The 140,992-nt window shown below is 42.6% G+C and overlaps 5 protein-coding genes and 2 long non-coding RNA genes across 33 annotated transcripts; 4 read left to right on the top strand and 3 right to left on the bottom strand.

Annotated features, from left to right (window-relative positions):
* Positions 1-146: 146 nt before the first annotated feature.
* Positions 147-11,669, bottom strand: GFRA3 (GDNF family receptor alpha 3). The gene is made up of 8 exons (XM_075164426.1): positions 11,545-11,669; positions 7,773-8,048; positions 7,054-7,146; positions 6,281-6,626; positions 6,093-6,202; positions 5,272-5,406; positions 4,170-4,300; positions 147-3,865 (listed from the first exon to the last, which is right to left on the bottom strand). The coding sequence occupies exons 1-8, from the start codon at positions 11,585-11,587 to the stop codon at positions 3,731-3,733; spliced, it is 1,269 nt and encodes a 422-aa protein (XP_075020527.1). The 5' UTR covers positions 11,588-11,669; the 3' UTR covers positions 147-3,730.
* A 9,185-nt stretch (positions 11,670-20,854) lies between these two features.
* On the bottom strand, positions 20,855-24,639 carry CDC25C (cell division cycle 25C). Of its 20 annotated transcripts, none has more exons than XR_012675960.1 (6): positions 24,505-24,639; positions 23,473-23,506; positions 23,249-23,326; positions 22,922-22,976; positions 22,352-22,450; positions 20,855-21,493 (listed from the first exon to the last, which is right to left on the bottom strand). XR_012675960.1 is itself a non-coding variant. In XM_075164424.1 (5 exons), exons 1-5 carry the CDS (start codon positions 24,095-24,097, stop codon positions 21,348-21,350), a joined length of 285 nt encoding a protein of 94 aa, XP_075020525.1. In that variant the 5' UTR covers positions 24,098-24,482; the 3' UTR covers positions 20,855-21,347. The 20 variants fall into 20 exon arrangements, 5 of the variants coding, with proteins under 5 accessions (XP_075020525.1, XP_075020522.1, XP_075020521.1 ...); XR_012675965.1 differs by having other exon boundaries at positions 20,855-21,358; XR_012675958.1 differs by having other exon boundaries at positions 22,922-23,060; positions 24,505-24,636.
* A 304-nt stretch (positions 24,640-24,943) lies between these two features.
* Positions 24,944-29,894, top strand: LOC142088758 (uncharacterized). 2 transcript variants are annotated; one of them, XR_012675951.1, is made up of 3 exons: positions 24,944-24,980; positions 25,714-26,575; positions 29,121-29,894. It is a non-coding gene; the product is annotated as an uncharacterized LOC142088758 (long non-coding RNA). The 2 variants fall into 2 exon arrangements; XR_012675950.1 differs by lacking the exon at positions 24,944-24,980 and having other exon boundaries at positions 25,039-25,824; positions 26,188-26,575.
* Positions 29,895-30,378: 484 nt separating this feature from the next.
* On the top strand, positions 30,379-41,580 carry LOC142088759 (C-terminal-binding protein 2). The gene is made up of 9 exons (XM_075164419.1): positions 30,379-30,604; positions 31,324-31,478; positions 31,571-31,715; positions 34,187-34,393; positions 35,000-35,214; positions 35,996-36,126; positions 36,296-36,423; positions 36,967-37,087; positions 38,146-41,580. Exons 1-9 carry the CDS (start codon positions 30,556-30,558, stop codon positions 38,315-38,317), a joined length of 1,323 nt encoding a protein of 440 aa, XP_075020520.1. The 5' UTR covers positions 30,379-30,555; the 3' UTR covers positions 38,318-41,580.
* Positions 40,672-43,962, bottom strand: LOC142088761 (uncharacterized). The gene is made up of 2 exons (XR_012675967.1): positions 43,619-43,962; positions 40,672-42,053 (listed from the first exon to the last, which is right to left on the bottom strand). It is a non-coding gene; the product is annotated as an uncharacterized LOC142088761 (long non-coding RNA).
* Positions 43,963-44,052: 90 nt separating this feature from the next.
* Positions 44,053-112,751, top strand: KDM3B (lysine demethylase 3B). Of its 7 annotated transcripts, XM_075164415.1 has the most exons (25): positions 44,252-44,332; positions 60,470-60,604; positions 65,804-65,971; positions 68,446-68,559; positions 69,015-69,120; positions 70,610-70,734; positions 72,162-72,230; positions 73,160-73,738; positions 76,299-77,544; positions 77,915-78,116; positions 79,458-79,672; positions 80,725-80,877; positions 82,416-82,523; positions 86,971-87,098; positions 87,751-88,030; positions 89,035-89,291; positions 92,337-92,603; positions 100,502-100,673; positions 103,832-103,922; positions 104,010-104,140; positions 107,429-107,548; positions 108,065-108,204; positions 108,505-108,681; positions 109,249-109,383; positions 111,404-112,751. In XM_075164415.1, exons 3-25 carry the CDS (start codon positions 65,927-65,929, stop codon positions 111,482-111,484), a joined length of 4,941 nt encoding a protein of 1,646 aa, XP_075020516.1. In that variant the 5' UTR covers positions 44,252-44,332; positions 60,470-60,604; positions 65,804-65,926; the 3' UTR covers positions 111,485-112,751. The 7 variants fall into 7 exon arrangements, 4 of the variants coding, with proteins under 4 accessions (XP_075020519.1, XP_075020515.1, XP_075020516.1 ...); XM_075164414.1 differs by lacking the exon at positions 60,470-60,604 and having other exon boundaries at positions 44,055-44,332; XM_075164416.1 differs by lacking the exons at positions 44,252-44,332; positions 60,470-60,604 and adding an exon at positions 61,310-63,541.
* Positions 112,752-119,129: 6,378 nt separating this feature from the next.
* Positions 119,130-140,742, top strand: REEP2 (receptor accessory protein 2). The gene is made up of 9 exons (XM_075164413.1): positions 119,130-119,232; positions 119,583-119,655; positions 124,924-125,000; positions 126,164-126,232; positions 126,439-126,559; positions 127,108-127,221; positions 127,591-127,738; positions 128,037-128,194; positions 131,022-140,742. The coding sequence occupies exons 1-9, from the start codon at positions 119,201-119,203 to the stop codon at positions 131,094-131,096; spliced, it is 867 nt and encodes a 288-aa protein (XP_075020514.1). The 5' UTR covers positions 119,130-119,200; the 3' UTR covers positions 131,097-140,742.
* The last annotated feature ends 250 nt before the right edge of the window (positions 140,743-140,992 follow it).

Genomic DNA, 140,992 nt, shown 5'->3' with positions numbered 1-140,992 from the left:
CAGTGAGCGATGTCTGTAAAAGTTGTTAAGATTGCTTTGTAAGAGATTCTGTCTACCCCTGTTCTTTAAATTTCTTTCCCATAATGCCTCCAGCAGTAGAACATAAGGAGTGTATCTTCTATTAAATGTGAAGGAAGGCAGGAGACTTCTAGAGTTGCAAGATAAATTTTATTAGTGAGATTTAGCATTATTTTACACTTCTAAAAATAATCTACATTACAACAATTAGAAGGTTCCCTCCTTGTATATGCTTGCTGAGAGCTCAATGTTAAGACTGTCGGGATAGAGAATTTTTATTAGATTACTTTTGTATTTAGACCAAAAGTACTCACGGGATGTTGTATTCCAGTTCCTGGGGAATAGAAGCTGAGGGGTTTTTGTAAAGTGCCCTGTAGTATGGTTAGTAAGAACTGTTCTGAATGGGTTTAGGTAACTCTGCCAGTCTTTGAACATCGGTGGTGCTAACAGAACTGAACGGATACCGATATTGGTATGACATTTCTAGTAGTAGTTATACTTGTGCATGCATGTATGCTGTGTAGTTGAATAACTGTGATATTTGGAGATCAGGTGTTACAAAAGTCTAAGTGAAAATGGGTTTGTACTCACAGCAGTGTGAGTACCTGTGAATGCCGTGTATTTACAGGTGAATCTTGTTTGCAGTTATCGATGAACAAGCGTAAGAGGCAGCCATGTATATGAAGGTGCATATGTACGTGCGAAAGGGACATAGGACACTTGCAGAAAAACCCAAACTGACATGTTTTGCTTTAATTTCAGTCTAGAGCAGGATTTCTCTGAGTGTCAAGCATTTCCCTATGTAATCCAGGACATGACAGGAGGCTGCAATTCCAAACAAAAACCTTCTTAGTAGAGGTAAGGGACTAAAGGTCCACAGTGCCCTGAATATGAACAAGAAAATGCTAATACCTTTTTCCATATCAACCTGTCTTAGAGCACTGAGGTGGAGAAAGAGGAAAGATCACAGTGCAGAGGAGTGAAAGATGAATGCAGTACACTGTGTGTGTGGTACAGACAGCTCAGGGAAATCTACTCCATTATTCTCACAAATATCCTCACTGACTTGTGGAATATTGGAAAGAACAACATTTTCTTCTTTCCTGTCACTCTCCACTAAATTCTGGAGATGACAGATGCTATTACATTACAGTCAAGAGTCTTGACACGTTTCTAGTCCCACCATATGGAGGATGGTCTAATGTAGATACTGGAATATGGTAACATGGACTCTGTTTTCAATAAAAATGGTAGCAAACATGTGGAAACAGTGCTATCTCTTGATCCAAATAGCCATATTTCAGTAGGTAATCAGAAATACCAGCATTTGTACTCCTCTTTACCAAGAAGACATGGTATTTGTTCCTACCGCATGGAAATAAGATATTGCTTCTCTGTGTGGCAGAGGGGATGGTTCTGCGCCATGCAGTGATTTCCTTGCCCTACCTGCCCAGGAAGTAAAGAGAAGGCTGGAATTTGAAATGGAAATATTACCACTGCAGAAGGACAATTACTCTGATACATGCGACAATGTAAGATTCTGTAAGAAGAAGGTGTCTGACAGTGACTGGGAACCACAGCATGTTACCTAGCTGGTGCTTCCCTGGCAACAGATAAAGTACAGGGTAAAAAGAAATACCCACCTGTTCTGCATCTATTCAGGATTGTAATATTGTTTGGCTGTGTATAATATTGTACAGATCTGTTGTATCTCATAGTATGAGCAAGGGGCACTATACGTGTGCACGGAGGAGCTGCTTTGAGCTGAGTTTCTAGCTATCCTGAAAGCCTAGGCTGGCTGATGAGGCAACTCTTGCACACAATTGATTGTGGACTATTAACCTATGCTCAGAAATCAATATTCACTTAACACCACATTTTAACAGGCAAATGCAGTACAAAATAACAGCAGTTACACAGTGCACACATTTACACTCAGAATAAACAGGTCATGAAATAGAGCTTGGCAGAGGAGGAGGAGATTGGGCAGGCAGCGTGGAAGGGAACAATGACAACTTGGATATGTGGAAAGGTACAAGGTAGTTGCAGCTCCCAGAGATTTCTGCAACTGAATGTCCCAGGGGTTTTGTGGTCAGCTTCAATATGCGTTCTCTAAGCGTTACTAAGAAGGTTCGTCCTGAGGCCAGGCAAGGTCATCCTTTGCTAGGCAAGACTAAATTTACTGGGGTTGAGCACAGAAATTCATCTTAACCCACAAAACCCAAGTCTATTGCTAGCCGTGATAATGGATGATATATATATGTTGCAAGGGGCAAAACAGAAAGGAGCAAGAATATAAACTGTAGTATAGTGTCCTTGATCTGGGATGGTATCTTTCACATACTTAAAAGAATGGATTTGAAAAGGGAACTGAAAGTAATCCAGAACTGGTGTTTACCAGGGACTTTATGTGTACGTTTATTGAGCTTTACTTGCAACCCACCCTGGAGCGCAGACTTCTAGTCTTTAGGATGGTATGCTGTACTTTATGCCTTGACAGGCTTGAGGAGTGGACCCACGTGAACCTCGTGAAGTTCAACAAGGCCAAGTGCAAGGTCCTGCGTCTGTGTTGGGACAATCCCCAATATCAATACAGACTGGGGGATGAATGGATCGAGAGCAGCCCTGCAGAAAAGGACTTGGGGAGACTGGTGGATGAAAAATTGGACATGAGCCAGCAATGTGTGCTTGCAGCCCAGAAAGCCGTATCGTATCCTGGGCCGCATAAAAAGAAGCGTGGCCAGCAGGTTGAGAGAGGTGATTCTCCCCCACTACTCTACTCCACCCCATCTGCAGTCCTGCGTCCAGCTCTGGGGTGCCCAGTACAAGACAGACATGGACCTGTTTGAGCGGTCCAGAGGAGGGCCACAAGAATGGTGAGAGGGCTGGAACACCTCTCCTATGAAGAAAGGCTGGGACAGTTGGCATGGTTCAGCCTGGAGAAGAGAAGGCTCCGGGGAGACCTTATTGTGGCCTTTCAATATATAAAGGGGATCATAAGAAAGACAGAGAGAGACTTTATCTGTAGTGACAGGACAAGGCCTGTAGTGACAGGACAAGGGGCAGTGGTTTTAAACTGAAAGAGGGTTGGTTTAGACTGGACGTAAGGAAGAAATTTTTTATGATGAGAGTGGTGAGGCACTCGAACAGATGGCCCAGAGAAGTTGTGGATGCCCCATCCCTGGAAGTGTTCAAGGTCAGGTTGGATGGAGCTTTGAGCAACCTGATCTAGTGAAAGATGTCCCTGCCCATGCCAAGGGGGTTGGACTAGGTGATCTTTAACAGTCCCTTCCAACCCAAACCATTCTATGATTGTGTGCCAGAGGAAGAGCTCCAGAAGGTGGGGTGGTAGGACACACTGTGTCAGGTCCCTCCCTGCAGTCAGAAACCAAATCCTGCCCAAGTTCTGACAGAAGTCAGACCTTTGTTTTAAAATATTGCGCTGGAATATTAGCCTGACTGTTACTCAAAATGCTTAACGTGGCAGAAGCAATGGTGGGCACCATATCTGCAGAGCTCAGTGCAAACTGATTGGGGGAAAGTGGGGTGCAAGTTGGGGGGTGGTTTTCAGTGACTGCCATTCTGGGTTAAGGCTGTTCCATTCCTCTTTTCTGGAAGCCTTCTGTTTCCCAAAGGTAAATCAGTAGTGGGAGGTGCCTGGATATGGAATAAGATTAATAATATGGGAAGGAAAGATGCCATTTATGCCAAGTTAATGTGGGCTCAGCAACAGGGGCAGGAACAGAGCCACAGACGGCCAAGAAATAGCAGCTCCAGAATATACAGAGGAGGCCATAGGCATGCTGCTGTGTTCAGAGATGTCTCGCTGTGTCTTCCCTTCAGCCACCTAGGAAATGGAGGAATGAATCCCAGTTAGACACATTTATGCTCAAACGTCTGGCTGCAGGGCCTCCAGTTCTGAGCACTAATGTGAGACTACAGGAAACTCCTGTGGCCAGGCAGCACAGCCTCCTATTTCTGCTTGTCTGTGGAAGGAATAGCTCGAAGTAAAGTGGTCCAGGGTTCTGCATGCATGTGGCATCCCTCGCTTGGATGTCCAAAATCATACATTTCCAGATCCAAGGTTTTTCAACTACTGTCTCTAGGCCACTTGACTCACTGCTTTGTGAAGGCAACAAAGCAATGCATACCTGGGACATTTCAGAAGCAAGAGATGTGCTGGCACTGTCTCCTTGGAAGCTTAGGGAAGATGAATAAAATAAGTCTTCTGGTCTTTCTAGAGGTGTCTGCTTCAGGTGCATTTGAGACCGAATGGTATTTTCTGCAAAGAGAAGTAAAGCAAGAGTCTTACTGTGCTTTTCTTGTGCACACCTTGGCGTCTAGTGAACCGAAATCTAGGGAAGCTATTTTAGGAAATGCACTCACAGGCTGTGTGGCTTTGATTTAGAAAATACATATTCTCTGTTCAGTGAATGGCCTGTTTGTGGGTTTACTTGTGAGGTTGAGCAGACTGCAAAGCCAATTTGCACTGTACTTGAGGACCTTTGGGTCCCTCTGGGATTTTCCCAGCTGTCTATTTTATATGGGGCAGGTATGTAGTATCCCAGATGGGATGTTTATGTTGTAGGTGTATCTCTAGTGCTGGGTGTAAGGCTTTTCTATACAGCAGGAGGCAGGTTTAAATATTAATCATTTATCTAATGATGTTGGTTTCTTTGATATCCTTTGGAAGCTTTTACAAACATAAAATATTTAAATCTTATTAAGGTCTGTTGCTAAAATGCTAGGGAGATAAAAGAAATACAGACTTAGTATTACATAGTTGCATGTAACAGGATTTTTGTAACTGCTATGCTGCTGAATCTAGTAACAGGGGCTATGTCAGGAGCTACTTATGTTGATCACCTAAGTGAGGGCCAAAGGCGAGGAAGGGAGGGGGAGGAGGGGAACCCAAACCCCATAATCCTGGTGCGCTGATGTGGTTACTCAGCAACCTATGGATACAGCATGTCTGACCTCCCCTTGTGATTTTTTTGCAACCCGTTCATTTGAATGCTGTTTGGAAATAGCTTCATGGTGTTTGAGATGAACAGAAGTGTTGCCAAAAGATACAGAAACACTTCTGAGAGCAGATCCAGGCTGGTCCCATAGGTTGGATAGGAGATCATGGAGACACTGCAGAAGAAGACAGAACTATACGAAAGAGCAATGCAACACAGGATCTTGAAAACAGGATTTGAATTTCCCTGTGCTGAGCTGTTTCTCTGATTCTGTGATATGATCGATGCTTACCAAGGCATTTGTTGCTCTCAAACATGCCGAGTATCTGGTCACACTTCTCCTTCTGGTTGCCGCTGCTCTCACATGTACACCACAGGGAGACTTCCAGACTGGAGTTACTGATGTAGTTGGGTGTCATGGGCGTGCCTGTCCCAAACCCCCAGAAACTGGAATCAGGATTTACTTCACCAAATGAAAGAAGCATCATGAGTCCTGTTATACCCAAGGGAATGCTGCCCTGGAGGCAGAAGCCTTCCATTGCGATATGCACGTTACCCAGGGGAGGTCAGGAGCACCTGCGAGGTGACCCAGGCCTGGTGAATCTACGTGAAGTCTGCTGGGCTGTGAGAAAGTGTGGAGATTGCTACCCCTGACTCAGGCAGTCTGATGGTGAGGTATACTGATAACCGAAGCTGGTGCAAGCGTTAGATTGAAGGATGTGAAGCATCTGGAGGGACTCAGCTGCGGTACTGGCATATGGCAGCAAAATGACTTAGTTCATACAGGCCCAGGGAGCCCTCTTGGTCAGGTATTTAGAGCACTTTGCACCAGCTGATGATGCAAACAGGTGTTCAAAAATCTCAAGTAAGTACTGCTGATTTGACAGCAGAGGATGGGACAGAGTAGAGTGATAAATGCCATGGAAGAGCTCTCTTTGGGCTGCATTTACCTCAGAGGGAGCACGCGCATTAATTGGGCTAAGGCGTATTCATTGATATACTGAGCACTATCTCCTGCAGGAGAGCAAGATGGTCCTTCACAGCATCAGAGTGTGCCTGCAAGTTTGTGGCCTGAAAGCATCCACCCTGTATGTTCCTGTGGATATCACTTACCAATCATCCCCATGTAAGCCTGCAGGCAGGCAGCATGGTTGTGCTGAGAGCAACCATCTGGAGACATGTCTGCAGGTTGACAGTTTTGTTGGAAGTCAGCCAGTCGGGATCTGTAGGAAGGAAAATGAGACTATCAGTGTCTATGCTGTTCTCTTCTCTTGGCTAATGTCCACTGCTGCCGGACCTACTTGCAGATATGGTCTTCTAAGCAGGAGTCCAGAAGCCAGAGGCAATTGGGTTTGGTGTTATACTGGAAGGAACAATCGGGAACAATAGTTTTCCGGCGTCGTTCTCCACAAAGTTCATCTTGACATGGACAGAATAGGATCCTTTTGGTGAAATCCTCAGGGACTTTCTCAAAGAAATTCCTTAGCCCTCTGTGGCATTTGCGTCGGTCGCACATGTCCTCGCTTCCTGCTCCCTTGGTGCAGATAGAGGCATAGTCTGTGCGCAGACGAACACACTTCTTGCTCAGATTACAGACATGAGTTGCTTTCAGGCATGGATTTGTTGCATCTCCTGCTAACTGGGAGCCTATAAAGCCAAAAGAAACCCAGAAACAATGAAGCAAGTCTCCAGAAGAGATTCTGTGTGGAAACAGGAGTAGCCCTAACTCGATGGTCAGATTGGGAACATCAAAAAGAACAAAGCATATTAGTCCTGCTATGTGTCTGTAGTATGACATTGCAGGTATACTTAGTTACAAAATCGTATGTTTTATTGGTTCACGTAGGGTGTTTGTTTCAGAGAATGCATCATTGTGGGTTATTCCCTGTTTCACAGGCCTGGATCTGTGGCTACATTTACACTTGGTAAGGGGGACAAATTTAGGTAAGTATCCAGAGCAGGCGTTCCTCTGATTAAAGGGGCCATTACCCCAAATTGTTCTTCTTCATAGTTTTCAGCCCCTGAAAAGATAAGAAAGGGCAGCATTATATCATGTAACCATTACAATCCTTACCTGATAACAGAGCTGCAAGTTTATTATAGTCTGTCTTCCAGCGTTCTTCATTCGCTGGATTCTCATAGGGAGAGGTCTCCAAATTGAAATAACCTAGGCAAGAATCAAGATATTTTATGCAGTGGAAGAAATGCTTTGTGACCAGCTTTTTTTTTTAAAAAATTTATTTTTTTTTTAATTGGAAATGCAAAGGTATTACTGTGTAAAAACAGCATTACATTTTGTCATCAAATGGAATTGGATGGAATTTGGTCTATGTTGTCATTTGGGTTTTTTTCAGCCTCAGTACTAGTGAGGAGATGTGCGGCACGGGCGGTCTTTAGTGGGAGGCCAGGTAGAAGCATCCCACTAAAGCTGGAAAGAAGCAGCATGCTCAAGGATGCCATTACAGTGTGTGTCATAATCACGTGTCCACTTTCAGTGATGGACAGACATGACCATTTTGAGGTGATTTTCGCAGCAGTCTCCCCTCGACAGCACTACATCTAACTGCCTCAGAGTAGCTCTCTTAGGGTCCCTGGAGTATTTGAAGGACTGGTCCCAGACCAGATCAGTTTTCTCTGCTTATCAAACAGAGCAGTAATGAATTCTCTTCACTAGGAGACGTGGTTCCAAAGTGATACCTGCAGTGTTGGGAAGTGGCCTTTTGCAGTTGTTTTCAGATGGGGGCAGGGGTGAGCCTTACTAGTACCTTGTAAATTCGTATTATTTCATCTCACCATCTGTCATGCTGGAGTGAACGGTCCAGAAAACGCGTAAGCAGTGCTCCTGTCTCTTCATGCGCCGGTGACACTTGCAGTGCAGCAAAGAGCTGTTTCCGAGGTCTAGCTCTGCATTCAGACATCTGACCCTGCTATCATGATCCAGTGGAAGGAAGCGAGTCTTGGCCAGGGCACAGTTTTCCAGGATCCTGTAGGTGGCATTGCAGGTAGAGTCCGAGAGGCACAGCTGCTGTGCTGCTATGCAATCGCTCCTTGGCAGAGCCAGGAGGTCTCCTGGTCAAGTAGGGAAAAGATTGTTAGGATCCCGCTCACGGTGAATGCCACACAAGCACCTTGTCATTGCTCTGTAGGCATCCTATGTCCAGTAAGGACTCCTCTCAAGAGGCAGAACTGGCTGGGGTCTTTCATACAGAGTGGTAAGGAACAAGAGCTGTCTCCATTTAGAAACAAAAGGATGAGTATTAATGTATGAAAGAGAGAACAAAAGGTTAAAGAAAAGTCTCAAAAATAATTTTGTTTAATAAAACCTTTTTTTATCACCCTTAACTCTTTCAACTTGGCCAGGATCAGGAATGGCTCTGTATTTTATGGAGTAGTAAATCCCTGTGGAAACCTTGGGGTTGCTGAGGCCTGCTTTGAAGCAGCTCTTCTATCCGGGTAATGAAAACCACAGTGCAATAAGCACATAGTAACACCATACTGTGCTGTCAGTGCTGCTGCCATTGCTAAAGTATATACTGGTCATTAAGAGATGTACTGAGAAAGCCATTTGTAGGGTGTAAAAACAACTACTTTACTGAGCTTGGAAACTTAAGAATAAGAATGTGTATTTTTTACACAATAGAATAAATCCTTAATATAAGATGCAAGTAGCTTCATATAGAAGTGCTGATATGCAAGCAGTTTAAGTATATAGAACCCACTCCCTGAAATCCCTGCCAAAAATGCTGGGATGCGGGCTTGGCCTGCCAGCTTTCATCTGTTGGTTGCTTGTGAACTCTGACTACATCTCTCTGTGTGTGTGTATTTGAATAACACATGCATTGACTATATATGTATGTAAAAATATACACACACACATGGACCACCTTTTGTGGAAGTATTAAATAATCTCAATTAACAATATAATCTTTAAAACAAGACTTCTTTTTCAGCTTTTTCAATTTTTTATATGGACTGTTGTCTCCTAAGGGATGGAGATATACTGGGATGGAGATAATAGGATGATACCTAGCATTATGTTGTCACAGGTAGCTGAATTCAGCCCGTAATCTTTCTTCATTTCTGTAGTATATGAATCTGTGTTTACAGTACAAGTACAATGAAGACCTGGAACAAGACTGTTTGCTAATAAAATGTATATATAGGCTAGTATGTTTCTTCCCTTCAGGACAATATTGCTTGGCGGGTTTTAGGAAATGACTGTGCTGAGCCTTACATCTACCTTTAATGTTCTTTGGGTACAGGATCTCACCTATGATTCTCTTGTTCAGCAGGTACAGTAGTACTATTTCAGTCTGCCTTCACTACAGATCAGAAAAAAATCTTGGTACAGCTCCTATTACCGGTATACCGTCTTCACCATCTAATTTGTTCTCTCACTTCCTTCACTTTTGCTGGCTTCATCAGTTTATTAGCTGTAAGCAGAAGGCTTCACAATTCTATGCTAGTCTGCTTCTCAAACTTTCTACTTTTCCTACAGCCCAGTAATACTATCTAGGTGTCTCTGTCTCACTTGTACAAATTCCTTTGCTTTTCTAACAACTTATTGTACTTTGTTGTTCATCTGGCTGTTACGTAGAGACCGTATGACTCCCTGAAAAACAAACCTCTCATCAGAAATGCTTTGTACCCAGCACAGTGGGTTTTGGTTAGGCATTACACCTAGGCACAACCTTAACGAACATCCCGAGTGTGATTACATCCTGTAATGCTGCAGTCAGTGCAAATTCCCAATAGCAAATCGGTCCATTCTCTCCAGTAGCTTTTGGAACCCTAAACTGAGGGAACCGACCTACCCCATCAGGCCAGACCAAAGTACCATCTCCCCCAGTATCCCACCTCCAACAGTGGCTTGCAGCAGCTGTTGTAGGAAGTTCATAGAAGGACAGGATGCACTTTCCTAGCTCAGCAAGCACCTGAGTTTGAAGTGACATTTTTAAAACTTTAAAGTGATGTGGTAATTGCCATGGTAGAGCAGAGCTGGGTGTAAGTGGATGGACTGTGTTTCTACCACAGGCCTGTACCAGATGCTTCAGGTGAAGCTGCTGTAAACCTCAAATTTAAAACAATCCTCCTATACAGACATCATATAATAGCTATGCATTGTCTTAAGCCCTAATACTTGCCATGTTTTTTCATTTTTTAAAACCTTGTCTTAGTATTCCAGATAATAACATGAAAGAATGAGAAAGCTAATTCTTTCCTAGACCTATGGACTAGGTTGCAGAACATGTTAAAGATGCATGTGTATGGGAGTTCCTTCTGTAGTTTAAAAACAAACAAACAAAAAGTTAAAAGGTAATAATCAATTCACAGACTATGATTATTTATATCTTAGAAAAAAGGATAGGTAATACAATATCTCTTTATTCTCCCTTTTCACTCCACGTTCTGTCATAATACTTTTTTTTTTTTGATGCCCCTGGTGCACCATGCTATTGAAAGAGAGGACGATTGCAGAAGGGAAACCTTTCCTTTATTAAGCACAGTTACCAAAGAAGCATTAGTACTTGGACGTGGAAAATTGTGGGAAATACACTGTAATCATGTGGCTGCAAGTGCTACTGAGGTCTCAGTGCAATAGCCCATTTTTATAGCAGTCATTGTGATATTCAGCAGCGGCAGCTTTTTCTGAGTGTGAAGCACTGACATCCCACAGCCAGGGTCAAGGAATGCTTCAGAGCAGTTTTGTAGTTTCTGTATTTCTAGTCACATCAGCCATAAAGACTGCACAAGAGATGAATTGGAAAGAGGAATTAATTTCTATCCTCGGCTTTTGTGACCTGGCTGTAGTAGAAGGCAGAGTAGAAGAAACAGCTGCATCTCTGCAGGAGCTCCTTGGATTGGTCTTTGCAAACTGAGCCTCATCTCAGAAAACTATCAGCCTGAAGCATTTCAGAGGGGGAATGCATGGAGGGTAGATGTCAAAAAAAGCTCTCGGCAAAGTCAGCGTGAGAGAGGTACGACAAGGATCTGTTACGGCAGGTCCAGCCAGAGCAGATGCTCGCTTGGTGCCTTTCCTGCCGCGTTGAGGGCTCAGCTCCCGGCACCTGCCCCTCTCTGCTGCGAGGGAGAGGAGCAGGGCGTCCTCCGTCCCCTCCTCAAGCCGCGAGGACCATCCTTTCCCCCCCAGAGCGTCCCTCCAGTTCGGTCACGGCCACATTCCCAATCCGCGGTTCGGGTCCAAGAAGCGGCACGCCGTTCCTGGTTTGGACAGCGGGTTCTTCCCCGCCGCCTGCGCCCGGGGCAGCCGGAGCCGGTGGCCGGGGAAGGGAGAGACGGGCAGCGGCCGGGAGCCCCGAGCTCGGGACGCGCCGCGGGCCCGCCCAGCACGGCGGGAGCAGCCCGGGGCGCCGGCCCGCGACCCCGGCGCCGCCTCTGCCGCCCGCAGCCGCCCCGCGGCGGGCACGGGACGCGGGTGGCCGCTCGCCGCCCGCCGGGAGAGGGACGGGGGACGCGCCGCCCTGCCCTGCCCCGCCGCGCTCCCCAGCCCGCCCCGAGCCCGGCGCCCGCCCCGTCCGCCGCCCCGCGCTCCGGGCGCTGTTACCGGCTCGGGAGAGGAGCAGCCCCAGGAGCAGGGCGAGCCCCATGCTGGAGCCCGCCGGTCGGTCGCTCCCAGCTCTGGGGCCGCAGCTCACATGCTGCGCGCAGCCTGCCGGCGTGTGACCGGCCGCCGCCCCGCCCCGCCCCGCCTCGGCTCGGCGCGGTCTGCCCGGCCCGGCCCGGCACCGACCGGCGAGCGCCGCCCCGCGGCCCGGCCCGCCCCCGGGGCCCGGCTCGGGGCGGGGGGGGGGCGCCGCCCGCCGAGCGCTCCGCGCCTCCGCCCGCGGGGTCGCGGCTGCGCTCAGAGGCGCGGGGGGCGTGCGGCCGAAGGGCCGGTGGCGGGAGAGGGGGGAGGGCTGGGGGGCAGGCGGAGCCGCAGGGAGCCCGCTGCGGGGTGCCCAGGGCGTCCGGAGGAGCTGCCGGTGCGGGCAGGGCGGAGACGCGCTTCCCAGGCAGGGTTTGCAAGGGGCGCTTGTGAAGGGGGTTGTGGAGGACTGTGGTTTGTTTTTGGTTCGTAGTACATCCTAGGACTGAGGGCGAAGCTGTGACTGCGCAGCGAGGGGCGCCCGCAGGGCTGTGCTTCCATAAAAGAAAGTAAGTCTTAAACGGAGGGAGTGCTCGGAGGGGACAGATGCTGACTGGCTTTTGAATAAATTCCCTTGGTGGTGCTTTGGGCTGCAGGAGGGAGGAGTGAGCTTCTGGCTCCTTCCTTCTGGCTTTGTTGTGAAGGGTCTTACTTCAGTATCTTACCTGTTGCTGGCTCTGCCTCGATTGAGCTATTTGTCTGTATCCACACTAAGGATGGCATTTCTGAGAGTCTACCCGGCATTTAGGCAGCTCTGCTGCTTTTTGAACACATCCTTCTTTTTAGTTTGCATCCTAAGGTCAAATTAACCAATGCGAAAAAGTAACAGTCCGACATGTGCACGTCAAACATTCGTGTATGGAAACGAGGCAAACCTTTTGTAGGTTGATTGTTTGCACAAGTAGAGAGACCTACCCCACCTGCCCAAAAAGCCCAACAGAAAGGGTAGTAATTGTGCAAACACATGAAGTATTCACAAGCCAACTCAGCGGTGCCCTCTTCTTCCTAGGTTTTGAAAAAGATTAGTCCTTCTGCTTACTGCGGGGAGCTGCTGTGAGAGAATTCTGAATGTGAACAAGTTGTCCACAAACACTGGAGGTTCTTACTTCATGCTTAAGGCGGAGAGAAAAATCATTCTCACCGTGGCTCGAAGTCTAATAGCTGGAGGAGATTAAGGAGAATGGTGGATGGGACGGAGCCTTTTTAACTTTGTAGTGAATTGTTTGCAGTTAGCATTCAGGAGGAGAAAACATAGCAGTTAGACTGAAGAACAACTAGGAGCAAGGAGGTTTACGTATAATGACGTGTGAAAAAACAAGAAGTGGGTTAGTACTGTGAAACTCTCTGGGGTTTTTTGTGAGAAATGATAAGAATAAACAATTGGATCTAAAAGTTTTTAATCATGATCCAAATTATAACTGTGGCACAGTAGAGTTTGGATGATTACTATGGCTGGAATATTAATACAGTAGTGTGCAACTTGTGAGGAATAACAGGCAGGAGAAGCAGAGGAGATGTTGCCCTCTATGTCATGGATTCGTATACTTGCTTTGAGACTGTAGGAGGGTCTTTTCTAAGCAATTTGCGTGATTGTTAAAAGGGAAGAAAACTGGGCACTACCATTTATGTTCCAGGCTGGCTGGCTGTAAAACCAAGCAGAATCATCCAGTGCACAGCAGTGGGAGGTTATAGCTGCCCAGCATCCCTCGTTACAGGAGTACCGGTGGTACAGGAAGTTTGTGGAACGTGTTATTGACTTTCTGGGTATAGAAGATGATGACGACCAAGGAGGGGAAGCTCTGCTAGATCTGATTGTAGCTGACAGGTATAGCTCTTTGAGACTATGAATGTAAAGGGCAATTTGGATGGTAGTGGTTATCAGCCTCTGATCCTTCGCCTGTTGTTTCTATTATTCTGTTTTTACACTTCTCCTAAGCAAAGACAGATTTCAGTAAACTCAGTGAATTGATAGCAAACATCTCACAGGAGAAAAGCCTGGAGAAGAGAAAACAGTGTGTGTGCCTTAAGGAAGGAAAGACTATAACCAATTAATCTTAACTTCAAGCTCTAGGAAAATTCTGGAACACATAAACAATCTGTTAGCGTGTGGAAAATAACAGGCTTGCTATTTGTCTCCCAGATGGATTTGTCAAGGACCAATACAATTTCTTCTACAACAGGATAACAACTTTTGTGGGGAGGGAAGAAAAAGAAGAGATCATATGTACTGAGGATCTTTAAGAACAGCTCTAGACAGGTCAGTCCAGCTTGGTACAAAAGAATAGTTTAGAGGATCTTTCAAGGTCCTTGACTGTTTTTCTGATTCTGTGATTATAAATCTTCACCCAAAGCCTATGGTTTGGGCTTCATGATTCATTAACTCAGCTTTGAATTATGCTCTGCAGCAGATAAAAAAGGCAAGGGAAAATTCTTCCTTCTGTGTTAAAGCTGAATGCTGTAGCAGTGTTTTCAGGTTGCCTTGGCAAGTGGCCAAGTAGAGGAACCCAAACTTAATGTCTGGTGAAGGGTTGGCCAATTCGCTACACTTCACTAGTCAGCACAGCCCATGACTGCAGTGGAATGGTCCCTTTCTCCACTTTTGCATACTTTTATGTGTCTTTGCCTGGGACCCATGACATGCAAGGTTGTTTGGTTATTCCCCCCCTGCACGCATGCAGAGCAGCACTGTAACCTCATTACAGGTCTCAGAGAGTTGGATAATTACCAGTCTCTCACGACCAGAGCTTTCATCACTCTTTCCATTTGAAATTGTATAGGCCAACTGTGACCTACGGGGGTCATCTACCAGTGTAATGTATAATATCTCAGGAATCAGTTTCTCTAATTCCGTGCAAGGTCCCAGGCCTTTGACCTTCTCAAACAGCTGCAGAAACAGTGATCAACTCTGATCTGATTTCCTCAGCTTTTAGCACCAGTTCCATGGTTTATGTTATCTTTGTTGCTCTTTGCAGGTTCATATAGGTCCTGGCTGATTTGGGGTTAGTGAGGTCAGTAGGTCCTGTGATGAAATAGATATGTGACTAAGGCTCATAGTATGTAAATTCTTGTCAGATCTTTGCCAGTATTTTGTTTTACCCAAAATTGAAGTGTTAATCTTGTGCATCAAGGTTGCATGGGGGTTAAACACATACAAAAATTGGACACCTTGTTCCTTTCCTTCTTGTCCTGGCAGATTTGTCCATAGCATCTGTCAACACCTACTGCAGTAAGCACCATTCTGTTCATAAGGCTAAGCAGTACCTGGGCAGTGTATCATCACTTAAGTACTTAAACACACTCACTTAAACACAAGCTCATGAGAACTGTTACCATTTACACATGAGACCTTGAGGCACAGAGCTGCTCATCAAGGAAGCCAATTTGCATGCAAATTCTTTGAGTCCAGAGACTCAGTCACATTCATGTGGTCACACTCTTTTCCTAGCGTTTGCTCCTCAGCAACTGGTTGGAGGTTGTCATCCCTGCACATACATGAGTGACGGGCTGTCACTTCAAAAGAGGTGAGGAAAACACTCAGTAAAGTCGTCTGTCGTGGTCAAGTAGGCAATCAGTTACCTTACAGAACCAGAGCCAATGTTATTACAGAGCTGCAGTTCCTTTCTACTGAATCCCATGAAGACAGAACTTGCGCTCTGACTCCGGAGTGAACCATCTTCCTCTGCTTTTATTCTCTGAAGTAAAAGCTGCTCTGCCTGATGCGCATTGAGATTGAGGAGGACAGCTGTATGCAAGGTGATCAGGCATCAGGTTTGTATTGCCTGTTTCATCCTTATTTTGTCCTCATGGAGGTTGTGTGGTTTTGGCCATTACACTGAGACTCATCAGCCAAAGAGAGCGACTGCTTTTACAGAGTGGTAGGAACTCTCTCTCCAGCCCAGTACTCTACAGGCAGCATGACCAGTATAGCTTTGCACATTTCCTCCCCTCATTACCCCACCTCCCCGCCCTGGAATACTACCTTACTTTGCTTTTAATTTTTGTTTTATCATTCATGAGTCTGGACCCTCTGGTCCTTGCAGTGCACATTACAATCCAACTGCCTCTAATGGAAAATATTAGCACCAAACCTCATGTCCTTGAAATGCATTGGAGCCATCGCAGTCCATCTGCTTCATATTGCTTTCAGGCTATGAAAGACTTGATACAGCGCATGGAAGTTTTTCCTCTAACACATTAAGAACTCATTCAGGAGGTTTGGACACGTGGCAGGCCACATCTATGTTATGTCTTATCATAGGCTGTGTGAGGTGCACGCAGGATCCTCTGGAACAAGGATTCCATTCACCATGCTGGTGCTGTTTTCTCATTAGTTGTTCCTTTCTTTGGTGGCAGGAAGATCCCTACAGTACCTGCAGGAGGATAGTTTCAGTCTCCTCTTCTGTTCAAATCAACAGCAATGGACAGTCCTTTCAGGGGAGCCCTTTTGAACAAACTGAGAGCACAAATCATTAGTTTCCCTCTGAAATGACTCTATATCACGATATTAAAGCAAGCAGCAGTTCCAGTGATGTGCTGGGTGTTTCTTCTCTATGTCTGTGACTGCCACAGCCAGTGAAGAGCGGGTTTAACCAAGCCAGTACTTTGTTTGCAGTATGTGCTGAGTTACTTAGTTGTACTTTAGTTTGTGTAGTACTAATCTCATGAAGATTATAGCACACTGGTGCTTCTGCTGCATTTTTCAGGATTTGATCACTACAACCCTTCTTGAGTCAAAACCAGAGCACGTTACTGCACAATGCCGAAGGTGCCGAGGCTGTGACAGCTGAGCCTGGGTCATTTGTAAGGAGTCCATCAGAGTAGTGCTGCAGGAGGCAGCACGGAGGAGGGCTGTGCAAACACTTCTCTGCCTGGGCTAATATTTACAGCGCCACACTCTGCTCTTTACAGGGCTAGAGACAGACAGCAGACACTTACGGCTCATATTAACACCTGTACACTACAGAAATATTAACCTAATGCAAACAGCCCAGCAGAAGTTAATGTCTATATCCATAGAAAACCAAATAAAAACCTCTTTCATTTCCTAACTTGAATGCTAGTGCCCTAAACAGCTCTGGTTGCTCATTGCCAAAGAAAGTTCAGGGGTTTGACATTCAAAGCAGCTACCCATAGTTTTCTGCTTCAGTACCTGTGGTATTCGGCCACTTTTGGCTCAGCTAGTTTTATTCTTTTGTTCCTATGAATAAAGCATTCAAAGCTGCTCTTGTATTTTAGCCTGAGTGTGGTTCACAGCAGGAAGATCAGAGACATTTAGGTGTCTATCTGGATAGGTACCAAGTTATATAGCTTAATGGATAGACTATATCTTTGGGGAGAGTAGCTGTCTGTAAGTCATCCTACAGGAAAAAGGAACTAATTTACGATGATAATTTAGGGTGAGCAATTGCCTTGCTGAACAACAGAGCTTCAGTCCAGAGGGACTTTGAGAAATGAGAGGACTGGGTCCACAGGCACCTTGTGAAGTTGAGGAAGGAGAGTGGAGTTCTATAACAGGGCACAGTTACCCCATGCATCTGTTCTGGGTGGGGAGTGACTGGCTGAGGAGCAACCCCGCTGAAAGGACCTGGAAGTTGCCATGGATACCAGTAAGTGCTGATCCTGAGTAAGACAACAACCCACGCACCACACTGTTAGGAAGAACGTGGCCAGAGACTGAAGGAAGTTATTCCTGTCTGCTTAGCACTGGTGTGGCCAGTGGTGTGGACCTGCTGTGTGCAGATCCCTACCTCTGAAGTTCAAGAGGGAAGTGGAGGAACTAGAGCGAGCCCAGTGGAGGGCTACCAAGATGGTAGCATGTGACCTACAAAGAGGTTGACAGAGCTGGGCTTGTTTCCTTGGCAAAGAGGAGTTTCAGAGGCAACCTATTATCAGCCTGCAGCTACTTCAGTGTGAGTTGCAAAGGCGAAAAACCAAACTCATGCTGGCAATGGCAGGTGATATAAGAAGTGATGATGGCCACAATTTGTAGCTTGGGTTGTTCGGGCTGGATACTATGAAAAGCTTTTTTGCTAAGAAGATGGTGCAGTGCTAGAACAGGTTATCCAGAGACATGTTGGAATCTGTAGCCAAACTTGTCGAAAAAGACACAGCTGACTTGCTCTTGCGTTGGTGGTAGTACTGCCTAGCACACAGGTTTTGGATTAGAGACTCTCTAAGTCCCTTCCCACCAACTAGTCAAGGCAATGGTTAGTGTGCACATGCTTGGATGACAGATTCAGAAGCAATCCAAGTCCTGAGCAGCTCAGAAGAAAAATTATTTGTGAAAGGAAAGCTAAAATATTTCTTCAAGAGAAGAAAGGAGGAGCTCCTTAGAACAGCACTGCTCTACTACCTTAAGACTAAATTTTTTCAGAGACAAGAACGTAGAAAATGTAAGTAGCTTTAATAATGCATTACACTAGGTTTTGATTCAAAGACATTTAAGGGATGCACTGTGAGCCCATTGTTCTGATCCTGGTATATCCATGACGCATATTGTCAGCTACTTGCTCTCTCCTTGTCCCAAGTTTGGCTAAATGAGCGTGCGGGACAGCGGATCTGGCAGTGGCAAGACAGACCCAAGCCTCTAGGGGTAGCAGCTGTTCGAGGGCATGTACCATGTTGAACATGATAACAGACAGAAAAATAATGGAAGTGAAAACAAGATCTTAGTGTTCCTGTAGGTTGGCAAGGTATTTAAGCAGGTATAAGAGCAATCAAGTTACAGAATATATATTAGATTATTTCCCCTTGATTCAGCAGCTTCCGCAGTGAAATGGACTGGGTTTCCATTCATTCAAGCCATGAGACAGAGGACTCCAAGGCACATTAGGCAGCCAAGATCAGTGGTCCCACCCTGCTGCCACCTTCTCTACCTTTCAGTGCTGTGGAAGACAGAACCGGAGGCAGCAGGCTCCAGCTGCTTGCAGTAGGTTTTTATTTTAATCACTCCTGTACGTTTTTGCCTCTTTGCTTGTAAAAGAGATGGGCACATGGCAGGGCAGCAGCGCAGGGGCTGTTTACTTTACATCTTATCAGCAGCATTAGGTGCTTTAGAGACTACCAGGAAAGACCCAGGTACGAGCCGCTCCCACATGGCAGGACTTTGGACCACAACATAGAGCTGCTGCGTCCAGATGGATTAGGCTTTCTCTACTAGTTCTGCCCCTGGCAACAAGGTTTCTAGGATTTCCAATTTCTTTGTCTGTCCTCAGAAAAAAACTCTCTTCCCTCCTATCCCTCCTTTTTAAGCATCCAACAAAGTACTTGCTTTAAGAGCTATCAGCAAGATACTGTTGACAGTTCAGGAGGATACGTCACTGTGCTCAGAGAGGTTTTAACTGAGGTTTTATACGGAGGTGAAGGTCCGTCAGCATAAACGTGAAGGGAGACTCCATGTGCCATACGCAATGTGCTCCAGAGCGCTAAGGCTGTTTGGCTAATAGGTGAGAAGGTAAGGCTTGCCTCTCAGACTTTGCATGCAAGCCAAATGGGTAAAGCTGTCCATTTTTTTTTTAATAGCAGTATATAGACACTGTTGTGGTGGTGTTTTTTTATTTTAACTAACCCATGCTGAAGGGAAGCTGTGCCAATAGCTGAGGCACCATTGCAGGTATCTGCACCTCTTTTACCCCAATGATCTAGATAACTTGTAATAAAATGGAAGATGTTCTAGCTAGATCCCCAGGGCCTGCTCAGTGGTAGGTCGCATGGTTGGGGAGGCAGGATAGCGGGGAGTAACTCAAAGGAGTACAGCACCATCTCTTCTCGATGAACACGCATACACAGGGCCTACCGTACTGGAGTCTGTAGCCCACCTAATGCCCTGGGGTGAAAAAAAAATCCCCTCATGCAGGCCTAGGAAGGCTCAGGAACATTAGATATTCTGCAGTTTCTGTTTGTGCCATCTCTCGGGAGAGATCTGTCCTAATCCCTTCTTCCTAGGAGTGAGATGTGCTGGTTGGCTGCACCAGGTTGTGGCCGCGGTCCCTGGAGGTGGGTCCCATCCTCACACCATGCCCAGAAGCCCTGGACAGAGCCCCACTGGGTGCACGGCAGGGGTGCACTGTCAGTCACCTCAGCCCTTATAGACAGGCACGCACAGAGCAGTGTCTAGAAAACCCTGCTAGGGACAGTGCTGTCTTTGTTTCTACCATCTCCAGAGGACGTGCAGAAAAGGTGACACTTTTCCTAGTGAGCATGATCTTCAATCTCTCTTGCTCTTAGGTGGGTTTTGTTAGATAAAAGCTGATAAGTGAATATGGACACATGTTCTGAGAATCATAGCCTTCAAAAGTATCACTTCATAGGGCAGGAGAAAGTTAAAACATACATGGCTGGTATATTTTCTTTTTACTCTGGCACCTAATAGAATTCTAACAGAAAAGCAATATTTTCTTTTTTAACTCTACTGCCATCACCCCCATTTCATGCCTTGTTTAATTGTCAGGAGCTCTGTGGTGATGGGTAACTTAGCTGTAAAGCAGAACATACAAGCTCATTGTGCATGATGATTAACTCTCAATTAGCATCAGTATTTCTCTACCTTGATAATTTTCTTTATTACATACAACCTTAGAACCCATGCCAAACCATTGGAGTGGCAGAAAGCAGCAGGATAGAGTTCATCCTAGCCCTGGTCTCTCTCTGAAAATAGCCACCCTCAGCTGCTCTATAGGAGGCCATAAAAACATCCAAAAGGGAGAATTTGAGTAGCCTTCCCTTATAGAGAGCTGTCTGCTAACCCCATCTGTTGGCTGGTGCTATATAAATATATGTAAACCTGTCAGATTTCCAGCCTTGTCACCCTCACCTAGAGTCTGAACAGAGATAGGAGCAATTCAGTTACACTGAGCCAGTACTCGAGAAAAAACTGTAGTTGTAATTTAATAGCTGCAGCTTGGGAAGACCACGGCTGACATGTCAATAAGGACTTAACAGACATGCGATAGAGAAGTTACCCTTCTCCAGTTCTCACTGTTGATCTTTATGGAAGCATAAAGAATTGCTGGAGACTTATGTGCTGGGGCATACCTGATCCTGGCTGGTGATGGGCTGAGAAATCATCATTTTAGGTATCCATTAGCACCTGCATGCTTCGCTTTCTTAACACTGAATTGCCACAGGGGAGAAGGTCCAGTGCTCAAACACTTTGGTCTGCTCCAACTCTTTATTTTACCAGTCAGAAGTGACAATTAACAACAAAATCCACAGCAATGTGTATTAAAGAAAAACACGGAGACTCCTGTCTGAAGCAGGAGGGATGAGAGCTCAACCAATGACATACGCTACCTTGTAGTCTTTAGGCAAGACAGCCTAAAAACTGGCTTAGTCTTTAATGAACAAAGCCCGTTCTTTCCCTAGGCAGTTATGGTACTCTCTTATTTGTGGCTTTATGCTCAGCCTCTTGCAGAGGCAGTGTCAAGATTTTTTAAACAGACCTCCTAATTTGTCCTAGCAGTCTCAGCAGAAGAAGGCAGATTCCCTTCCCTTTCTTTCACCATCACAGTCTAGCTGTCTTCAGGGAGCTGAACTTTGCTCTGGAAGACACAACTCTTTTAAGCAGCTTCTAGTCCAGATATTGCTTTGGCGCTCACAGTTTCATGAGGCGAGTGGTCTGGTCCTGCTTCCTTCGCTCCGTAGTCCATGACTTGCTCTTGGTGCGGAACTTCAGCAGCTCTACTTTGAAGTCCTGATGGTGCATTGGACAATAGCTCTGAGATTCACAGACTTCCTGGTAAATGGAGGGAAAATGCATAGTGTCGAGTGGTTAGTATTGGGAGATGCTGGGCAGACAAAAGTAGATGGTTTATCCCAGGAGCCAGTATGTTCTCAGTTGGGCACAATCATTGTTTATCCATGCCAGCACCTACAGGTGAGACAGAAGCACAGTCCACTGGCTGAAACAAATTAGGAGTCAGGCAATCCATGAGTATCTTTAGCTACATCAGCTCCTATGGGGAGAAAACAATCCTAGCTTTACATAAAAAAATTATCAGCTTTCACAGACTATTTGGGAGGAAGGCCTTGGGAGCTCCACAGAACTGCCTGTTATGATATCAGTTCTCATGAGCTCAGTAATGGCCAAACCCAAAACTAAAACCTAATCAAATAGGAAGAATAAACAACAAAACACAGAAGAGCATTATGCAACTGCATAAAGTCCTTCTAGGCCCTCTATCTCAAAGAATATAACAGAGATGGAAGAGATACAGAAAATGGTGGCAAGGCTGATCAAAGTATGAAATAGCTTCCTAGCAAGGAAGAGTTGAATACACTGAGATTCTTCAGACGAGAAGAAATGACTGAGGAGGGTCAGACAGAGGTCTGTGAAACCCTGAGTGCTTTGGAGAGCATGAAATGAAAAACTACAGTCGCTCAATACAATACTGTAGGCACCAAAAGAAAACAGAACACATGAGATACGATGAAGCTTCGGAAGCCTATTATGGGGCAGTATGAATGCTACAAATTTACATAGATTTGAAAAAAAGTAAGATGGAAACATTTATAGAAGAAGGTCCTACCAAGGGCTATTACATACACAGATGCCACAAGTTGCTAAATGATGGAGAATTCTCTGGGGAAATAAATACAAGTCCACATTTGCCACCTTTTTATACTCTTCCATAACAGATAGGAACTGGCTAGACAGCTATACTGTGCCAGAGTATTCTGATGGTATTTTCTCTAGTCCCTGCATCTTGCCCAGAGGTCTTCCTGTTACCTTGTACTCAGGAAAAAATTCTTTATAGCCTTCCTTCAGGGTTAATGTAGTGCAGGGTACTCATTCATGGCACGATCTTCTTCCCTAAGATAGCGGCACCTTTGAATGCCAAGAAAAGAGCAGTCAGTTAGGGAAGGAATAACACTGTGGCATGAACCATTGTCCTTGCAAAAGGCACTTTCTTTCTTCCCATCCCCAGAAATAGTCAAGGTTAGGATTCACATCTTGGGAGCCCTCTCAGAGAAGAATTCACAGTGGAACACAAGGATCAGGCGCTTCTGTGGCATGGAAGGGAGGCGAGGCTTCTTCAGGAAAAAGACCTGGCCCAGAGCAGAACAAGTCACAAAAGGGCACCACAGTGGGAGGGCAGCACTGTCAACCCTGCAGTGGGATTAAGATGCCTCTCCTACAGAGTCCTGTCAGGTTTGAGGTAAATAGTGCCATGATAATGGATGGATGCCCAAAGATGCGAATCCAAACAACTGGCTTTACAAATAAAAGTTGTTGCCTCAAATTTTTGGTCCTGCTTAGGCCTTTCCTCATAACACATGCGTAAAGTAATGCACTCACCTCGCTGATATCGGTGTCCTCGGTGAGGAGGGGTCCAGAGACCAAGACAGCCATGCTGGAAGACAGAACCCCAGCTAATAGCTTCTGGTGAATGGGAAGGGAGTGGGAGATGAATGAAAGCCAGCAACACCCCCAGTACCTGTATAAGATAGAGACTTCACAATGGCAGTAAGAAGGCACAGATCCCTGCATAAGGGAAGCCCCTTTCCAAAATACTATAGGGAATTGCAAACCCAAAGATTTGCCCCATTCCAGGTTTACTGAGCAGAATTTCAAGCTACTGCTAAATGCCCACTGTTCTCTTCTCCTACCTGAAAGAAAACTCACCTTTTGGAGGCTATCAATCTCCCTGCTGTCTTGTTGCACAGCATCTTGGAAACTTGGTGTTGAGCACAGCACCTGTGTCTAAAATAGAAACATTCACTGTGAATTCTGACAGCAGCAGCCAACAGTACAGCATGTCCAAACTCCGCGCACACACTGCCCTCCTTTTGGTTGTATCCTCACAGATAATACAGTAGCCCATCTTCCAGTAATGAGGAACTGCTTACCAGGAAAGATCTCACATGCTGCTTCTGTGACACTCTGCAAGGAGGAAAATTGCCAGTCAGATATCAACAGGTGCCTGAATGCTGTAGGAAATTTCATTTCACCTATTTATGTGCAGTGCTAGGTCTGAAGAGCCCTAACGAGGGTAAATGCAATTTCTGTGTTCCGATCTTGGTCGTTTCCCTGAAGCTACTGTAAAAGCAGTGCTTTCTTTCACAAAATGTAAGCCAGTCATCTAAGAGGTCTTGGGTCTCTTAAAAAGCAACAGCAGCATTGCACCTGAGAAACGTACAGCGGGAATTATTTCTGGCTAGTGCTGGGGCCAGAAAGATGTACATGTCAATGACTAAAACCCAACTCAAACCAGCCGTCTACTTGGAAGAGTAAGTTTGGAAGGGTTGCCCGTTACCATATCTTACGGAGTCCGCCCAAAAGGCCGTGTATGTGCAACAAATTTTTACAAAAGCACAGAGGAAGCCGAGCTCAGAGAGTGACCCGTCCTGAGGTGCACATGCCCTTGCAACCTGTAACCTGTCACAAAACGCGGGCGAGAGGACACCCAGCCGGCAACCGGCTCAACTCGCCAGGCTCAGTCGTTAATTACCTGGAGGAGGGCGGTGCTGTCATTTCCCACGTTAAATTTCAGGCTCTTAAAACTAATCGATCCCGTCAGCACGCTGGGCTGGCGGCTGTGCGAAGGGGAAGCCCCCAGGACAGCGGCCCGGGGCCCGTCGCTCCCGCGCCGCCCCTCCGCGCCCCTCCCCGCCCCCGACTTACGAGCCGTCCCGGCCCCCCGGAGAGCCCGCCCAGACTGCCGGGAGAGAGGGGAGTCGGGCGGCGGCCCCGGGACAGCGGCCCGTGCGGGGGGACGCCCCGCCGGGCTCCGCGCTCACCGCCGCGGCTACACCGGGGGTGGGCGATTCGGCGGCCCTGAGGCGACACCGGCGCGCGGGGGAGGCCCTGCGAGGCACGGCGGCGTCAGCGCGGCTCCGCCACGACCCGGGACCCGCCCGGCCCCGGCCCCCAGCTCTCACCCGGGCACGGTGCTGAGGCGGCGGAACCAGAGGGGCGTGCAGAGCCGCCGGGGGCTGCCGGGCAGCGAGCGGCCGGCCTCCCGCGGCAGGGCGCGCAGGCCCCGGCCCCGGCCCCGGCCAATCGCGGCCGTCGCCGCCAGAGGGCGGTCGGGGCGGCCCAGGGGCTCGGTCGGAGAGAAGCGTTCCGATTGGGTCGCGGCCACGTGACTCGAGGACGGTGAGCCCCTCAAGAGGCCGTTAGTCTCGTGGGCGGGGCGTTGCTCTTACCAGAGAGCTCGGCGTACTTAGCGAACCAATCACCGCCCTAGTTGTAGGAGGGCGTGGCCTGCGGGCGTGTAAAGTGTGACTGCCCGCAGGCGGGGCGTCAGGCGTGTCTGGGCCCGGGGCGGTGCCTGGGGGCGGGAGCGAGAGGGGCCCCGCCCCGCCCCCTAGAGCTGTTGTACGAGCCGGAGCGTCCCTGATCGCCGGGAGAAAACGTGTCGCATCCCCAGGGAGGAGTTCCCCTGTTCAGCTAATGGGGGGGGGGGGGGGGGGATGAGGATGAGTATTTGCTTGTTTGGAACCTGCCAGTTCCACTCGATACTCACACTCGTTCTTCATTCGCTCTTTTCAGACAATTCAAGAGTCTATAGAACTCTGCCTACCCTGCCTCACTTTTCCAAACTTAATTAACTGTCGTAATCAAATTCACTGCTTTTTGTACAGAGCTGTTCCTCATTCTCAATGCCTTCTGTAGCGGTGTGAGTGTGCACATGCACTTGTAGAAGGTGATTGGATAGCTTAACTCCTATTCTTACGCTTGCTTTCTGCATTGTTGGCAAACTGACATTTGGGGGGACAGGGATGGGGGGAAGTATGGTTCTTCTGTCATCTTTTATCTGCTACAGCGCCTTCAGAGATGGCTGGAGGTAGCAAACCTCTGCTCACTGACTTAATGGTCTTTGGGTCAGGATCTGTACCTGTAGAGAAATAGAGCTAGAGGGAACAGGTAGAGGTCCTCTGGTCAATCCTCCTCTCCCAAGGAAGACCAGAAGTTCTCCTGTTGTCAGCCTGGGATACTCACACCGTGTAAAAACAACCATACTGGGTCAAACGAAAATCTCTCTAACCAATATGCTGTTTCTGAAGGCACCTGTAAAATAGTTTTCATTCTCAGCACTTTATTGTTATTGTTTGTTTAACATATGCTCTTATTTGAATTCTCCCTAGTTTATGTGCACTCCCAACACCTCTGGATAGCTTATGTTTTGAGCATTGACTGTAGTTCATCCTTATGGGTGATGTTCAGCAGTGCATGCCTTGGGAAGCATAAAAGACAGGGTATGTAATGATACTACCCTAAAAGGCTGTCCAGCAGCTTGCCACTGAGTAGTATTAATTACAAGACCATTATAGTAGTTTAATCTAGGTCATGGCTTGACTACGATATCACATGAAGCAGCTTCAGAAAGCTCACTAGAGTCAAGACAGGTGATCTTTTCTGCTTCTCCCTTATCTATAAGGGCTCTTACTTTGAAAGAGAAAATAGATTAATTCTTGACAAACTGTGTTGGAGATGAGTAGTAGTCTTATTGATTTCCACAAACAACTTACATGCACCATATTATTATTTTTTTAAATTACAGGCAAATTCATTGGTTCATAATCCTTAGCCTATCTTCTTGTCTCTTTCCACTTGGGCAGGTTTTGGCCTCTTTCACGCTCCTGGTATCTGACTCACCCTTCAAGAATCCGTCATTATTTCGACCAGTTCATGAAATATCCCGAGATATTTAAGGGTCATCAGACCCAGTGAGCCTGAAAATACTGCATTTTTCTAAGCACTTTCTACGCTTTCGTTGCCTCTACCTTTGCCAAACATTCTTACCTTGTTATTGTTTAACTGCCCTAGTCACCAGCTCGCAGTTCCCATTATCACCACGTTGCCTTTTGCTCGCCAAACCCCAACGCACAGCAGGAGAAAGGCACGCAGATTTGTTAAAACATACAGTGGTATATCTGAATGGAATTTGGGAGCTACGGAAGAAAAGGGCCATGTTAAAGTAGATTAATTGTATGGACTTCAGATCAGGTACCAGGAATGTCTGTATAATTAATGGCTTGAATTTGTTCTTCAATAAACTGTATAGCACTTGCTTGGCGATGTTACTTCCTCTGCGCTTGTCCTAATTTATGTAGAGGATTCTCAGGGTGTGCAACTTTTTCTCCCTTGCCTGGACTGATCCTAAAGTTAACAGATTCTAGGATGTGATACAGGATCCGTTCAGTTGATAAAGATTTTTCTCTGTATTGGCTGGGAAGGAGGGCAAAAATAACTCAGCATTTTGAGGCTTTTAGCGAGGCAAAGCTGCATCTTGTGTTGAGCCTGGCTGTAGTCAGCAAACGTGTATATTGTCTTACACTGTGGTCAGGCACAGCAAGGGATGTGTCTCTTTTGTTCACACTCTCCCAGAGACTCCATGGAGTTTCCAGGGGACACAGTAAATGGTAAGAGCTGCAAGGGAGGCAGGGGCAGACACTTTACTCAGTGCTGACCATGCCAATTCTGTGGATTTACATTTTCTCATTTTCTGAATTTACTCTTGCTTGTGCTTGCTGTGCTTTTCTGAGGAAAGGTATGTGATCTGGGAATTGTGGAAGGTACAGTCACGACATGCAAAGATGGGTCCCTGGGCATTAGGGGATGATGTGGGAGGAGGATATTAAAAGGCCTATATTTTGCTATACTGTTTTTATAGGCAGAAGAAGTTGGAGTGGCAGTGCCCAGAACAGCCCAGAACAGAGGATGCAAATGAACGATGGATATATATGATATACCGGTAGTCATCCATGTTAATTTTCTTCCCCAGCTCCATCATGGAAGTCACAGGAGAGGGAAAAAGCTTGCTGTTGGACAGGAGTTGGTTCACTGACTAGAAGACTACTTGTAGGCTAGGGGCTTGCTCTCTAGTTAGAAGACTGACTTGAGCAAGTACTGAGTGGAGTGGAAATCTGCTCCTCCACAGAGGGCTAAGGTGACAATCGGCATGGCATGCTTCACTGCTTAGGGTTTCCGGAGCTGGCCATCACCGCTGTGTGGGTTGGTGCAAGGGTTTTGGTCCTTCCTGAGATGTGGTGACTCTGTTTCCCTCCGTAGCCTTTCCCTGATCAGCCAGATGTGCCCTGTGATGGCAGTTTTTCCAACTTGCAGCTGTTAATTTGTCTGGATGGATTTTACCTGTTGTACCCATATTAGTCTCTACCCACCCCAAACTCTTTTGTGGTGGGTTTTTTGTTGGTGGCTTTTTTTTTTTTTTAACTGGTTTAAATAGTTATCAGAGATGAGGTCAATACAAACGTGGAATGGATTTGATCAGAGGTCAGTTTGCAAAGTGGGTGTGTAAGTTTATGGAGTAAGGAGAAATGCTCAGACCCTTTTCTGCCTCTAGGAAGCACAAGACTGAGACTTTCCTCTTACTTCTTTTGTCTCAAGACCGTGTTTCACCGTATGTCTAGTCTTAACTCTCCTTGTCCCACCATGCATGATTTTGGCTTTTCTGTGGCAACAAACTTAGCAGCTGGACTATTTGCTATGTGACAGTTCTTTAAGGTGGCTCCTGTTGTTTCACAGCACAGGCATGCGTGTCCTATGCTCTCATCACTGTCACCCATATCCAAAACTGCACCTTGCCTGTATTTGTTCAGCTGAGGGTTTGATGATGTTAGCAGGCAACTGAGATCATCAGCTTTTCAGCATGTTGCTGAAATAGGCTTCTTTAAGAACTGGTGGTGCAGCACAAGGCCTTGTGAATTGTGGGAGCTGGGCAGTGACTGTGGCATCCGCTGCCCTGGAGTTTGGTGCATTCGGACTTGTGTACGCACTTAGTCAGTAAAGTTCTTTGTGCTCAGTTTCTTTTTTGAGGAAAAAAGGGTAGTGAAGGAGGTGATCGCATCTCCTCTTTCACCTCCAAACCCTAACTGGCGTATATTAATGCTCTGCTAAGGGAAAAGCCAGTAAATTTTGGATATCCAGAATGTAGGTTGGAGTGAGGAAGGCTTTTCCCGTCTGTGTCCTCACTTACTTTGTCCCACCTCCTGAGGCTTGCTCAATTTGTGTAATGTCCTTTGCTGCCCCACCTATCTCACAGTGATTGCATCCTTTCTTGCTTGGTCAGAAGGAAACTGTCTCTGTTTAGGGCAATCTGTGCAAAAAAAGACAGATTCTGGGACCCAGAAATAACCAGCTCCAGCTCTTTGTGGGCATTGGGTAACGGTAGTAATGGAGACTGTTGTGGGGGTAGCTGGTGAGCTAGAAAATTAGCCCGCTTTGTGATATTGTGCAGCTTATTCGTACATGAAGTGTGAGGAATTGTGGTGACTAGCTAAGGGAGCTGACTGTGATGTCAGTCAGCACACACTTGGGGTCAAACCTTCCGCCGGGAAAGGCAGTCAGCATGACGCACTCGGCGACAAGGTAAGTGCAGGATATTACTAGATGGGATGCAGAGATGCTGGAGAGGGTATTGTAGTGCCGATCCACTCACAGGACCATGGGACAAGTGTGGGAGATAAGGCTGCAAAGGTGGCAAGACAGAAGTTGAGCTGTTTTGAATGGCTCCCCATTTTGTCTCATGCAGAATGAGGTTCCTGGGAAGACCTGAAGCCATACTCCAGGATCCACCTTCCAGGCAACGTAGGCTTTTGTAACCACCCTTCCTGGTCAGCTCCTTGCAGCCAAGTCACTGCTCTCCGAATGGCAAACATCTGCTGAGGACTCTTACTTCGGGGAAGACTTTCGTTCCCCTTTCCAAGAGGTACTGCAGAGCCAGAGCAGAGCCAGGCCCAAAAAGCCCCCGTTCTCAGCTTTGGCTAGGCCGCCAGTGTCTCTTTTCTGCATGCACAAGGCAGCAATGAACACTCGCCCTTTCTTTAGCCTGGGCCTGTGTGCTGGAGAATTCCCTGTCGTCGAGTTTTTGAGAATTGGAGACATCTTGGATCTTTACAGACTGCACTGCTGCTTCTCATCGTGGCTTTTCATTCTTGCCCTTCCGAGTTTGTGTGCCTCCATGCCCGAAGTGCCGAGACACCAGCGACCTGAAGGGGCACGCAAGAACACATCACAGGCCCCCGCGCGGCTTAGACAAGATGATCCACACGAGGTGGTGGTGGTGGAGGGCTAAAGGGGCAGAAGCAACAGGGTAGACTAGCTGCGATTTCTGTCTCCTCAGGAAGGCACAAGAAGCCATGTAGTCTCTACCACTTCTGTGAGTCTTCTGGTTGTTTGTAAGGCTCTTGGGGGTTGAAGACCACCGTGATCGATGGGTCCCTTGTAGCCGGGGCTCGGAGAGGCACCTCTCTGCAGCGGTGGTTCTCTCCCTGCCCGGCATTCGCGCACCCCGAAGGTCCCGGGAGGGCTGCCTGGGAGCCCCCCGCGGCCGAGCGGGCCTGGGCACGCCTGAACGCGGGGCCGGCTCAGCCCCTCCCGGCGGGCGGCGCCGCGAAGGCCGCGCAGGTCCCGCCCGGCGCGGATGGGCGGGGCTGCCGCCGCGCTCGGCCCTGCTCCGCGCTCCCTCGCTGCCCGGCGGCCCTCGGGAGGAGGGCGGGCTCCCCGGCCGGGCCCGCAGCCCGGCGGGCCGCGGTGCTGGTTCCCGGCCCGCAGGCGCACGCCGCTCCCGCAGGACCCGGACGCCCCAGAGCCGGCTATGGCCAAGGAGAACTAGGGCCCGGCGGCCCGCGGGAGGACCGAGAGGCCCCGCAGCGGCGGCGGCGCCCGCCCCGCCCCGCCCCGCCGTGCCGGCGGCGGCCGCTGGGCCTCGATCGCTGCCGCACCGCAAAGGTTTGTGGGGCGGGCCGCGGCGGCGGGCGCGGGCCGGAAGCGGAAGCAAGCGGCGCCCCAAGCTGCGGCGCCTCTGTGGCGGCTGGGCCGCTCGGCGCGGGGCCGCGGCCCGGCCCTTCCGCTTCCTCCCGGGAGCCGGCGGCGGGCGCGTCTGCGCGGGCGGCGGGAGCCGGCGGCGGCGGCGACGAGTGACGGCGTGTCCCTCCGCGGCGCTGAGGGGCGGTGCGGCGCGGCCCATGGACCGGCACAAAGTGAAGCGGCAGCGGCTGGACCGGATCTGCGAAGGTGAGGCGGGGCGGGCGCCCCTCGGCAGCGGCGGCGGCGCCGCGTGGGGCCACGCCCGGCAGCGGCCCAGTGCCCGGGCGGCGGGGACCAGCGCCAGCCGCGGCTGCGGGCCCATGTGCGGCGGGGACCTGGGCCTGGCCGCTGCTCTTCCTGTCGAGCTGAGGTGCCCATCCGGCCGGCGGCGAGCGGGCCTGCCGGCACCTTGTCCGGGTCCTGCCGCCTGCGCGGGGGCTTCCACCCAGCGCTTCTGCAGCAGCTGCCTGCGGTGCCTCGTCCTTCTTGAGAGGAGTGGCTGCCCACGGCTGTCAGAGGCCCTGTGAACGTACGAGTTCTTCTGCTCGCTTAAGGAGGAAATAGACTTAGTGTCTTGGCATGCCGAGGTGCGAGAGGGGGGCAGGTTAATAGGGAGTAGGCCTGAAGTGGCTTTATAACTAGTTTCAGGAGCCTACAGCAAGATGGCGTGCTTCTGAGCAGACCACCTCTATTACCTCATTATTGATAAAACCTGTTTTATTTTTCTTTATGTAGTGGTGGCAGAGGGTTGTTTTTTTTCTAGCTTCATTTCCCTGTGTTTGTTTCCTATTTATTCCTTTTGCTTTGACTAATCCCTTCCTACACACTATAGAACTTCAACAGAACTAGTGACTTGTTGGACTAGCTAATGAGGGTTCCAGAATTCTTGTCGTTCATGTAATCACTCCTGCTGACTTTCTTAATAGGCATACGGCCTCCTATTGTGAATGGCCCAATGCCGGCACGGCCATTGGTTGCACTCCTGGATGGACGAGATTGCACTGTGGAGATGCCCATCCTGAAGGATGTTGCTACAGTGGCATTTTGCGATGCTCAGTCAACTCAGGAAATCCATGAAAAGGTGGGCAAGAAAATGAGCAAGCATTCGGACGTAGAGCTCTGCCTCTTAGAGTAACCAAAGCAGAGATTGATTTGGACTGGTTTTTGTTGTAGGTGCTGAATGAGGCAGTAGGAGCTCTGATGTATCACACCATTACCCTTTCTCGTCAGGATCTGGAGAAATTCAAAGCCCTCAGGGTCATTGTGCGTATTGGCAGTGGCTATGACAATGTTGACATCAAATCCGCTGCAGAATTAGGTATGATGACACCATTAGGGCTCTGTTGTGATCAGAACTGAATGTGAAGTGGAATACTGCACATGTTTTTCTGTTTTATAGCTGAGTACATTTAAAACCTTTTGCGTAAAAAGATTTGGAGCTGCTTAGTATCAGGTATTTTTAGGAAGCTGACCAATATCAGAGCTGGTAGGTGGCTTGAAAGAAAGATTCTCAGTTCTCGGATTGCTCTGCTGTAGATGTCAGTGTCTTTGCTATTGTTCGGGATTCAGAAACTTGAATACGGTGTCTAGACAACTTTTGGTGAGGCAGCTTTGGGTTCTTTGTGGGGAAAGAATTGAGCAAACACTGATGTCTGAAAGCAGCCTGCAAATGCTGATGCAGGATAAACTCACTGTAAATGCTTGATTAGTGAGTTTTCCTGTTAATTTTTTATATGCAGGTAGGTTCTGCTTCAACACTTTATTACTGATCCCTTCAGAGCCCTAGGCATGTGAAGAGTCTCTGGATCAGGTGCCAAAAAGCTGCTATTTATTAAACACATGGCAGTGAGACCGTTGGGACCTTGTAGTCTCCTAGGTGACGTGGATCATCTAAGTACCCCGCTCCTTCTTTTTTAGGTTTGTGTCAGTGATTTGAAACCTTTCTTAATGTAACGTAGATCATATTAAGCTTAAATCAAATGCAAGTATTTATATACAAAATTGAAATAGGCATTACAATTTCCAGATCTGTAAGAACAGGTGAATTGCAAATAAATGAAGAGTGCATATTTGTCTAGTGCTTGAATTAGGTCTAAAGAGTCTTCTCATCTGAATGATTCAATTGAATAATCTCAAGAGTTCCTGGCAAGGTCTTTGGCTCTCATCCAGCCATTGCATTTTTGGGCTGAGTTTGGAACCTACTCTACTCTTAGGGTTCTCTACTTAAAGTCACCATCCATATCTTTGATTAATTCAGATTCAAAGTTTTCCCTTTCCCCCCACTCCACACTCATTAACCCAAGAAGAAATGGGTCAAAGTTCTTTCACCATCAGACTGCTGCTTGCTACTTTTGCTTTGGAGCGATAGTATGATGACCCTTATGCATGGCCAGATTTGCTTTTTCATGGACAATTAATGATTATTTTCATGTTTAGCCAGGCCCTTTAATTCATTCTGAGGTAAGATACTGTTCCTTATGTGTTCTGAATCTTCAAATCAGACCAAAGGGCTGTTGTGTGTGTTTGCGTTTTCTTACATGTAGGCATAATATTGCATGTAAACACAAATTTGTGTCTAGCTGTGTAGGAGACGAATGCATGTGGCTTATCTGAAGTTGAATGAGATGGTAACCAGTGAGATTAAAAGAAGTTAGGTTTCCCTATCTCCCCTCCTCATGTCCTCCAAGTCGTCTGTGTGGCATTATGGCACAATTGCAAAGCATTTGATAGAGAAAAGGAGTCGGATATCTGGAATTGTGTGTGGCCATTGCTCTCCTAGCTCTCTCGGGAGAGTATGGTCTGAGTTTAGTCAAATGTCTCCTCTGTAATAGGCTTACAAAAGAGTGATGCCTTGCTGAATTTTATGTGCCTTCAACCATTGTCTAGGTTTTATTCCTAGTTTTTAGATAGGTGGTGGACTTTTGAGGAAGAAGAGTTTCCTTGGTTTAGAAAGTGGCTAGGGTTACGCTTGGGCAGAGAACATTTTTTTTATCTAGTTATTTTTATTTCTTGGCTGGTTTGTGGAATGAAGGATAGCAGCAGTGAAGTGATATGTTGGCAGTCTTCCCCCGCCCCCCTTTTTTTTGTTTTTTAATAGAGTGCTCAGGAATGACCAGATTTCGCTACAGTGTTCCATCTTTCCCTTTCCTGAGAGTAATTTGTGCTTCCAGGACTTTAACTCTGTTTGCATTAGTAATTTACCTGATTGTTCTAGCCATGGGTTTTATGTTATTCTAGAGTGGGAGTGTTATGTGTTGTTATTTTTAAGTGTAACTTCAAATGGATTTAGAGAGCCTCCTGTGGCTTCTCCCTGTGTTTAATGAGTTAGTTACTTATTGTTGCTCCTGGGGAAACTGATGCTTGCAGTAAGCATCTGGACTGCGAGGCATGAAAGAGCTCAACCATCTGTCTTAATTCTTCTACAGTCTGCCAGTTAATCTGTCAGGAGTATCTCTGGAACGAGTGCATCTTTTTGGATGCAGATCTTCTAAAACAGTCAGTTTCTTGCATCACTTGTATGACCCAGTTTTCTCATTTCAGCCTGTTTTTTTTCTGGTGAGTGTGTCAATCAAATGGATATTTATAAGGAAGGAATGGTATTTCCTTTGGGTTAAAAAGCTGGCTGGTGACATCTATGTTGCTGTAGAATGAGCTTCTGAAATGAATCCTGTGTTTCTTGGCAGTAGTTCTGGAGCACTGAATTATCTTTCAGCACTTATGCCTGAAGAGCTCTATATTGGTTTAGCATTGTGATGCTAAAAATCTTATATGACCTCTGTGGCTTTGTAGGCATTGCAGTTTGCAACATCCCTTCCTCCTCAGTAGAGGAGACTGCTGACTCCACCCTCTGCCACATCTTGAACCTCTATCGCCGTGTTACTTGGCTACATCAGGCTATGCGGGAAGGGAATCGAGCCTCGAGTGTAGAACAGATTCGAGAGGTGGCCGGAGGCGCTGTGCGTATCCGTGGGGAGACTTTGGGCATCATTGGACTAGGTAAGTGATGGGAATTGTTAGATTGAAAAGCGAACTGTGAAAGTTTTTGGGAACTTAAGAATGACAGACTGAAAAAAGTGATAATTTTACAGCTGTTCATTGTGAAACACACTGACTCATAAGGAATGCTAGTGCCCTATTCTGTGATGCTGGATATCTTCAAGAGTTGGGTGTATGTCGTGGGATTGGGGATTTTTTTTCGTATTCAAATGGCTAGAAGAATTGGAACATTCAGACAGCTCTTCTCGGTGACTGTTTCCCTGTGTGCTAGGCTCTGTATCAGTAACAAAGCCACCTGAAAGCTACCAATTCCTTCTCCAAGTTCTTGTAATCAGATTATTATTGCCTCTGACTCAGGGTCCAGATTTGGTTTGAAAAACAGAGCTCCTTCTAGGCTATTGCATGGGGAAGGACTAGGATTAGCCACACGGGATCAGCACTGAATAACCTCCTCTGGATCCCTATGACAATCCTAGGGGTGTCCAGGGCTGCAGTACCTTGGGCCCTGGCAGTAAACTCCAGTGTAGGCTCCCAGTCTACCCCAGTATCTTGTCTTTAAAGTTTGTTTTACCTTTCCTTGATGATTGTGGGTTTTCTTTTGTGAAGGCCGAGTTGGACAGGCAGTGGCTCTGCGAGCCAAGTCCTTTGGCTTCAACGTGATTTTCTATGATCCCTATCTGCCGGATGGAGTGGAGCGATCCTTGGGTTTACAACGAGTAGGAACCCTGCAGGATCTACTAATGCACAGCGATTGCATCACATTGCACTGCAGCCTGAATGAACATAACCATCACCTCATCAATGACTTCACTATTAAACAGGTGCAGCAGGAGCTTGATTTCCCCCACAGAGCACTGTGGAAATGAATGCAAACAGAAACTGCTGCTTTCACAGAGGCTGAGAGCGTGTGAATCCTGCTGCCTCTGTCGTGTGCCTCCTGCTGCCTTTGGAGGCTGGGAGCGTGTGGATCCGGGTGCCTGTGCTTTGTGCTGTATAGAATTTCATGTTAAGAGAAGAATAGGATTGGCTCTTTTTGCCAAGTAATTGCATTTATAAAGAATGTTTTAGGTGATTCAATAATTTCAAATTACTTTTAAAATGCATAATTGACTGTGCCGGTTAGAGCCAGATGTGGTGTGGCTGGGACTGTGTAAGTTTCTTTACACAGCTCTGCCAAAGCCTCTCTGCCCAAGCCCACTGCAAAGTCAGTCTCGGGCTCTATTCCACTAGTCTATGAATGCTTTTCAGTGCTTTCACGAGAGACATCTGGACGTTGTAGTCCAGTTTTGTATAGCTGGATACTTGATTCATGTCCTCTTTCTTTTTTAATGTAGTAGGATGAATATGGAGTGCAGAACTTGAGAGTTCCACTTTGCCCTTGTTGTCTTGTGGTTTTGTTTGTTCATTTTTAAAGCAAATTTCTCAAGCATTGCTTGCAGGCATTTCCCCTGTGGTTAGCTTTGCAGTGAGAGCACTCCTAGTTCGTCCGGGCCTCATCTAATCACTGCAGGCTCCTGCTCATTTCCAGTAGACTTCCCAAGATTCACTTAGGTTCCATGAAAAGTCTCATTCTCAACCCACGTAATATTTTTCTTCTTCCAGATGCGCCAGGGCTGCTTCTTAGTGAACACAGCCCGGGGAGGGCTGGTAGATGAGAAAGCCTTAGCGCAAGCCTTGAAAGAGGGGAGAATCAGAGGAACAGCATTGGACGTGCATGAGTCTGAGCCTTTCAGGTAACGTTGCACCTGCATGCCTGCTGCTATCCTGTGACTCACCTGCGCTGGATGGTTCTTCTGTTTTTTTGTTATTTGTGTTACAGTGATACCCAGGAGGACAGATGGGGTTATCACTTCTGGAAAGAAACCACTTTTTTTTTTTTTATTTTTTATTTTCCCCCCACAGCTTTGCTCAGGGGCCCTTAAAAGATGCACCCAATGTGATCTGCACCCCTCATACTGCCTGGTACAGTGAGCAGGCTTCCATTGAATCCAGAGAAGATGCAGCTAAAGAGATCCGCAGAGCTATTACAGGTAATGAGGAAGACTGTGTGCTCTGCAGCTGCTGCTGAATTAGTATTCTTTTGTTAGTTCACTGCAAGGATTATGCTGATTGTTCTGAAAACTTAGACTCAGTAACTGGTTTCTGGAACTGGAGCATAAGTTGATAATTGTCTTTTTACCTTCTGAAAATCTTGTAACTAATGCTGGAGTGGCACTTTCCCTCCCTGGAAAAGCCTTGTACCTAGTACATCTTCCAAATCCTTTACAATAATTCCTTTGACAGTTATACTGCACACCTTTTTTCTGTAGTAGTACATACTGTCTCTTGGGGAAGGTGAGGCTTGGCAATTGCGGTTTGTGGCCAATAATTTCCACAAGATCACAGAAGTGGGAAGGAAGGATCAGTTTCTTGTCTTGTCCAGAGACCAGTTGTTCAGGGGAGAGTCTCCCCTGCCAGTGTTATCCTGTAGAGGTAGATGGAAAAGATACTGTGCATTTCTTTTCTGCTTTTCTTTGTAAGTGCTTCAGCGAACGAGTCCCTCCTTTTTTTTGTCATTCTCGGCGCTCTTGCAGGTCACATACCTGATGCTTTGAGGAACTGTGTTAATAAGGAGTACTTGCTGTTAGCAGCTCAGTGGTCCAGTATTGATCCTGCAACTGTCCACCCAGAACTCAACGGAGCTGCAGCTTACAGGTGAGTTATGTAGGTTGTCCAAGTTACTGCTTCCAAGCATATCCTGCATATCCTCCTACTGAAGTAGGCCAACATCCCTCTTTGGGTTTGAGAACTGCTTGTACCTGGAAGCAGCTATGTTTCTGTTCCTATATACTCTGTATATGAGCTCTTTCCAGAAACTTAACAGCAGCACTTCCGAAGCTGTACTAAGGTTTAACATTTACTTGGTCATACTTAGTTCCAGCTGCATTCCAGTTAATTTTTCCAAATCCTTGCAAGACCTGCCCAAGAGACATCTTAATATAAGAAAGCTTGCTGAGTACCTGAAAAGAGGTCTGGATCTTAACATTTAGAAGTTCTGCATATCATTAAGGCTGTATAAACAAAGCCCAAATATGGACTATTAAAGAGACATTGTCCAGTGGATTTGGGCAGTGGCACAAGTAGGATGTATTTCACTTTTTTTGTTACAGACCTGCCCAGTGATTGTGAGCAGGTTGCTTCCCTTCCGTTTTTCTCTCAAAGTAGGAAATATGTTCTCTTCCCTCCTCTGAGAGATCTACAGAGGTTCAGATTTATGGAGAAGGCACAGGGAGCCAGAACGGAAGTAAGGGAAGAATGGTTCATTAGCAATTCATGAGTATCGCTCTCCTATTTTTCATCTTGCATCTAGCTGTTTTATTAGTTCAGCTCCTTCCTTTTTCTATGTTAGAGCCCAGTGAAGGATAACTGGCAGCTTGCATTCCTCCTGCTGATGGGGAGGGAATTTCCAGCCCTTCAGGGTACCTTCATACAGTGCCTCACACTGGTTTCCACTGGAGATAAACTTTTTACCTGTTTTCCAAATGCTTATTATGTGACCCGAGACTCTCTCTGCCTATCTGAGAACAGGTGGCATTTGGTATTACATAAAACTGCTACTCTTCAGCTCTGCAGACTTTTCCGGTGTTCTCTCTCAGAGCATTTCTGTTAGAAAGAGGGATTTGTATTCAGCAGGTGCCTGAGGGCATGGCTCTTTTCCCCTTGCATAACTCTGTTGGACAAGCTTGTAATTTCTATCTTTCTGTTGGTTTCAGGTTTCCTCCAGGAGTAGTGGGAGTAGCCACCCCTGGGCTACCAGAACCACCAGTAGTGGAAGGGATTGTAGCTCATGGGATCCCTTCTGTTTCTCACTCTGCACCGCGGACCCCTTCCCCAGGAGAGACGAGCAAACTGGATGCAGACAGAGAGATTCCTGCTGACCAATAGCAGCATCTTTCTTTCCTCTCCTCTGGCAGCAGAAAAAAGTAGGAGGGTATCTCCTCCTAGGACCTTCTTTAACACCCTACAGAGACTGTTTCCTGTTCATACAGGACGGGAGAACGCATTTCATTACCGGCAAACTTTAGCTCTTGCCTTTATTTTGTAACCTTTTACTTTTAATCTCTCAATGAATCTTTCTCCTTCTCTGGGGCAGGGCAGCAGTGACCTTGCCTCCCCTCGGAAATACTTGGTTTAATCAATGATTTTTCCCATATATCTGCCTCGGTTGTCTGCGACAGGGAACTGTCCTTGTGCACTTGAAAATAGAAGTGGAGTTGCCTGATCAGGGATGGCCCTCAGTGTTCCTAACACCAGACTTCAGTGCACACTTTTCAGTTGTGACTTGTAGCTTAAATTTAATTTGGCTGAACCTCTCTAAGTGTAGCCATGGGGTATATTAGAATAATATTAGTGAATTGGAGAAGTTGTAACTATTGTCTTTATTATGCCCTTGGTAGAATGCAGCCTAGGCTCAGCTCTTATTGTTACTTCGCTTGTTTTAATTAAGGTTTCCTGTGAGAACAGACATAGCGCAGGCATTGCTAGTTCTTGACCATACAAAGTTTTGTCTATGCAGTACTAGGCCTGAAGTTAAAAGTAACAGTCTCAAAGCCAGCCTTGTAAATAATTCGGAAAGGATTAAAGTGTCATCAAATGTGTTCTGGTGGCCACTGTGTTTGTGAGGCATCAGAATAGTTCACCCTGGAGTCTGTGTAACTCTGAGAAGGCAAGAGAATGCAGAAATGGGAAAAACTTGCATTGGGAGACAGCAAGTAGCAATAACTTGCAGCTGCAGTTGCTGGTTCCTCGCACACATGTACCTCACAGTCTATTGGGAATGTTTATCCACAAGGTATCCATCGTGTTAGAATTCTAAGCTTTGTGCTACAGATTTTTTTTTTGGCATAACTGCATCAACTAGAAGTAACATACCAGTGCTAGTGACACTTGTCTCTGTGCTGATGGAGAAGGCAGCTTTTAACAGTTGACCAAATTACTCTACTTAAGCTCTGCTAACATATAGCGCATCTCCAATAGTGGGCAGGGCAAGACAGTGTTTTTTACATGAGTGAGCTTTGTGATACTAAAGGAGAAAGAACACTCTTAGCTTGTCACCTGAAGCCAAGGCAGGATTGTTGCTCTCAAGTCTTTTCCCATTTCCCAAATGACTGAATATAAATCACTTGTTTGAGGGGTATGGAGTCTTCAGAAAAACAGGTTACACAGGAGAAGATTTTCCTTAATTCCAACCTTCCTTTAATTTCATCTTGTTACACTTTAGTTGCAGCCTTTCCATGCACAAGATGTAACAATTCCTGATTGATTTATTCATGCTGTGTGGGTACATTAAAGTAGGTGCTATATGGGAGGCATACCCTATGTGTGGGTTTGTCTGCCTCCCTCGATTCTTCCCTCTGTTGTGTGTCTGTGACTGGAAGCTGAACAGCTGGGAACAGACTGGAAAAATACACCTTGAGGTGTGGACAAAATCCTCTGTTTAGGCTGTTCACAGTTTGGGAAGCTGAGGAAAGCTTTCGGAATCAGTAAGTTTTCGGATTTTTTCCTGGTTTTAAATTTTTCTCCAATACTGCCTTCATATAATGGCTTACTACTGATACAGTGAAGTGATTAATTCCTTTCTCCTCCACCACCCCACTCCCCCTGGCAATTTAAGAAAGGAAAATAGGCAAGAAGTAAACTTCAGGTGTTTTCTTACAGACTTTAACTGTTTAGCATTAGTGAGATGATATTAGTTCTCTAGTGCTGAGTGTCTTTTTTGATAAGGTATTTGTCTTGGTGAAGGTTTTTGGCTTCTGTGTTTTCATGGATGATGCCAATTCTACTTAAAATTCATATACCTCCTTGGCTGCTCAGGTTTAGCAGATCAGACTGGGACTGGTGGTAGGCACAAGTTACAAGACAACTTTTCTGAGCAAAAGCCTAGAGCTCAGAAGCACTTTGATTGCAGCTGTACCTAAAATAACCAGCAGCACTTTCCTGAGTTCTCTAATCTCTAGGAAATCTAAATTTTACAGGCTACTAGCTCAGAAAGCTGTTCTTCTGACAGGCAGATGGGGAAAATTTTTCAGGGACTGAGAGCACATCTGTCTATTATCACATTAGGGAAGCAGTCTGTCAATAACTACTCTTTCCTTATTTGCTGCTGAAAATTCCTGCCCTGCTTAGAGGTTCAGGTCTGACAATATTTTGTGGTAAGGGCCTTCTCGCTATGAGCTTTGTGAATACAGAGGATCAGAGTACACTGACCTTGTCTCTTCTAGAGCACAATGCAAGATAGATTTATTTTTCTTAAAAGAGGCAGCAATTTTTTTTTTCTTCTTAACTGCAAGTATCTCTATAGACCAGTCAAGTAACTGAGCAGCGGAAGAGTGGAAAGATCTCATTTGGGGGGGCACTTGAGTTTCTCAATTCTTATTTTTGGTGCCTAGATATACTGGTGACTAGTAAGCGTAGGAAATATTTCTTATGACATCAATTATTTATTTCCGTTTATGGGTACTGAGAAGTTGAAGCTGACAGCATTGATAGCGGCTCTGTTCTATCCAACACTGTAGGCTTGTGATTGGATATGAAGGTAATTTTCCCCTTGATTAAAGCCACAGCAGAAAATGTTGAGGTAAAAATGAACAGAACCCTTATCATGACCTCAAAGAAGGATTCTCTTTGTGCTTATAGGATTACTCTGCTTGTATGCCATTTGTACCTCTGCTTATAGACTGAACCTATTATCACCAGGCGAAGGCTGTTCCGAACAGATAGCTCAAAGAAAAATTTACCAGTACTAAAGTACCCTGTGGTCTTCCCCATCCCCTGAGTGCCAAGTCCTTTGTTAGCACTCTCTCCTGTGTGATACACTGATTTGCAGCTCCCCCTCCCAGGCTTAGTGCAGTATACAGAAGTGGAAGGATATTTTTTGTTTTGTTTTGTTTTAAAATGCCTTCCTTCAGAACTAGCGCAGAGCTTTAATCCCAAAGAACAGAAGTCTCCCAGGGTGAGGCAGGAGTGCCCTAGCTGCACTAATCTGCTTACAGGAGGTGCTCACACTGTCCCAAGGTACATTCTGTTTGTCAGGGTCACTGCTGCTGACCAGCTTTTTTATAGAGGACTCAGAGTTTCAGAAATATATTTTTGTAGACAATGACTAAACTGTGAAACATTGAAATAAAGCATGTAAACAAAAACTTACAGCACTGTCCTCTGTACAGATGTCTTTCTCACTTCAGTTCTCTCCTGACTCATTAGAAAATGTTTGATTACTTCTTGGATATATTTTAATAAAGTTCTCCAAAGAACATGGCTGCTGTCTATAGAAGGGGTGGCCTTAGATACAATATTGAAGGGGAGGGTTAAAAACCTGTACAGGTAAGGGTCTGCATCAGTCCTGCTTTTCTTAAATTAGGTAAGTTTGATCTTCCACACAATCACTCCTTGGATCAGCAACTCTGGCAAATGACTTTGGATTCTGGAGCACTGACCATCAATCAAGGCTGTGAAGGTGGCAGACTGAAGCAGCAGCTATCTTCAATGGTTAAGGGACAGCTTTGGATGTAGCCTGGTGTTTACTTACGTGACTTCTCACAAGTTGAAATTATGGTAACTGGTTTTGCAGCCTTTTAAGTGTATAATTTAAATAGACGTGTAAACAGCAGCTGTCTTCACCCTTTTACAGTAAAATAGTATTTGAAATTAATACACAAAATTAGCCCATGAAACTAATTTTTCTAACATATAATAAAAGTAAGTGCAACAGAATTGGCATAGAAAAGTGATTAGGTGTTTCATAAATTGGAGTTAATTCATGTTTTATGGCTTATGCTCCCTGTGTCGATGATTAATGAAAGTTAGGAACCCCCTTTCTATTCTTGGTGGATTATATCACTATTTGTCTAGCTGGCGCTGCACACCTTTGCAATATCCAGCACCATCCTCAGGAGATGGGATATGGGAGATGCTGGCCTGCTTTATCTGGCAATTTCAGTCTTGGAGCTGGTGGAATGGGAAGGGGACATAGGACCACTTGGAATCTTCCACGTGGTGGTACATAGCTGATGAGCTTACTGTTTCAGTAAAGAAACTTAAGACATGAGGGCAAAGCCTGGTCTTCAAAGAATGTAGTACTGATCTTGGATTTACCATGGCAATTACTTGGACACAAGACATAATGGCTCTGCTACCCTTCAGTAATGTTTCATGTAGGTAATGTTTCATGTAGGTTTTGGCTCCTGTACTTCATTAAAAAAAAAAAAGGCGGGGGGGGAGTTAGTAAAACTAGTGACGTGTTGTAAATCAAAACATCCTGTACAGCAGAGGAGGATAGAGCAGAGCTCTGATGCCACTAATGCTGGTTATTAAGTTCTACGTAGTTGTTCAAAATACCAAAGGCAGACCCTGCTTCCAAAAAAAAGTCTTTTGAACCTTCTCTTGATGTCATCATTTGTCTTAGAAACTGTTCAGTATTTTATCTGTGTGCCACATCAGGACTAACATCACACCATAAAGAGTAGAGACATTGGGATGAAATGATGAAATACACTTCTGAGGACAGGCACATTGTACAAACTGGTATTGGGCATCGCCTTACCCATTTCCCAGTACAGTAAATTGCATCCCTCTAACCAGAAAGTAACAAAGATGAAATGTTGTCATCTACTTAAAACAATCTGGCACAATCATTTTGAATAAATTAAAGGGAAAGCAAGCAACTTGCCTTTGCTGCTGCTAATTCAGTGTCAAATTCCCAAAGTGAGGAAACAGTATATGCACAGGAAGAAAACAACGTATTTCCGCAAGAATATCCTTGTTCTGGTATGGAGTGTAGCATCTGCTCCTCATTCCGGTTTCTGCAAGTGCTACTGTGTCTTTACTGCACAAGCAGAGATGTAAAGTTGCATTTCTCTAACAGCGTAGGATTCTGAAGTATTTTATGGTTGTTCAAGTACGTTGAAAAGGAGCAGGTTTAGGGCGTTGCACTATTCTACATGAGACTGCTCAAATGTATCGGCTCATCAGCCGCATCCCATTAACATAATGATTTTGTATCTTAATCGCCCCCTAAATAAATGCCTTTTCAAAATCCCCCTCACTGAAGAGCAAAGCACCTAGACCTGCGACGCACTGCCGTTACTTGGGCCAACAGCATTTCCTCCTGCCAACCTGAAACATTCAAACCGCAACTCGGGTCCCACACCTCAGGCTGTTATTGTACTGCTTTTTGTGTGCGTTTACCTCGAAATTTAGGTAAAAACTCCTTAATTTCTGGGATAATCTCAGGATTTTGAACTTGGCGAGAGGCCCGGCCGCGGGAAGGCCTTCTGCTGCGGCTCCTCCCCGCTGACCGGCTCCCCTGCCCCGCCGCGGGGCCTCTCCCTCCCGGCGGCCCCTCAGCTGCGCCACTGCTCCGGTTCCCCTCCGCGGCCGCCGCGGGCTCTAGGCCGCATCGCCTTGTCCCTGGGCCGCGGTCCTCCCGGGCCCGCCGCTGCCGAGCCCCGGGGGCGGCGCCTCGGCCCTGCCCTCCCCTCCCGGCCGCGCCACCGGCCCCGCGGCTCCCGGCCGCCGGGCGCACCCCGCGAGGCGGGACGGGCGGGGCGGCGCGGGGCGTTGTGGGGCAGAGGAAGGGGGGGGAGACTGTGCGAGCGAGGTGCATGCCGGGATCGGGGCGGGCGGTGCTCGGAGGCCCAGCGCGGGGCAGTCGCTTGCTCGGTGTCTCGGGGCGTCGGCGGCGACCGGTGGGCTCGGGCCGGCGGCGGAGGAGGCTCCTGCCCGTCGGGGATGGCGGACGCGGCGGCCTCCCCCGTGGGGAAGCGGCTCCTGCTGCTGCTGGCGGCGGGGCCGGGCGAGGGCGAAGCGGTGGGGCCGGAGCCGGGGCCTGCGCTGCCCTCCCGGGCCTGGCGGAGCGGCACGGTGCGGGCCATGAGCGGAGCCGTGCCCCAGGACCTGGCGGTGAGGCCCTGGCGGCGGGGGGCTGGGGCGACGGGGAGCCGTGGGCGGGGAGGCCGCGGGTCGGGCCGCCCGCGTGGGCCGCGGCCTCCCGCCGCCGGCGCGGGCCGCTGCCGGGCAGGGCTGCGGTGCGGGCGAGGCGGCGGGGCCGGGCCCGGGGCCGCGGGGCGCCGCCTCCCCCGGGCGGGTCCCGGCAGCGCCGTGCTGGCGACCTGCGCTCTCCCTGGAGCGCGCTGCCCGCCGCTCCCCGCTGGGCCTGCCAGGACGCGCGCCGGGCCGAGGAGTGGCGGGCCCGGCCTGCGGCGGGTGCGGTGCGGGGCGGCCCTGCGAGCTGCCGGGGCATGGGTCTCTTTGGGGCGGAGGGGGTCCAACAGCCTGCGGTGCGGTGGTTGGCAGTAACCTGGGTGTGGGACAAATGCGTCTGGGACGTTTCTGCCTTCTGATGCTGATACGTCTGTAACTGCTAAGAGCTGGGTGGTTGGTTTTTTTTCAGGGAAGATGTTAAGTATTCTTGATCAGCCTAAATGATGCCCCTTGTTTGAAGGCGTAATTTTGAGCGGGGATTATCGGTTTTATTCTGCCTTAGATTCTGTTTTCAGCTGTACGAATTTGTGCTTCGTGTAGTGTGTTTAAACACTCTTTAGCATTTGTTTGGTTTATTTCTAGTGTAGCTCAGTGAGACACTTGGGTGGAGATCTTAAAAAGAGCTCTTAAAAGATATCTGAGCTGTTTCTCTTTGCATGTGTCAGTTCTGCAAGTATTTGCTGTAAGTGATGGCATGCTTCTGAGAACTGTGGCTGTTAAAATGACCCGTGTTGGGGGAATGAGGTTCTGTGTGTGTGAAGAGTTTTGTTAGTTCTCCTTATGATTAGCTTTTTAAAAATTTGTTGTTGTTGTGATAAGTTCTGTGGACTGCTTTGCAGAGTTCCAACTTTGAGAAGTTTCCTTGACTTCCTACAATGATGCTGCTTTCTTTGTCCTTGTTTTAGAACTGCAACTAGGGCTATCAGTAGGAAGTAGTATGCTGGTGTTAGCTTTGCAAACCCAGGTGGCCTGGCACCCTATGTCTGTGGTTGAGAGCTGTGGTGATGCACTCTAGCTGCTCCCTTATTTGTTTAAGGAGGAGGGAGAAAAAAACCCATGCAGAAAGGGGATCTTCAAAAGGAAAATGGGACAAGTGTTTGAGACTATCTGGAATGTGAAAATGTATTGGGGCTAACTAAGAACTGGTCTGGAGAGCTACTCTTGTAGCAGACTTCATTTGACATGTGTATCATCAGTACTCTTGCATTATGGAATCATCCATCCCAAATATGAGTATGATGTAATGAATTTTTGGTGTGCCTGATCTTATTACTATTTTGGTGGAAGGACTGGTGGAGTGTTGTGTGTTCTTTTTTTCTGTGTGTGTGTGTGTCTCTGTCCAATAAAAGGTAGTCACTTGTTTCCTGGTTAGTCATTGCTGTCCAACCATGTGACACTTGTTAGACGACCCTAACAAAGTAAAAATCAACTTTTGTGCTTGATGGCATAGGAAGAATAGGATTTTTTTGGTGTGTGAATGCATTACCTTTGTTCAGCACTGCAGTTCTCACCCCAGTTCCTTTCATCAATAACCTTCCACTTAGCACATTTTCAGTGATGCAGCTGTCTCTAAACAGTATATTCTCCAAATCTGTGCAAGAACTCTTAAATGTGAACTGTGTAAAATACTCAAGGCAAATTTTTCCGAGTTCTGTAATGTGGAATATTTAGTGTTGTCATGGAACCTTCCATGCATAATGAACACTGCTTTGACAATGATAACGATGTACTGTCAGAAAAGTAAGTCTTCTTTTTAAACTCATTCTGCCAGAAGGAGTGATGAGTTGGCACCAAGCAGTCAACCACAGTTTAGGAAATAACTCATCTAAGGTAAAGTAATAATGTGGACTAGGTCTGAAAAAGGCTAGAAAAAAATCTCTTCTATTCTTTGGGTTACTTAAGTCTGTGCTTTCTTGTGGTATCCTGTAAGGATGGTTTCACTTACTAGCCCGTAGTATGATGTTGGGCTTTTAAAAATACAAAACTGCAGTCGAATATCTATACCTTTCCACGGCAGAAAGCTCAGGAATAGACAAGAATTATAGAACTGAAAGCATTTCAGAAAGCAGCTGAAATAGCTTCCCTCCCCCCCCCCTTAAATATTGGAATTTTAGGAAACTATTACTTTTTCTGGTGGGGTAAAACCTCTGAAAAGGTTTTGCTTCTTTTCCCTGTATAAATTTGGTTATAGAGAGTAGCTCTATTCTTACTTTGATAAAATGTGGAATAATCTAATTATGGTTAGTCCACAAAAATATATATATATATAAAAAATGGTCAGTCCTGGTTGTGCCATCTTCAGAGCACCTTGAAGAAATCCTGAGGAAAAACTGTGCTGCTATTAGAAAACAGCTTTGCCTCTTCTAACTAGAAACAGATCTTACACTTTTTCTCAAAATGTCTTTTAGGACAGAATCATAAAAGACCTGTCAAGCTTTAGCTCAGTATTGTCCTAATATTGTAAAAGGACATGTAACATGTTAATGGCAAAATAGCTCAATGTGTCATATGCAGGACAGTACTGCTTTTGCTTATGTGGAAAACAAAAGTGTGTGAGATGACTATTTTAATGCATAGACAAGCTATACAAATACCGTGGAAGTTAGGAGGCCTAGGACACAAGGTGTTTTGAGTAGGACTGTTTTGGAATAATCCACATATGCTTCTTATGGTGGATGGTAGAGAAAGGGCTGGGTTTGGAGTGTGGTTTTTTTTTCCCCTTTATGGATAGTAAGTTATGTCTCACACAAGTTTTTTATGTTTGAGTTTTTATCTATTTCCTACAGTAATCTGCACATACAATTGAATGTATTCTGAAGACATTTTCACTTGTACATGATATGTAGATTATACAGCTTAACAAAAACATGTAGTAATCTAAAGTATCTTATTCATAAGGGATTTCAGTGAATAAAGTTGATATTTAGAAATGATCTAAATTTTGGAATAAGCTTAATTCACTTTGCAAGTACCAGAACTGTTTGAGTTCGCCATAAATATTTTCAACTAGTTTTTCTAACTAGGTCACGTTGGAAAAGAGTATCTTTCTGTCTGGAGACTGTATGTAGTAGATGAGGGACACTGGAACCCTACAAGGCTGGGTTTAGATTTATGTGCTCTCAAGTAGTTTTCGGATGCTGCTTGAAAGTCATCTTGACAGTAGAGAAGAACGTGGGAAAATATGCGTATACTGTCTGCTTGGGATAGGGTGTGTGGAGGTTCTTGCCAGCTGTGCATATGTGTCTGCTGCAGAATTTCAGTTCTCTCTGATTGATTGGGACCGAACGGGGAGTTTGTAGAGGCTTTCAAACTGCAATAGATATGGAAAGAGGAGTTTTCAGACAGAGAGTTGAAACTGGGACTCCATGGAAGTGGTGAGAAGGTTCACAACAAGCTGGGGTTGTATGAGTCTGGGATATCCAGATTGCTTTCTGTGCCACTGCACTCATCTTCATTTCCTTCTGTCCTGCAGAGGTGATCATATTCCTGGATCATTCTTCCTGTCAGCAGGACACTTGCATGCGTTTGCGTATTGAAAGAGTATATGAAGGGAATGGACCACAGAAAGCGGTCTAGGCTTTGTCTTAGTCCCTAAGTAATGTCTCCTATTGCTGTTTTGGAGGCAGAATACTGGGCTGGATGGATGTTGCTAAGACCAGTAGGCATATCTTTAATGCTTCTTGTTGTAAAAGGGATGTTTACGAACAAATAGGATGTCGAACATTTTTTCAAATGCATTTTTACTTGCTTTGCAAGTAAAATACAGTTCTTTGAAGCAGAGCTGACTGCAAAAGTAGTGGATGTACATTTTTTCCACTTACTCTGTGATACTTTATTGGTGGCCTAAGTACAAAGTGCTAGGAATGCTTGTTATGCCACATATTTTTTTTTTTCCTGATAGCCTTTCTTTCTTCCCATGTGTGAAAGATAGACATCCACTCTGAAAAATTTGCATTCATACGGTGGGCAACGTGTTCTGTGGCTCCACTGATTACTTTTCTCAGGGCTCAATAGGGTCATGAGGGATTCTATAACCATTTATACTACTGAAATACAAGGAGGAGGGATAATATGAGGGGAGTGGAATAACTCTGCATTTGTAGCTTATGCAAGTATAAGTTTATATGATTTATTAAAAAAAAAAAAGAAGTCTTGGCTTCTTTGGCAGTGTAAATGCATTAGAGGAAACTTGGTGTCACTTGCAAAATTGTCAAAAGGATCTTGGCAGATCTGAAGTGGTTATCGAGTTATAGATGAGGAATGGGGTGGAGGCTCAAGCTGATGAGCCTTCCCAGCCTGGTGCCATCTCTGGTGTCCCTGTGTCATGCTCACCGAATAGTAAGGGACAGGGCAGATGGTGGCTGTGGAGGGAATTGGTAGGACTGATCTCGGCAGTGGTGTTATCAGGGCTGGCAATGGGACTGGGAGCTGAAGGGCTGTTCCTCCAAAATACAGGTTATGGAGAAGTAAAAGTAACAAAATTTGTGTGGCAGTGTACAAGAGAGGTTTAGTAGCCTCCATGCGTTTGGTTAAACCCTTTGCAGAGTTGTCCTTACACAACACTGATTCCATGTCCACCTTCTCACCCTGCTGTCTTCCATGTTTCTGTTAACCAAGACACTCCAAGTTCCTGTCTTCTCTTTTCTCCCCTTTTCCTTACTTGAGGATACTTGTTATGATTTCTTGACACCTGGCAGCAATTACTGTACATGTGCAGGAGTTTCAGTTGAATTGCTTTATTCCTGGGGATTATGGAAACGCCCGTTTTGAATGTTCACTGTGCCTACAGGGCGTGTTTCTGGTATTTTAGGAAGTGTCACACTGTTGAACACATGCTATGCTGATCTGCATGTGTGCAGTAATTTCAATACATTTTAAACCTATTGGACTTGCACAAAATAACGTTTGGGGAAGGCTAGGTAGAAATATGGAAGCTCTAGCTTGAGAAGGTAAGCTTCTAAGACAGAGAAATGCTGCCTTTAATACAGCAATCTGAGTATTTTACATTTGTGTCAGTGAAGGAACAGCTGTACTGGACAAGGTCAGAGGTCCACCTAGTCTGTCCCCCCGCTCCATATTCTGTCTTGCACTGGTCAGATGTGAATGTCTCTACGCAGCTGTGGAAGGAATCAAAATTGTTAAGCCTTCCACCTTGGGCTGCCAGGTGGGAGTTTTCTGAAATGATGCTTAGCTGGAAAACCACACACAGCATGACTGCTATATATTTGCATCAGTGAAGGGCTGTACAATAAGTTTTTGCTCATCTGGTAGTGGATGCTCTGTAGAGCTCACTGACTTGTAAATATTGGATTGACTTTGGAGGGTCGGTCTCTTCCTCCTTCTGCATGGTGTTTGTTGCAGCAGAATCAAAAATTTCAGATTCTCTCGTTCAGACTTAGTGAACCATGATTATTTGACTTTGGAAAATTGCTGCTCAAATAAGCTTACTGCTTAAAATGTATATTCAAAGAATTTCTTACTAGAGTTAATCCATCTTCTTTTTATTTAGTAGTAATTGCATCTACAAGTTTTATTTAGATTGATATAAGCGACATGAAAAATTGTAGTGTTCTTGCATGTTAAATTCATAGGAGTATTCAGATCCAGCTTTTGCAAGTGAAAGCTGGAAAGTTGCTGTGTACTGGCAAAGTCTGTCTGCAGGAAGCTCCTTGTAAGTGTTTGCCTTTGAAGAAGTTGAATGTTCCAATTACAGGCAGAAGAGATTTAGAGATTTCATAAAAATTAGTTTTGACCTTTTTGAATATTGCTTCGTAGTGTTGAAGTGTAACAACAGAAACAAGGAAAAAAGGCTAGAAAAATAAAATATACTTTGGCAAGACCTTAGATTTTTTTCCCATCATTGTCAAAACATAGCATATTTTTCCTTTGGCAGTTTATTTTCTTGAGTGGACAGTGTTGACATAGCATATACAGGGCTTGCTTTTTACCAAATAAAATGCCATAAGCTGGGAAAGTAGAAACTGTATGTTTTACGGTCTGTTTGGTGAATATATAGTCACTTCATTTAGCTGAATTTTTAGTTACGGCTAAGCAGTAGACTCGGTAAGAGCTGTGCAAATAGAGTAAAATTTAGCCAGTTGAATACTAGTATGTGTAATCATAATTTAGGTCCCTGTCTTGACACATTTATTGGTATGTTTTTCTCTAAGGCTGTTGTATGTGTCACACTTCAAATAAAAACAAAAGACTGAATCATGCATTTGTAATGGCAGTAGTTCAGCACTGTACTGGTAAAGTTTCTGAGCTACAGGTTGTCAGCTGGGAGTCCGTTTTGTCATTCAAATGGTTGCAGAACGTCAGGTTTCTGTAATACCCATGCTAAGATGTTTTCTCAATTTTCAGCGGAGGTTTCAGTGGTGATATTAGAAGTTTGAAAGGTTTCGTTTGTTTGTTGTTTATGCTTCTAGGTGTGACTGCAGTGCATTGCCTGATGCAGGAATACTAGCAGTTGCATACTTTTTTTCTGTCAGGTTTCAAATGGAAGACTGATTATTTCATAGGAGGTGAAAACACATCGACTTGTGAATATGGAGCAACTTCTACTTGAAATGCAAGTGATTATGACAAAGTTGTTTGGGGTTTTTGTCTTGAGTTATTACTGTGTTACATCTCTCTGCTTTGATGGCAGTCCATTTCCTAAACATTTTGGATGAAAAAGGTAGGCCAATGTTTTAACTGAGCAACAGCTTAAAGAAATCTGTTTTGTAGTTTTAACTTCCTGTCCCGGATGAGTGGTTTAAGGCTGCTTAGAGAATCATTGTCAAAGGTATTAGCAAAAGTGGTTTTAATGGGAATTTATAAAAGCGCGACTTAACAAAGTTCGATGGCAAGGTTCACTCTATCACTTACTACGTGGACGAAACATATGAAGGAAAAATCGAGTTAGAATTGAGCTGGAATGATTTATACAGAGACTGAAGATGCAAAAGGGTAAGGGAGACCTTCCCGTTGAGTCACGAGGTTCAGAGAAGACCTCCTTGCTTTCTAAACTCCTGATGGAGCTTAGGTGCAGCTTAGGATCTACTTCTAGTTCCAGACTTGGTCAACAGTTTATGTCTAAGGATTTATATGTGTCTAGCAGCAGTGTAAGGTTCATTCACAGTTTTAAGATCGATCACAGGATTTTAATCATTGACTAATTTAACGTTTACAAAGTAAGTCAATAGAATTTACTACAACCACAATGGTGACTTAATTACAGATTCGAGATGAAAATATTTATACTGTATTTGCTATCGGATACCTAAATCAATTCACACACACAAACACAAATATATACATAAATGTACAAAGGTATACCTGTTAAAAATTCCCCTCGAGTTCAGTGAAATATTCACTTCAAATATCTTGGCATTTCTCAACAGGCGAGGGTTGAGCCTCAAGGAGTGAAGGGTTTCAGCCCAGGTCCCGTTGTCAGGTTTCGGTGACAGTTCTCCGAACTTTGCAAACTTGAGAGTTCGCGAGCTCTGAGATGCGTCCCACCCAGGGGGAGATGCTGGCTGCAGCCCGCCGCGGTCCGGGAGAGCTCCAAGGGCCTCACTTAGGACCGCTGTTTATAGGGTTACAAGATGATTGGCTTTAGTCATCAGTAAATTTCCATCCTGGGCAGAGTCCAAGTCGGTAGTTACTAGAATTCTCAAGATTCCAGTAACAATGGTACCGTTCCACTTGAGCTACCATCCAGATAAGGGTGTCAGGGGATGACGAATTATCCCCGCTCTTGTTCCCCACCTTGGCCAGGCAACAGGAGTTCTGGTACGGTCAGTGCCACTCCCCACCTTAGCCATGCAAGAGTTTCTGGTGCAGTCAGGGGACGTTTCACCGCCCAACTCATTACACAAAGGCCAAGGCCTAACGGGAATTCCTGAGATCAGAGAGTGGCCCAGCAGAGGGGAGGGAAATGCACCACCACACTTCTTAAGGTACCAGGCATTCATTTTTTTTCTGTAGGAAAACAATCTTCTGCATGTAGTATGTATATACGTATTCCTTGGGCAAGTTGTGTGTGCGGAGTAGCTGTTTTCTTTTGGCTGATCTTGTTCTGTGCTTCAGTGAAGTCCTTGATTAATTAGACTGACTTTTTTTTTTTTCTTCAAGGTCTGTTTTGTGATTGTTCACATTTCTAGGGTTTTTCTATGCAAATATTTTGACTTCTCTGTGTTGCCACCATGTGCTTGAGGTCTTTTACAGAGCTCCCACTTTTTTAACCAACTTCCTAGCTGATGGTGGCTTCAAAAATATTTCTATATAGACACATCATGTTCTTATAGAAATGTTTGGAGAAATGCCTTCCCAAAAAGACTTAGCCAGGGTCATGCAAGTTTGTGTATCATGTTCGCATTTGGTTGTTGAATAGCTTTTTAACGCGGTCATAAAATACATTTGCTCATACAGTAACTTCTCTCGATAGTGCTAGAGTGCTCTCTAAGTAGTCTTAATGCTTCTAGTTTCAACTGCTGATTACAGAACCAAAACAAAACTGTTTTACCTCCACATAGTTATTGTCTTGAGGTCACTGTGCTTGTGACTCAGTTACTTGCGCAATGCTTCATGCTTTCCCTGTGAAGCCGCCAGTGTCTGCATCTAATAATTTGTGCTACCTCCTTTTGATTAGATGCTCTATTTTATCAAGGCATCAAACTTTTCAATTAGTAGCAGATTTATTTGCTTCTGTAGTTTGTAAGTATGTTTTATTTTGAAACTGTTCTTATTGCAAGTTTATCTGTAGTTGGAAAAAATCTTAACTACTTCTGTCTTTTTATCATTGATTAACTGATCACGCTCTTCTGAGGTAGTGCTGCTTGGTAGTGACTGCCTTTTTGCCAGTACTCGCTGTTGGGAGTCCCTTTTTCGTATCTCACCTACACTAGATGGGGATGCTCCATTTGCAAAACACAAAGAAAGATGGGGAGGTTTTCTTGTATAGTCAGGTTTTCTTTGCAGTTTTTGCATGCTTAGCAGACCTTTTGCCATCTTTCTGAATTTCCTCCAAGAAGCCATGGTTTTGTTGGTGTCCACCTTGTTCATTTTGACATTAATAACTGTATTCAGAGACGAGTTTCATTTCTTAGAGTTGCTTAGTATGCTAAATGACATTGAGGTGGGTGATTCTGGAGAGAGGCTGACAGTTTCTTAGACATTCTTCTAAAGAATAGCATAATTTTCTATTTAAGAAGAATAGCTTTGGTTTCTCATTTTCAGATTGTTGAGAATGTGGCATTAAGCTCCAGGTTAAAGCTTTTCTTTGAGATTGGGTTTCTTTTAACTAGAGTCATGTGGACTATCATCTAATAACCTAAAATAAATTTTTTTACTTCATCCAATTTAATCTATAAAACTCAGCAAAAATGAGATGTACTGCCGCTTTATCACTAATGTATTTTCAAGGAATATGCCAAACTTCGAAAGCAGAGGAAAAGGAGTGAAGCAAACCAGAATTAGCAATTGGAATAGCAAATTTTCAGAGGCTGTGATTGTAAGAACTTCCAAAAGCGCCTCAGATTCTTTTCTGATCTGCATAAGGTACTGTTAGACTTGAGGCCAGGAATGTGTCTAAAGAAATTTGATACTTCTTATGCCAGCTTTATCAGTGACATTATTAATTATGTTGCAATAATAATTCTACTGCTCCAATACTTGCTATTTTAAAACTAATAATTTTCATCCTGCTTTTACCATTCCCTTTAGACTTTTGTAAATCCCAGCCTTCTTCGTTTTCAGTGCAGTGCCATTTAACACTTTGGATGTTCAAGTTCAGGTTCGATGCAGTAAGAGAAAGTCCTTAATATCGTATGTAAGCTATGTAGTTAAAACTTTCTTTTGCTTTTAACTCTTTCCATTTATTGCCATTCTTTTTTTTGCAGCTCCCTTCCCCAGCCCTCACCTGAAACTTACTCTAATATTTGGAAAACCACTGGTCTTGTCCTAATAAACTAATAGTTATCAGGTTCTTTCTTTCTTATTTTTAAATATGGATGCTGCCACTTGCCAATTATACAGGTACCAATTTTAAATTGTTTAAAAAATCTGGGTGTCAAACCTGCAATTTAAGGTGTTGCTTTTCCTTCAGAGTTCTGAACTGGAGGTCCTCATCCTTTTCTTCATCCTTTTCTACAATTGGGTTGTAGAATACTTGGGATTAGGAACAGCCTGCTTGGATTTCTAGGTGATTTGTTTTCCAAAACAGAAGATATCATCATCTCTACAGTCCAAATAGCTGCAGAAAGAAACAGTAGTCAAAAAAGATTGTCTTGCTATTATTTCACTGAAGTCGGTTTTTATGATACTTTGATTGGGATGCAGGCAGACATCAGGTAAAGATGCATTTTAGAATAAATAGCAACAAAAAGCACAGTATTTGACAAAAATATGTACATGTTTCCAAAACAAATTTATTCTATGAAACTTTCCAATAGCTCAAGTATTTCAAGTTACTAATAGCAGAGAAAATTCAGAACTGTTAATTTTAGTATAAATTAAGGAAAAAAGGTGTCAGTTTTTAAGCATAGGCCTGGGGAGTGGTGAATGAGTTCTTAGTGTACAAAATGGGCTGGTGCTGCTTCAAAAGGCAGTCTGTCTCTGGCTATCCAGCAAGGAGGTCTCCGATGGCAGGAAGTTTCTGTAGGAATGCAAACATTTTCTGAAATAAAGTTCCTCTTAAAAAGCAAGGCATAGTGATTAACATACTTGGCTCTGCCTGGTGTAACATACACCACAATTACTGGATTCATTTCAGAGTGTGAGGGATGTTACATAACTGGCTTGATATACGGCTTGCATAAAGCGGTACTGTGTCTAATGTGCGTGGCGTTGCGGTTTCTGATTCAGTTGATTTGGTAGACTCATGTTGACCATGCAGCCACAGGGCTACGAGGTTACTGTTAGATCCCAAATTTGACTTGGATAGTGTTTCTTATCCAAGAGAGGTACCTGGTACAGTCGTCTTCTTGTTTGGCGTAAACCAAAACTGTCCAAATCAGCTCGTATTTGGAAGTGTTCAGCTGCGTGACAGTTGTCATGAGTCTTACTGGATAAAGTGGAAAAAAGCAGTGCAGGATGTCGGAGAGAGAATAGTCTAGTACTTCATGTTCCTGCTCTTAACGTGTAAGAAAAAGCTTGTCGATGAAGACTTCAGTGGAAGAGTTTGGTCTGGTGTTATTATTAAATCAATATAGTGGCAAGCTACTATCAAAAAAAAAAAAGTAATTGCCCTTCCTATCTCTTGTGCATGATGCTTTATCGGACCCTTAAGCAAACAGTGTGGAGGAAAATTAACAATTCCTTGTGTGTGCTTAGTTTCTAGGCCACATGTTCCCTAAGCGTACACACCATGGAGTTCAGCTGGGTTGCTTGTTCAAGGGGAAACAATGGGACTGTGTAGTGACAGTGGTGAGGCAATGTCCTGGCGCTTTCAGTAACAGCAAGCTGCTAGAGTGTGATTTGATCTTCATCTAAGCTGATCTAAGGGTTTTTACCCATCTAAATTTCTAAAACACGTTAACTACATCAACTGACTACAAAGAACCTCCAGCATTTTCTCAAAGTGCTGTTTTGAAAGTAACATCTTAAAGATACGTTCCATACAGCGTTATAAATGCATGTATTTGTCACTTGCTGTGTATCAGGAGAATAAAGCACTGTGCTGTTTGAAGACTTGTTACATTTTGAATTTTGGACAACAACTATGCTTCGACTAATGATTTTTTTGCATGGTGGCGAAATCTCATGGGGAGAGGACAGAAATATTGAGGCCACCCTCAGTCTGCCTTTTGCATTTGGATTGTGTTAAGTGGAGTCTTTGGAGTTCCAGGCTCAGTTTAAGTCTGCTTGTACTTCACCTTGTGTTGTAAACAAAATTGTACATCAGTTTTGAGTAGTGTCTTGTTACAAGGATGAGGTAGCGTGGATTGAGGCCAAACTAGATTGCTCTCACATTTGTACCTGTGATAATTAAGGTTGTGCACTGTCTCTGTGTCACAGAGGCACTGACAGGGCTGATTGTACAGGGCTCTGAATGTTGCTCATTTGTGTTACAACAGGAGCGTGGCAGTTGCAGTGGGCTCCAGAATGACTGTGAACTGAAGTTGGTACAGAATAGGGTAGGGCCTTTCCAAAGATGAGACTTCTTCCCTTGCATTTTGTGGGTTTTGTGTAGTTTCCAGCACTGATTCTGAGCTGTGATATTCACATTAATTGACATTTTCCTCCATATGGGTGGCCAGCGTTAGGGTCAGTAGTGATGCTCAAACTGGAAATGCTTTAATACTGAAAGAAACAGAATACTGACAGAGCGCTGTGGTGGATTCTGTTTGTTTTGGCACTTTGTCATTTTTTCTTTCCTACCTACTTAACCCAACTTATCTAAATACATACTTTTTTGAGCCACATAGAGGTACTGGAAGACCAGTATTTTCAGGAATGTTTTTCTCTACTGTTTTTGCTGAAATATGTTTTGTGGGGGTTTTTTTGGTTGGTTTGTTTGTTTGTTTGTTTTTTGTTTTTTTCTTCTTTTAAAGAGCTTACTAAACCAGGTCCTGCCTGGAACTGTCTGGGGTTTTAGGATAATTACAGAATTTCACTATGGCATTCTTGTTTTGCAGTTGCTCCTAATTCCCCCTATAATTCCTACTTATTAATCTTGAAATGTTTCTTTTTCCTCCTTTGTTAAACTAAAGTAAAAAAAAAAAAAACCCCAAAACAGAAAGGGAAACTTTATCATCGTTGTAATGTCAAATGAACAGAGTAAACAAAATCATATTTTTCAGATACGTTGTATTTGTGTACTTTAAGATGTAAATTTTACTGTAGAGTTTGCCATCTATTACTGTGGTGTCAGACCATTGTTCAGATTTCAAATGTAATAATCATGATGCCAGCCAAGAGAGATTTAGGAAGCTATTTTGATTCCGTAGTTGTTTGAAATGGCTATACAACTAATTATTTCTTCATTGACCTCAGCGACTTGCATGTATAAAGAGTGTGCCAGAACGGTGTCCAATGTAGATTTGATTCTCCATGTCATATTGTGTTCTGTCACTTTTTACTCTTATTCGTATAAGTGATCACCTTTGAATAATAATGACACATCCCCCTCATCTCTCTTTGTTGACATTCCATCCTGTTGCATCAAACCATCATTAATTCTACCAGTGCCATTCCTGACATGTTTCTGTAGCCTCTTTTTTTCCATCTCCGCTATATAGAGGTCTTTACAGTGTCCCTGCATAGTCTCTTCATTGCTTCTGTTCTTGCAATCTGTCATTCAAGAAAATTTTCTTACCCAAGTATTTCAAGTTGAATCTTACTTCCAATATTGTCTCATCTCTGTAGTAAACAGATCAAATAGGATTATTGTCTTTCTGGTAGACCTTTCATGAAGAATGTGTTATTAATTCCCCTTTCAGTTGTCTTTTTTCTTGATGAAGCAACCTAATTTAGCCACTCCGAAGTTTGCATTTTCTAGACCTTTGATCGTTGTTGTTTGCTTTCTTCTGCTGTCTCCTGTTGTTCTGGCCCAAACTGGTCATAAGTATTTTAGCAGAGGACTTACTGAGGCTGAGTAACAGGTGTATTGTGCACTATACACCTGTTTATGTATGTGTCTGTCCTTTTTTGAAACATGAGATAGCTGAAAGTATATTACCTCATGATCCATTATAATCTGCTCACTTTTTTTTTTCTATAAAACCGATACCTGTCCTGTCACTGGTTTCTGCCTTTGTTTAGCACCTTGTGCATATTTTCGTGATTGTGTTGTGCTCTGATCTGAGGCTGTTTCTCGAGTTTGTCAAGAAAATTTTGAATACTGTCTTCAAGTGTGCTTGCAGAGCTTTCCAGTATGTGATCTTTCTGCTGAACTTTGCGATCGTGGTGTCACTTACAATGTTCAGTGACTCTTCTCAAACACTTTCATTTTTGGAACTAGAACAGATTCCTATGAAGACCCTCAGTCACATGCTTCCATTTTATCAGAGAAGAGTTGATTTCTGTGCTCAGCATATATGCTATCTTTTCCTGGCGTGAAATGTTACACAAAAGTGTTCCAAAGCCTAAATTCAAGGTGTGAGACCTGTATTTCTCTGCTTGGAAGACCTGGTAATCTTTCTTCAAGCAGAAGATGGCAAGGCCTTTAAGTATCTAATCTGTGTCTACCCGTGAATGTTTTTAAGTAACTTTTATATGGGAAAGTTACTGCTCTCTCTTTGTAGCAATGGATTAACAAAGCTTTTTCATTTTTTTGGGGGGGGAAGCTTCAATAGTAAAGTGAGGCAAAATTGTTATTTGTGTTGTATGTAACTGAAGATTATAAAAACTATATTTTGCAAAAAAAGCTGTTCATTATAAAAACAAAGTGAATTGCTCGCATCTGTTGAATACTCCAGATGCATTGCTTCTCAGGATGCAATGCTTTGTTCTGACTATATGTCCAACATCTTATAACAAAGAAATAGGCTACTAATTTCTGACTGGTGGTGCTAAAAATATGTTTTGTGATGCCATCAGCCTACCAGAAAAAGTGAGGTAGGACTGTACTGTTACCCTTGTTGTTTTCTTCGGAAATTTTTAAGTAGGCTGCCAGCTTTATCACTGGTAATGTGTTTCCAGGTCGTCAGTGCATCAAAACTAAGTAACATTGGACCAAATACCAAGGTCTGTTGAAATTCACACGAAGTACTCGTTTTCAGTGTTTGAGATCCATTAGGTTCATGATTTTTATGTGTTTAACTCGTACTCTCGTATGTGTTTAGTACAGTGTGACACTAATATTTTATAGAAGTAAAAAAAATAAGAAAAGTTTGATTATTCAACAAAATAATAATTTTATCAAATCAGATTTGAGATAGACCTGTCATTTTTATAGTTTTGTTTTCATTTTCATGCTGTCTTCTCTATTTTGGCCAGAACTGCACTGAGGCTAGTAATCAGATTTGTCCTTGTCCTTTTTGTAACTGGCTCCTTAACTGTTGAAATTGTTGAAAGAAAAGTTTTTTAAAAAGTCTAAAGTACATGAAGACAGGTATTTTGTTAGCTCTTGCAAAAAAAAAGTTACTGTTACCTGGAACCCATTGATTCATAAACATGTTCGTCTTTATTAGAAATTGTTAAGTACTGTGCACGTTAGATGTTGATTCACGTGATACCAATGCTCATTTTCAATCGCAAAACAGAAACACTTCTTATAAATATTTGTGGCCATTTATTAGCAGCTCACTACACCATAAGGTAATGGCTTTAGCAGAGTTACGATTTCTCTAGCTCCTGCTGTTTTAATCTATTTCTGCCCTAGATCCTCTCAGAAGTGTTTTTGATTGTTATCATGATTATCATCATGCGTTATAAGCATAGGAAAGTGCCAAGGAAATATAAAAACTATGTATATTTTCTAATTTTAGTAATATTTAGTGTCTTCATTAAATATATAGTGTCTTAATCAGTATCAGCCTCTAAGCATAATTGTTCTGTCTAATAACTGTGGTTTCTTGGTTAAATGATTAAATCTACTTTTTGTCTGGCTCGATACAAATTATTTCGGAGGAGGATTTTTCTCCTTAGTTTTTTTTTTCCTAATTTTTCTGGCTTTGGAAATCAGCTGCAGTAAAAACCTAGTGTGTGTATATATATTTCAAAGTGGATTTTTTTGCCTTTGCTTGTAAGAAATAGTTTGAATCAAGTAATGAAGATTACTTGATTGGAAGCTAAAAATTTTCTAAGCATCAGTGTGTACATCATCTTTGTCTCACATAATGGATTCCAAAATAATACTTTGATTGCATTAGGACACTATTAGGAAACTACCATAGTTTAATTTTTTTAATCTCATTTAATGGTGGTACTAGCTGCATGAGATCTCAGATGTGTCTCCCAAGTTGAAATCTCAGTATCTATCTTCCCTTCTTTCCTCTCCTATGTAGTTCTTTCTACATCATGAGTAAGAGGTCATGGACCAATTTGTTACCCAGTTTTACTTGGTAGTCTGCAACAGATTCCTACCAGTGCCTTCTTTCTGGGCATAAGTACTATTATTCCAATTTACAGATGGGGAAACTCAGCCAGTGAGACTAAATGGCTTGACCAAGGTCATGCAGGAAGCCTCTGATGAAGCAGGGAATTGAACCTGGGTCTCTGGCTACTCTCTAGCAACTGATGGACCATCCTTCCTTTCAAAACTAGGTAAAATTTAAGACCATTTTAAGGGATATTTTTGAACTTGGATTTTTTGCCATCTTCTGCTTTTTATAATATATAAAACCCTAAAATGTAAAGATTTTATGTTTTTCACAGATGGCATCTACATTAGACCTTTGTGCAAATTCTAATGCAATAAGCTGCAGTATTTTTTCTATTATAAATCATGTTTAGAGCCTGTGTGTCACATGATGAAAAAGACCAATATATCTGTCTTATCTACACTATGGTCTTCCTACTGTTGCTGCTTTTATAGTGGAACTTATGTTGGAAAACTTTAGGGGAAATTCCATTTGAACCAGATTATGGTTCTCTATAGCGTATTGAGGCTTGAATGTTAGGGTAGTAGGTAGACAAGAATATGTCTTCTGGGAAAAAAGCCTCAGGCTGTCTTTGTATATCAAATAAAGCAGAGCAACAGCTCTGCTTTCTAGTGTCACTTTTTATTGGGGCAGGCAAAAAAAAAAGGCGGGGGGGAGAATTGCAGGTGTGTATGCACCCTCTGTTTTTTATATTTGGAAAAAAAACTGGTTTTGTAGATTAAAAAAAACTCAAACCACCAAAACATAAAAATCTTTATTGTTTGCAATTAGATATTGCTTAGGGAAGGCGTTTTTTCCCATAGGAGAAGTTGGGAAATCCTGCAGGTGCGTTTTTGTCTAAGCAGCACCATTTTTTTTTATGTGATACAGACATACCTGCGCTAATTGAATATCTAGTTGCTGTTGTCAATACCACTGTTCAAAAGCATTGGTATTAAAAAAAGCACCGTTGCTGTTATTATCGATGGCTTGTCTAAACTGATTGTGAGCAGAGTTAGGAGGGTCAGCAGAAGATATTGTCGGTAGATGTGACCCGATGAATTGTAGGGCCATTGATACATTTGAGAGGTAATTTATTCTGAAAAGCCAGGGCTTTAGCCTACAGACATTTCCCTCTTGACTCAGAACTACACAATTTTCAAATTAAGATGAGAAAAGAACCCAGGAAATTCTCAGTTATAATGCAGCCGCTTTGCTTAAGGCTTCTGGATTTTTCAACAGAGGTAGAATATTTGTTTACCACTTTAAATATCAAAAGGAAATATGTTTATTCACTCTCAAGTCTGTCTCGTCTGTCTTTACTTTCCTTGCTTTAGGCATCTCTTGCAGGATTCCCTTTTTTTTTTTCTTATAGAATCTAAGCATATTGGGCATAAGTTCATGAATATGCTGTAGTTATTTTCTGTGGTAATACAAAGTGCACAGCACAAACACTCGGTGTGCTGTGCAAGTCAGCTTCTGCTTCTTGCACACCCAGTACACAAAGTGATTTCTATTGCAAATTCTGGAAACGGAAACTGAGAACATAGCTGTTACATTGAGGCTTTCATCCTTTTTGTTGCTGTGTGATCTATTGGAAACTACTGTGAATACTGACAATATCATGTGTGGTGTTGCATGGATCTGGACTAGCTGCCCTGCATATCTGTGTGTAGGAAAATACTCTGTTGGGTATTGACTTAGAATTAGTAACACTTTTTTTAATGGTTGTAAGTTGAAGTTTGGCAGGACTTCGTTGCTTATGTCGATTATTAAAAAAATGGAATAAAACTGAATAATGAACATAAAGTGTGTAAAACAAACTTGCCATGACTTCTCTGTTTTGCAGGGGGAGAGATGATCTTAATGTAATAATGTTGTAAGTCTTTTCTCTCTTTTTGACCCAGTTCGTGGGTCTGGAGTTTTAGAAAGGAAAACTATAAGGTCTGTTTTCTGAGTTAAGTGGTGGAATAGAATAGTTCAGTTGGAAGGGACGTACAACGATCATCTAGTCCAAGTGCCTGACCACTTCAGGGCAGACCAAAAGTTAAAGCAAATTGTTAAGGATACTGTTGAAATGCCTCTGAAACACTGACAGGCATGGGGCATCGACATCCTCTCCAGGAAGCTGACCACCCTCTCGCTAAAGAAATGTTTCCTCATGTCCAGTCTGAACCTCCCCTGGCACAGCTTTGAGCTATTCCCACGCGTCCTGTCCCTGGATCCCAGGGAGAAGAGCTCAGCACCTCCCTCCCCACGTCCCCTCCTCAGGAAGCTGCAGAGCACGATGAGGACACCCCTCAGCCTCCTTTTCTCCAAACCAGACAACCCAGAGTCCTCAGCCGCTCCTCATAGGACGTGCCTTCCAGCCCTTCACCAGCTTTGTTGTCCTCCTCTGGACGCATTTGAGGACCTTCATGTCCTTCTGAAATGGTGGTGCCCACACAGTACTCGAGGTGAGGCCGCACCAACGCTGAATGCAGCGGGACAGTCCCCTCTCTTGCCCGGCTGGTCGTGCTGCGTTTGATGTGCCCCAGGGCCGTTTGCCCTCCTGGCTGCCAGGGCGCACTGCTGGCTCCTGTTGAGCCTGCTGCCCACCAGCACCCCCAGATCCTGTTCTGCATGGCTGCTCTCCAGCCGCTCCTCTCCCAGTTTATACTTGTGTCACGCATTACTCCTTCCCAGGGGCAGAATCCGGCATTTGTTCTTGTTACATTTCATGCCACTGGTGATTGCCCAGTGCTCCAGTCTGTCTAGATCCCTCTGCAAGGCCTCTTGGCCCCTGAGAGAGTTAGCAGCACCTGCCAGTTTGGTATCATCAGCAAACTTGCTAATGGTGCATTCAAGTCCTGCATCCAGATTATTGATAAAAATATTGAACAGCACCGGTCCCAGGATTGAGCTCCAGGGAACGCCACTGGTGACTGGTTGCCAGCCAGATGTTGCCCCATTCACTGCAACCCTTTGAGCCCTGCTGTCCAGCCAGTTCTTCACCCAGCGCAGCGTCAACTGTGATCTTGCAGCTGGATGACTTGTCCAGAAGGATACTGTGAGGGACAGTATCTAAAGCCGTACTAAAATCCAGAAAAACTACATTCACCGCCTTCCCTTCGTCCACTAGGTGGGTGATCTTGTTGTAGGAGATTACATTAGTTACACAGGACTTTCCCTTTGTGAACCCATGTTGACTGTGCCTGATGATTGCATTGTCCTTTAAATGTCTTTCAATAGCACCCTGTGTGATTTTCATAACTTTTCTAGGTACTGAGGTTAGACTAACAGGTCTGTCGTTCCCTGGGTCTTCCCTCATGCCTTCTTGTAAATTTGAATAACGTTGGCTAGCTTCCAGTAAGTGGGGACCTCCCCAGACTCCCAAGAACTTTGGTAGGTGATTCAGAGGTGTCCTGCTGTTATATCTGCTAGGATGTTACAGATGGCATTGCTACTGCTTTGTATATGATGGGTACACAGTATTTGTCAGAATATTAAGTGAGCCTCTTAAATGTGGAACACCCACCTTGAAGTTCATCACAGGCTATTTTTCTTTTCTTTTCTTTTTTTTTTTATACCCAGGGAGCAATGTGTTAAATTTGCAGCTAAAAGTACAGGTGTTCCACTTCATCAATTTATAATGATTCACAGAAATGTGAGGTGTCTTATAGGTTAAGACTGGAAGAAATTTTCTTGTAGTCTTACTTCATGTGTGTCACAAGGTATAATTGACTTGTTTAAGTCTTGTGTGAAGTAATAAATTAAAAATAAACCTAATAGGTATCCTCATTTATTTGGGACAGAGTGGTAAGCTGGACTATATTGCTTGTCTGAATTTGTGATACTTGCCAACCAGTTTAAGGGGACGTGCTAGTGAGAGGTCCTATCTGTGTAGTTACCTACAAAATCTGTTCTCCTTTTCATCAAATTCTTAAATATCTTGCACAAAGTCTTGTATTCCAAAATCAGCATTATTCTAATAGTTCTTTTTGACAACCTTTTTTCATATAACCTTTATGGTAAGAGAATCATAACAAGATGATTACCTCACTAATACTTTACATATAAACAAATAATTCCATTTTGTTATTCTTACATGATAGACCTCTCTTTATGTCACATTCTGCTGCCAAAGTAGCACAAATATAATAAGAAAGGTACAGGCCCACTGAAACCGAAAAGGTGTTCAGTCCAATTTCCACTATATTGCTGAAATTTGTTGAATTGAAGGAAGGATATCTTGAAAGGTTCAGTCTGCTTTCTCTGCAGGGCAGCTTAAGTAGTAATGGAGTTCAAGAATTGATTAGGAGAGTTGCTTCATATTCTCTCCCTCTCCCCTTGGAGTTTGAGCTTTTGAGTTGTGGGGGGACGAGTGGGGAAGAAGAGTATATGACTGGTCTCCTCTTTTAATAAGGATTACTGGTAAAGCAGAGAGCTCTCTGTCTCCGGTTAGTGCCCCGTTACCCCCAGTGATCTTGTAATTATTACAAAACTCTGTTTTGACTGTCCAGCTTAAGGTGTTTCCTAGCTGGTTAGGAATTTCTTGCCATTCATCTGACACATTTGATTATATGTGTGTAGTATGTAAGTTCTGTAGATGAAAGATTGGAATGCGACCGTGTTTTAACATTTAATAGCCCTAGTTGTTAGGACGTGGAATGAGACTTTTAACCCGTGTTCCTGTTCTTAGCATTCTTGCCGTGTGATTTCATATGGCTTTAACGTTTGTCCTTTGTGATAGAAAAAAAGAGGATGATGTCTCAGAATAGTGATTTAGAATTGTAGTGTGGTTTATATTGTCACACTTGTAAATAAGGTAATGAAAAATCTAGTGAGTAGATATTTCTGGATAATCTCATGCCATCCAAAATACTTGCATTTGGTTCAGGGAGTTTAATAATGTACAAGGCAACACAAAACTGATTTAGAGTGGATTTCACAAACGCAAACTTCCCTGGCTGAAGGATTTAATTCTGTGAATGTCAGTTAACCATACTGATATAGGCTGTCTGTTGAAGTGCCAAGAAAGAGTGTCTAAATTCTCTAAAAAATCCCGATGTGAAGGAGGCTTGCATTGGGTTACCAGTTGTATTTTGGGATGAACAATTTTCACATCTTTAATTATTTATGGAGAAATGCAGCAATTGGAGCCAGTGGTGTGTGTTTGGGGATAAATCATTTTTCATAGGTTAGTAATTGCTGTGAATTCGATTCCCGTTTCTTTTGTAATGTTTGATAGCTATGTAGATAGCTGTTATCATTACAATACTTATCCTGATTTTTCTGCCTAAAGCTTTTGTCTCCTTATCCATAGGGATTGCAGGAATCTGTTTTTTTCTATTTGGTGTCTGAAAAGAGCTGAAATGCCTTCTACATTTTTTTTTTTTATCAGATCTTTGTGGAATTCGATGGCTGTAACTGGAAGCAACATGCCTGGGTGAAAGTCCATGCTGAAGAAGTTATAGTGTTGTTGCTGGAAGGATCATTGGTTTGGGCACCTCGAAATGATCCAGTTATGCTTCAGGGGACTCGAGTCTCACTGGCACAGTGGCCTGCACTGGTGAGTATCTCTCTCATATATCTCTTCATATAAAGCTTTCATATTCTCAGAGATTTGCATCAACTCTACTGTGAAACACAAGGCTTGGATATCGTACAGGGCATCGTTATGCAGGTACCAAAAATTGCTTGGGGATGGATTTTTTTTAAGTGGTAAATAGGAGAGCAGTTAACTGGGAGTTATAGTGCTTTTGGAAAGGCATCTGAGAGGCAGTATGCTTCCAGTTCCTGCCCCAGAAATTGAAAGCTGTTACCTCACCGAAATGAGATATTGTTTACCAGTGGGTCTCTGAAGAAATGTGGTGCATATCTGAAAAGATTATTTTTCCCTATTTTAGAACTTTGAGTGTGTTAGGCTTTTCTGAATTGTGAGAATAAGTCTTTTGGTCTTACTATGGACTCTCTAGAGCTCTGTGCGGTAAAGGTTGCTGCGTCATTTTAATGGGTATTCCTGAAGGCACTTTGGGGAAGAGAATAGACTGGGCTGTGCCTGACCTATAAGCCATAAATTGACTACTCCTAATCTAAACTAAAAATTTGATTTCAGTGTTGTTGTCAGCATTAACTAACATGACATGCAAAATTTTCTCCTGTTTCTTGAAGTGGTTATCCATATCGCTGTTTACATGGCAGTTACATGTCATGACACTTGAGACCAAAGCCAATATGTTTTAGCTAGCATATCTAAGTACACCTATTTTACAAACATCCTGATGAGTAGTATATAGTGAAGGGCATTCCTCACATCCTTCTTTCTTCTCTTAGTTGCTTCTGAAGAGGAAAGATCATGATATCTGAGAATCCTACCCTCGTTTTCATGCTGTCTAATTTTTATTATTTTGCCCTGCTTTTGCTTCTTTTCTCTTCCTGCAGTGCTTGGACTGCTTGGGATCCTACTCTCTGCTTTTTAATGCTACATTTTGTGCATGGGCACATTGAAATGTTTTCTCCAGTCAAGGACCTCGTGCCTTGGTAGAATTTGAATTTAGTGTTTTAAATTGACACTTGGCCTCAAAGTAACAAGTTCAGCACTGCATCTTTCTCTGAGGGTTTCTTTATTGCAGTTGTCTTAAGGCAGAAGAAAACGAGGCCTTTACAAGCGGAGATTCTGTATGTAGTAGTTTTTCCATAGGCGGAATTTTCCTTTCAGTGTATTTCCAACTTGTCTCCAAGAGTCAACACCAGTTTAATTTCATCTGGGAAACTGTGTTTATACAGGATCAATTTATTTCAGATGATTCCCAAGTATCTTGATATCTGAGTGATTTGGGGGTGTTCCCATTGTCCGCACACTGGTTGTGTATTGAGTTGTGTCAGAACTTGTTAGAAGACTGTTAGAAGCAAATATGGGTCCACTAAGATCCCAGAGTATTTCCACTATAGCTCAAGCTGTATCTGTAGACTGGTTGAAGAAGTGTTTCCATCCCCTGTACTCTGGACAGCCATGTAGGTACTAAAGGCCTGCCCAAGTAACTGAATGGGAATGCCGACTGGAGTTAGCCAAAGCGCCAGAGTACATATGTGCGATGTGGGCAATTCTGGGAAGCCAACTACTTAACGTTACAAAGTGTATGGTGTTTTCTGGGGAGGTGTAGGGGAGGTGGTGGTTTTTGGTGTGGTTTTTTTTTTTTTTTTTTTGAGATATATCACTTATGAATGTGTATTCATCCTTCATTGTCTCTTTCTTGTAGTCCTGTTCACTTTTAGGAGATAGTTTTACATAAACTGAGAAAATAAATTTTATATTCATACTGTTGTGTACAGGAGAATGCAGTGTGAACAAACTTGATGAGAGCTGTTGAGGGAAATATGTCATGAATACTTGTGTGTTAAAATCATGTAAGTGTGAGACAGATAACACGTTTCAAAGACTTCAGTGGTTGGCAACTTCCTCTTCCATCAGCAAGTTACGTTATAAGGTTATCATTCTGATTCTGCTAGTATTTTTAGTGAATTGTCCTGCAGCTTGAATATCAATAGTACACCTGGTATAAACTTCAGTTTTGCACAAAAACTAGCAAAAAAAGCTCCCCTTTATTAATATGCCTATAAATTACTTACATCTGACTTCTGTATGGGAATAAAAATGCTGCTTTCAAGAGGCTATACCTGAAATATGTAGCATAGTTTGAACCATTAACTGAAGGTTTTTTTTTAACCTGAACATTAGATGGTGCTTACCTATGAAAAAACAAATACCACAAAAGGTGTTTTCAGTTCTGCTTTAAGTTCTAATGAAGAAGTGGAGCCAATTTTCTGTAGTTCTTTCTTGTAATATGCCTCACTTGCAAGAATTATTGGCTTAGATATAATGAATAATAATTTGCATTAAAACTCAGGCACTGGTTGGTGCAAGTTGAGAAATGAAACTTTTTATTCTTTGTGATACTTAAATAGTATGTGAAGACAACTATTGTTGGCATGTATGTGTGCTCAGTCATTTTTATAACCTTTGTTTTTTGTTGTTCGTCACAGACCTTCACTCCTCTAGTAGATAAGCTGGGTCTAGGCTCTGTGGTCCCAGTGGAGTTTCTTCTGGACAGACATTTACGTTTCCTGTCTGATGCCAGCGGATTACGTTTGTTTCAGGTATTTGAACTGTGTTCAGTTAAAGTGCAAACTTAACTTTGTGCTGTGATTGTCAGATTAATTTTTTTTTTTTTTTTTACTGTCCCACTTCCATATTCTTGTCTTCCTCCTTTCACTGCCCTGTCATCTATTTGCGTTTGTTTCCCTGCTTTTCCAGGTGCTTACACTAACCTTCATCTGCATTCGAAAAGTCCTAGTTCCTCTCTATATTGGCCAGTTGGAGAGCTAGCTGTCAAGCATCGTGTAGCTGATAATTGCAATGGAAGTTTTGCACAGCTTTTGCATAGCTAGTCCTTTTTTTCCTCCTGCATGTTGAGCAGTGTGTTTCTTTATTTTACTTCTTTTTTGATTTGTCAGTCTCTGAGAGCAGTCCAAGAAGAGCTGTCCCTTAAAAACTAATGATTCTATTACCTTAAAGACTATACTTTTATGTTAAAACTGTTTGTTGTTGGCAGATGGGAACCGAGAGTCAAAATCAGATTCTGCAGGAACAGCCTTCACTAAGAGAATCTGTTAATGCATTGATCAGTGATCAGAAGCTTCAGGAGATATTTAGTAGAGGTGAGACTGTGTTTTTCTATCTCAGAGCTACTTTGTTGTGGAACAGTTAAACTATGCTGGGATTTGTGAAGGAGAATAGTAATAGTGTCTGTTACTGTTTGATTTGGAAGGTCAATTTTCTGTATTGTTTTGCAAGTTCTTTACAAAGAAGCATTATTTTGTCACAGATACAGGTAAGCAGTTGCTGAGGTACAACCAGAAATACCCTACTGGGAATGATCACTGAAGATGTAGTTAAAGTAGGATAACATTTTTTTGATAACGTCCATGTATTTACAACTTCACTTATTTTAAGTTTTAGTTTTGAATTTTTTGGTTCTGTTCTATGGTTCTGTTCTATAATTCTGGAAATTTAGAAGTGAAATTACTCTGTAGTTGTTGATATTTAAAAAACTTCTTTTGTTGTGCCAAATTCAAATTTTGGCATTGTGATAATTAATACATGAATTGTTTAAATTGAAAATGTGGTGTGGCTGTGACTGCTCAGCATAGAGTTAATGCCTTAACTGTTGTCTGGATTGTGTATTAGGGTTAAGCCTGACTGCAGCTTTTGTTGTCAGATTGGGGATTTCTAGTTCAAGTGCTAAAACAATTTTCTATCCAGAGTTTGGGTTCATGGGCCAGGTGGCCACCCTAGATGTAGGCCACTGTATTACATTTGAAGGACGATGTAATTCCTAATGGGGATTTGGTGCCTTTTGGTTAAATAAAATGTTTATTGATAAAAATGCTATGAGGACAATACTTCTTACATGAGCAAGTAGCTTCAGAATTGCCCATGTTCTGATTGTTTCAGATACAGGATGTTGGATCATGTGGAGTTTGATGATTTAATATTAACTAAGGTTTTTTTGTCTGGACTTAGGGTAGGAGGAAAGCTCTGCATGCTGATGTGGAGAGTGAGGGCAGGGTCAGAGGAAACCTTTTAGATGATCCCTTACCCTTGTCAAAGAACTAAGACTGGTTGGTTTAGAGATGTTGGATATTTGTGCAATTATATTAAATTTTCCACAGTTAGCAAATATATGTTTCTGTTTTGAACTGCATGCAGTTTATACTGGGATTTGATGCATCTGGACTGAGTCAAAATGCTATGACTGTCCACTGAATTGATGCTTCATAATTACTAACCTGTAGGTCAGAAAGCAAAAGAGTTTAGTTAGCAAGAAGCCCTCATCTAGCTTGATTTTGTCAAAGGAGTGAGTTTATTTTGATCTTTTGCTTTTTTTTTTAAACTTGGAAACTATTAATTTTGTCTTTACAATAGTTTTGAGTTACAGCAATGAGGGCTTATTGACTTTTTACAATAGAACGCTTGGCTTATGCAGGATTTGCAGCAGAAGCCCTAGCGTTTTAATTTCTTTCCATCTGAAAGATGACACTTCAAGCCCTAATTATGTGCACAGAACTCTTTTTTTTATTGTACGACTCTTAACTAGTATGGCACAAAGCTTGTCTGGAAAATATACTCAAAGTCCTTCTTTTTCAGGTCCTTACAGTGTCCAAGGCCAAAGAGTTAAGGTTTATCAACCAGAGGATGAAAATAGCTGGCTCTGTGGTGTTGTGAGCCATCAAGACCCAATAACTCGTCTTATGGAGGTGTCTTTGACTGAGGTAAAAATATGAAGAACTGCTTTGGTGTTCGTAAAATACCAGTCCTCAATATCTCATGGAGAATGACAGCTTCACAAAACTTGTACTTCTGGTTCTTTGTTTTTTGCTTTAAAAGATGAGTGATTATTCACATTGTGATTCGCAGAATTTTTTTTTTTTCTGTTATGATGACTTTCTATAATAAATGATGATACACAGCCCACTTCTATGAAAGAAGCTATACGAACTTCTTTGGAAATGAGTGCTATATGAAAAAATGTTGGAAGTGGCTTTCTAGGTGGGAAAGCGTGCTGATGTACAGAAAGCTACCTTCTGGGTCTGTTATGCTGTGGTCTTCCTATGCCTTCTCTCAGCTTCTGTCTGACAGGCTGTACAAGTGGTTTGAAACAAGTGTAGCATAGAAGATGAAGTCTTAGTCTCAACAAAATTGGTTGAGGTATTTTAGCTTAGGCTGTTTACTTTTGCCCTGTTCCTATCAGTAAACTCAGTAAGTGTTGTAAACAGCACAGAAAATCTGTGCACTTGCTAGAGTTATCTGCTTTGTATTATATGCTTCTGTGTGGTCTGACAGGCAGTTCAGTCTTAGCAGCAGCCTGCTTCTAATGGCTTCCTTTTTCAGGAGCAACTAGGAACAGGTCTGTGGTGCTGTGTGTAAATTACTGTAGCAGCAGCACTCTTCTTGGTTTTTTGGGTCATGTCCCGTGCCCCCTGCCCCTGTAGCCTTTTCTGTGTGCAGAATGAGTGCACTGAACATGCCCAGTAAATCCTGTGTACACATGCAGTAATCCTGCGCTCTGACCACTAGATCTATTGCTGGTGCACAGGAAAAAAGTATACTATGTATGGTAAGTAAGTATAGTACTTTGGAGAGGCATTGAAATTGTGGAGTATATGCTTTCAGCAGGTACATGCCAGGAAGCACCCAAATTACTGCGTATCTACTGTGAAATAAAAAGGTAACCTCCAGGCACAGTTACAGAGATTGGGTATTGATTGCTCCTTTTGGGGAGATGCTGATGATGATAGTTAGCATAAATTGATGTGCTTCCTTCCAGTAGTCTTTTCTACATCTAGCAGAGTGAAGGTGCAGAAGGCTAGAACAATACTAAATGAAATTTAAGAAGAGCTGTGTTTAATGCAATGAATGCCTTTAGAGGTGCTCAGTAGAACAAATATACAAGGAAACAGTGGTAGGAATCAAATCTGAAAGTTTTTGAAATAGAGAAGGAGCAAAAGGATAGAAGGTAAACTGGAAGGCTGTGGTATTCCTAAGGAAGTGGGACAGAAAGAAAAGGCAAATGGGAGAGGGGCTGCAGAGTAACCCTGTGTTTAAGGTCTCTTATGTTGATACTATATACTCTGAATTAAAAACTAACCTCCTCTTTTCTTCCTCCTGCCTCCTCAATATCGATCTGCATAAAAATTAGAGTGGTGAAATAAAGTCCGTGGATCCTCGACTGATTCATGTGGTGATGGATAACACTTCTCCAAGCGAGGTACTACAGCAGTTCAGGTCTTGTATATACAGTGTGAAATTCCATAAAGATTTAGATAGAAAACATAGAAACAACTGAAAACTGATGCTATGTTCACTGTGGGCTTTTGATAATGTAATTGGAAGAGGAAAATTTTCTTTACCACTTTGAGAGATGGTTATAGCTTTCTTTAAACAATCTGTTTTCTTTTTGTTCAGGCCTGTTTTACTAAGTTCAGCATGGATCTTGGGGGGTTCAATAAACATGGTGGTTGTGCTCCATTTTAAAGGGTAGTGCTCTGTGCACTACTCTTTAAAGAATATCTCTGTGCTCACTGCCTTTTTCGAATGGGATCACTCTGTGCTTCTTCACAGGCCTTTTTAGGCATTTCTAGAAACTACCATCTGGCTTCTCTGAAGCAGGCTTGCATGCTTGTGGCATTTCGTTGCTTCAGTTGAGAGGTTCCATGATAACATTTGAACCTGTGTTTTTACCCTAGGCTAAAGGGCAAGTTATCTCCTGTTATTAAATATTGTAGACTTTGGGTAGCGGACAGAAAGTGTGCTCTTCAAAAGAACTGTGGGGATTAGACTTGTACCAAAAATTAGTGTGCAAATAGTTTTCATACATTAGCAAGAACTATGTTGAGTATGGCGGTGTTGCATGTTTCCCAAAATCCGCCATGATGTGGTACCTGCTACAGCAAAGTAACTCAGCTAAAAATCTTATTGTGAAGATCCTGTCCTAGTACCAAAAAGACAAGACTGCACTTATGCTTGTGTTCTGTGTTCACATAGTATCTTTCCTTAGATGTCTCAATTTGTGATTAAAAGAAATGTCCCTAAGCTTAAAAGCAGTGTAATATATTCTTTGTTCTAACAGAAAAATATTCTTTGAACAGGTATTCCTGATTGTTCTGTTTAGTGATTGCATGGTTTTGTCTATTATAGGGAGGGGGCCTAAAAGCAGCTAAATCATCTAAAGGGAAAAAGAAGAAAGAAAGTTTGGAGGGAAAGGATGGACGGAGAAGGAAGAGTGCTTCAGATTCTGGGTGTGATCCTGCAACAAAGAAGCTAAAGGAGAGGGGTGAGGTGGATAGCAATGGTAGTGATGGAGGTGAGGCAAGCAGAGGTCCTTGGAAAGGGGGCTCCAATAGCGAAACAGGACTGGATCCAAGGGCCAAACAGTTGCCTTCATTCGTTCCTCAGATTAATCGCAATATTCGCTTTGCCACTTACACCAAAGAGAATGGCCGAACACTAGTAGTCCAAGATGAGCCAGTTGGTGGTGACACACCATTGCCCTTCACTCCATTTCCCTCTGTGGCTGGACAAGCGTTACTAGTTGGATCTGGATGTAAAGAGGCAGGAAAATCACTGGAACAGGTTGGCCAAGGCACGGTGACTTCTGCAACTGCAGTTACTACAACTGCTTTGACGCCAACAACTGTGAGAATCTCTGATACCAGTTTGCCAGCTGTTACTGGACAGGAGAAACTGAAAACAGGCCGATCGCAAGCCCAGGGAGAGGTGAGTAGCTCACGATCCAGCATATTCAAGAAAGACATACATATTTGCAACAGATGTTCTGCAACATATTCCTGTTACAAAGTATGTCCATGGAATTGAGAAAATGACTTTTTCCCCTCCCCTCCCAAAAGAAACCTTTCTATTATCTGATCTAAGAAAGAACTCAAAAGAAAATGAAGATATTTGGTAGAGGAGTTGTAGGAGACAACTTCTTAGTACTCTCATCTTTATTCAGCTTTAATCTGAGAAATGCAGCCTTAAAGTCACTTTAAGCACTGCACTTAATATAATCAATTTTGTTGTGTCATATGGAAGATAACCTACTTAATATCTCTTGCCTTTATATAAACAAATATGCATGAGAATGTGCATTGAGTTGAACATTTAAGTTACTTAAAAAAAAGAAAAAAAAAAAGCCTCAACACCAGAAAAAGAATGAGGCTACATTTAGAGGCTCTTTTATAGATGCCCAACTTGTCTGTTACAGCTATGATATCGCCGTAGTAGAAAAATGAGACAGTCGCATCATATGCTATCTAGGGCTGAAAACAAAGTAAAAATTAAAACATTTGAGATGGGTACCTTTAGAATAAATTTTAATAACGAGCTCAGTCCGGAAGCAGCTTGAAGACTTTTTAGTTGTGTCTTTGTTTTCAAGGGGAAAAGTGGAAAAGTAGAAGGGAAACCCTGTTAAAAACAAAATAGAAGACTTTTTAAACAATCAGATGAAGGTTTATAAAAACAAAACAAAAACAAAACCCCACCTCAGTAAGTAGAGCAAAAATTAAGAAACTTGTAGTCTACTGTATAAAAATTGAAGAAAATGGGAGATACATCGGAGAGTCCAAGGTGAATTGCCAGGAGGTTAAATGGGTTACTTTCATCCCTGTCTTTTGTATTAGCTAATGGAACAGAGGGAGAGGTGTCGTGTTTACCTTGGGATAAAGATTCCTAGATGGTAAGGTGTAAAGGAGAAACAGAATTGTAGAAGACAGGATGTTACATAATTAAATTGTTATATAACAATATAACCTGCTCTCTCTTCCACCCCATCCCCACCCAAAAACAAACAAAAAAAAAAAAGAAGAAGAAGAAAAAAATTCAGAGTTGGGAGCAACTACAAATTGTGTAGGTGAATGGTCAAAATTGTATCTATCATCAGTGGTATTAAGGAAGAACTTTGGCACCACCTCTCCTTCCCTTCCTCTCCCCAACCCCAAATCACTTGTTTTAAATCATTATTAATAATCTGGCTTCAGAATTTGCAGGTAGGCAACTAGTCCATTTCAAACTGTATTTTCCTTGAGAGAGGGAACCTGACATAAATTAGTAAGAGTGTTGTAGATAGTTCACATTGTTCTGATAGTTCTGATTGCTTCAGACTGTCCACTGTATCATAGTGTGATTTGTCCTTGAGATTACTTAATAAGCTTGGTTTGCATTCATATTCATATGCTTTTTAAAACTGGTAGAACTCAATTTGTGAAAATTACTGAAAAGAAATATCTGAAATTCTAATATCTGGAAGAACTGTCATGAGGGACATTAATATGTTATTAAAGTTATTACAACTGGAGGTTGATAATGAAAAACAAGCTAAACATTAGTTTGCAGGTGTGGAGTGACACTAATGACCAGTAAGATGTGTTGCGCAGAGGCTGGGGTTGTATTTAACATGGCCTTGGAATAAAAGTGTATTAATCATGAGTATTCCTCATGAGAAGATTTCTAGGTGGAAACTCAAAGAAAAGGAATAGAACTGATGAGTTAGTTGCAGAATATAATCAGTTACAGCAGGACTGTGAGAATTGAAAAATCTGAATAAGTATAAACTGAGAAGAAAGCAAGTGAATATTCCATATCACAGTTACGAGTCTCGTAGAAATTTGCAAGTCAGGAAACTTACAGTATTTGAAGATCAGAAAAATTAAGCCCTTTGTACTTAACCTCTGTTGAGTAATCCCCTGGAAGGCACCACTTCATAGGCATCTATCTACCTCTCAGCAGATGTGGCTTGCTGTGACCAGGAACAGTTTGTTCACTAACTGCTAGAGGGCTTTCTTTGTTTAATTAACTTTGCAAACTAAGTGAATTATTTCGGGGGTGCTGGTTAAGTAGGAGAAGCTTATCAGGATGATCTTGGGGGAGGGTGAGAGAGGGTGAGAGAGGTTGTTGAAAAGCAGCTTCAATTAAGGTTCCCTTCATGCTGTTTTGAATTAAAACAATTAGCAGTTTAAATAACTAGCTTTTCTGTGAATTAGTTCACCTTGTCTTGTGTCTCACTTTGGTTCTGAAGTGTGATAAGACATTAAGGGTCATTTTCTCCATGTGTCTTTAGTATGTAACAGACACTGTTAGCTCATAGTTGCAATAGCTTTTAGGTAGGAAAAATTAGTGTAGCACCATCTTTAAAGAAGTTTCTTCATTGTAAATAAATCTGCTGGAAGTTTCTATTACAGGTGGATAAGTAGAATACTAATTGTACAATTAGATGAACCAAAGTATTGCTGAATCAACCAAGGACCCTTTAATAGGCTAATGCTTTTTAATTTTGTTTCAGAATTCCCGAAATTCACTTTTGGCTTCTACTGGATTTGGAGTCTCTCTCCCAAGTGCTTCCCAGTCCTTGGTATTTGGGGGTGGAAGGAGCCAATCAAATGGAGTGGTGACTCCAGAAAGCAAGCCTTCTGGATTTCCTTTTGGCTGTAGTAGTGGACAAGAGGCTCAGAAAGATTCTGATCTGTCCAAGAACTTGTTTTTTCAATGCATGTCCCAAAATCTACCTTCCAGTAACTACTTCACGGTCATTTCAGAGAGCTTGACTGAAGATGCCTCTAGTCGGGACTCGTTCAAGCAGTGTACAGAGAGTGTGGGTGCTGGGATCTGTAAAGGTAAAATTCTTTCAGCGGACACTAAACCAGGAGCCCAGTCTGGCAGTTCTGTGGAGCGGAAGCTGCCTGTGGAATCTATGCCTACCCTTACTCCAGCCTTTTCACGAAGTCTGTTGAATACTCGCCCCCCAGATAGTCATGAAAACCTATTTTTACAGCCCCCAAAGCTATCAAGAGAGGAACCCTCAAACCCTTTCCTGGCATTTGCTGAGAAAGCAGAACTTAGTCCTTTCAGTGGCTTTGCATCTTCATCTCAGACAGGGGTTTCTACTCCCTCTACACCTGCGGGTCATAAGGCCACTTCTGGCTGGCCGGAATCACTCACCTCTACAGACTCTTCTCTAGCCAAGAAGAAAACCTTGTTTATAACAACTGACTCCTCAAAGATGATCTCCAGTACTCCTGGTTCAACAGTTGCTGCTGGTGTTCAGAGCCCTTCCACTGTAGGGAATGGCCGTTCCAGCTCACCAACCAGCAACCTGACACAGCCTATTGAGATGCCCACACTTTCCTCCAGCCCAACAGAAGAAAAACCAGCTGTTGGGCCTGGGCAGCAGGACAATCCTCTTCTGAAAACTTTTTCTAATGTGTTTGGCAGACATCCACCTGGCTTTTTCTCTTCACAGGCAGAGTTTCCACAGGAGAACAAAGCCCCTTTTGAAGCTGTGAAAAGGTTCTCTCTAGATGAGCGGAGCTTGACATCCAAACAGGACTCGGACTCCAGTACCAATAGTGACCTGTCAGATTTGAGTGACTCTGAAGACCAGTTGCAGGCCAAGGCTTGTATGAAGGGAATCCCAGACCACTTGATGGCAAAGCTGGGCCCCAATGCAGAGCGCAATGCTGAATTGCTGCTGGGGAAAGGAAAAGGGAAGCAAGCCCCAAAGGGCCGGCCTCGCACAGCTCCCCTAAAAGGTGATGACTTGAATGCAGGGTATCTTGGAAGCACAAGGAGGTGGGATACTGGGATATCTCCTGCGTGATGAACTGTGTGAACTAACCACAGGTGTAAACCTCATTTATGGTCAGTAGGCAGCACACAGGATATTTACAAGGCTAAAGCTTAATGCTTCTTGTGTATGAGTTAACATGTTCACTTTGAGAAGTGTTTAAGCATATATTTGTCAGGGCAAAAGTGTGGTATGCTGCAGACCTGAACAGTCTTACTGGTTTTGCATGGGTATGAGCATCCAGATCTCAGAAAATATGTTTATTGGGGCCAGTATCCTTTTGCTGTTGCAGTTAACTAATGGATTGATTTTTACTTCTACTTTGCTTCACCCAGTTGGCCAGTCTGTGCTGAAAGATATGAGTAAGGTGAGGAAGCTGAAGCAGTCAGGTGAGCCTTTTCTCCAGGATGGCTCTTGCATCAATGTAGCTCCACATCTGCACAAGTGCCGGGAGTGCCGTCTGGAGCGGTACCGCAAATTTAAGGAGCAAGAGCAGGATGACTCAACTGTGGCATGTCGCTTCTTCCATTTCCGGAGGTGCTCAAATTCTTCCTTCCTTCATATGTAGTCTGTGTGCAGAGCTTGGACCATGTCCAAGCACAAAGTAATTACATTTTACTTATTTAATGTGCTTGGGTACAATAATGAGTGTCGCATTTCTCCGCATCACCTGGCTGGAATTCCCTCACTGGGGTGGGAAGAGCTGCTGTTGGAAGACACAGCTACATGATACTAAGTGAGCCTCCAGATCCAGCCTCATGAGATTGAATTTGCTTTATTGGGTAGAATTTTACTGTTGGGTAGCACTTTGTATGTAATAACTGATCTCTCCCTCTTTCATAAGGAGTTCAGAACAGAGGTAAAATTTTAATTCGATCAACAAGTAACTAAACATTGCCAGCGTGAGGCTAATGTTTGACTAGGTTTTGCTGAGTACAGAACTGATTTTTAGGAATAGAACACTACCTGTGTTTCTCTCTGTGTTGTGTACATGTCCTACAGTTCTTTGACCTGTCATGCTTCTCTTCATCTTCCTTAACTGCCTATTCTAGCAAGTGCTATGCATCTTTTTTCCAAAAAGATGTTTGTTCACTTTCTGGCATATAAAGGATGAAGTAAATTTTTAGTATGTGCCACCCATCCAGTAAGGATTATAGCTGCTTCTCTTCCTGAACTTGTTAAAAATTAATCTAGCATTGACATTAAAGACAAGATTGTTCTTGCTTGAAAAGGAAGTTACCTTTAATATTGGCAGGAGACGTTCAGGGTTCTGTAACTTGTGTTGTTATGCCTTTTACCACACAAAGACTAAGAGGGTCAACAGCTACTGATAAAACAGTTGTGACTCGTTTCTATGGAGAGCAGTGGCAAGAACAGTAGGTACGATAAGGATTTTTGTATGTCTTGTAATTTGAACTATTAGACCAGTTGCCAACTGCCAGCAGCCCTAGCCAGAACTGAAATACTGGTTTCCCAAAAGTTGGGAGGTAACTTTCTCCTGAGTTAAAATAGAGAATGAGAACCATGCACAATTTTACAAGCAGCAGCCCAAATAAATTGAATTTTGTCATCTCTTTCTATTAATAGTATAGAGAAATTGACTTACCAAGCTGTAACAATTTCCTGTTTGTGGAATTTCCCACCAACGCTTACTGGGACCTGGGGATTCGTTCTAGTGGATTTTGTGGCCGTTGCCTTTCTGTACCTTATTCTTTGTGTTATTTGGATGTGCATAATAATTGTACTGGCTGTAGAGCATAGAACTCCAGCTCAAGCCTTTTTTTCCCTTTCTGGTTTATGTTCTGGCATAGATGGCATTATAAAGTTAATTAAAGGTGGTTGACCAGGTTCTCAATTACTCCATCCTGTTTTCTTCAGGCTGATATTTACCCGGAAAGGTATTCTACGAGTAGAGGGTTTCTTGAACCCACAACAGAGTGACCCTGATGCCATGAGCCTATGGATTCCTTCCTCCTCCCCTGCAGAGGGGATCGATCTGGAAACTTCCAAATATATCCTGGCCAATGTTGGGGACCAGTTCTGCCAGCTTGTTATGTCAGAGAAGGAGGCAATGATGATGGTGGAGCCACATCGTAAGCTGGGCTTTTGACGTGTTTTTTGTCCATCTTCTCTGTGTAATGTGTGTACAATGCAGTGGAATAGAGTTGAAAGTATAATATAATTTCTTGTTAAAATGCTTCTCCTTTTCTTCCAAAGAGAAGGCTGTATTTACTTCTTTGGGATGTGTGTAATTGTGGGACCAGCATTTGGGATTTTTATTTTGGATCAGTGCAACATTACTACGAAGGAAGCTAACAGTAACTTTCCCAGACATCATTAAATTATTTTTCAATAAATAAGTGCAGAAATCAGCTGACCCATACTCCTAAGAAAATAAAAATAAGTCCAGAACACTTATCACACTGACCAGCTATGTTTTAATGAGTAGCTTTTCTTACATATTCCTATCCTGGTATGCTCCAGGGACATCAAGTAAAAGCTCAGGGTTTTCTAGGGAGGGAGCAGCACCTGCGTTCAGCCTGCAAGGACTCAGCTGAGCAACTAATTGACAGCGTTGCCGCTACAAGGGCAATGGGTTTAGAAAAAATTTTCTAAAGATACCCAGTTCAGACTATCACATGGGTAGCTCTGACTATCTGATTTTTCTCTTTAGCTTCTCGAATGTTCAATGGCAGCCATTTGGAGAGGACTTCCCCTTCCTCAGCAAATGTGTTGGTTTAGAATCCAAAGAGTTCACAGGCATCCAATTAGTAAAACTAAATATGCATTCTTTATAGTTTTATAAGTTCACGTTATTTGTTCATAAAACTAGCAGAAATTTTATAATTTTGCTGTAAGTTCCTTGAAATTCAGTTACTACAGAACTCTGTAGTGCTCCATTTCCTTGTAGTGTGTGTATTTTGGGACTTGACCTTACCCGCTCTTAGAAATGGGGATTTTAATAGTGTCACAAGACTAGCAACTCAAAGAATGTGTCTCTGGATGTAAAAAGTATGTGTTTCTATACTTTGCCCTCAAGTCATGTTTCTTTTATCAATGTTACTGTGATATTCTCAAATTAGGTGGGAGAAATGCCAAAGTAAAATGTCAAAGTAATAATTCCTAATGTTACTTCTCTTTATAGAGAAAGTGGCATGGAAGCGAGCAGTACGTGGCGTGAGGGAAATGTGTGATGTATGTGAGACAACACTCTTCAATATTCATTGGGTTTGTCGCAAGTGTGGTTTTGGGGTCTGTCTGGACTGTTACCGGCTGAGGAAGAATCGTCCACGTAGCGGTGAGTACTGGATTTTTTTTCTCCCACTGTAATCTTTGAACTGGCTGGCTTTCAGTAGGGATAGTTTCTGGGAAGTTGCTGAAGGTTTTGTGGGAGAGTTAGTGAGTATCAGCTTGGGAGGCTGGAGGTTTGGAATTTTGGCACTACTGTCTTATATGCTGCTGTTCCATTCTTTGTTTCCTTAGATACCTGTGTTTTATCTATTTGGTTAGATTTTTTGTATTAATTATAATATCAGCAGGCATAAGCTGTGTACTGTGACAGGCTACCGTATAGTTCCATCTTTCCTTCAGAGAGTATAAAAGAAAAATTAAGTAATGTCTTAACAGTTCGGAACAATCACAAGATGAACTAGTAAGCAGACATTGCAGAGAACTCCTTTCTGTAACAAGGAGTTAGATTGGAAAGTTTTCTTCTTTTTTTTTTGATTCCTTGACGCACTAGGGTTTGTAATTCAGGAAAAAGTTCAGTAAGTTCAATTTCTAACAAATAGAGGCACGCTGTGTTTACAAAAGTGAATACCTGGTTGCTTTTTTGTGTACTTTACTGTATTGAGACCACTTTGGGTAGCGTGGGTGCTGGCAATGGACAACCTTAGTAAATGTAAGGCTGTTAGTGACAGTTACATTATTGTATGGAGCAGATGTACAAAATACTGGATATTAATAAGTGTGAGTACAGCTGTCTATTCATTATGATAAAGGTGCCGGAGAACACTGAATGAATTAGCAAAAGCAATGATTTTTTTTAAATAGATAAAGTGTCACCTATTTTTGTATCATTGTTGTGGGTTAACCCCAATAGGCAGCTAAGCACCATGCAGCTATTTGCTCGCTCCCCCACAGCACTGGGACAGGGGAAAGAGGAGGGGAAGAGTAAAAGCAAGAAAACTTGTGCGTCAAGATAAAAAATGTTTAATAGGCGAAGGAGAAATAGAAAAATAGAAAAAGAAAACAAAACAAAGCAAGTGATGCAAAGGAAGAGAATGGCATGCAGCTTGTGCAGCTGCATATTTGTAGGCCCAACTTGGTTTTAAATCTGAAGAATTAGAAATTTGTCAGACTACTTTTCAAACTATTAATTTCCTACTTTGTTAGCTTTGTAAGTAGATATACTAACAGGAGAGCTTAGTTTCCTCTTCCTGAAACTAATTTGCAGATACTTTTTGTTGAAAAAGCTTGGGAGATGATGACAAGAGGAGATAGAATTACTCTATAACTTAGGAAAGCATAATGAGAACAAGAGTATGACATTCAAAAATTGAGCCTGGAAGACAAGATTTTTAGGTGATTGAAAATAACAAGCTACTAGAGATGAAGTGAAAATGACTCTGGTAGTTTTATAATTTGAAGAGGCAAGAAGTTGCTGTAGGTCCTGTTCTAATGGTCTATATTTATAGTTTGTTTCTGAGATCACCAGGTTAATCTGCACTGTAAAGAGTCTAAAGAAACAATATTGATGCAGAAACATTCTGCATTGTAAAGTTTTAGTGACCTTTTGTACGAAAAAATACACTTTTTTTTGTGTCTTTATTCCAGAGACAGAGGAGATTGGTGATGAGGAAGTCTTCTCATGGCTGAAGTGTGCAAAGGGTCAGTCTCATGAACCAGAGAATCTTATGCCGACACAGATCATTCCTGGTACAGGTAATGCTTGAAACTTGAAAGGAAAAATTACAAATTTTTTCTCGATTCTGAGCGAGCAAATGGAAAAAATACTAGGATGGCTGGTGTTCTAGCTGTTACTTTTTCTAGCATGGATTTAGAGGAGAATTCCACTCACAACAGCAGAAGAGTTGAAGGGAAGGTAACACAAGTAAGATCAAGCTGTGGGTTTGAAGTGGACATCCTTCTGATACTAGCTGTGACTTCTTGTGCTCACCTGTTTTTAGTTGTGTCAGTAAATCTGGTTAACTTGATGAAAGATCTTTTTCTTTTCTGTTGGAGGGAGGGAAGACAAATGGTTAGTGCTGACCATTTACATAACTGTTTACATAACTGGTCCTAAAAATCATAGAATCATGGAATGGTTTGGGTTGGAAGGGACCCTTGAAGATCATGTAGTCCAACCACCCTTGTCATGGGCAGGGACATCTTTCACTAGATCAGGTTGCTCAAAACTCCATGCAACCTGACATTGAACGCTTCCAGGGATGGGGCATCCACAACTTCTCTGGACAACCTGTTCCAGTGCCTCACCACTCTCATCATAAAAAATTTCTTCCTTATGTCCAGTCTAAACCAACCCTCTTTGAGTTTAAAACCACTGCCCCTTGTCCTGTCTCTACTGGCCCTAGTAAAGTGTCTCTCTCCGTCTTTCTTATGATCCGCTTTATATATTGAAAGGCCACAATAAGATCTCCCCAGAGCCTTCTCCAGGCCAAACCACGCCAACTGTCTCAGCCTTTCTTCATAGGAAAGGTGTTCCAGCCTCCTCATCATTTTTGTGGCCTCTGGACGCACTTGAACAGGTCCATGTCTGTCTTGTACTGGGCACCCCAGAGCTGGACGCAGGACTCCAGGTGGGGTAGAGTAGAGTAGAGTAGTGGGGGAGAATCACCTCTCTCAACCTGCTGGCCACACTTCTTTTTATGCAGCCCAGGATACGATACGGCTTTCTGGGCTGCAAGTGCACATTACTGGCTCATATCTCATTTTTCATCCACCAGTCTCCCCAAGTCCTTTTCTGCAGGGCTGCTCTCGATCCATTCATCCCCCAGTCTGTATTGATATTAGGGATTGTCCCAACCCAGGTGCAGGACCTTGCACTTGGCTTTGCTGAACTTCACGAGGTTCACGTGGGCCCACTCCTTAGGCCTGCCAAGGTCCTGCTAGATGGCATCCCTTCCCTCAACATATCAACTGCTAGACACAGCTCAGCTTGGTGTCATTCTCAAACTTGCTGAGGGTGCACTCAATCCCACTGTCTATGTCATTGATGAAGATATTAAGTAGTATTGGTCCCAGTAAGGACCCTTGAGGGACACCACCTGTTACTGATTTCCACTTGGACATAGAGCTGTTGACTGTAAGTCTTCAGACACGGCCATCCAGCCAGTTCCTTATCCATTGAATAGTCCATCCATTAAACTCATATCTCTCCAACTTAGCGGCAAGAATGTTGTGGAGGACTGTATTGAAGGCCTTACAGAGGTCTAGGTAGATGACATCTGTTGCTCTTCCCTTGTCCAGTGATGCGGTCACTCCATTGAAAAAAGCCACTAGATTAATCAGGCACGCTTTGCACTTGGTGAAGCCATATTGGCTATCTCTATTCACCTCCCTGTCTTCGAAATATTTCAACATGTCTTCCGGGAGAATCTGCTCAGTGATTTTACTGGGCACTGCGGTGAGGCTGACTGGTTGGTAGTTCCCACGGTCCTCCTTTTTTACCCTTTTGAAAAATGGGCATGATGTTTCCCTTTTTCCAGTCACTGGAGACTTTGTCTGACTGCCAGGACTTTTCAAATATGATGGAGAGTGACTTGGCAACTACATCACCCAATTCCCTCAGGACCCTGGGATGTATCTCGTAAGGTCCCGTGGACTTGTGTATGTTCAGGTTCCTCAGGAGGTCTCGAACCTGGCACTGCTGAAGCCCCAAGTCAAGTACTGTGGGCAGTTTTGGGCACCTCAATATAAGAAGGACATCAAACTATTAGAGTGTGTCCAGAGGAGGGCAACCAAGATAGTGAAGGGTCTTGAGGACAAGACTTATGAGGAGCAGCTGAGGTCACTTGGTTTGTTCAGCTTGGAGAAGAGAAGGCTGAGGGAGACTGAGAACTCATCACAGTCTACAACTTCCTCAAGGGAGGCAGCAGAAGGGGAGGTGCAGATCTCCTCTCTCCAGTGACCAGTGACAGGACGCAAGGAAATGGAATGAAGGTGCACCAGGGGAAGTTCAGGTTGGACATTAGAAAAAGGCTCTTCACTGAGAGGGTGGTCGGTCACTGGAACAGGCTCCCCAGGGAAGGGGTCACGGCACCAAGCTTGTCAGAGTTCAAGGGGTGTCTGGATGTCACTCTTATTTATATGGTTTAGTGTTAGGTAGTCCTGCAAGGAGCAGGGAGTTGGACTTGATGATCCTTATTGGGTCCCTTCCAACTTGAGATATTCTATGATTCTCCTATGATGGGAGGAACTTTGTTCCCCCAGTCCCTGCCTTGAGGTTCAGGGGCTTGAGAGAGGTGGGAAGAGAGAATACCATTGAAAACTGAGGAAAAAAAAATTGTTGAGTATCTCAGCTTTCTCCATGTCAGCTGTCACCAGCTCTCCTGTCTTATTTAGTGGGGGTGGGGTGTACATTTTCTTTAATCTCTCTTTTCTGGCCAACATACCTGTCGAAGCCCTTATTATTCTTTGCATGCCTTGCCAAATTCAACTCCAGCTGTGCCTTAGTTTTCCTGATCCCATCCCTACACATCCAGGCAGTGTCCCTATATTCTTTCCAGGATACATGTCCGTGGTTCCACTGCCTGTGTCTTTCCTTCTTATATTTTAGTTTGACTGGGAGGTCCTTACTGACCCATGCCATTATCCTGCCTTCCTTGCTTGTTTTTTTACACATGGGAATTGAGAGCTCTTGCACTCTAAGAAAAATGTTCTTAAAGAGCTGCAAGCTCTGTTCAGCTCCTTTGTCCCTGAGGGCAGTTTCCCAGGGGGTCCCATACACTAATTCCTTAAGCAACTGAAAGTTCACTCTCCTAAAATTCAGCATCCTGACTCTACTCTTCACCTGGCCCATATCCCTTAAGATGGTGAATTCCACCAGGGCATGATCACTGCAGCCCAGGCTGCCACCAATCTTGACATCTCTAATTTAGTTCTTCTGTGTTGGTGAGCAACAGGTCCAGTAACGCTTCTCCTCTGGTCGGGCTGTCTGTCTCCTGGATTAAGAAATTATCTCAACGCACTCCAGAAATCTCCTTGACTGCTTACAGCTTGCTGTGCTGCTTTTCCAGCAGGTGTCAAGGTGATTGAATTTCCCCATCAGGATCAGAGCCTCTGAGCATGATGCTTCCTGTAGTTGAAGTAAGAACACTTTGTCAGCAGGCTCCCCTGGGTCAGGTGGCTTGTAGTAAACACCAACAGTGAGGTTTCCTTTGTTGACTTGGCCCCTAATTTTTACCCATAAGCTCTCAAGCTCTCAACCTGTTCATCACTGCTTTTCAAAGACAGCTTTGTGCAGTCAATTCATTCTTTTACCTAGAGAGCAACCCCTGCCCCGCCCCTGCAGTGCTCCAGTTGTGCGATTTGTCCCATCATGTTTCAGTGACAGTGATTAGATCAGAGCTTTCTAGTTGCACAATGACTTCCAGCTCCTCCTGCTCGTTACCTGTGCTGCATGCATTGGTATATAGAGGCACTTCAGCTGGGCTATCAACCTTATCACCTCTTGAGAGGAACATGCCCAGATTCCTTTGAGGCATTTCACAGGTGTTTCCCTGTTGGTTCCTCATGCATCAGCAGACCCTGGCTCTTCTCTGTTGCTCAAATCTCCATCGCCTTCCCCCACTAATTCTAGCTTAAAGCTCCCCATATAAGTCTGGCAAACTTGTTGGCAAAGACTCTCTTGCCATGCTTGGGCAGGTGAATCCCATCAGCTCCCAAGAGACCCAGCTTCTCAAAGGTAGATTCATGATCATAGAAGCCAAAACCTTGAGTATGGTGCTGGCCACACAGCCAGGCATTCATCAGTTCAATTCATCACCTCCTTGCTCTTACTGGCAGTGTAGAGGAGAACACCACCTGTGCTCCAGATCCTTTTAACATTGCCCCAAGGGACATCTAGGCTCTTTTGATGGTTCTAAGTTGCCTCATTGCAGTATCCTTGGACCCTGCTTGGAATAGTAGGAGCAGATGATAATCTGTAGGATTTGCCAGGCTTGACAGCCTCTCAGTGACATCGCGAAGCTAGCGTTAGCACAGTTCTCCACACTATTCAGAGACAAGTGTCTTGTTATAGCACGTCATCTTAAAGACACTTAGCAGTAATACTAAAAAAACCTCCACCCTTCTGAATATATATTATAGTTAAGGCCTTGTTTTTAGATTTCTTTACATGTGATACTAAAGATTTCAACTTTATTTCCAGCGCTTTACAATATTGGAGACATGGTTCATGCAGCACGAGGCAAATGGGGTATTAAAGCCAATTGTCCATGTATTAATCGGCAGAACAAATCGGTGTTAAGACCGGCTGTCACTAATGGAATATCACAGGTATGTAATTTGAGGCTGAAATAACCTTGTTTGACGTGGCATTTTTAAGATCTACTAAAACGTTAGATCCTTTAGACTGATCTATTGTGAAACACAAACTTTGTTTTCTCCATATGTATTCTGTGTGTTTTAGCTTAGCAAAAATCTTTTGAGACATTTTTCAGGGATGTGTCCTGCAACTGTTGTTTACCAAGTGGATATTTGGGCTAATACTCTTACGTAGAAGTTGGATAGGAAGCCATTCATATTGATGCTGTATCTTAAAACAAACCACTATGAGTAGCTTGCAACATGTGCATTTATTTTGTTATGGTTCCTGAATGGTATGCTGAATCTAGAGCAGTTCTGCTACTGTTCACACAAAAAGTCCTCCTATAAAAAAAGAAATCAAAAAGCCTGGGCTTGTGTTAAAAGATGATTAAAAGATGACGTGGTAAGAATTCACACCACAGTACAAGGTCTAATGTACACAGAGAAGAAGCTCCTGTACTCTGCTTCTACACAGGCATAAAGGAACTCTACTGTGTGCTTAAAGCAAACGAACAAACAAAAACAACAAACTAAACCCAATGCATTGGATAACTAAAATGTCTTCCAAGTTGAACTCTTCCCTTTATTCAACATTTAGCAGTTGTTTATATTTTTGTTTTAGCTTCCAACTGTAAATCCTAGTGCATCAGTCTCTGGAAACGAGAGCACCTTTTCCACTGGAGCAGGGACAGCAGGAGTGGGGCAACTAGAACTGGACACTGTTGCAAAATCTGAAGCAACTGATAGTAGGATAGAAGAATCTGCAAAAACAGAGACATTACCAACCAATAACACTGGGGAAATAAAGACTAACAGACCACTTTGTCCAGAAACAGCTCCATCGTCAGCCTTACACTGGCTTGCAGATTTAGCAACGCAAAAAGCAAAAGAAGAAACAAAAGGTGAGCAGAAGACATTGCCCTGTGGGGTTGGAATTAAAAGATAAATGTTAATGTACTGCTTCGTTGCTATTCTTTGTGAGAGTGCCTAGCCCTAAATAGAAAAGAAGATGGCAATTTTTCTTCCTTTGCCTCTTAGAACCAGTTTTCTTTTACAGGCTTAGGAATACGCAAAGCTGGAAAGATGATGATACAGCTGAAGATAAAAATACTGTCTTGTCACTCTCAGTTTATTTCAGTGCCAGTTCTTGTATTTATTTTCTAAGTAATAAGCAGCTGTAAAATTATAGTAATTAATTTCAGATGCAGCTTTGTCATTTTATGACTATTGAAGTAAATAAAGCTATTTTGTGTGCTATGTGAAGAGTGTGTTTCCAAAGAATTGAGAGAGTAGAGTCTACTTGGAGGGTCAGATGAAAGCTTAGAACTTCTTTAATAGGCAATAGTTCGAGTGTGATTCTCAAGATGAAATAACTGTTTGCAGAATACACCTCCCAGTTGTCAGAGGTAGCATGACTAACAGGATTTATTCCTGTCCATATGTCTAGCAGGAACTACTTTATATGTCAATGTTAAATGTTCATGACTCTTTCACTAGTTTTACAGGGCTTAGCTATTGTAATATTTTGACTACAGTTAAAATTTGAAATACTTCATATTGAAACGTTAATTCAGAAAGTCAAGGAAATGTTTTTTAATTGAGTCTGTTACAAAGTTGTGGTTTCTTGTGTATCAAACACTTTCAGATCAGATCTACTGTGCAGTTCAGAACCTTAACTAACAGCATACTAAGGGTAAAATCTATCTGAAGTACATGATGTCTTTGATTCTCTTTGAGGTGCCTTATTCGCTGTTGCAGTGATAATTTACCTTTACCACAAGATTCTGTCAATATCCTATTTATTGCAAGAACAAATAATTTCAGAGAACTTTGTGGTCATTTGAACTCTGCCTTTTTTTCTTTTTTTTTTTTTCCTCCCCACCCCCCGTTGATATTTATCTTGCAGAATCAGGATCGCTGAGATCAGTGCTTAATAAAGAATCCCATTCACCTTTTGGATTGGATTCCTTCAACTCCAGCACAAAGGTTTCCCCACTAACCCCAAAGCTGTTTAATAGCCTCTTGTTGGGCCCAGTGACATCTAGCAACAAAGCTGAAGGCTCCAGCCTCAGAGATCTGCTACACACAGGGCCAGGAAAGCTTCCTCAGGTCCCATTAGACACAGGAATTCCCTTTCCTCCAGTCTTTTCTGCAGCTTCTACGGTAAATAATTTTGTATTCCTTCAATGATATCTGTTCTAGGGAAGAATTTCATGATGAGCTAAATGTTTTATAGTTTCTTATTCTTAAGTGTTGAAACAAATGCAATATCTCAATAAAATTCACCACCCCACAGAGTTGTAGAGAATTTTGATGCTAATTGTTAGCTTGTGGTTTGGTTTACTACTGCTGTGGAGAAGCTATTCCTTGCAAGAGACCAAGAAAGTGAGTTAAATATAGCCTTTAAATTGTTTAATTGATAATCTGCGTCCCTGTAAAAGCTCTCTTTAAATTCCACATCTTTAAAAATATTGCAAGAGCATACCACAGAAAAGGACAAAAACCTATAAGCAAACCAGTTCCTTAAAAAAAGTTATGTATACTTGAAAGGCATTTAACATAGAATATGAATTTAAGAATGTAAGATGTAGTTGCTATTTCTGGATGCTTTTTCTGGAATAAGGATACTTTGTTTCTCTTTAATCTGTTTTGGAGGAAATAAAAAAAACCTGAACAAATCAATGATACTTGAAACAATTAAAAGCATTTAGTTTAAGAGAAGGATAGATTCTGTGGAATTTCTCAAGGCTTAGCTCTTCTTGGAGAATACTTTCTCCAAAAGCTTAGGCAGATAGAATGAGGAATAACGAGGAAGATGAAATGGCTTGTCTCATAGCAGAATTTTTTTTTTCCTCCATATCAGGCTGGAAGGATGGAACCTTCATAATAGTTCATGTTGTTTGTTTTTGGTAGAGGGAATTATATAGCTGTATGGGAAAATATGTTGCTGCTGCAGGAGAGTGAATCCAATAATACTTCCCTTCCCTCCACCCTCTCTCATCACTGAGTACAGGCGAAGAAATTGTGATCACTTGTTTTAAAGCAAGTTATTCCTTCAAGGCTTGAGAGGACCTGTCTCGGCTTGTATCCCTGTCCTTGCAACTCTATGCATTCTCTCACCACATTGAATCAGATCTATTGTGTAATGTCTTTTTTCACTTTCTTGACTTCTGATCTTCACAGAGTAATGTAGATTTGAAAGATCTTACGGGGAACTCTGGTCCAAGCCCCCACTTGAATGCCTGGATGCTTAATATAGAACGTATATGAACAAAACATACCTGAGAAACAAGAGCGGTGTTGGTCAAATTGAGAGGAACAATAGATTGCTGCTTATGAAGAGAATCATCTTGGTGTTTCTGGAGCATTGACATTCTGTTGTGAAGAGTAGCTAGCATTGACTGTAATAGTTAAACTGCGTATTACCTATTTAATGGCCTCTGGAGAATTAGCGTAAAGGTACATTTTTAAGACCGTCATAAGCGGGTGATGTTATAATCTAGTCTTCCTTGCATAAGACAGGCTGCAGAAAACTAATGTAATCCCAAGCAGCAGTGCAGGCTGGGGTCTGAGTAGCAGGGGTGTAACCCTTCTGAAAGGAGCCCAGGTCCTGCAGGACAGCAAGCTGAATGTGAGTCAGCATTGCACCTTTGCAGCTGCGAAGGCAAGCTGTCCTGGGCCGCATCAGGAAGCATACAGCTGGAGCACATCAAGGAATGTCATTATTCCACTCAGCACTTGTTAGGCCACACCTGGAATACTGTTTCCAGTTTTGGTCTCCCCAGCTGAAGAATGACACTGAAAAATTGGAGGGGGTCCAGTGGAGGGCCAGAATGATTAAAACATTGGAGAGCTTGACACATGAAGAAAGGTTGAAGAAACTGGCTCTCTTCATCCTAGAGAGGAGAATGCTTTGGGGATCTGATCGATCTTATCATATCTAAGAGGTAGTTGTAGAGAATATGGAGGTGCTCCTTTCACAAGGATGCATGGTAACAGGACAAGAGGCAATGTAGACAAGTTGCCTTAGGGGAAATTCTGTCTGGATATAAGAAAAAAATCTTACTTTACATTCAAGCAGTGTCATAGACTGCTCAGAGAAGTGATGTAATCTCCTTCCCTGAGAAGTTAAGGTTTGGCTTGACCCAACCCAGGGTAACTTAACCTGATTTCAACAGAAAGTTATACCAAATGATCTCTAGGTCTTCCTTCTGACCTAGACTCTTCTATAATTCCATGAATATTTTTTACTGAACGAGTATCTTCTGTTATGACTAGTGTTATGTTTTAGATTGATAGCTCTGCATATGGTAAACTTTCAGTCTATTGAACTTTAGCTTTAAAGAAGATGGCAAAATTGTTCCAGTAATAGTTTTTCGCTGTTACTGTTTACTCATCTTCCAGTCCCTGGTTTTTTGGTTGGTTTTTTTTGACTAGAATGAGAAGCTCTTTGCTACCAGAAATCTATCACACCCCTGCTCCCTCCCATAGATGTCTTGTGAATAATGATCCAGTTAGAGTTTATCTTCTGTTGAATATATGAAATATATTTAGTGTCTTAAGTATCTTGCTATAGACAAGGCCTATAGGCAGGCTTTTTTTTTAAAAAAAAGTTAAGAACACAATTTAAGATTGTGTCATTAATCTCTTCTGAATTTTAAACATCCCTTGAGGAGTTAAACGTCCCTTGAGGAGCATGGACTCCACAACCAGAGAGGCTATCTGCTAATGGTTCTATTAACATTATACATACAGGAAGCACTTTCTCCTCTCTCTCTGTCAGTGTTTACTTAATGTTCCCGTGTTCAACAGCTTACCTGTGCCAGAGTTGAATTCACTTTCTTAGTAATAGAGTGAGGAAAATGGGAAATAGAGTTCAGATATTAATGAAGTTAAGAAAAATATGAACCATTTTTACCATTAAAGTAGCAGAGTTTAGATCACTTAAGTTTTCTATTCCATGATTGTTTGCTGTGATATTTTTCTAGATAGCCTGGAGCAGGTTATTTTAAGTGTTACTATTATAAAACAGTGGCATAGCTGTTTCTGTTCTTACTGAATACATGCCTGTCTCTGAGCTGATTTGTTTACTGTTGCATGTTTTTCTGATAGCAAGATTTCAGTGACTAAAATCTGAATGAGAGCTGATCTGCATTAATATTTATGCTGTTGCAAGACTAAACTTACCTCTGGATTTACATCTTCTAGGGGGCCAAAGGTAAAGCCAGCCTGCCTAACTTCTTAGACCATATCATCGCTTCTGTGGTGGAAAATAAGAAGACGTCTGATGCTGCAAAACGAGCTAGTAATTTAGCTGACACGCAGAGAGAGGTGAAGGAAATGGTAATGGGCTTAAATGTGCTGGATCCACATACTTCCCACTCTTGGCTGTGTGATGGTAGACTCCTTTGCCTTCATGATCCTAGCAACAAAAACAACTGGAAGATCTTCAGGGAGTGCTGGAAACAAGGCCAGGTGGGTGATGACAAATAGCCAACCCTTACTGCTTATAAGTATCCTGAAATTTTAACCTGTACCTTGGTTATTGACAAGTCCATTCAAACTTTGGCCAATTGCTCCTGAGTGAATATGGTGAATGAAGATTTCAACTGTAGCACTATAAACAGGGGACACAGTGGCCCTGTCCACTCCATGCTGTACTGACTCAAGCCCATGTGCCCTTGCACACTGAGCTTTTCTCAGCTTACCAGTATGAAGGTATTTGCTGTGACAGCCTTTTTAGTTGTGGTGCGGTTTGTGCTGAACCTGCTCTACTACAGTCCAGTAATGAGTCTACTATGATTTCCTGCATGCATCCTAGCATCTACTCCATACTTCATGCTTCATAGCCTCAGGAAAAGGTCCATTCCTTCCAGCTGCAGCATGTACAAGAATAAAAGTGCTGCGTGCAGTAATTTCTGCTGAATTTCTGCTGAAATTTTTGGGTGTACTTGATGCAGTGTCTCATCCTGAGCCTGCAGCCTGTGTGAACCCAAGTATTGTTTTGAACTCAGCATCTCATGTATTGAGCACTCTCCTGGATTGTCTGAGGGGTCATCAACCGGTTAGGCCTTCAGTCAAGAGACTGGACCTTAGACCCGCTGCCAGCATAGCCACTTTTTCAGATCTCAATCCATAGTGCTACAGCTTAGACTTCTCCAGAGGTTCATAAAGGTTGGCCTGGTCAGACAAGCTGAATCTTAAAATATGGGTGAGTAGCTGCTGCTGCAGAGGAAGTGCACCCATAGCTCTAACAGAATATGGTGTCCATCAATGTTCAAACTGTATTCTTGGCACTTGGTTCTGCAGCTACCTCTGACACCGTTACCTTCACTGACTACTCGGAATTGAGACCATTGGTGCTAGACAATTATGTCCCTCATGATCTTTTCTGGAGAATTCCTTGTTATCAGATGTTCTGTTGCTATTGTGCTTTTGGCACTCACATTCCACACTATTTGTGGTTGCTCGCAAGACATGCGAACTGCTGAGCTGTGACAGAGGAACAGATCAAGCTGCATGTTCCTCTTTTGGCATTCAGGGTCCATTTCTGCCAGAAGTAGAGTACTTTTCAGTTAAGTTTGGCGTGTCCCATGGGACTGCACATTCTCTCAGTCCCCTGGGCACAAGCATAACTAGCACATAAAAATGAGAGCTGCGAAGAGGATTATGGCACCACCAACCACAGAGTTAGCAGTTTCTGTTTCTCCCCTAGCCAGCTCCTAATAGGTGGAAGAGGCTGCAGTGCAGCACACCCTCGCTTGTCTGACTAGAAACTTAGCTTGCTGCTGGTATTGCCAGCTTTCCCCCTAATTGCAGTTATCTTCTTGTCCTTGCACAGGGGTCTCTTTTTTTGAACCTATTGCATCTTGCTGATTTATGAAGGATTTCAGATCATTCTTTTGCAGTGCTTTGGTGTCATTCATCTGCCTGACTTGGCAAAGAGCTCATTAGTTTCTGGTCAGTATACTCTGATAATTTTCTCTGTCAGCAAATAATGTTGTCTCTCTGAGGAGGATCCTAAATATTTTGGGAGCTACTTACAAAAGATGTGCTTGTCAGTTTCTCTGCAAATGGGACTGGTTAATCACCAGGTGCAAGATGCTGCACTTGGCTGTGTGGTTCTTGACTTAATGATTCCTGAGAGACTCCTTATGGAGTCTAGAGATGTGATTACCGATCATCTGTCAGATGTGTAGCTTGCAGTGTGCATCACCTTCCAAGTTGGTGCACACTGTGAGGCTCTGGCCCCAACTGTCATGCTCATGTACTATTTGTGACCCTCTATTTTAGGCTTTGCCCCAAGACGTGCTATTGATGCTTTTGGATGACTTTATCATTCAGAGGACCCTTGTATAGCAACAGACTAGGCAAGTCCCTTGCTCATTCAAGGATTCTCCAGTGGTGTTGCACTCACTTGAGTTTCCTGCTGAAATGTGGAAAGCAATCTAACTGAACCTCTTATTCCTGCACAAGAGAGAGCAGGTGACCCAGGCAGGTGTCGCTGTCTTTGATAAGGCGATTCTAAACAGAATTTCTTCAAGCAGAGATTCTCTCAATAAACTCTACTTTGTCACAGTTGTCCCTTGGCTGGCATCCTCCTGCACATCCCAGCTGCACCTTTAAAAGTGAAGTCAAAGAACATTAATTCTACCACCATCCCCCAAATCATTCCCCTTCCCATTTTGTGGGCTGGAAAAGGTTAGTTGGAAAAAACCTCTTGGCTACCCTCCCCAGCACAATAAATGCACACTGGACACTAGATCTGAGCCATATGAAGATCTTGCCCATGGTAGCATCCCAAATTGTTAAAAGAGAAAATTCTTTTCCCTTTAACAAATGGATAACGAATGGCACTCTTCCAGTGTCATGCAGAAAGACCAACATTTTTCAACTCCTTTGTCTCAGAAATTGTCAGAAATAAGTTAAAATCAGTCTTATCCCAGAATTCACTGTCAGACCATAGGATTATTTCTTTCTGGAGCTATTCAAGAGCATTTTGCTCTCCTGAACATGGTTGTTGCTCCTCTGGGGATACTGTCAGGATTCTCATCCTATAGCAACCTGTTTTTTTCTGAGTTTTCATACTAGGCTTTCTCTTTTCATACTAGGCTTTCTCTTTTTGAGATACTGAAGATTTTGGGGTGATGTTGGAAGTTTTTATTTGTTTTCTCCCTGTAGTCTGAGAGCAGATCTGGCAGGAAGTGCCTACCAACCAAGTCCGCTATCCTTTTATCTTGCAACCCTAGCTATGCTCTTCACTAGAGAGAGCATTTTCTTTCTTCCATGAGAAATTCTCTGCCTAAAAGCTGGAAGGGTTCTACTAGGTTAAGTTGATTTTTTTTTCTTTTGTTTGGTTTTTTTTTTTTTTTTAATTCTTATGTTCAAGTGGTCAAGTGAATACAGCAGGGATCAAAATTTGTCATTATTTTCCTGGACTGAAGAAGAATAATTTTTAATTCATCAGCTTAAAGTCTACCTGGCAGCATCCTGTGAAAGGTACTGTCATTTTACTCCTCGTCCATGATCCCTAGTTTTTTGTAGAATATGACTAGAACCGATCCATTGCCTTAATGTTACAATTCCTGCTGGGATCAGGGAATATATTTAAACTAGGGATCAGTGTATCTGCTCTCTCATCTTAGGGAGGTTTGCCGCTTGTCAGGGCCTCACATTTGGGACATAATGGAAAGACTGCCAAAGCTTGTCTGTCCCTCAGACATTTACTCTCTGCTGCTCTTCCATATTGGCACAAACAATACTATCGGGAAGACTTGGATAGTATCAAGAGTGACTATATGGCTCTGGGAGTAGTGGTCAAGTCCATAGAGCCCAGGTGGTTTTCTTAATCCTGCCAGTGAGGGGTAGACTGATTCTGCCTGTCAACCATTGTTTGCGCAGCTGGTTTCGACAACAGGGTTTTGGGTTTTAAGATCATGGAAACCTCTTTGAGGATTGAGGACTGCTTGGAAGAGATGGGATCCATTTAAGTGGGGCAAAAGCATCTTTGCCCACAGGCTGGCCAACCTGATTAGGAGAGCTGTAAACCAGGAAGGACAAGAGAGGGAGAGTATGACCAGTGATCAAGAAAGGAATTGGTTGATTGGGTTGGCAAGCAAGCAATGTGGGGTGATGTGAACAGGAGAAATCTCATACTCAAGAAAACAGGGATGAAAGATGTGCACCTCAAGCATATGCACATAAGTAACGAACTGTGTACATAACAGCATTGTGAGGAAAGCTCTCATACTGTTTCTGGGAAATCAGCATAACAGGGTGCCTTTCTGAAGTGCCTGTACACTAATGCATACAACACAAGGAACAAGCAGGAGGAATTAGCGTGCAGTTGCATGGTCACAATCTCATTGGTATGACAGAGAAGTAGTGGGATAACTCATGCAACTGTAGCATGGCAAGGGATAGGTACGGGCTGTTCAGGAAGGACAGGCCAGGAGGGTGAGGAGGGAGCATTGCTGCTTATGTGAGGGAGCAGCTGGAATGCATGAAACTGCGTAGGAATGGATGATGAGCCATCTGAGAGCTTATGGGCCAGGATTAGCGAGCAGACTAATGTGGGCAACGCTGTGGCGAGTATCTGCTACAAGCCATCTGATCGTGAAGAAGTGATAAAGCTTTCTTCAGGCAACTGGAGGAAGCCCTGTGTTCACATTTCCTGGGCCTCATGGGGCCATCCTGATATCTGCTGGAGGAACACAACAGGTCACAAGCACTCCTGAAGTTTTCTGGAGTGCATTGATGACAATGTCCTGACACAGCTGATCAAGGAGCCAACTAGGGAAGGGCACTCTGCTGGACCTCATGCTTACACACAAGGAGGAACTGGTTGTTGAAGTGCAGGTAAGGGGCAGCTTTGGCTACAGTGACTATCAGGTGGTGGGGTTCGGTTCAAGATCCTGAGAGGAGGGAGCAAAGCAAAAAAAGCAAGATCACAAGCCTGGGCCTCAGGAGAGCACACTTTCACCTTTTCAGATATCTGCTTGGAAGAATCCCATGCAATATAGTCCTAAAGAGAAGAGGGGCTCAGGAGTGCTGGTTGAGTCATGCTTAACTTGCCTCGTAGCCTTCTGTGATGAGATGACTGGCTTGGTGGATGAGGGGAGAGCACTGGATGTTTTTTATCTTAACTTTAATAAGGTTTTTGACACTGTCATAATGTTATCAGACAAACTGATGAAGTAAGGACTAGATAAGTGGGCAGTGTGGTGGATTTAAAACTGACTGAAATGCCATGCTCAGAGGGTTGTGATCACTAGCATGAAGTCCAGCTGGAGGCCAGTCGCTAGTGGTGTACCCTAGGGGGTCAGTATTGGGTTGAGAACTATTTAACATCCTCATTAGTGACCTAGATGGGACAGAATTCATACACGCACAGCAAGTTTACAGACAATACAAAACTGGGAGGAATGGCTGATACACCAGGTAGTTGTGCTGCTATTCAGAGGGACCTGGACAGGCTGGAGAATTGGACTGAGAGCAATCTTGTGATGTTCAGCAAGGGAAAATGTAAAGTCCTGCACCCCAGGAGGAATAACACCCTACAGCAGTACATTCAGTGGCCGGCTGGAAAGTAGCTTTGCCTGGAAGGACCTTGGGGTCCCGGTGGACAAGGGAGGTGACCGTGAGCCAAGAATGCGTCCTCGTGACAAAGAAGGGCAGTGGCATCCTGGTCGGCATTAGGAAGAGCATTGTCTGCAGGTCAAGGGAAGTGATCCTTCCCCTCTGCTCGGCACTGGTAGAGGCCACACCTGGAGTACTGTGTCCAGTTCCAGGCTCCCCAGTACAGGAAAGACGTGGACTTACTGGAGCAAGTCCAGTGAAGGGCCACAAAGATGATTAAGGGACTGGAGCATCTTTCGTATGAAGAGAGGCTGAGAGAGCTGGGACCATTCAGCCTAGAGGAACTGGGGAGTGTGGGGAGGAGGTCTTATCAACGTGTATAAATACTTGATAAGAGGGAATGAGGAAGAGGGAGCCAGACTCTTTCTCAGCAGTGCCCAGTGACAGGACAAGAGGCAATGGGCACTAATTAAAAACCAGGAAGTTCAACCTTAACACAAGGAAACACTTTTTTTTTAGTGTGGGGGTGGTCCCTTCCAATCTAAATGTTTCTGTGGTTCTGTGGGGTGTTTTTGCTTTTTTTTTCCTGAAGTTGACAGGAGTAAAGTAACAATCCCTTTTTGTTTTCTTAAACCTCACTCTCCTGGAGTTGAGGTTTCATTGCTGCCTTCTAGAACTTAAGGGCTATGTTGTGTTATATTTGAAAACCAAGGCCATTTCTGTTATCCCCAAAGTTGTTTTTTTCCCTCCATTCATTTCTGAATGAATAGTTGTCTTCACTTAGAGACTAAAATGGATACTAGTCCTGTTCGAGGCCATCACTCAATCCAGCTGAAGCAGTAGTTAGTTACTGGAGTGTTTTTTAAGCAACGTAACTACTAGAACATCTAGAGGCATCTGTGCTCCTCACAGTTGTACTGAGCTCTTCATGTGAATAAACCCAAGATCCACCTTCAGATCATTGTTAATGTATAGGGTACAGCTTGGCATTGAGTCAAACTTGCATACGCATGTGAACTGTCATTTGAACATAGGCAGCAGTTACTAAACCTAGAGTTCTTCAGGTGGGATCATCCATGTGCAAGTTTCACTTCATACCCTCTTTTCCTTTTCTCTCAAGTCTCGTCACTCTCTAGAGATTGCAGGGTGAGAGGAACTGACAAGGTCTTGGCCAGTGTTGGGAGTATTGTTAGTTTAGCAAATGCCTTGAGCATTTATGGGGAGAGACCACTCAAATCTTGGTGTGGAATGTATATAAGTGGTTAGCCTAAATATCTTAAAACCCCTTTTGCAAATGAACAGCCACTTTTCTGCTACTTGGTTTTGTACTAGGGAATTAATGATGATCCATGATTATACATAAAGAATGAGTGAAATAGTTAAAAAATTCATACCAGAATATGAAAATTTCATATGAGAAGGCTTTACTACAAATGCTGTTTCTAGTGGTAGTTACATTTGTGCTTAAAAAAAGGAGAGGTGGTGGGACTCAGCACCCACTGTACTTCCACAGGTGGATTGACCTTGGCAGGCTGCCAGATCCCTACCCAGCCGCTCTCTCGCTCTCCATTCTCAAAGATCGGGGGAAAAAATAAGGTGGAAAAGACTGTGGGTCACGATAAAGACAGGGAGATCACTTAGCGATTGCTGTCAGGGGCAAAACAGATTCAACTTGTGAAAAAGTAATTTGATTTATTGCCAATTAAAAATAGAGTAGGACAAAGCTAAGAACAAAGACAAAGCTAAAAACACCTTACCCCCACCCACCCCTCCTTCTTCCTAAAGGCTCAACTTTACTCTTCCATTCCTGACTCTTCTACCTTCTTGCCCCCCGGAGCGGCATAGGGGGGATGGAGAATAATGGGGGTTGTGGTCAGTTCATAACACTTCGTCTCTCCTGCTCCTTCCTCCTCACACTTTTCCCCTGCTCCAGTGTGGAGTCCCTCCCACAGGATACTGATCCAGCGTGGGCCCTCTCCATGGGCTGCAGTCCTTCAGGAACAGACTCCTCCAGCGTGGGTCCCCAGTGGGCCACGGTTGCTGCCAGAAAACTTGCTCCTGCATGGGATTCTCTCCAAGGGCCGCAGCCCCTGCCAGGAGCCTGGTCCAGCGTGGGCTTTCCTTGGGCTGCAGCTTCCTTCAGGGCATCTTCCTCTACTGCAGTGGGGTCCTCCACGGGCTGCAGTGTGGATATCTCCTCCGCAGGTTGCAGAGGGACAACCTGCTTTCACCATGGTCTCTTCCACGGGCTGCAAGGGAATCTCTTGAGCACTTCCTCCCCCCCCTTTCTTCACTGACCTTGGTGTCTGCAGAGTTGCTTCTCTCACTTCTTTCCCTCCTCCCTCCTACGCCACCACCCCCCAGCAGGTGTGGAGCATTTTTTTCCCTTTCTCATTATCACAGAGGCGCTGCCAGCATAAATTATGGGCTCAGCTTTGGCCAGCGATGGGTCTGTTGGAGCCAGGTGGAACCATCTGTGTCCAGCACCGGACAGCTCCCAGCCTCATCTCACAGAGCCCACCCCTGCTGCCAACACCTTGCCGTGTAGACCTAATACCCTTGCCTTAGTAAGTCTAATACAATACCACTTCTAAGGCAACTGCACATGGCCTGGAACTGAAGTTTGTTTTGACTCTGGTTATTTGTTTGATGCACAAAAACCAGACATGGTTGAAAATAGATTTGTGGTGTCTTTTGTATGATGGTAGCCAGCAGTCTCAGCTCTTAAGAAAGTTTGGCTGCATGTGTAAGAAATTTGGTTATGGTGGAGTAAGCATTCATCTTTGTATTCTCAGCCCGTGCTGGTATCTGGTGTCCATAAGAAGTTGAAGTCAGAGCTTTGGAAACCAGAAGCTTTCAGCCTGGAATTTGGAGATCAAGATGTAGATTTGGTGAACTGCAGGAACTGTGCCATAATTTCAGACGTGAAAGTGCGTGACTTCTGGGATGGCTTTGAGATAATATCTAGTAAGTAATATCTATGGCTGACTAGTTTAACTGAGCAGTCTGTCTTGCTACCTTCAACTCCTCCTTTTCTACCTATTTTCTCAAAAAATGAAAAATAATAATTAAAAAAAACCAAACCAAACCTAATAGCTATCAGTCTCATCCAAAGAAGCCATTGCTCCTTAGATGTAGCGCACCCTAGAAAATACTTTATTGGTGAAGGTTAGGGCAGGGCTGCCCAAGAAAACTTCGTCTGTACTACAGCGTGTTGGTGTATGTTACTTTCATGTGTCAAAAGATGATCCATTTCATGGGAAACTACTTTTTTTTTTTTAACTTTCCTCAGTGAAATTAATCATCAGTTACCGTTACTAAGACAGTAAGTGATTTGACTACCCTTACTCTCCTTCCAACCTTAACATTTATTGTAAAACTTAAGGGAACCTGCAGAGCAAAAACAGACTGATGCTTTCGATGCTAAAACTCAGACTTGGTGGAATACATCAAATAAGTAAACTTGACATTGCAAATTATTTTTATAGTAGATCATCTGCGAGTACAAATACATGTTTATATGTATTATGAATAGCAATGCTGTATGCATACCTCATGTGATAACACATTACTTAATGCTTGAGTTCTTCTTTGAGAAAACCTTCTGTCAAGGGTGGATGTGGAAGCTAACCAGTTAAAATTCCCAGGGATATAACTGGTCAGATTAAAGAGCTTCTGAAAAGCAGAGTGGTCTATTTTAGATTGTATATACCTAGATCAGAGTGGTCTTATATTTACAGATGTTAGAGTTGTAACAGTTCATTGCAATGTTGCTGATTTTAGTGTTGTGTATAAAACGTTTTCTGGATTTATTGCTATGTGACATAGCAGAAATGGTGAACAATTGGATGACTTAATGGAATGTTTGTTCAACAGCGAACAAAATGATAGATTTGTAGACCAAGAACATTCCCTTCCCTAGTCATTTTCCAATCAAAGAGCTCCCAACTTTTGACTTGTTTTTATATGATTCCAAGTACAGAGTCTTGTATTTTGTACTGTTAAATTTCGTACTATTTCTGTTATTACTCAGAAATAAATGGCCTAGAAGGATATAACGGTATGGTCCTTCTGTGTATTAATGGTAATTGGGAAACTTCACAAACTCTTCACTTTTGTGCCAGGGTTATTCATGAAAATAGTAAATTTGTATGGGTCAAGTTACCTTTGAGAAATGTTATTTGTAGTTTGTCTCCAGACAGGATATGCTCCTTTCAGCAAAATCAGCTGCTGCCTTTCTTTTAGACAATGCCTTTACCACACTTTATGAGAAATGTTAGTGATCTAGGTTGGAAAACCTGATTGCTTTTGCTAGTTTCTTCTAAATAAATTTTATTTAGTGTTTTTCAGCCATGTGCAATCCTCAATTTAGAAGAGTATTATTTGCTACTAGTCCAGAGATTTCACACACTAACTCATATGAAAACTGTTTGCAAATCATATAATGACTCTGACTTCTCTGCATTACATGCATTTTAGACTTCTCAAATATGTGGCTGGTTCCACCCTCCACCCCCACCCCTGCATTAAGTTATTGAAGAGATGTAGAACAGCCACTGAATTTAGAGGTGGTATTGAGATAATCCCTTAATTATTCTGTACGATACTTTATTTTAGTTAATTTTAATTTTGTGCTGTTTACTTTTAATATCTTTGAGTTTTAAGTGGACTTTTGGCAGGTCTAACTTTTTGTTTTGATCCTTCTTAGACCTGCTTTTCTTTGCTGATCAGATGTTTTCTGGGTTTTGTCCAGTTCCGTGTAATTTGTCAGATCCGTATGTTTTCTTCCAGGTAGCTCTTCACTCTGTCCTTTTTGAATAGCCTTCCTACAAGTTTCTTCTCCTTGTTTGGAACAAAGATCCTTGATGAGTTTAAAATCTTGAATATGGGAAGTTCTGAAACATCTTTAAATTCAAGTCCTTGAGCTTTTCAGTTCATTTGCCTCTCTAAAATCCGTAGCTCATCAAAATTTGTTTTCTTTAAATCAGTCGCTTTGGTTTACATATCTGCAGTTCTTAATTCCTTTTAATTTCAATAAAATCATTTTTTATATTGCAAACTAAGGCTGTCTTCTGTAGCCTGTTGATACATAACACAGATGTGATTCACAGGTCTCCAAGTCCTAGTTTCTTAGATATCTATGTTTTCTCTTTTGGTGCTGTCAGCAGCTCTGCTAGGTCTGGGGAAGATCAGTTGCTTTTTGTTTGGCTGACAATCCTTGGTAAGGTAGGAAGTGGTGAAGGATGTTATTTTCTGGGGAAAAGGGGATGTGAAGGTGTCAGACTGCAGTACATCCTGTTTTCCAACTGATGGCTTCATGTAGAGTTGTGAAGAATCTGGTAGAAGAGTCAACTTTGTTTCTCTCTAAATGTCATGCTGAGTCTTCTAAGCTGCTGCACGTACCACTTCCAGATGTTCTCTCTTAGTCATTGTAATATCTGAGGCAAAACAGCAGTTGATGTGGTCAGTGCTGTCATGTCGTACATCCAGTATGGATACGTGGCATACGTAATGTCATCTTTCTATGCTACCAGCTTTATCTCTTAGCAGTCAGGACTTGCGTGCGACTCTTGAAGTGAAGAACAAATTTTTGAATTTGGCACCCTGCTAATTTGAGTGCCTCCAGCAAAGAAGAATTTAAAAAACTAAAGGCTGTCTTCCTTAGTAACCACCTGCCATTTAGCTTTTTTGAGTGTGGTGTACCGTGGTTTCTTGCTTTGTACTGAGGTTTGGGTTGATTTCAGAGCATGAACCAATAACTTTAGTTTTATAGAAGCACCATTCCTCTTGAAATGAAAGATAAAACTCCTTTAGACTTTGGTAAAAGTAGTAAGGTGGAATGCTTTGGTAAGGCTTGTTTTTGAAGTTGGATAAAAACTGTTCTAAAACTTAGCAACTGTGCAAGATCTGTCAAACTTCTGCTCTAGGTAATGATATATATCCCTCTAATTGTTAAACTGTCGTTTGGTCATACTATGATAATGCTTGGAAGCCCAAAGAAAAATCAGGATCCATTTTGCTGTGCAATGTAAGAGGTCTTGGTAGAAAAGACTTGCAGCTTAAACAAGGTAATGGGCTGTGGTAAAAAGATACTACATGAAGAAATCTTAATTTGTTTCTTGCAGAACGGCTCAGGTCAGATGATGGTCAGCCAATGGTACTAAAGTTAAAGGATTGGCCTCCAGGGGAGGACTTTAGAGATATGATGCCTACAAGGTAAGTAAACCTTAGCAGTCCTGTAGGCATTGATACTATAGGCACTACAGGAGGAAAACATGCCTTTGTTCTCTTTTTGCTCTCTAGGTTTGAGGACTTGATGGAAAATCTTCCTCTTCCTGAATATACCAAGAGGGATGGCAGATTGAATTTGGCTTCTAGACTGCCAAGCTACTTTGTCCGTCCTGACTTGGGTCCCAAAATGTACAATGCCTATGGTATGTGAGAATAGTTCTGCAGATGTTGATTTTTGTGACTCTCTATTGTGCTCTTTGTTATACTTGGGGCATATGTAAGGCTGTGGCATTAATCAAAACTCAGTGCTTGTCCTAGAGCACACTGTCATTTTTTTAATTGGTCCTGTGATCTATTCCTGTGCTAGTCCTCTCTCTGTCAGATGGGCCTTGTGATTTCCAAGAGATGTACATATGATAAGTTTGCAAACAATTGTTATTTAATACATATAATAAGCATAATACTGATTCAGGGTTCAAGGAGAAGCTAATACCTTTTCGAGACCAATTGATACATTTGAGAGGAAAATTAGCCAGCTTCTGCGCACTTTGATCTGTGTGTTTGTGTTTTCAACCAGGGTTGTAGTTTTTTTCATCCATGTCTAACAACACAGACCACAGACAACACACAAGACAAAACTGTCACCGTGTTCAGCTGCCTGTATTGGATAGATTTGTCCTCTTAAGACTGTAATTATATAGTAGGTACATAGCATGCAAATGGAGGAAACCTTTGTCTGAACACATACCGTGCATGGGGCTGTGAAGCATTAAATTTTCAAATGATTGTCAATATAGTAGAATGTGGAGGATATATGAATGCATTTCGTATCAACTTGAATTATTTCAGTTCCTGAATGTACTGACTTTGAGGCCATGGCCAAAAGCACGTTTTGGAGACACTTAATTTAAAACAAATGATTGTTAAAGTTCCAGGATACTTTGAAATAACCAATTGATTTGGAAGTATGTACTTTTGCAACTTTAGAGTAAGATAAAGTAGTTGCTTTTTGTATATACTGAAAAATGTCAGGCGATACTGATAAGGAAAGAGTTACAGCCATCTTGCAAAGCAAGTATGTGAAGCAAACTTACCCTAATGTAACTTCTGTATCTCTCTTTGAATATTTATGAGACAGGAGTGCAGGGTTTTTTAAGGTTTTGCATTCCAATTACTCCAATATACCTACAGTAACAACTCACCTGAGGACATGAAAGATTTTTCATTGTTTTGTCTTTTTTAAAAAATGTTTTAGCTCTGTAACCAAATGTGGATTAGACTTAAGCTGTAAATCAACATATTGCAGTTCTGAGGAAGTGTTTGTGGGGTTATTTTGGTTTTTTTTAGCAGTATGACATCAGAAATGAGTTAAAAAAAATAGGGGTTTGTGAACTTAGGCAAACTGAGATTATTCAGTATTTAACGGTGTTCAATGTTTTGGTTTATGTATTACTTGACATGTAAGTTGAGTGAAGAAGGCTGTACACCGAAGAACTTATAATGTAATCAAGCAATATATGTATGAGTGCAGCAAGAAACAAGGTAATCGGTGACGGCTAACTTGTCTTTGTGTATTGCTAGTTGCTAGCAATGGAAGAAATGGATTCATTTTGTTGAATTTATCTTAAATGTCGAAGTTCTCTTTTCCTTTGTATCAGAGTTTGTGGAGGGAGTGTTGACGGTATTTTTTTAGCATAGAATGTAACCCTCTACTATTTGATCCTTCTTAGATGTATAGGTCTTCATTTGAAAAGAGAAGGTATTACACTTTGTTTACTTTCAAGTTAAAAGAAAAAATTTAGCTAGGTCTGTCTTCAAAAACAGTTTTATATCTTTTTGCTCTTAGCTGCTTTGCAGACAAATTAAAGGGTGGCCCTAGAGATAAAAACAGTAATTCTGTCTATGGTGAATAAGCATAACTTTTCTAGTGTATTAAATGTATTTTGGTTGTAAACATATGGCTTTGTTTTCTGAATATGTGGTGGAAAAAAGTTCTCAATAGTGAGGTAAAGTCTTTCATGCGCTTAGCATTTTAAAGCATTAAGATAGAAAAATTGTGACTGGAGCTTGATTCTTAAAGTGATACCCAGTTACCTAAATAAAAGGACTGTTTACAGAAGTTAACCATGAAGAAATCTTATTCCCTTCAACAGGTTTTGTGTGTAAAGGACCCTTAAATATTGACCAGTTTTATATATAAATACCTGAACTGTTTAACATATGACTTGCCATTGATGTTGTATTTGTATTTCCCAGCATACTCTGTGTGACTTAGACCACTAGCAAATAATTAAGGAAAGAGTGATACTTCTTAAATTATATTCTGCTGCATCTGGCAAAGCACAGTTTTGGGGTGGGGGTTGTAAGGGCCCTTACTTGAGGTCAATAATTAACCTATCTTTTGTGAATTTGTCTGGCCTGTTTTTTGAACCTATATATTATATTTATCCATGTTTGTATTTCAGTTGTGCTTTCTTAAAGTTCATGTTAAAACTGTCTAAATTAGCTACTGTTTCTGGTCTGTTATGATAGGTACTGTACAGTGAATTGAGTTCCTTTCCCCAGAAGCTTATATTTTAAATAGAAAAGAGAAATACAATGGTGATCCTAAAACATAACCAGTAGTCTTGTGGTCATACTTACGTTAGTGTTTGTTGATACAAAGATTTTTTAATCTTTTAATTTTTTTCCCCATGTTACTTGCTAGAGGAGATGGTAAAGCAAAAGTAGAGAGAGCGAGTGTGCTATTGAAGGGTCAGAGGAAGAGAGAAGTATATGTGTTATATGAGAAGGTGAAAGAATTAAGCAGCAAACATTTGAAATCTTTCTCCATTACTCATAGCCACTTGAGAGGGCTAAGATATCGAATATATAAAGGTATAAGTGCTTGAGAGTATGCAGGTGTTTTTCCTTAATTGTAATCTGAACTGTTAATGATGAGTTGGACAATAACTGCTGTGAATTCAACTGATCCCATGGTTTTACAGCTGAGGATGAGAAAATAATGAACTGCAGGAGGCTTATACTTGTAACAGTCCAATGACTTGCTGCACACAGTATAATGCTAATGCCCCTTACAGCAGTCGGGGTTTCTCTTGTACCTCTAAGCAAAGGAAAACAGTGCCAAAGAATGCCTACTAACTTTGTATTATGAAAGCTAAGTTCCCTACTACAGACTGTATAAATGACCCTCGAGAGAGACACAAAATTGTAAAGTCCATGTTCAGGCTTTGTTTTTAAAATGCTTGTTTTCTCATGACTTGGGTGAACTATATTTGCTACTTCTATTTCCTGTAAAATAAAAATAGTAGTTATCAGTAAACTTTTTAATTATGCCACACATGATGTGAAAATAACTACTTCAGCTGCCCTTTGACATTGGTTTCTGCTCTCATTGCTGTGTGAAGTTAGCATTCTAGAAAGATCTTTCAGGCAGGTTATTTCTATAAGAGCTTAAACAGAATTTTGTGTTATTTTACACTCTATTATAGGCTTAATTACTGCAGAAGACAGACGAGTTGGTACCACAAACCTGCACTTGGATGTATCTGATGCTGTTAACGTCATGGTGTACGTTGGGATTCCCATTGGGGAAGGGACCCACGATGATGGTAATGTTTGAGGAAAGCTGTTTTCTGTCCATTAAAAATCAATTGTGTGTGTGAGAAAGACAACTGTACCTTTTATTGCTTAAGCTTGTCATATTTATGAAATATAACCCAAATATACAAGGCAGTTTGCTACGTCTGCAGCACATATTTAAAAGTGCAGTCATGCTTCATTGGTTCCCAACTGTGGAAGCAGCAGAGTTTTGCTAGAAATTAGGTATCTCCCCGAAGAAAGGAGGAGAAAGGGTGATAAATTACTCTTTCTTCTTCTTGTATTTGAATAATTGTAGTTAGTTCAGTTTGAATTCATGACTGAGCTTTGTGATTAGCTGTCAGTTGACACATTTCCTGAATTTTGTTAAGATAAAGCTTGATGTGCTTAGAAAGGGCACTGTATGATGCAGCAGTTGCAGTAGCAGTGTGACTGGATTTAGTGGCTCAAAATGCTCCTTCCTCTTCTATATGTCAAAAATCAGCAGCTTTGTAATCATACCACTTTTATGTGGATTCCCCTTTCAGAGGTTCTGAAAACAATTGATGAGGGAGATGCTGACGATGTAACAAAGCAGCGAATCCATGAAGGAAGAGAGAAACCTGGAGCATTGTGGCACATCTATGCTGCCAAGGATGCTGAAAAGATACGGGAACTTCTCCGGAAGGTATGTTGGTTACAAAGGAGGCTTGAGCCTACAGGATTCCTTGACTAGCTTGCTTAGAGCAGCTAAATGATAGAAATTGCTATCAACATCAACTGCGTAGGTATTCTAATGCTGTCTTTGGGGACATTAATAGTTATTATGTTCCCAGGTTTTCAGCCTGGTCCAGAATCTTCATATTAATGCACATGTCACTAGTTAAGACCTAAGTGAGCTTAATGAAAGTAATGTCCTACCTTGAAATAGTTTGTTATGTTTTTTGGTACAGAGCTTTTTGTAAGCCACCCCATATCTTGGCCCTAGGTTGGAGAAGAACAAGGCCAAGAAAATCCCCCAGATCATGACCCCATTCATGACCAAAGCTGGTACTTGGACCAGACCTTACGTAAGCGGCTCTATGATGAGTATGGTGTACAAGGCTGGGCAATAGTGCAGTTCCTTGGAGATGCTGTGTTCATTCCTGCAGGTGCTCCCCATCAGGTAAGTATGCCAATTCTAGGCCATATTGACAAATAGAATTGAATTTGAGGCACAACAGAACTGTGACTTCAAAATAACTGTTAGTTAATATTGTTGACTTAGGTTCCTTTTTCTACATATGCAGTTCTTAGAGGAGCTATTTCAATTGGATCTTAGTCATTATATTAGTAAAAATTGTATAAATACCAGAATGATGTGTACAGTACTGTGATGGAATTTAGAAAAAAAAATTAGGGTGAATGGTGGGAAAACATTTCTGTGTAGTGAAACTTCAGCCAAGGGAACAGAATTCAAAAAAAGTATGGAGAACAGTAGGGACACTTGCTTTGGGGAACACTAGTGTATGTGGGAGAATAGGAAACTTGTTAAGATGTCGTGTATTTTGTTCTTTTTTTTTTTTACTTTATTAGACACAATACTGTGTGAGATCAAATAAGCTTCAGTTCCTGTTTCTGATAAGTAAATGTGGAAGAACATAGCATACGGGCTGGTGGGGTTTTTTGAGGTTTTTTGGGTTTTGTATGGTTCACCCAATTTTGATTATCATTTGATATGGGTTTTTTTTAGGTCCATAATTTGTACAGCTGCATTAAAGTGGCAGAAGATTTTGTATCTCCAGAACATGTGAAGCACTGCTTCCGTCTGACCCAGGAGTTCAGGCACCTGTCTAATACTCATACAAACCATGAGGATAAACTGCAGGTAACCATTTTATGACAGTAGTCACTGAACATATCCTGTGTTTTGCCAGCTTTGTTCAGTACTAGAAAAGTGTGGCTAATGATTTAAGAAAAAAATAACAACTTTCCACAACTTTGGAGGTTCTCATTTGATAAGTATTTAAAAAATAATGAATGCACCTATGTCTACAGTATTATGTAAACAAAAATCAGTAATAAACTTTTGAATTTCCAGAGAACTTTCCCACATTGGACTAGTTCATGTGTCGGTATTAATAAGTTCTTAAATGGCTGAATTCTGAATGACAGAGAAGCTTAGCAGAAAAAAAAACCTTATTAAAAAGGAAAAAGCAGTGCTTGGTTTTGAAGAGATACGTTTATTTGTCCAAGGACACGTATTTGTTTCTTTATTGCCTAAAGGAAGATTGCTCTAAAAGTGAAGGCTTGCTTATTTAAATCAGGGACATGGTTTAGTGGTGGACTTGGCAGTGTTAGGTTTACAGTTGGACTCGATGATCTTAAAGATCTTTTCCAACCTAAATGATTCTATGATTCTAAGTTAGTCCCAAACAGGAAAATTAAATGTGTTTTGGTTTGAAGAAATGTGATTGCTTAAACTAATAATTATGCACAGAACATATTATGCACTGAAGTAGTACATTGTGTATAAGATGGTAAGTTCTACAGAGAGAAGACCATAGGAGATCTTTTTTGATTTCACCTATGTATGCTTCTGAAGAGTTAGTATCTGTTTAGTTTGCAAATTTCGTTGTCAGCATGTAAAATGAAGGAGGGTGGAGATCTGCAGAATGGCTATTCTTGCAAGAGTGAGTACTCAATATAGAGCCATTCTCCAGTATGTCACCCAAGAATGTCAGAACTTAGCATGTTAATTCTCTCAAATAATTCAGTGAAAAATTGCTATAAAATTCTGTATGGATTTGCACAGGATTTTAAAGGAAAGCAGAAATAGGATCAACTCTCATTGTGGGGATCCAGCTTCTAACACTGTACCTCTTCAGCTGTAGTGATACAGATGTGGAATTGTTTCTGTAAATGAATAGGTTGCAAATGAATAATGCTTATTATTGGGGGGGGGAGGAGGGGAGAGAAAAAAAAAGAAAAAAGTAACTGCTGGCAAAGTGGAACTCAGTACTCCTATGAAAAGGAATACTGGTTGTATTTGTGCATCACAGCCAAACTTTACCATTTTTCTTTGTCGTTTTTCATGTATATTTTTGTAGTATTTTTATATAAACATCTGTCTATTTTTTATATATAATCTCTTTAAAAAAAAATACCGAGACAATAACTGTTGCATAAATGATACAAAAGACTGAGATCATATGTACATTAGGAAAAAACGATGGTGCGTGGCAGTTGAGTAAGTGCAATTAAGCTACTCACTTAGAGGTGAAACTGTTGTGTTCAATACCTAGAAACTGAATTCATATAAACTTAGATCAGAAACAAGATAGAGCTTTGATTGTTAAATAGCTAAGTGTGGAACAGATTGCTGTGAGTACTAGTGGATTTTTTAATCTCTGATCTTGCATGCATTTCTGGAAGATGCACAAATTAGAAGGATTTCTGGCGTCTATATAAAGCCAACAGGATGATTTGTTGCACCGTCATAATTTAGATAGGGTTAAACCATATGATTTTCATGCTCCTTTTGGGTTTGATTTATGTGAATCTGTGAGTGACTTGGATCACAAGGACTTTTTCAAAGTAATCTTATATGCATGACTTCATAGCATACTTTGTCCTAGCTCTCATGAAAGAGAGACTTAAAACAACATAAGTATATGTTGCTGGGTGATCAGAAAATGAGTTAATAAATCAGTGCAGGTGTCTAAAATATTTGTCGTCTAAACATGACAGTTAAAATTTGTGCTGTTGATATCCTGAAGCAGTGATAGTATATAGTTTGTGTATACTTGCCAACTATTACAAATTCAGCTGTCGAAGTTGATTGCGTGGGTATGTAAGACTCTCCTTGTTAGCCTGTAGAAGTTGATTTTTTTTTTTCCCTGTTACAGGTGAAGAACATTATCTACCACGCAGTGAAAGATGCTGTTGGCACACTGAAAGCTCATGAATCCAAACTAGCTAGATCATAGAAATTGCTAATTCCAAATGCCCTGTGAAGTAAGCCTTTTGCTCACAGTATATACAGGGACTGCACATGACTGCCTCTGCAGGAGCAGAGGCTTCTCACTAAGAGCTGGTGTGGTCAGTATTACACACACTCTTCAGCCACTGTTTTCTACGCTGCCTCAACACTGAAGGTCTAATGGAAGGTCGCACTGTTACATGCAGAATTCCAGATTCTAACGAAAGGTGCCATGTCCCTTTCCTGTGGCCTTTTGCAAATTGGAAGAACATGGAAACCACTTGGTGTTCCTGCATATTATGATTAGAAATGGTATAAAGAGTGTGGATGTTTTTTTTCCTCATGCCTAGTTAGTCTCCACGAAGTTAGAAGGAATGTGCTGGAGGTGGGTTGTCCTACTGCAGACTTAGTTGATAGCTGCTGAAGGAGTGTGACCAACAGTAGCCCAACTGCAGAAATTTAAGCAAACTTCCCATGTGAGATACAGGCCAAGGAAAAGAATAAAGCTATTCTCTGCACTCCCCTTCTTGTAGCCGTTTCTCTATACACTGTAGAGTTGCAGAAATAAAGGGAGAACCCACTTTTTTTCCCCAGGAGACTCCAGAGATAGGAGAATTGTGTATTTAGTGAAAAACTAGGTTTGTAGTGAAACAGTTAATATTTCATGAAAGTAGATATTTTTAGTATTTTTGAAGTACCACAACTGTTCCTGGATTTTCAAGGAAAGGCGCATTACATTTAGTCTTCCTTTCAATAAAATCAAGAAGTGATTTTTAGAAAGCAGTCCAAAATAGCACAAAAACAGCCAAAGGAGAGTGAATAGAAATCGACACCCCACCTCCCTTGCCCATATTCCTCACCCATCTTCCCCCCCTCTCCCTGCGCCACCCTGCTTCCTCAGAATGAGAAGTAAAAAGGAGTATAAACTCTGTTCTCATGTGGAGATGTTGTACATCTCTCCCTGCACTGGTGACTGCAGGCAATAGTTCACCCAATACCAGTGCTAGTTGAAAACATCTATCCTTTCCAAAGTGAAGGAAAAGTTAACTTTCAGTGTCAACTTTGTCCAGAACTATTTTAAGTAAAATGTTCCTGCTTGATAGAACTGTATTCAGAATTTACTAATGTCAGCATTGATGCAATGGATTTCATTGTCCGGGTACATGGGGAAATGTATCTACCTTATATCCAGCTGTACTGTAGTGCCACCTGCAGGCCTGTTAATATGTTCACGGTTATTTCATTTTTTTAAAAATAAAAGTCATTTACTGTAACAGCCTGGGCAGTTTCTTTCAGACTTGTGCACTGATCTTCCTGCTTTGAGTTTGTCTCAGCTTCTGCCGCTGGTAGCGTAGGCTACCTGTTAATTTCTTGACCTGTGTCTGACCAGAGGCTTGGCTGTTTTACGCCTGGCGTCCCAAGTACGTGCTGGGAGCATACCAAGCTACCTGCAGATTCTTGATTCTCAGAGACACTTTGGGTAGAGGATCTGTCTTGTCCTAAACAGCATCTCTTGTGCTGCGCTCCCCACCTCTCACTATCTTCCTAACGGGTTGGGGTTCAGAGCTGCCCTCTCCGCTGGAGATTCGGATGGGGTGGTAAAGGTTCCCTGGTTTCTGACCTTGGAGGTTGTGGTGGCAGCAGCAGCTCGGTTCACTGCCATGAGGCATGCTGGCAGCTTCTCACGTTGGTTACTGGGTGCAAGTAGTTCGGTCCCAGGCTTTTGCTGCCTTCATCCTCCTGCAGCTATCCTGTGAAGATGGGCTAATTCGGTCCGCTACAGATGAAAAGGGTTATCCCAGGCCCGTGAACCATTCAACTTCACCATATTCTTACTGTGCAGAATTTCTTGTGCGCTTCTGTTGTAGTCTGTGCATTCTGAATGGTTAATTATAGCTGAGATGTTTCTCTCATTTGTGTGTGTGTGTATCAGCAATTAGAATTGGATAAAGATCAAAAAGACAAAGACTTGGCTGTGTGTAATGCAATAGCTTCAGTCATTTCCAATGCAGAGATCTACACTAAGAGTTCTGCATCTTTGTTTGGTTTGAGTCTATCAAATATTGTTTCTGTCTCTTGAATTTCCTCTTTTATTAATCATGGGTACAATCAACCTAAAGCAATACTCAGCCAAAAATCAGAGGAATGATTTGCACAAAAATTAAAGATTAAGAAATATGTAGCAATCCAGATTTTGGACCAGATGAGGACAGGAAGAATTTGTAAATTGATCTGGCAAATCAGTTCCGGTAACTTACGTTTGAAAACTTTTATCCTTTATCTGGATTGTATGCATCAGGAGATGGAGCCTACCACTTCTTTTGGCAAGTTTTCCAAGTAGGTAGCTTTTTTATATGGGGCACAAATTTGCATTTATGTAGATTCAGAATCCACTTACAATTCTTGCTTGTTTTCCCCCAAGAGAATGTCTTCAGTTGATTAAAAGCTGTAATTGTCAGCTCTTGGAATTCTGTTCAACAAATTAAAATTTAGCTGTTACTGTACAGCAATTTCAGAATTTCTGAAATAGAATTTTCATGTATCGTGTATCTGCAAACACATAGGTTTTTATTTATTAATACTAATCAGATATATAAATATATTTAAATCACATATAGCATTCATATATTTATTGATGTATATATTATACATCACATATATTATCTATTACATTTTGCAGGGGTTTTGTTTGGTTTTGTTTTCTTTAAAACATGCTTCGCTTCTGCTCTCTGCTGTAGCCTTACATGGTCAGGGACATTTTATGGTACTTGTAACCAGACTGTGAAGCTCACTGCAAGTCTATCATGTTGATGCCAGAAGTAATTGTATTTAAAGCTTCTACTATATCCTTTGACAGAGTTGCAAGATTTAATTATGCTTTGTTTAAAAGTATGTACCTTTGTTAGCTTAGTAATTTAACTGGGCTCCAGAGCCTTTTTTTCCCCAAGAAGTGTTTGTCCTCTGTTTACCCCTTGGACCATTTTCATAGCTTCCTAGTTCTTTTATGTGCCATTTCACTCCCCCGATGCATGTCTTCCAAGATGAACAGTTTTGGACTGTAAAATCTTTGCATAGAATCTGCTCAGTGCCTCTCATTTGTTCTTGTTGACTTTCTTGTGCCTCCTTTTTGTTCAGCTACCCCGTTTTTGAGGGAAGATGATTAAAACCCTGTACATAGCTTGAAAGTTTGTTCACCATCCTTTTCTGTGGTGAGATAACGGTGTTCATTATTCGTTTCTGAAACATTCCTGTTGCTGCATTTCTTACTAATGCTAAGCACTGAGATTTCCAGTAGTGATGATTGTACTATCTTTCCTGAGTAGTGACAGCTAATCTGGGGCCTGTCACATATGCATTTATACGTGTATGGTTAGGGTGCTCTCAAGGGCACGTGTTAGGATTCTCTCTTAACAGGGTTTGTGTGAAGGGTCAGTATAAGCACTCACCCTCCAGTACCCACCAGTTCTGTTATACGTCATATAGAGCTTACAGCAAAAGTAGCCAGCCAAAGTGATTATAAAATTGTTTTAAGATGTACAATCAGTAGTCTTTATCACAGTATTTTCTGGTTACAAATTTTAAGGGGCAGCCGATATGTTACCTGGAATGTAAGCAGATTAAAGGAGACATTATAAATTAGAAATTTTTGAGCAGAGGGAAAATAAAAACTTCAGTTGTGCGTCTTGAAATGTAGTTCACTGCAGCCATGACACTTGTTCTACTGAACGCTGTCTTGCCATTACTAAACGGAGTTGCACAAGATAGTGGGCAGGCACCATTTCTGAATATTGGCTTTAAGCTCTGGCTGTCTTTTAGCCAATGTCCTGTGGAACTACAGACAAGTGGAAGCAGGAATTCAGGATTATACGGCTGTTGGCCTGCCCAAGTGAATTGGGATTGCATTCACAATACTGAAGCTTGGTGTGTATTCAACCATGCAAGGGCATACTCAGCACTGTCATTCAACAGTTTTTCACAGAGCCTTCAAAACGTTACACAGGACACATTCATCTTTTTCTCTCAGTCTCAGATGAAGAGGAAAAAATAACGTCCCCGGTCTGAAGATTTCACTTCTTTTCAATCCAACAACTTCCTTTTCTTGATATTGATGAAAAATGTAACAGTCTGCAAGGGTTAATTTTACAACACTTAATCTTTTCTCTGTTTATAAACTGTACTCTGAGGCAACTGAACCAGGCAACACAAATATGGGAAAAATTAAGTACTTTATACATCAAAGGTTGTGATCCATTTGTTGTTCCTCCGAAAGATTCTGAGACAGCCTCTTGTAGAACCTGAGGATGTGGAATCAGAATTGGAGCAGAGGAGTTAGATGTCAAGCAGTAACTTGAATTTACCTGCAATACAAATCAGATAAATGAAGTTACCAGGCATGGATATTCTTTAAAATTATTGCTCCTATGTACATATGCCTTCCTTCTCCTTCCTCACTTCTGATAGTCCTTTAATAGCTCTCTGAGCTTCTACAGTTGAGAGGTATTGGGTGAGCTGTATGACACACGCTAGTGCTTATTCACGCATCAAGCATATCTTGCAAGTATTGCTTTGGTGGAAAAGGAGTCTGAAACTACACAGCGTGTGAGTGAAGCAGAGCATGGAAGCACCTGTGGACATCTTACAGGCTCTGGTTACCGGTAAGTAACCTTACCTTCTGATTGTCAACTTCAGTGTTTTCCCAAACTTATCCCCTGCCTATCCGGGATGCATAGACCTGCTTGCGGTCACTCTTTCCCAATGCATCTTGGAACCTGAAATCAGCCCACAGCTTGCTTTCCTCTTAATTGTCAGTGTCTTTAAGATCCCTATTCTCAACCTTTGAAAATGAGCTGCATGCTCCCACCAGGCCTTTGAAAAATAACCAGGCAGAACTCCTCTTACTCTTCTCTCTTATCTCCCTCATCCTCCTGCCTTACAAGAGCTTTTTATTTTATGTAGCCTTTATACAGGCTAATACGAAAATGGTAAAGTGAGCTTCAAGAGCTAGATAGCACAAAACACAGCTCCTTCCCCTAGGAAGGTCTCTTCTAACTAAACAGCTTTCAATCACAAAGCAAAACAGGTAAAGAAGGGAGATGTTCTCAGAATAATTTCCAGTTCTAGGGCCTTACCTCCTACGATGTTAGTTTATACTGTCCACTTGCACTTTTTCTGTGTTTTCCTTAGCCCTTTCAGTGTTTGATACTCTTCCATTACAGTTTGCACCTTTTAAGCTTCAGAGAGAGGGTTCCCATTGTGTTCTTCCATTTCACCTTTCTTCGTTAAGACCCTTACTCTGCTAAACTTTTCCAGATGCACTCTTGTGTTCTTGAGCCCTGACTAATTGCTGTTCCTCTTCACTACAGCAGCTTCTGCCTGAACTTCGGCTTTAACGGGATCTCTGGATCTGACTGGCATTGTTCTAAATGTAGCTCTGCTTAAGCTGCTCTAATCAAGGAGCAGTTAGTTTGATTCCCATGCCTTATTATTTAGGCCATAATAGATTGATAGATATTTGGTCTCCTATTTTAACCATTTGTAGAACACAAATTTGTCATGAGTTACTTCAGCAGTAGCATATCTGCTAGAAAAATATACAGCCTTAATTTGAAAACAATCGACAGTTGCTTTCCTGGGTAGGTCTTAAGATCTTAATTACACAGCACTATACAATATTACTAATAACTTAATAAAAAGAATACTACTAATAAATCATTCTATTTTAATTTGACCTGCAGCCGGCTTTTGTTCCAAAAATAGCCCTTCAGTACCAGTAGTTTCTCCTTGTGGGAAGGTAAGTTAATGAATTAATTTCTCATTCTTCTTTATGATACGGAAAGAAATTGAGCTACTTATTGCTAACTGTAAATTGCTAGCTTAAAATACGTTTCCTGAAGTTGCTCTAAAGCTCAACGTGCTGCTTAACAATGAGCTGCCACTTAAGACATTCACAAGACTACCTGCTCTACTAATGTTGATGTTCATATTCTGTTGTTCTTACCACCATTTATTTCTAATGCACTGTAAACCTTCATACAGCTCGTCAGCACATTGAACAGCTTAAAACACTAAGGTACTTTATTTAGGTGCCACTTACCCATCCTACAGTTATTTAGCACTCCCATACACTTCATACGTTGGACTCACCAGGTCTCTGAATTTTCTCTCTTCGATTTGCATCTTCCGTTCACCTAAGTATGAACTCATTATTCAAATACCAGAGCTGTTGCCATGCTGGTCCCTGATGTGAAACTGGTGCAGTTAGAAATAGAATTATTTTGCTGAAGGTTGTGCGTGTTTGCATTACTTGGATGTGTGAAAGCAGATTCCTTTTATCCTATTTGTAGGTCAGTTATGCCATCGATGGTGTAAATTGTGCAGTCCCTTATGCAATCATTTTGTGGCCATTCATATCCAAAAAGCAGACTATGACAAAATGTTGTCACTGTCTGTAGAGACATTTGTGTTTTCAACTCTTACATGCAATGGAATGTTGCTAATGTTTTGTATTTTTCATCATTGCTCATTATACTAAAGTTCATGCACTCATGAGAAAATTCTTCCCTGGCAGCTCTTTGTTTTTCCTCTGGCTCTTTCTTTGGTCTCTTTTCTTTTCATAAAGGCTCTTTGGCAAGTAATGAGACTTTGCCATAGTGCCTGCCTTCAGGGTGTTTTTTTGGTTAGCTGAAGAACCACAATAGTATTCTAGAAAATAATTTTTTTTTTTTAATTAAAAATTGGCTTATGTAATGGTCATTTTAATGTGATTCAGAGATCTGTGTACTGGGCCTGATCAATCCTTGACTGTAATGTGTACGTACAGGCTACCTGGGGGGGCAAAAGGGGCCCACGAATTAACTCTGGCATTGACTGAGGAGGAGGATTCTCTTAACAGTATTCCTTGGCGAGTTGTTAAAATACAATTTCTGGTACTCTGATATGCTGAAGCATACGTATTCCCACCCTATAACAAGGATATTTCCTTTTTTTTCTCCACTGTTCAGCCTTGTCTGTGTAGTTAAGCAATCCTCGGCCTCTCAGCTGAAGTTTCCAAGAACGAGAGCACTAGGCAACAGTGAATTACCCTGGAAATGACAAGTAGCAGCCTTCATCCCTTTGGTTTGGTAACCCTGACCTCTGTATCAGCGAGTTAGTTTTGTTTTACATCCGGTTTTGGTTGAAACTGGGAGCCGTGGGACTTTGAAACGCTTTTAAACCTAACTAATCTGTTTGTTTGTAGCATTTAATCGCTGTTGTCTTGAACTCCCTACAGGAGGCAACTTTACGTGGTCTCTGTATCCGTGATCTCAGTTCAGCACCCTCTCGTCTGTAATTTTCTTACATTGCGCACGTTGCCCTCCTGCCATGTTCCCAGCAGCTCCCCTTTCCCTCTGCACTGCTGTCAACCTCCTCTCCCCCGGGGGGCGGCGGCGGGGCCCGCTCCCCCGGCCCTGACGGGAGCCCCGCCTCGGTGCGGGCGAGCGCGGGAGCCGCCCCGGCGCCGCCGCCGGCCGCTTCCCCCGTGCGGGGCGGGCGGCCCGAGCCGCCGGGGGTTCCGCAGCGGCGCGGGGGCGGGATGCTCGGGGCGCGCTGCGGCCCTCTCCCTCCGTCGCGTCGGCTCCTCCCCTTCGAGTACCCGGGGCGGGGCCGCGCTTGCTGCAGGAACCTGCCCTTTAAGAGCCGCCCCCCGCCGCCGCCGAGCCCTGAGCCGCCGCCCGGCGCCGCCATGGTCTCCTGGATCATCTCCCGCCTCGTGGTGTGAGTGCGGGCGGCCGGGGCGGAGGGATGTGCAGGCCGCCGCGCAGGGCCCGTCCCCGACGGGGCGCCGGGGCCGCCGCCCGGAGCGGGGCTGCGGCGGTGCCGCCGGTTCTGCCTGGGGGGGTGGGGGGGCGGCTGCGGGGCGGGTGCTGTCTCGCAGGCGGCTGCGGCCGCGTACCGGCGGGTCCGCGCAGGCTGCGGCGGCGCGGGCGCGGCCCAAGGGCGGTGCCGCGGTGGCGGCGGCCGAGCCCCGCCTGGGGCGGTCGCGGGCGACCGGCGTCCCGCCGGGAGCTCCCCGCAGCGGCAGCGCGGGACGCCGCGAAGCGCTGAGGGGTCTGTTCTTCCCGCAGGCTGATCTTCGGCACCCTCTACCCCGCGTACTCCTCCTACAAGGCCGTGAAGACGAAAAACGTGAAGGAATATGTGAGTACGGGCTCGCCGTGCCGGCGCGGCGCCCGCCCTGTCCCCCCCACCCCCCCGCAAGCCCCGGGCCTGGCCGCGAGGCGAGGGCTCTCCGGCTCCATGGGGGCCTCGGGTCCGCCGGGCCGCCTGAGCAGCGGCCCCGGCAGCCTCTGGAGAAGCTGCCGAGGAAGGGCGCTTACTGAAATGGGAGGTTTCAAACCGTAAACGTGGGCTGTTTTTTCTCAGGAGATGCTGAGTGAGGAAGGGAAAGCGGGGGAAACACTGCAGTCTGGAAGCATCTGAAAGTCCAGGACAAGTTCTTTCCTCTAACTTTATCCTTACTCTGTGTCCTTTTACTGCTTTTTCAGTACTGCTTTTGTTTTCCTGGGTAATTTTGCTTGGTTTGTGTCTTCCTATCAACCTTGCTTGTGATCGGTGTTTTCTGTTGGTCAAGACTTCATCCTCCTTCCTTTCTGGAATTGTTTCCCCTTCTCTGTCTCTGTCTACACCATTGTCACAATTACCATATTTAAAACACCAAATGCTTTTTAGTGGTCTGATGTGTCATCTTCTTACAGAAGAGGTGTTCTGAGTTGATCAGTGGAGACGAGCTATTTGGCTTATGGGTGGGATGAGTTTCCGTTTACCTAGAGCGAGGAATAACCTGATGGAGAAGAGAAGTAAGATGGGTGAATAGGATATAATTTGTCAATATTGCTTTGTGGTGCAGCGTGAGACTCTTCATCCAACTGGCTCTGTTTGCTCCTTACAAAATGACACGTCAACAATAAATATTGCAGGATATAGTCATTTTTTGTCTCGTGCTGCTTCGGTCCTCTAGAATTGCCTAGACCTTTCCTCTGTGTTGGCTTAAAATTCAGCCCACTGGTTTTTGAAGGAGATGCCAGCTGAGGTGAGTCTCGCTCATGGTGGGCAGCTTTGCAAACCACAACATCTGGCTGAGGTGGTTTTGTTTTTGGTTTCGGGGTTTTGTTTTTTTTAATACTGGTCTCAGCAGAGAAGTCGAAATGTGAATGTTCAGGAGGCATTGATAACTGATACAGTGTTTTGCGTGAGTATTAGAGATATAGTCAGAAATACAATGAGCCTTACTAAACTTTGAAGTTTATTAGTAATAACATTACAAACTGAAAAGAAAGCATGAAAGAAACTATCTGAATAATTGTGGGATCCTGAGACTTCATAGTTATCTTTGAAGTTATGTATGAAGTGGTATCGTATTACTGTTGTCTTCTCTGGCCTTCCTCTCCTCTTTCCTTCCAGTTGCCTATGACCTTCATTTGTTGTATGAAATGCATACTTTTTACCCAGAATTTTATTCTGGCTCATGAGTGTCTGTCATGGAATGATTGTGTTCCAGTTACAGAATCTGTGTTAACTTTAAGACAGACTCAGATTTCAGAGTTTCAGATTGTTTTGTTGAGAACTTGAGGGGGGAGGGGGGAAAAACCACCGTCATTTTTTAAAACAGCTATAGCATGCATGTTATGGAGCTCCAAAACCCGGTAAATATGGAGCCTTTGAATTTGTAGGCATTCTTTACAGTAAAAAAATGCTTATTTTCTGTGGGTAGGTTAGCTGTTGAGGTACATAAATTCTGTGTTTCCTTGCAGAATGTAAACATTGTATTGATCTGATTTTCCTTTGGTAGATGTTACCTAAATTGCTGTACGACTTCCCTAATCTGATGGTGAAAGAGAAATGAGATATATTACTTGAGTATCATAAAGTTTTCTTAACAGTAGTATCAACTAATCACCTGGTTGTAAGCCCCACTAGGGCTGATGTGGAAAAGTATGGCATTCATATTTGGGTTTTGTTTAATGCTTCATTGATAGAGTTTTCTTGAAGTAGATAGTTCTGGATTGCTGGAGCAGAAAATTTTTTCTTGTTTTTATTTTCAGTGAAAATACTGGAGTTGGTTCAAGAAAATGTATTTGAACTGCTAAAACTGATCTTATATATAAATTATTATATATAAATCATTTCTCCTTGAGACGACATCAGAAATAAGCATTTAGATGTTGGACTGCCATCTGCCTAATTCACTTGTCTTTGGAGGGCTTCTTCCTTCTCAACATAAGTGGAAAGACGGGGAAAAACCGATTTTGTAAAACATGGGAAAGGGGGCCAATATCTGTTCAACTGTTCTTCACGTGAAAAGTCAGTGGAAAACTTGAATGCTGTGCTGCACATTTTCAAAGCCAGCTGTGTTTATGTGCTACTACTTGCTCATAGTGCTTAAAAACCAGCATTGGTGGGGGAGAAGGATCTTACAGGTCTATCTGTGCTGGAGTGTGGTGTGTGGAAGATTGAGTTGACACAGACCAAGCTACCACAAGCGCTCCATCAATGGCATCGGAGTACAGTGCTAACTTACTCCTCTCCCCCGCCATGATATACATTTATGATAAGTCCTTGAGCAGCTGTGACAAACTGCTTCTAGTAGCTCAGACTGTTTTAAAAGTAATTTCTTTCTTTTTACGTCATCTTCAGCTTTGGTCAAATCTACATTCTAATTATGCTTTTGCATTTAATGAATTTCTTTAGGTTCCTGGTGCAAGTTGGGGAGACCAGGTATATGCAGTTAACTGAAGTTGGTGGTCATCAGCTTGAGCAGCAAAGACTTTACTCCCTTTTAATGGATTGGGAAAAAAAAAAAGCCTGGTTTGACCCTCAGTTTTTGAAGATGTTTGTGGATTACAAACATCCTAAGCAAAAAAATCAGTGATTCTTGCCCTCTGCTTTCTGCTCTTCTAATTTCTGGTCATCTGCACTTCAGGGACTTCCAGAGCTAGAAGCTGGATCCTTCTAGTTTATTTAAGAGCTATATTTCTTTTTGTCTTTGGCTGTAGAGCGTAGGGTGAAGGGTGGCAGGAGGAGACAGAGGGCAAGAGACCTGCGTCCAGTATCAAAGATGTGAACGCGCAGTTTATTTAAACAGTAACAAAGCAGTGTTTTCTGTTCTTCTCAATTCCTCTTCTAATACTCCTGAGCATTCTGTTAGCAGAATGAAAAAGTCTAACGAGCACTGAGCTTATGCTTTTGTCAGGCTGTCTATAGTGACCTGACCTGAGTGGCATGAGCTAATTTATGTAATCGCAATAGTTTCACTAAGAAAAAGCAGATACTGTAAGTTCGTTACTTTGTATTTAATGACAGCGACAAAGTGTCAACTGGAGATCAGTCAGTATAGATCCCTTTCTGAATTCTTTAATCAACTCATACCTAATCCCCTGGATAGAAAATTACCTTCTGCACATTTTGTTATCTTATTATTCGCAACCTTTTCCAGATCTTTCATGAAGATGAGCACCACAGATCTCAAGACTGATTCCTGTGGGATTCCACTGGTAACTTTCCTCATTGTGAAAAATGGCCATTTATTTTTATCCTTTGTTTCCTCTCTTTTAACCAATTGTTAATCCTCAAGAGTCCCTTCCTTTTCATCCTTGACAATTTAGTTTCTCTGAGTGTTTATTTAGGCCTGTTGGAAACTTTGTGGAAACTCCATACACCCTGCCTGTAAGGGAAGCACTATAGCGAGAGCTTATGGAAACTTTCTAAGAATTCTGCTACATTTGTGAGATTAATTTTTTTCCTGCAAAAAACATATTCCTCATTATGTTACATATATCTATGTATCTGCTAATTGCTTTTATTATTATTGCCTTTATTTTGCCTAATACTGAAGTAAGATTTACTGGTATGTAGCTTCGCTGAAATCTCTCGCCCATTGGGATTCCTGTTTGCCACCTTTGATTTGTCATTATTGACACACTTTTTCATACAAGGGCTGATTTATGTTGCTGCATTGAAAAGTTAATCATGCGTTTCATAGAGTTGCTTTAGAAGTCAAGTGAATGACACCTGGTCCTGTCCAAACTGACAATACAAGAAAAAAAAAAGTCAGGAGAGAGCCATAAAATACAAGTTTTGCTACTTTCTGTTGTGAAAAAATTGCACAATAAAGTGGAAATAATTTGGGCTACTAGCCACTATCTTCAAAAGCATCCACTGTGTTAGAAGGGTTGGAGGCAGCATAATTTTATTGGGTTTTTTAGAAGGTTTTGGAGAGCCTTTCAAGAACAGATCACCAAATTTTCCAACGCATGCAAGTTTGGGGAAATATCTGCTTTTATAACTTCATTTGCTGTAACAAAGACTGTCACTAAACTGTTCATGTAATTTTAATATATGGATTAATGTGTGGATTTAATATGTGGAATTTCCTTGATGCAGTTTAGTTCTCCTTTCCTATTCTCGATGACACTAAGAGTGTTAAGTTGCTTTTAGCAAAGGTGACCTTTCCATTTATCTGCTACTTACATTTATTTTTACTTCTTAACAGCACAGAAAACTGGCAATTTCCCTTAAAAGTTATTGACTCTTCTGCTATTGGAAACTTTTGGGTAGCAGTTTTTATAATTCAGCTGATACCTCTTTAGGAATAATTGGCCTGTAGCTGAGAGACTTGTTACTGAAACAGCGGAGTGTGAGTGCGTGTGTGTTAGGGGGGAATTATTTTATGTTTGATTTGAAAGAAATACCTACTGCTCCAGAGAAAGGTGCGAGGAAGTAGGGAGATAGATGATAGGCGTACAGATGTGCCATAATAGCACAAAGGACACTTTTTAAACTATACTCAAGACCTTAAACAAGAAGATAAGGTTGATGCGGCATGTTCTTTGCTTTCTTACCTCTCTTCCTGAGCCTTTATTTAAAAAGAAAAGAGAAATGCTCATGTAATTTCTGTGAGTAATGATTAAGGCAAAGAATGCTTATTAATGAGTTAGAGCAAAATACTATATATGTTGGTTTGGGGTTTTTTTTTTTCTTCCCAAGAAAAAACTTTAAATCAAGAAAATATAAGGCTACAGTTGAAACTAAACTTTTGCATATGTGTATGTATATATTTATTACAATAATCATGATATATGAAAGACTATAACTTCTTAAAGGTAACTGCTTACTCTTTTTAGATAGCTTATTTGGGACTTTAACACTGTTGCATCATGATATTGCTACAGGGCATGCATTCATCAGTGTATCTGTATGCATTTATCTATTTGGAGCACATTAATCCTACACGTTTTCCCAAACTATAATGTACCATTTAGTATGTGACCCTCTCCATTACTGACTATATATGCCTTCTTGTTGAATTCATCTTAACGTGTGGGGATGATGAGTCATTTTTACTGAGAAGACGTTTTGCTTTTTTTCTGGGTTCTGATGGATGTCTATTGACTGACGGCTCTTTTGCAGGTGAAGTGGATGATGTACTGGATTGTGTTTGCCTTTTTCACCACCGCAGAAACACTCACAGACATTATTCTTTCTTGGTGAGTTCCTTGGTGGCATGGGTTTTTTTGTTGGTGGTTGTTTTTTAAAGAAGGGAGGAGTAGTGTTAGGATGCTAAGAATAAACTGTCTCTCCTTTAGGAGTTTTCAGTCCCTATGAAGAGTCTGCAGGTTTGTAGATATTTTGGGTAGCAGCAGCTGTCTTAGCTGTTTCATCTCCTGTACTTGCAAACAGTTAGGATAAATACACAGTATCTGTAAGAGGATCTTCATCCATTCATAACATAAAATATTTTTGAGAAGCTGTTAATGTGAACTGGTAAAGTTTGAGAAATGGTGGTCTAAAAGACACTTAAAAAAAAAAAAACCATGGTAGAAGGAAGGAACCTGTTTTGCTTTGCGAGCCTGTTGTGTGGAGGAGCAGATCGGATGCACGTCTGTGCTCTGAGTGGAGTTTTGCATGATGAAATTCTCTTCCACTAGTGGGGGTGGGCTGGAGTGGAGTTTGGGGAAGCAGGTTCTTAATCCTTTCAGTGCTGTGTGTCATGCTTGGCAATATGGAGGCCTCCAAAAATGACAAATCATTGTTACATGTCTTCCATTGAACCTTTGGAACAGGGTATCTTCAGTTTCTTCATTGCTTTAGTGTTTGAGCTTTGCATACATCTCTGAAAGAATACTAGTCAAGAGCTGCGCCTTTTAAAGAAACATGAAATGGCTACACGTGCCTTACAAAAGCGCTCAGCAGTTCTGCCTCTTCCTGCATGAACTTTGAAAAGCAGACAAAGATCTAAAAAGTACAAGAGCTTTGGCTTGTTCACGTACTTAAAATGGACCCCTGAAAACAGAATTCTCTTACTACTAATAGAGACAGTAGAAAGTTTGTGTTTATTCACTTGTTTCTGCTACAGTATCTTCCCAGAGACTTTACTGGGTAAGGGTTAGAGATGAGAGACTTACATGCTGCCTGCTCGTTTTCATTTACACTGATCTTCCTTTTGTGTCTTATCTGAGGAGTACCTACTGGAAGTTTCAGAAACTGAGCCATCAGCCTTAGCAGGAACTTGAGTTTTATTGAGATACGTAGTTGAAAACTTGGAAAATGAGAGGGAAACTAATGTAACATTAACATCCAGTGGATACTCTCTGAACAAACTTCAGAATGATGAGAGTAGCTATCAGATTGTAATTTGGTGTGTTTGCAGGGCTGAGAGATGCCCTGTTTATGGAGTTTTCATGGCTATGGATGAAAGACTAAATGAGACTCGAAGAAGGTATGTCCTAGGATTCCAAAGAGGGTTCTGCTATTCTGACCTGATGTATCAATTCTTTTGTTTCTGAGCCTTTATCTTGCCTTTGCTCTTTCTCCCTATGCTGCTCTCTACCAGTTATCTCCACCTGTCTCTGTGCTGATCTTGATTCCAGTTCTCCATCTTTCTCTCTCTCTCTCTCTTTTTTTTTTCTTCCCTCTTTCTCTCAGGTTTCCCTTTTATTTCGAGCTGAAAATCGCATTTGTGATTTGGCTGCTCTCCCCTTACACCAAGGGCTCCAGTGTCCTCTACAGGAAGTTTGTGCACCCAACGCTCTCCAATAAGGAGAAGGTACTCGCTTGTTGTTGGAAGATACTGACCTGTCCGGGAGCTGACTGACTTCTGATTCGGTTATGCCACAATAAAAACTGACATGCGTGAATCATGCTTGTGCTGACATTAGTGGATGTAGAATGATTCTGTCTCTGACAATGATGTCATACTGCAGCTTACTGAAGATTGTTTTGTAGCCAGTAGTTTGCCTAATGCTTAGAAAGCACGTTTGGCTAACCCAGTGTCATGAGCCCTCGTAGTCACTGTCAGTAGTTAAGCTCTTTGAATCACGATAGGAGCAGCATGTTCTGTCACATTGTCAGTATAAGCAACTGCTTTGTTTCAGTTGCTACAATTCGGAGATAGCGTCCTTTAAGTAAAAGTTGCATTTGCAAGCTTTCTGTAAGTAGCAGAGAAACTGCAGTTAATTGATCAATGACAGCTGATGCTGGTAGCCTGGAAAAAAGCATCCAGATGAGCTTTGGGTTTTTAAGGGTGATGGTGGGGAGACTTTGATCGTGTTTGTAACGAGGAGCTAAATGCCATGTTCCACATTGCCTTCCTAGGAAATTGATGAATACATTACTCAGGCTCGTGACAAGAGCTATGAAACCATGATGCGAGTTGGCAAGAGAGGGTTAAACCTTGCTGCCAATGCAGCAGTTACTGCAGCTGCAAAGGTAATGCAACACCTTCTGTGACATTCAGGAATTCCCCAGCCATTTAGCTTTGTGTGCCAGCAGTTAGTGCAATGGGTCTGTTAGGGATGCTGGTATTGGCTGGCACCAATCTACGTTCCCTTTCCTCCAGTCTGCCTTGCAGTTAATCCTATCCTTTGACTTACGAAAAGTGGAGGGAGAATGAAATGGATTTTGCTTTAACCTCTTCCCTGTTGGTCTTGGGAGCATGCTTTTCTTTTTCCCTTCTCTGTTTTTTTCAGAGTACCCTAGTGGGGAATAGGGCACCTTTCCTCTTCTTCTGAATGATCCCATGTGAGATGATCTTGGTGAAGGCGAAGTGCCTTGACCCTAATTTTTATGTCCTCTTAGGGCCAGGGAGTTTTGTCTGAGAAGCTGCGAAGTTTCAGCATGCAGGATCTCACTCTGATCCGAGATGAAGATACTGTGCATATGCGAAGCCATGAGCCACAGCTGCACCCCTCTGGTGGGAGTCTTCTTGAAACCATTGAGGATTCAGGTACAGAACACCCCTGCTGGGCCATTGTATGAGGGTGAGCCAGGAGGGGAGGAGGGGTTCCCTGGACTTCTCATGGATTGGGTCTCAGAAGGACTACAAGGTTCCAAATTATCTGGGAGAAGTTGCGTTGTCTTCCCTAGTCCCTTCCCATCTACTAACATATCTCTGTACTTTTTGGGTTATCCTCCTTAAGGATTGTTGACATGTCCCTTTCATGTGGTCCTTCAGGATGGGCCATTTTAGACTTCATGTGATTTCTCAAAAGTACTTGCTAAAACTTTCTCTCTTATTCCTTTAGCTTCCTGTTACTCCTCAGGAGAGGAGAGCAGTGTGGCACAGAGGTCTAATGGAACCCCGTTGGAGACTAGAACAGACCCATCAGATGAAGATGCAGGAGACAAACTTCCTAAACGTACCCAGAGTCTCAAAACTCCTAAGAAGATGATGAAAGCTGAGGTGAGCTGGTGTGTGAATTATTTCCAGCACAGACATTAATTTGTGAGCTGTGTTGGAAGGCTCTGGCTTCCCAGGTGCATTTAAAAGTTGTTTATATAAACTTTCTTGGACTAAGTCTTTGCTGATTGGGACCTACATCAGAGGACTTGCTGTCTACTTGCTATACTAGTCTCTAGCTTTTGTATTTTTATCATGCCTGTAAGCTTCTGTTGTGAGCCAGGACCCAGCTTTGCTTTCTTTCAGGTTTTGTGTTGAAGGGTGGGGCATTAGATATTTTTAACATGTTTTGTTGACTATATCCTCTCTCCTGTCTGTTACAGTCTGAATATATAATACTACTGTGACATTATCCCTGGGACAGCCACTTTCTCCTCATCTAAAATGCAACGGTTCCGTACCCTCTTAGGCCTTCCTGGACTTCTGTATATCAGATATAGGGAAAATGTAATTTCCCTCTCCACACCACTCCCCATCCCCCCTGGCCCACCCCACCCCAGGGTTTTGTCTTGAAGTTTGGGTAACTAGTCAATGTTGAGCTGTCCCCTCCATATGACCATGTGGTGACCCAATATTTACAGCCATTCAGATGGGACATGAATTGCCTGTTCTTATTATTAACACAAACCATACACGAAAATAAATGCAGTTGTGTCCAAGAGCCATTTTAGCTTAACAATCTTTTTTTTCAGCTGTTGGTGTGTCTTGTAGAGTATGCTTTTTGAGGTTCTACTTTCCAGGTTTTGACTCTTACTTTAATGTTTCTTGTGGTTTGATTTATACATGATAAAATGCTTCTCCCTTTTTGTGAAGTTGCGGTCCTATTTGCTTGATTCAACTCAGACTCCTAATTTTATTTTTTATTTTTATTTAAGATAGAGAGTGTTATATGACTGGCTCACATTGTTGAGTTTTTCAGGCTAAATATTAAATAATTTGGAGGAAAGTAATTGCTTAAAGCATCATTTTAAGTCATACTGTTAACCTGATTTTACAGTGTACAGGACATCTTTGCATGTGATTAAGTACTCTTTGTAACAGAATCACAGAATGGTTGAGGTTGGAGGGGACCTCTGGAGATCATCTGGTCCAACCCCACTGCTCAAGCAATGCCATCTAGAGCCAGTTTCCCAGGACCGTGTCGAGATGGCTTTTGAATATCCCCAAGGATGGACATGTATGCCTAAATTAGCATTTAAAATTAGCCTGGATCTTTTTTAAATTCCCAAGGCTTACTTCTGAGTTGACCCCTCTACTTTCTTCTCTAGCATATTAGACAGGAGCAGGGAAGCAAGAGGAACAAAATTTGATTCCAAGCTTCCTAGTGAGGAATTTTTAAAGTGAAATCATGAAAAGACGATAACAACTCTTCTATGCTGTTTATTGTGAATACAGAAATTCTGATAAAGCCCTTTGCAGGCATATTGGTTTTTATACTCAGTCTCTTTGGATCTTTGGCTCAGATGTAGGAATTGTAAGAAGTCTTTGACTGAGATCTCCAAGATTGCCGGGAAGGGCTGAATGCATCGTAGATCATAAATGCACTCTTCTTGCCAATATCTAGAATGAAAGACACTGCAGTAAAGTGTGCAAATTAGTTCAAGATGTTTCTACGTCTTTCAGAGAACAGCATTTGGGATGGCAGTCAAGAAGCAGAAAAGTTATAGCAGTGAAGTGTTAGGTGAATGTTACCAGTTAGAAATATCGCTATGTCTAGACATGCTGACTTCGATTTTATTATCGCACTTGTCCTGTTTTAGAATGTCTTCTTCTCCTGGTTGCTATTTGAAGGATATGCTCAGAGGGATTTGTTTACTAGCCAAAACCAGATTGAATGGTTAGAATCATAGAATCATAGAGTAGTTTGAATTGGAAGAGACCTTTAAAGGTCACCCAGTCCAACGCCCCTGCAGTGAGCAGGGACATTTTCAACTAGATCAGTTGCTCAGAGTCCCGTCCAACCTGACCTTAAACACTTCCAGGGATGGGGCATCTACCACCTCTCTGGGCAACCTGTTCCAGTGTTTCACCACCCTCATCGTAAAAGATTTCTTCCTTATATCTAGTCTAAATTTGCCCTCTTTTGGTTTAAAACCATTACCCCTTGTCCTGTCACAACAGGCCCTGCTAAAAAGTCTGTCCCCATCTTTCTTATAAGCCCCCTTTAAGTACTGAAAGGCTGCAGTAAGGTCTCCCCAGAGCCTTCTATTCTCCAGGCTGAACAACCCCAACTCTCTCAGCCTTTCCTCATAGGAGAGGTGTTCCATCCCCCTGATCATTTTTGGGGCCCTCCTCTGGACCCGCTCCAACAGGTCCATGTCTGTCCTGTGCTGAGGGCTCCAGAGCTGGACACAGAACTCCAGGTGGGGTCTCACCAGAGCAGAGCAGAGGGGCAGAATCACCTCCCTCGACCTGCTGGCCACACGGCTTTGGCTGCAGCCCGGGATACGGTGGCCTTCTGGGCTGTGAGCGCACGTTGCTGGCTCATGTCCAGCTTTTCATCCACCAGTACCCCCAAGTCCTTCTCGGCAGGGCTGCTCTCCGTCCACTCATCCCCCAGCCTGTATTGATACTGGGGGTTGCCCCCAAACCAGGTGCAGGACCTTGCACTTGACCTTGTTGAACCTCATGAGGCTCACACGGACCCACTTCTCGAGCTTATGTAGCTTCTCGTGTTAAATAGCTTTTTTGAAACAACAGATGACATGAATAGGGTCATTGTGTTATAGTTGTTTTGTCCTATTTATGCTCTGCATTCTTGTGTCTTTCTGTTAGTCATTTAGGTGTTCAAGTAAACTAACCTAAGATGTCTCTCTTTCTTTCTCCGCAGCTTCCAGTAAGAAGTGTGAAAACCCGCCCTAAGAAGAAAGCTGCAGGCTCTCTTGCTTCTGGCGAGTCGTCCTAAGGAGACCTCCCCCTCCCCAGCACCTGTCTCTGTCCCGGGATTTGCCTGTCACTTTTGAGGAGAAACTCCCCAAAGGAAGGGAGCTGAGATTCATGTACATAACAGATACTGCTTCGTAGAGCTCATTCCAAGGCAAGGGGGAGGCTGGGATTCAGAAAATGGAGTGGAGGATACACATCCTCAGGAATTTTCTCCTTTTCATCTCTCTGTTGGAGGGAATGCTGATACATCTGTACATAGCCTGTTGCTTTGGAATTCCCACTGTATAACCCTAGTTGGGGAGAATCTTTGCTGGAAGAACTGACTAGGGTTAGAGACATCCATTGCACAGAAGCTGGAAAAATAGTAGACACTGGAGTTCCACAGGGGTGGGTGGCTCCCTAAAATGTCTTATCTTGCTCTGGGTATTCTTCTGCAGCTGTGTGTTGTTAAGAAGTGCCCACTGTGATTCGTCCTCCTTAAGAATGGACCATACCTGTCATGTCCATCCCCTTTGAGGTGACTGAAATGATGTATGCTGAGTGCTTTTGAACATAAAGGACTAGCTCGTGGGAGGAGTACGCTAGATCCCCATTACTAGTACTGGAAGATGAAGAGCGTGTGTGTTATTTTATTTTTTTCTGGAAGGTGAAGGGAGATAACTGAAAAACTGAGCAATGATGAAAGTTCTGAGTGCTGTTATATGCACATGTGATGGAATAGATACAGGTATCTGTAAGAGTTAACTATTGAGAAGGAAAGTTGGGCATCTGTAAGATTTTGGCTCTTTTTGAAGCTGCTTGAATTTTATTTCACGTTCTGTTGTTCACTTTGAATCCTGTGAGAGCATCAGAGTGAGGCGAGTCCCATGCAGTGGGAAGGGTTGGCAGGGAGGCTTGCTTTGCCATTTAGTAGTTGAACTCCATGTCATCCTGATGCTTGTTACTACAGACAAATTCTTTCATTCTGGCAGATGACTGGGGAAAATCTGGCTCAATATAGTCTGCAGGCATACTTGAGAATTTCAGAAGCCCTTATCTCTCGGCTTTAGGAGATCCAATCCTCAGGGCATGAGAACTGATAAATAGCTGATGTATGAATTTCGCTAATTCCGGGATTCCACTTATGGGGGATAAAAAGCAAGGAGTAGGGCACAATACTGTGATTAATCAGTCCTCTTGCTTTATCCTACTGCAGCCCTTGCACAGATTTTCTGTCTGACCATGTGCCATGTTTATCAATGTCTTGAGACTTGAGCAATATGTAACACTTGGGACAGAACTACATTGAATGTAGAATATATATCATGGGAGTGAAATTGCAGTGCTGCAGAGAAAATTTGCATCATGCCAAGCCATACTGGATTCTAATCTTTTGAACGTTGTTAAGGGGAGATCCCCTGTACACATGCCAACAGAATCAATAGGAATTTATGAGATGAGTAGGGTTCCTGTTGTTGAGATCTGTAATGGGGGAGCACCATTATAGACATGGTTGTCTGAATGAACACTTGATGGTCTTAATCTTTACTGAAACTAGTTATCGAAGGAACCTGGCTCCTGCTTCCTACACTGAAGACCATTCTTAGCTCTAGATGCAGGCATTTGTGTTCGCCCACATCTTTTGCTGTCACATTGCTGAAATTACAGTGGATTCTTCACAGAGCCCAGTATTTTGCTGTTGACAATGTATAGAAGCACTTCTGCAAGTAACGTTCCACAAGTATTTCTGTCTTAAAGAATAGCCCTTCAAAAGTTTGTAAAGTTGAAGATTAGGACTGAATATTTTCTTGTTTCCCATTGTCTTGGTGGCAAGTTGTTATGAATTGGCTAGTTATTTTAGGAAACCAGTTAAGTTGGTTTTACTTTTATTTGTAGCTTCTAAAAATTGAAGTCTTGACAGGCCATGTCAGAAACTTGCATCTTGTCAGAAATACTTGTCCTAAATTAACCACAAGGTCTTATCCAGAAGCCAGTAAAAAATCCTTGATTTGGCTTTGGGTTTTGAGTTTCACAAAAAAACCCAAGTATTTTGTTCTTTTTAGTTTGTTAGTAAACATTGTATATGTGTCTCACTAGTACATGCAAAAGCATGTCCTGAAGCAGGAATTCTTTCTGTTTCCAAAGGAAATTCCTCTCTCCATGTGAGCGATAAAAATCTTAGCTGATTATGTGGAATATTCAGTTGTGAGGAATTGCTATCCTAGATTTTACTGTACTGAACACGACAGAACCATTATTCTCTATATACCAAGTTACCTCTATGACCACATTTCTTGAAATTTTTTTTTTCTTAGCTAAAAATTTCCATAGCAAATTATTTATGTAAATCATTGTGAGGGACTTGATTCAGAAGCCAAGGATTGTTTAGTCTCCCCTTATGCTGATCTTCATGCCCTTTCCTTGTGCATGTGTTGTGATAGTCTCGAATTACTCGGTTTTCATACAGTGACTTTCCAGAATGTTTTCTAATCAGTTCATTTGTAGTAACTCTTCCTGCTTCGAAGCACAGGAAGAATTTCTGAAGACTCAGTTTTGGCATTTGGATTTAGCTTTGTCTTCCCGAGCTAGGTCCTGTGCTAAGTATCTTTTACTTAGCATTGATGTTTGATGTCATTAGCCTGTGGGTAAGTACGGGTCAGTCTTACTCTGACTTTTGTTGTACAGGGGGATTAAATGACATCTGGCTGTAAGAGAGAGTCTGGAGTAGAGTCAGGGACTATTATCTGGTGTGTGATACGAAGCTGATGATGTCAAGCAGCAGAACTTACCCAGAGCAAGAACAATGTCTTAGCATGGACACTATTTTCTTCTTCCAGTACAAACGTGACTGCTGGATTGTGCTCTGCTTGATCAAAGCCTCTGCAGATCTGCCACCACCCGCGTGACCTCTTAGTGAGTTTCTAGATATAGTTCTGCATTGGATGGCATGGTCTTGCATAGAAATTCTCTTGTTAATCAGAACGCTGAATGTGCTGTTTTGAAAAAATGCTTTTATCAGCTGTTGTTCAGTGTTTTCAGCAGGAAACGCTGCAATGTAGTTTCTCTTCAGTATCATCTGTGGGCTTCATTGTGCGGTTAAGCAAATGGTTAAATCTTCACCTAGCAGTACAACCCATTGTGTTCAGTGTTTATACCCCCTTCCTAATATGCCTGGGCACAGAGAGAAACGCAGTAAGAGAAAATGGTACCTGAAGTTGGGGGGCGTGGTACGTGTGTATCAAACTTTGTGTGCCTAAGAATTAACCTAAAATACCTGTACTATGAGATACGAAGTGAAGCCATGACTGCCTTTTGGAAAGAAATGTTGTACTTTTATGCTTTATAATACTATGAGTCAGTGTTCTGCTGTTGGAAAAGAAAATAGTGAAATGTGGTTTCCCTTCTGAGAAACTTAATGATTTGCTGCATAGAAGGGAAAAATGTTTTCTTGCTTGGCAGCATTCTCCATTGTGGGTAAGAAATAGGAAAATATAGGGGAGACTACTGTCAGGTTTTAAACCCTACACTCAACTAAACATCTTAATTTCTTACTGTTCTTTATCGAGTTTCTGATTCTCCAGCCTTACGTTTCCGAGTCTGGGGGACTGATTTCTTTAAGACTAGATTAACTTCCTTGGTAGGTAGTAGGTGTGTTAGAGAGAGGGATGCTGGTGTTCTTAAAATTGCAAAGTTTGTTCTGGGGAAGCTACACCTTCCCCCATTTTAGTGAACTGAGTTCCATTCATTGTCCTTTTGCAGTGCTGGGCTTTCTTTTTTATACATCCCTCTTGGAAATATGACTCCCTCACAATATACGGCCAAGTCATTTTTGCTTTGAAAAGCAAGATTTCTAGAGAACCCTGACTTTCCAGATATTGTTATTTATTCTTTGCCATTTTAATCAGCAGGAAGTATAGTGCCTTAGGAGGAAAGTGGGATAACTGTGGAATACTCTGCTAGTTCTCTGATCTGCCCATAGCATTGTATCAAGGAGGCTTGCATGTTAACTGTCAAGTGTCACTGTGTGCTTGAGAGCAGCTGTTGAATTGAGCTGAATTTTCCTATTTGTCTTCCAAACTTGCATATAATGCTGGAAAGTGTGGCTTATTGCCTAAGAGAGAAATACAGGGAAAAAAATATTCTTATCCTTCTTTCTGATGGGGACACTTGTCCCATTACTCTGCTACTTGCTGGGGAGATGCTGAATCACATCTCTCTGTGTAACTGGTCAGAACTATAGCTTTTCTTGCTTTACTCGCTAAGAATTTGTAATGTGCCACCTGGCTGAAGCATCCTGTGGTGCTGCTTTCTGAGTTGCCCTGTAAAGTCAGATATGTGGAAAACCAGCAAAGTATTCTGAAACTATATGAGCTCATAGAGTCGTCGGAGTCGGAAGAGGCCTCTGGAGGTCATCTGGTTAAACCTCCCTGCTCAAGCAGGGTCACCTAGAGCCAGTTGCCCAGGAGTTCCTGCGTGCTATTTGTGGTCTGGAGCCTGCTGAAATTTAATGTTTAAGAGCTGGTATGTGCAGAAATGCATATGCTGTATGGGGATGTGCTTTAGTGTTACTGAGGAGAAAGGATTCCTTGTCACCTTTCATCTGGAATTTGGCACTATTACAAAACTCTAAACATAACTCAGTCTTATGTTATTTATCGGTATTGTTAAGAAGCCTAGAGGCTTCAGAAGAGATCTTAAGAGGTATGCAGAGTAACTTGTGAGAACAATTGGTTTGAACAGTAAATGAAGACAATAAACCTGCACAGCAGCTAAGAACCTGTCTTGTGACATAGAATTAGAGTGGAAAATGGGCTGTGCATAGTACAAATGATACAGGAAATACTGCCGACTTTTTGATCCTCAAGCAATACTTAAACTCTGCACTCTGCAGATTAGAGCCTGATTTTTCTCCTACAGCACCTCTCTCTCTGTGTCTTACCTTTCTAAGCTGGGCTTGAGCTACATGCATTGAGATTCTTGAACCTGTCATCACTTCAGAACAATAAAGTTTGAATTTTACCTCAGCAGGCAGCTGATGTGCAGGGAGGACCAGATGAGTATCAAGTATCTCGCGTCACTTTGTAGTAGATGTGTTATGCTGGGGAAGCACCAGCAGGGAGCTCCAAAGGATACATTCATCTGGGAAATTACACCCCCCACCCCCGCTCCCAAAGCCCACATTTTTGGATGAACCAAATGCTGGACTTTGCTACGCTCATATACGCAGCTATCTGTAGAATCCCAAAATTCAATGTCAGAATTGCCAGTGCTCTATTTCTGATGAAAACTGGAATCAAAATAATATGAAGTGAAAAGAAACAGTGGCAAATTGGTGGTTTTTTTCTGCAATTTTGTAGGTAAATTTAGGTCTTTGCTGCTGCTTTGCCTAAAACCTTTCCGTAAACCCCTTGCAAGCAAACCGTTACTTCCTTGCTCTGTTTCTCAGCTCCTATCCTTTCATGACCCAGTTATGTTTCTTATGTTTTCTCTTATTAAGCAAGGGAGTGCTTCCATTTTGCTGACTGTGGAGACATGAAAAATACTATCTTTTAGAGCTGAAACTTAGCCTTTTTCCATTATTTAACCCTGTGACCTAGAAGCATACAGTGAATTGTACAACAAAGCTGGATTCCCAGGTGGAATCTGAGCATCTATTGCCAGTAGCGTAGTTTGATGTATTTCCCTTTTCTTGCAGTGGGTTCTGGCTGAAATATGCTTACTGCAGACCCTTTGGACAAGAGCGTTCTGTCTGCATTTAGCCAAATAATGTTAGAAGTAACGTTTGTGGAAAGGCTGCAAAAGTGAGTGAACTCTAAAGGAGCAAGAGTTCAAGTCTTCTCTAATATGTAACTGTCTCAGATTATCTAAAAGATTTGTGGCAGCAGTAGAAATGCATCGCTATACTGACTTATCAAAGATGGGGAATTCAGTCATGTTTTTTGCAGCAGGTCAGGGAGGAGAGTCAGTCTGGACGGCAAGCATATAAAATTTTTACATGCAAGGGAACTAAATTTTTATCGTAAGTAATGCTTAGTAACTTACCAAAAAGAAAGCAAGTTGAAAATTTTTGGTGACTTTATAAAATTAGGAGGTAAATTATCCTGATCGTCAAACCTAGTATTGTATACAAACCGTTTGTATTCATGCTGCTGCCTTTTTGGGAGAGCACTGAGTTGACTCCTCACTTTTGACTCCTCTGTTAGATTATTTCTCAAATGTTGTGAATGTCACATAAAGATAAATGAAATTTTTATTTTGACATGTGACCATGAATTCATGTCTAAATTCAGGCATGCAGAGCTGTGTATGAGACAGTGTTGGTTGAATGAAAGCCCAGTAAGAAAATGGAGAAACTGAGACAGATCTAGCCAGGTAAAGATGCCTGAAGGACCTTCCTTGACGTGCAGAAATTAGAGACTACGTAACGATGCTTGGCTTTGATTCAACATTTTCATGACAAAGTCCCTGTTAGCACAGTGCTGATCTAAAGGCAGTAAGGCACAGGGAGGGTTGTGAGTTGCTGTTTGTCCACCAGAGGGTATAAGAATACAGTCACTGAAAATGAGAGAGCAGAGACTTGTCTGATAACAGTTGAATTATGACAGCTTGAACGTCAATATTTCCGATGTATGAGAGTGAAGGTCCTGCTTAGCAAGAGCCGGGGAGAGGGAACAAACTGGGGCTCTAATGGAGAAATAGGAAGTAATACTGAAGTTAACCCCTGGCTAAAAAGGCTATTTAAGCTTGCTGGGCTTTCTAATTGAGCCACTTTCCAGTGAGGCTTGCTGAGACAATAGTGAGAGAGAATAACTGTCCTCAAATCTTTTTGTTGTCCATTCAAACCATTTTCTAGCTGCAGGAAGCAGCTCTGTAAATGGCAATGCTTGTGATTTATTCCCCGCCCCTTTTGCAATTAACCACACAATTCTGTGTGTTTGTGTACTTCAGTAGTGTTGCCCTAATTTATACTCTGAATTTTGTAATATTTCCTGGTAAGAATGAGTAGTTTCTTTCAATTGGATCTGTGAAAATAGAAGCAATTTTAATCTAAAAATACAGATGTATCTAATGGTTACTATGGTAATTTGTGACCATGGCAACAGAGAGTTAGCATTCTGAAGAACAGACGGGTTCTTTTTTATCTATCTTTTTTTTTTTTTTTTAAATCAACAACCTAATTAAGGGTGCAAGCAATTCAGGGAAAAAACCTGAGTTTTTTATTTCTTAACCATACAAGATCACATGGGTACAAGGGATTTTGACATTGTCTCGCATAAGATTTTTATAGAAAAGCTGATGAAGTACAGGCTGGATGAGCAGACAGTGAGGTGAGTAAAAAACCTGACTGAACAGCCAGGCCCGGAGGGTGGTGATCAGTCCCAGGACGTCTAATTGGCGGCCCACAGCTAGCAGCATACCCCAGGGCTCAACACTGGGTCTAGTCCTCTTTAGCATCTTCATTAATGGTATGGATGATGGGGCAGAGTGTACGCTCAGCAAGTTTGCTGGTAATGCAAAACTGGGAGGAGTGGCTGATATGCCAGAAGGTTGTACAGCTAGAGGTATATAGAGGATCTGACCTTGCATCTCAAAATATATGGAAATCCTAATAGGAACATAATGAGACAGTCTGAGATTCTTTCTGATGTTGAGAAAGAGGAGGTCTTTTATCTGCAACATCATAGATGGAGACTTACAGACTGAAGAAAGGTCCAGGACGTACCAGGAGGTTACTGTAGGAAAGAGAAATAGAATTTAGATGAGGGCTGGGGATTCCTTATAGTCAGACTTTGTAGTAAAAAAAAAAAAAAAAAAAAAAAAAAAACAACCGATATGTTTCTGTTCTATTTTTCCATCATATGATCAGAGTTACATAAACAACATAGTGCTTTCAGGCAGGGCTAAATTTCAACTACAAGTTGTGGATTGCCCTGATGTAGTTGAGACCACGAGCATGTATTGCATTATAGGAAACAGTAGTGATTTAAAGAGTTACATTTATAAGAAATTAATATATTGCTGAGGGAGGTAGGCATGGGCTCTCATGACTAAGCATTGTATTTGGTGAACAGCTATCTGCCAGCATAGAGCTAATATCAAGACTCTCTACTAGCAACACTCGATGTCAGTTTTAAAAGGAAATGTGCTGGATATAAGTTTAGCCAAAGCCAAATCACAGAATTTTCCAAGCTTTCTCTTTTTCCTTGGACTTACTGGGTAATCTAGCAACTGAATGGAAATTACAGCTGTGCTGCTATCACTTGCTAATTTGGGGCAATGAACATCTTGAATTAAATAGAATCTAAAGTGCATTTAAAAGCCAGTTTTTCTAAAAGCCAGCTGTGGTGACCATTCTGTATTTGCCACAGGAATACATACAGTAACTGATCAGTGGAGCCACTGTGGTGCTCAAAGGCTATTGCCTCAGAAGAGGGAAAACAGAGAAAAGGCCAGCCCAAACGGAATTGGTTCAGCTATTCCAGTCTCCTGTCTGTAATACTGCTCGGTCGATTTGATGACCAGCGGGCAGTCTGGAATTAACACACACATTGGAAAGGCCTCTTCCTGGCACTGTCACCTTTTTACCCGTGCTCTGAAGCACGGTGGTGTTAAATGACTGAGTTAGTGGGTTTTTTTGGGGGGAGAGGGAGCTGTTTGAATTATTCACTAATTTTTTTGTAGAATCATTAAAAGTTTGGTCACTTGCTGCAGTATAATGACTTAAATGTAGAAACCCGAAGGCATCCCAATCTCTTTTGTGCTTGCTTTGTTACCCAGACTCTTTCTAGATATCTTTTTACATTCTCTTTTGGGAAGACCATTAAAGAAAATCATACATTCTCTCTTCAGTATCTTGCTCTTTTGCTCTCATTTATTTTCTCCTATTTGAGAGGACACGCTGTTTTTCTTCCATTTCTCCCCAGAGTATGATACAAAAGGTTTTATCGATGCAGATGTGCTTTCATTCCACAGGGTGGCAGCTAATCCTTATTTCCCTTCTCGGTTATTTTAACATTTCTGCTAGAAGCAGCTTTCCTGGCCAAGTTCCCCTCCGAGGCATAAGGGTCATGAACCTGTAAATACAGCCCTTCTGTTGGGGTTAAAGAATATTTGGAAAAGCTTATTGTATTGTGTCTATTCAGGCTGTATCAACTTGCTGAAAATTGTAGTAGCTGACAAGACAAAAAAAGCATCATCCAAGGACTAAATTTTGAATATTACATATTGCTACTGTTTTATGTGGGTCTCTCTTGTAAGTGGTGCTCCAAACATAACTGAACACAAATATATGGTGGCACCTCTAGACAAAAGTTGCTTTGATAGAGGCTTAGTTACTGATGTGGGTGGGGGAGAAAGGTTCTGGAAGTTACTTACTCACTTTTTACTTCTAGTTTATTTTCACATATAAATGTCTCGGATAATTTGAATTGAAATCTCCATGTGTCATTAGAACAGGCTTATAGGTTTATGAGTTGCGGGTATGGCTTTTTGTTCTTTGCTATTGAGTTTACACAGTTTCCTCCCACCCCCTGCCCCAATTTCTTATTATTGATGCCTGTGAATATTTTTCTTTAAAAGGCTGCTGTTTTGTTATCTTCTCAAACTGTACTCCTAAACTGTTTTATCTCTATGTCTTTCTTATGTGTTTAGTCTTCTGACTTTCCCCCTCTCCATTGTTGAATAAAGATTTGAAAATTAATACAGAGTCCTGCTATTTCTGCCGTGTAAAAATCAAGGCAAGTTTTGAGAATCTGGTTTGTCCTGGCTTTCTTTTCTCACTTAGGTGTTGTCTCTCACTTAGGTTGTGTCCACTTCCCAGCTGTTAACTGAGGACTTGGATTCATATCACAAGTGTGTATGTTAAGTGGCCTTTTCACTCCTACAGGTACAGATCACTGTAGAATCAAATACTATGACTGTTACACATCTAGGAGA

The sequence above is a fragment of the Calonectris borealis genome, chromosome 15 (genome assembly GCF_964195595.1).
Source record: "Calonectris borealis chromosome 15, bCalBor7.hap1.2, whole genome shotgun sequence".
NCBI lineage: Eukaryota > Metazoa > Chordata > Aves > Procellariiformes > Procellariidae > Calonectris > Calonectris borealis.
The sequence above is the reverse complement of the archived record's forward strand: the minus strand, read 5'-3'. Positions and strand labels throughout refer to the sequence as shown.

What these genes read in the sequence shown, in the direction of transcription:
- GFRA3 (XM_075164426.1), bottom strand. Translation starts at nt 11,587, where the DNA reads ATGGGGCTCGCCCTGCTCCTGGGGCTGCTCCTCTCCCGAGCCG. An exon ending in GCTGCTCCTCTCCCGAGCCG is followed by an intron (nt 8,049 to 11,544) that starts GTAACAGCGCCC and finishes CTACTTGACCAG; the next exon opens with GAGACCTCCTGGCTCTGCCA. An exon ending in ACTTGCAGCTCTGTTATCAG is followed by an intron (nt 6,627 to 7,053) that starts GTAAGGATTGTA and finishes TTGGCTTTATAG; the next exon opens with GCTCCCAGTTAGCAGGAGAT.
- CDC25C (XM_075164420.1), bottom strand. Translation starts at nt 24,097, where the DNA reads ATGACAGCACCGCCCTCCTCCAG. An exon ending in ACAGCACCGCCCTCCTCCAG is followed by an intron (nt 23,327 to 24,074) that starts GTAATTAACGAC and finishes TTTCTATTTTAG; the next exon opens with ACACAGGTGCTGTGCTCAAC. An exon ending in AGGACACCGATATCAGCGAG is followed by an intron (nt 21,359 to 22,921) that starts GTGAGTGCATTA and finishes TCCATTTACCAG; the next exon opens with GAAGTCTGTGAATCTCAGAG.
- LOC142088759 (XM_075164419.1), top strand. Translation starts at nt 30,556, where the DNA reads ATGGACCGGCACAAAGTGAAGCGGCAGCGGCTGGACCGGATCTGCGAA. An exon ending in GCTGGACCGGATCTGCGAAG is followed by an intron (nt 30,605 to 31,323) that starts GTGAGGCGGGGC and finishes CTTTCTTAATAG; the next exon opens with GCATACGGCCTCCTATTGTG. An exon ending in TTTGGGCATCATTGGACTAG is followed by an intron (nt 34,394 to 34,999) that starts GTAAGTGATGGG and finishes TCTTTTGTGAAG; the next exon opens with GCCGAGTTGGACAGGCAGTG.
- KDM3B (XM_075164414.1), top strand. Translation starts at nt 44,162, where the DNA reads ATGGCGGACGCGGCGGCCTCCCCCGTGGGGAAGCGGCTCCTGCTGCTG. An exon ending in GCGGATTACGTTTGTTTCAG is followed by an intron (nt 68,560 to 69,014) that starts GTATTTGAACTG and finishes TGTTGTTGGCAG; the next exon opens with ATGGGAACCGAGAGTCAAAA. An exon ending in AGTGCTGGAAACAAGGCCAG is followed by an intron (nt 92,604 to 100,501) that starts GTGGGTGATGAC and finishes TTGTATTCTCAG; the next exon opens with CCCGTGCTGGTATCTGGTGT.
- REEP2 (XM_075164413.1), top strand. Translation starts at nt 119,201, where the DNA reads ATGGTCTCCTGGATCATCTCCCGCCTCGTGGT. An exon ending in ATCATCTCCCGCCTCGTGGT is followed by an intron (nt 119,233 to 119,582) that starts GTGAGTGCGGGC and finishes TTCTTCCCGCAG; the next exon opens with GCTGATCTTCGGCACCCTCT. An exon ending in CTAAATGAGACTCGAAGAAG is followed by an intron (nt 126,233 to 126,438) that starts GTATGTCCTAGG and finishes TCTTTCTCTCAG; the next exon opens with GTTTCCCTTTTATTTCGAGC.